The 130,000-nt window shown below is 44.7% G+C and overlaps 1 protein-coding gene across 1 annotated transcript; it reads left to right on the forward strand.

Annotated features, from left to right (window-relative positions):
• The first annotated feature begins 1,480 nt into the window (after positions 1–1,480).
• On the forward strand, positions 1,481–69,464 carry trpc6b (transient receptor potential cation channel, subfamily C, member 6b). Its single transcript, XM_041876917.1, has 11 exons — positions 1,481–2,254; positions 13,979–14,164; positions 14,403–14,567; positions 15,396–15,612; positions 33,585–33,812; positions 48,565–48,829; positions 51,691–51,886; positions 61,102–61,305; positions 64,136–64,192; positions 64,305–64,380; positions 69,313–69,464. Exons 1-11 carry the CDS (start codon positions 1,481–1,483, stop codon positions 69,462–69,464), a joined length of 2,520 nt encoding a protein of 839 aa, XP_041732851.1.
• The last annotated feature ends 60,536 nt before the right edge of the window (positions 69,465–130,000 follow it).

Genomic DNA, 130,000 nt, shown 5'->3' on the forward strand with positions numbered 1-130,000 from the left:
ACCCTATGGTGATGATCTGATGTCTCCGGAGCCATGTTAGGAATTCCCTGCCCTCTTATCATTACCTCACAACCCTTTCTAAGACTCCGCCCCCATGACCAGAGCCCTAGTCCAGGCTACCATTAACCAGCCTCTCAAACGCTCTCTGACCTGATGGTCCAGGCTACCATTAACCAGTCTCTCAAACGCTCTCTGACCTGATGGTCCAGGCTACCATTAACCAGTCTCTCAAACGCTCTCTGACCTGATGGTCCAGGCTACCATTAACCAGTCTCTCAAACGCTCTCTGACCTGATGGTCCAGGCTACCATTAACCAGTCTCTCAAACGCTCTCTGACCTGATGGTCCAGGCTACCATTAACCAGTCTCTCAAACGCTCTCTGACCTGAGAGTCCAGGCTACCATTAACCAGTCTCTCAAACGCTCTCTGACCTGAGAGTCCAGGCTACCATTAACCAGCCTCTCAAACGCTCTCTGACCTGATGGTCCAGGCTACCATTAACCAGCCTCTCAAACGCTCTCTGACCTGATGGTCCAGGCTACCATTAACCAGTCTCTCAAACGCTCTCTGACCTGAGAGTCCAGGCTACCATTAACCAGCCTCTCAAACGCTCTCTGACCTGATGGTCCAGGCTACCATTAATCAGTCTCTCAAACGCTCTCTGACCTGAGAGTCCAGGCTACCATTAACCAGCCTCTCAAACGCTCTCTGACCTGAGAGTCCAGGCTACCATTAACCAGTCTCTCAAACGCTCTCTGACCTGAGAGTCCAGGCTACCATTAACCAGTCTCTCAAACGCTCTCTGACCTGAGAGTCCAGGCTACCATTAACCAGCCTCTCAAACGCTCTCTGACCTGTGTAACCTGGACCTGATTGGTTGCTAGACACGCTGTTAGGGAGCAGGCCACTTTCTCCTTACTTCTCCTCTGAGTGGACTTGTGGGATGGAGTACTTGCGGAATTGATTTGTTAATGTTATAACTTGTGTGTGTTTGCAATTTATTGTTGGTTGTTGCCTTATTGTATCGGATTCATGCTCATGCTATGCTAATTAGCCTCATTATTGTTAATCTGCTGTATTACAGAACCAGACCCTTTCCACATCCACTTCCTGTCTGTTGTGCGGGCGTATGGCAATAAAGTATCCGTGTGTGTAAGTCTGAGGTTGCTTTATTCTCCTCTGACTGGGGGGGAGTTGCTAGTGGGTCACAGGTCAGCCCAAATGTAGAGTCAGTCTCTTTCAAGCTACTGTATGTGGTTGGTTTAGATGGACAAGGTAGAGGCAAGATAGAGCCCAATGTCCACCATGACACACAATGCACAATACACAGTAGATTGATTTAAAGAAAAATATTGATTATGGCCCCATTTCAATCAATTGCAATGCAGATAAAGTAAAACCAATCTGCAGGTTCACTTCAAGAACAAATGAATCAATGAATCAATGAATCAATGTCTCTAAAATGTGTATATGTTTTGGATGTTCAGATGGAGCCATGAGGACCGTCCCACCATGCTGCGACAGACGCTGACCAAGACACGGAGGCTGGGCATGCGGGGGCCGGCCTACATGTTCAGCGCCCGCTCAGTCAGCCTATCCCTGACCGAGGAGCGCTTCCTGGACGCGGCGGAGTACGGCAACATCCCCGTGGTCCGCAAGATGCTGGAGGAACTTCCTGAACTCAACGTCAACTGTGTGGACTACATGGGCCAGAATGCATTGCAGCTGGCGGTGGCCAATGAGCATCTAGAGGTTACGGAGCTGTTACTGAATAAGGATAATCTGGCCAGGATAGGGGATGCTCTACTGTTGGCTATCAGTAAAGGATACATCAGGATAGTGGAGGCCATATTGAGTCACAGGGCCTTCACAGACACACAGAGGCTCGTCAACAGTCCTGGCCAGGCAGAGACTCAAGACGACTTCTTCTCCTATGACGAGGATGGTACACGGTTCTCTCATGACATCACCCCGATCATCCTGGCCTCTCACTGCCATGAGTACGAGATAGTGCACATCCTCCTGAGGAAGGACGCCCGCATCGAGCGGCCGCACCACTACTTCTGTAAGTGTGGCACCTGCAGCTACCACCAGAAGCATGACTCGTTCAGCCACTCTCGGTCCCGTATCAATGCCTATAAAGGCCTGGCCAGCCCGGCCTACATGTCTCTCTCTAGCAAAGACCCCGTGATGGTTGCCCTGGAGCTGAGCAACGAGCTGGCTGTCCTGGCTAACATCGAGAAGGAGTTTAAGGTACTGCAATGGGAGCATGACTCGCCCCATCAAGTATTTCAGTCATATGTCAAAGTTGTGTCCTTGCCAATGAAATTAGGAGGGATATGTTCATTAACAGACCTTGATTAAAATGACTGCAGAGTTCGGTCATGAGAGGTGGGCAAAAGATATTCAGCTGGTTTTCCAGACCCAGGTTAAACCTACTCCTAGACTAAAAACGACACTCTATTGGAAGTGTTTTTTTAGTATAGGGCTATACCATCTACGTTGGGGAAACTGGCCAAGAAGGTTATTGCAAGTGTTCTTGTAATCTATTTGCTGTGGCTGCATCCCCTTTAAAACCACACCTTTTCCCCTGAGAGAGAGAGGAGTGATCATCATGAATAATTTATTTTATTATGTTATATTATTAATAATTTCACAGCTACTTCATGCAGCCTTATATAGCTTTCCTGTATGTCTAGAGTAATATCTAAATGGGAACAGCTTTCTTGTATGTCTACAGTAATATCTAAATGGGAACAGCTTTCTTGTATGTTTACAGTAATATCTAAATGGGAACAGCTTTCTTGTATGTTTACAGTAATATCTAAATGGGAACAGCTTTCTTGTACGTTTACAGTAATATCTAAATGGGAACAGCTTTCTTGTATGTTTACAGTAATATCTAAATGGGAACAGCTTTCTTGTACGTTTACAGTAATATCTAAATGGGAACAGCTTTCTTGTACGTTTACAGTAATATCTAAATGGGAACAGCTTTCTTGTACGTTTACACTAATATCTAAATGGGAACAGCTTTCTTGTACGTTTACAGTAATATCTAAATGGGAACAGCTTTCTTGTACGTTTACAGTAATATCTAAATGTGAACAGCTTTCTTGTACGTTTACAGTAATATCTAAATGGGAACAGCTTTCTTGTACGTTTACAATAATATCTAAATGGGAACAGCTTTCTTGTACGTTTACACTAATATCTAAATGGGAACAGCTTTCTTGTACGTTTACACTAATATCTAAATGGGAACAGCTTTCTTGTACGTTTACAGTAATATCTAAATGTGAACAGCTTTCTTGTACGTTTACAATAATATCTAAATGGGAACAGCTTTCTTGTACGTTTACACTAATATCTAAATGGGAACAGCTTTCTTGTACGTTTACAGTAATATCTAAATGGGAACAGCTTTCTTGTATGTCTACAGTAATATCTCTATGGCAACAGCTTTCCTGTACGTGGAGAGTAACATCTCTATGGCAACATCAGTTCATGAATTGTAAAGGGAGTTCTTAAAGAACAGATTTCAGATCTGACTCCACCCACATTTCGATATGGTACGCCATTCCAATAGAGAGCGTGGATCCCTTCATCAGAGTGTGAATATAATGTATGGTGTAATCATTTACCTGCTATATTATCATGAATTATACATTTCCTTTCCCATAGGTACACCCACAGAATGATACATATCATTATAACATCTCTATGGGTACACCATTCAAATCTCTATGGGTACACCATTCAACTCTCTACGGGTACACCATTCAACTCTCTATGGGTACACCATTCAAATCTCTATGGGTACACCATTCAACTCTCTATGGGTACACCATTCAAATCTCTATGGGTACACCATTCAACTCTCTACGGGTACACCATTCAACTCTCTATGGGTACACCATTCAACTCTCTACGGGTACACCATTCAACTCTCTACGGGTACACCATTCAACTCTCTACGGGTACACCATTCAACTCTCTACGGGTACACCATTCAACTCTCTACGGGTACACCATTCAACTCTCTACGGGTACACCATTCAACTCTCTACGGGTACACCATTCAACTCTCTACGGGTACACCATTCAACTCTCTACGGGTACACCATTCAACTCTCTACGGGTACACCATTCAACTCTCTACGGGTACACCATTCAACTCTCTACGGGTACACCATTCAACTCTCTACGGGTACACCATTCAACTCTCTATGGGTACACCATTCAACTCTCTACGGGTACACCATTCAACTCTCTATGGGTACACCATTCAACTCTCTACGGGTACACCATTCAACTCTCTATGGGTACACCATTCAACTCTCTCACTGGTACACCATTCAACTCTCTATGGGTACACCATTCAACTCTCTATGGGTACACCATTCAACTCTCTATGGGTACACCATTCAACTCTCTACGGGTACACCATTCAACTCTCTATGGGTACACCATTCAACTCTCTACGGGTACACCATTCAACTCTCTACGGGTACACCATTCAACTCTCTATGGGTACACCATTCAAATCTCTATGGGTACACCATTCAACTCTCTATGGGTACACCATTCAACTCTCTACGGGTACACCATTCAACTCTCTATGGGTACACCATTCAACTCTCTATGGGTACACCATTCAACTCTCTACGGGTACACCATTCAACTCTCTACGGGTACACCATTCAACTCTCTATGGGTACACCATTCAACTCTCTACGGGTACACCATTCAACTCTCTACTGAGTACACCATTCAACTCTCTACGGGTACACCATTCAACTCTCTACGGGTACACCATTCAACTCTCTACGGGTACACCATTCAACTCTCTACGGGTACACCATTCAACTCTCTATGGGTACACCATTCAACTCTCTACGGGTACACCATTCAACTCTCTACGGGTACACCATTCAACTCTCTACGGGTACACCATTCAACTCTCTACGGGTACACCATTCAACTCTCTACGGGTACACCATTCAACTCTCTATAGGTACACCATTCAAATCTCTATGGTACACCATTCAACTCTCTACGGGTACACCATTCAACTCTCTATGGGTACACCATTCAAATCTCTATGGGTACATTATTCAACTCTCTACGGGTACACCATTCAACTCTCTACGGGTACACCATTAAACTCTCTATGGGTACACCATTCAAATCTCTATGGGTACACCATTCAACTCTCTACGGGTACAACATTCAACTCTCTATGGGTACACCATTCAACTCTCTATGGGTAGACCATTCAACTCTCTATGGGTACACCATTCAACTCTCTATGGGTACACCATTCAACTCTCTACGGGTACACCATTCAACTCTCTACGGGTACACCATTCATCTCTCTACGGGTACACCATTCAACTCTCTATGGGTACACCATTCAACTCTCTACGGGTACACCATTCAACTCTCTACGGGTACACCATTCAACTCTCTACGGGTACACCATTCAACTCTCTACGGGTACACCATTCAACTCTCACGGGTACACCATTCAACTCTCTACGGGTACACCATTCAACTCTCTACGGGTACACCATTCAACTCTCTACGGGTACACCATTCAACTCTCTACGGGTACACCATTCAACTCTCTACGGGTACACCATTCAACTCTCTACGGGTACACCATTCAACTCTCTACGGGTACACCATTCAACTCTCTATGGGTACACCATTAAACTCTCTATGGGTACACCATTCAACTCTCTACGGGTATACCATTCAACTCTCTACGGGTACAACATTCAACTCTCTATGGGTACACCATTCAACTGTCTATGGGTACACCATTCAACTCTCTACGGGTACACCATTCATCTCTCTACGGGTACACCATTCAACTCTCTAGGGGTACACCATTCAACTCTCTACGGGTACACCATTCAACGCTCTACGGGTACACCATTCAACTCTCTACGGGTACACCATTCAACTCTCTACGGGTACACCATTCAACTCTCTACGGGTACACCATTCAACTCTCTACGGGTACACCATTCAACTCTCTACGGGTACACCATTCAACTCTCTACGGGTACACCATTCAACTCTCTACGGGTACACCATTCAACTCTCTACGGGTACACCATTAACTCTCTATGGGTACACCATTCAACTCTCTATGGGTACACCATTCAAGTCCCTACGGGTACACCATTCAACTCTCTACGGGTACACCATTCAACTCTCTATGGGTACACCATTCAAATCTCTATGGGTACACCATTCAACTCTCTACGGGTACACCATTCAACTCTCTATGGGTACACCATTCAAATCTCTATGGGTACACCATTCAACTCTCTACGGGTACACCATTCAACTCTCTACAGGTACACCATTCAACTCTCTATGGGTACACCATTCAAATCTCTATGGGTACACCATTCAACTCTCTACGGGTACAACATTCAACTCTCTATGGGTACACCATTCAACTCTCTACGGGTACACCATTCAACTCTCTATGGGTACACCATTCAACTCTCTACGGGTACACCATTCAACTCTCTACGGGTACACCATTCAACTCTCTATGGGTACACCATTCAAATCTCTATGGGTACACCATTCAACTCTCTACGGGTACACCATTCAACTCTCTATGGGTACACCATTCAACTCTCTACGGGTACACCATTCAACTCTCTACGGGTACACCATTCAACTGAACTGAAGCTCTCCTTTAGTATATAGCTATAAGAGCACTGTCAGAGATGGGCTGCGTCCCAAATGAAACGTTTTTCCCTATATAGTGCACTACTTTTGACCAGGATCCTTTAAGAGCAGGGGCTATTGGAGGGGATGAAGGATGAACTCTCCTTCAGGGAGCTGCCTGAGCGACTGGACGGCCTCGTCGACCTCTCGGTGTGGGTAGACAATCGGTGTCGTGAGAGATGATGCAAGGTGCGCTTGTCCAGGATGGAGAAGCAGAGACGTCTGTGCCAGGGACATTGCCTGTACTGCGGCCAGACAGGTTACCACTGCAACTCATGCCCGAAGAAGCCGGGAAACGGGAGGGCTCGCTAATATCGGGAGGGGGACCAAAACCAAAACCCCAACCCCAGAGACAGACCCCAGACTTTTCTCCCTGTCAGGGTTCAGTGGGCCCGCACTGTGAGTCGGGTGCATGCACTGGTGGATTCGGGGGCGGCGGGAAACCTGATGGACGCGGGGCTGGCCCAAGGGTGGAGCGTTCCGTTACTCTCCAACTCCGAGCCATTCCGGTCATGGGCCTGGACGGCCGGCCGTTGGGGTCGGGCTTCATCACCCGGCACACTGTCCCATGCATGTCCGGGTGGCGGCAGGGGGGCTATGGGAGGATATCCAGTTTTTCATTGTGGACTCTCCGGATTGTCCCCTCGTCCTCAGGCACCCCTGGCTGGTCGCCCACAAACCCCGGATAGACTGGTCCACGGGGCAGCTCATCCTGGAGGGAGGCTCCGCCTACGTCCTGTTCCGGTCTCCACCAACCACTCATCAGCCCAAACCACCGTCCCAGACCACCTACCAGTCCTCACCTCTTCCCCAGGTTCTGCACTCCGAACCGCCTACCGCCCTAGCGGCGGTTGCCACCGGGAGAACGGCGGATACAGACTCCGTCACCAGCCCAGACCTGGCAGGCATTACCCGGGAGTATTGGGATCTGGGGGAGGTGTTTAGTAAGAGGCCTGCCAAGGGCCTACCTTCTCACAGGCCATATGACTGCGCCATCGATCTCCTGCCGGGCGCCATGCCCACACGAGGGCGATTGTTTTCCTTGTCCCGGCCGGAGACGCTGGCCATGAGGGAATATATCGACGAGACACTCGTTGAGGGTCACATCCGTCCCTCTACCTCACCCATGGGAGCGGGCTTCTTCTTCATGGGGAGAAAGGACGGTGGGCAGCGGCCGTGCATTGATTACCGGGCACTCAACGGCATCACGGTTAACAACCTCTACCCACTCCCCCTGATGACGACGGCATTCGAGTCGTTGCAGGGAGCCCGGGTCTTCACCAAGCTGGACGATATGGACGAAATGCCTATAACCTGGTGAGGATTCGGGAGGGGGACGAGTGGAAGACGGCTTTTAACACACCCAGTGGGCATTACGAGTACCAAGTCATGCCGTTCGGTCTGCGGTGTTCCAGGCGTTGGTCAATGACGTGCTCCGGGACCTCCTCGACTACAGCGTCTTCATGTATTTGGATGACATCCTAATATTTTCAAAGGACATGAGTGAACACCAGCAGCACGTTCGGCAGGTCCTCCATCACCTTCTCCGTCACCAGCTCTACGTCAAGGCGGAGAAGTACCTGTTCCACACAGAGACCATCTCCTTCCTGGGGTTCATCGTCACCCAGGGGGACCTACGGTTGGACCCAGCCAAGGTCAGTGTGGTACTGGATTGGCCCTGGCCCTCATCCCTCAAGCAACTACAACGGTTTTTAACCAGGATCTGGAGGGGGTGCTGAGGTGCTACGCCTCCAGCAACCCAGCTGCGTGGAGTCAGTGACTGGCATGGGTGGAGTACGCCCACAACACCCTTCTCTGCTCGTCCACCGGCCTGTCCCCCTTCCAGTGCCAATACGGGTACCAACCCCTCCTATTCCCTGAGCAAGAAGAGGCGTCGGTCCAGGCCCACATCAGTCGCTGTCGCCGCACCCAGAGGCAGGTACGGGAGGCGCTTAAGCGGGCCACGGTCAGGTCTCAACATCAAGCCAACCGCAGGCGTCGCCCGGCCCCGGTTTTTCGCCCAGGACAGAGGGTGTGGCTCTCATTGTGGGATATTCCCCTCTGCGTGGAGTCCAGGAAGCTGTCCCCATTCAGAGTGGTCCGGCGAGTCAACCCAGTGGCCTACCGCCTGCAACTTCCCCCCACCATGCGGGTGCATCCCATGTTCCATGTGTCCCTCCTCAAGCCCGTCGCCACCTGTCCCCTGGCTCCCCCTCCTCGTCCTGTTCCCCCGCTGCGCCTCGTCGGAGGGCAGCCGGCTTTTACTGTGGACCGGATCCTGGACTGCCGGCGGGTGGGGAGGGGTCTCCAATTTCTGGTGGACTGGGAACGTTATGGGCCGAAGGAGCGGTCCTGGGTGCCCAGGAGGGACATTCTGGACCCAGAGCTGATAACAACATTCCGTCACCTCCACCCGGAGGCAGCCCAGGCTGGGAGGGGGGGGGGTTTGGGACCACCAGTAAAGATCCTTGTTTCACCATCTATGCCTACTGCTTACTGTCTATCCTGCACCGCTCACATCTCACACCAACCCTTACAGCACTAACATAAATAACTTGAGCAGGTCTGCCTCTGCTATGCTTCCCAGTAAAGCAATAAAAACAATCAAGCATCATAGAAAAGTGCTAAAAATAGCCCACGTTAACATATGTAGCTTAAGAAACAAGGTTCATGAAATCAATAATTTGCTAGTAACAGATGACATTCATATTCTGACAATCTCTGAAACTCACTTAGATAATACCTTTGATGATACAGTGGTAGCAATACATGACAGAAATGCCAGTGGTTTAGGTGTATGTTCAGAACCACATTCCTGTAAAGCTTAGAGAGGATCTCATGTTAAATACTGTTGAAGTAATATGGCTACAGGTTCACCTGCCTCACCTAAAGCCCATTCTGATGGGAAGCTGCTATAGACAACCAAGTGCTAACAGTCAGTATCTGGATAACATGTGTGAAATGCTTGATAATGTATGTGATATCAACAGAGAAATATATTTTCTGGGTGATTTAAATATTGACTGGCTTTCATCAGGCTGCCCACTCAAGAGAAAGCTTCAAACTGTAACTAGTGCCTGCAACCTGGTTCAGGTTATCAGTCAACCTACCAGGGTAGTTATAAACAGCACAGGAATGAAACATGTTTTGATCACATCTTTACTAATGCTGCAGAAATTAGCTTGAAAGCAGTATCCAAATCCATCAGATGTAGTGATCACAATATAGTAGCCATATCTAGGAAAACCAAAGTTCCAAAGACTAGGCCTAATATTGTGTATAAGAGGTCATACAATTCGTTTTGTAGTGATTCTTATGTTGTTGATGTAAAGAATATTTGTTGGTCCGTGGTGTGTAATGAGGAGCAAACAGACACTGCACTTGGCACATTTATGAAATTACTTATTCCAGTTACTAATAAGCATGCACCCGTTAAGAAAATGACTGTAAAAACGGTTAAATCCCTGTGGATTGATGAGGAATTTAACAATTGTATGGTTGAGAGGGATGAGGCAAATGGAATGGCAAATAAGTCTGGCTGCACAACCGATTGGCAAACGTACTGCAAATTGAGAAATCATGTGATTAAACTGAATAAAAATAAGAAGAAACTACATTATGAAACAAAGATAAATGACATAAAGAATGATAGTAAAAAGCTTTGGAGCACCTTCAATTACATTTTGGGAAAAAAGGCAAACTCAGCTCCATCATTCATTGAATCAGATGGCTCATTCATCACAAAACCCACTGATATTGCCAACTATTTTAATGTTTTTTCATTGGCAAGATTAGCAAACTTAGGCATGACATGCCAGCAAGAAACGTTGACACTACACATCCAAGTATATCTGACCAAATTATGAAAGACAAGCGTTGTCATTTTGAATTCCGTAAAGTGAGTGTGGAAGAGGTGAAACAATTATTGTTGTCTATCAGCAATGATAAGACAATGGGGTCTGACAACTTGGATGGAAAATGACTGAGGATAATAGCGGACGATATTGCCACTCTTATTTGCCATATCTTCAATTGAAGCCTACTAGAATGTGTGTCCATCAGGCCTGGAGGGAAGCAAAAGTCATTCCGCTACCTAAGAATAGTAAAGCCCCCTTTACTGGCTCAAATAGCCGACCAATCAGCCTGTTACCAACCCTTGTTTACTTTTTGAAAAAATGGTGTTTGACCAGATACAATGCTATTTCACAGTAAACAAATTGACATCGGACTTTCAACACGCTTATAGGAAAGACGTTCAACAAGCACAGCACTTACACAAATGACTGATGATTGGCTGAGAGAAATTTATGATAAAAAGATTGTGGGGGCTGTTTTGTTAGACTTCAGTGCGGCTTTTTACATTATCGATCATAGTCTGGGGCTGGAAAAAAATATGTGTTATGGCTTTACACCCCCTGCAATATTGTGGATAAAGAGTTACCTGTCTAACAGAACACAGAGGGTGTTCTTTAATGGGAGCCTCTCCAACATAATCCAGGTAGAATCAGGAATTCCCCAGGGCAGCTGTCTAGGCCCCTTACTTTTTAAATCTTTATTAACGAAATGCCACTGGCTTTGAGTAAAGCCAGTGTGTCTATGTATGCGGATGACTCAACACTATACACGTCAGCTACTACAGTGACTGAAATGACTGCAACACTTAATAAAGAGCTGCAAATAGTTTCAGAATGGGTGGCAAGGAATAAGTTAGTCCTAAATATTTCAAAAACTTAAAACATTGTATTTGGGACAAATTATTCACTAAACCCTAAACCTCAACTAAATGTTGTAATAAATAATGTGGAAATTGAGCAAGTTGAGGTGACTAAACTGCTTGGAGTAACCCTGGATTGTAAACTGTCATGGTCAAAACATATTGATACAACAGCAGCTAAGATGGGGAGAAGTCTTTCCATAATAAAGCGCTTCTCTACCTTCTTAACAGCACTATCAACAAGGCAAGTCCTACAGGCCCTAGTTTTGTCGCACCTGGACTACTGTTCAGTCGTGCGGTCAGGTGCCACAAAGAGGGACTTAGGAAAATTGCAATTGGCTCAGAACAGGGTAGCACGGCTGGCCCTTAGCAAACATTAATAATATGCATGTCAATCTCTCCTGGCTCAAAGTGGAGGAGAAATTGACTTCATCACTACTTGTGTTTGTGAGAGGTATTGAAATGTTGAATACACAGAGCTGTCTGTTTGAGCAACTGGCGCACAGCTCGGACACCATTGCATACCCCACAAGACATGCCACCAGAGGTCTCTTCACAGTCCCCAAGTCCAGAACAGACTATGGGAGGCGCACAGTACTACATAGAGCCATGACTACATGGAACTCTATTCCACATCAAGTAACTCATGCAAGCTGTAAAATTAGATTTAGAAAACAGATAAAAATACACCTTTTGGAACAACGGGGTCTATGAAGCAACACAAACATAGACACAGACACATGCACATACGCACGATAACATTCGCACTATACACACACGTACACATGGATTTTGTACTGTAGATATGTGGTAGTCGCGGAGTGGGGGCCTGAGGGCACACAGTGTGTTGTGAAATCTGTGAATGTATTGTAATGTTTTAAGAATTGTATAAACTGCCTTAATTTTGATGGACCCCAGGAAGATTAGCTGCTGCCTTGGCAGGAACTAATGGGGATCCATAATAAACCCCAGGAAGAGTAGCTGCTGCCTTGGCAGGAACTAATGGGGATCCATAATAAACCCCAGGAAGAGTAGCTGCTGCCTTGGCAGGAACTAATGGGGATCCATAATAAACCCCAGGAAGAGTAGCTGCTGCCTTGGCAGGAACTAATGGGGATCCATAATAAACCCCAGGAAGAGTAGCTGCTGCCTTGGCAGGAACTAATGGGGATCCATAATAAACCCCAGGAAGAGTAGCTGCTGCCTTGGCAGGAACTAATGGGGATCCATAATAAACCCCAGGAAGAGTAGCTGCTGCCTTTGCAGGAACTAATGGGGATCCATAATAAACCCCAGGAAGAGTAGCTGCTGCCTTGGCAGGAACTAATGGAGATCCATAATAAACCCCAGGAAGAGTAGCTGCTGCCTTGGCAGGAACTAATGGGGATCCATAATAAACCCCAGGAAGAGTAGCTGCTGCCTTGGCAGGAACTAATGGGGATCCATAATAAATACAAACACATTGAATAGAATGGATCGTGAAATCATCCAACCCAGTTCATGATCCCTTTACTCAGTGTCTTTGCTGTAGAGTGTTGTTTATGATGGTGAGCGTGATGTTCCGCAGATTAAAGGTGGATTGTTGAATGGGTCAGAAGTGTGGTCAGGAAAATGTATTGTAATACGTTATGTTATGGCTGGTGTACATCCCAAATCACACCCTATATCCTATATAGTGCACTACTTTTCACCAGGAAATAGTGTACTATAGAGGTAATAGTGTGCCATTTGGGACGTATTCCTGGAGTAATGTATGAGTAATAATAATAACTGAGGATGTGGGTGTATGTGTACCCAGTGTGACTTGACCTGTGGCCTCTGACTACACGTAGGCTTGTTCCAGATACATTCATTACAAGCATCAACTAGCTGATGTCTGTCGGGCTGGCTGGCTGGCTGGCTGGCTGGCTGGCTGGTTGGCTGGCTGGCTGGCTGGCTGGCTGGCTGGTTGGCTGGCTGGCTGGCTGGCTGGCTGGCTGACTGGCTGGCTGGTTGGCTGGCTGGCTGGCTGGCTGGCTGGCTGGTTGGCTGGCTGGTTGGCTGGCTGGCTGGCTGGCTGGCTGGCTGGCTGGCTGGCTGCACATACGCTGCAAACATCTCCCACTTCAACAGACGGTGTTTGTTTCAAAGGACTGTTCTGTTTGTCGTTTCACAATGCTTTAAGATAGCATTCATAACCACCCAGTTACTTTAAGTTGTTTATGTGGAATATTCTGCCAATCACTCCTGAAGAGGTTTCCAGTTGAAGCTTTTTGTATTCTCATGTTTTGCTTTGAGCTCAAAGGCTCTAGCCTATAGGGTGTGACTGGAGGCTAAGTGTGAGAAAGGAAATGTCATGCAGGGTCATTGTATTGCCCTCAGCTCTTTGAGAACTAATAGTATGGTACGGACTAATCCATAAGCTGTGGTTGCACTTGGAGCTTGGTACACTTAAGTAGACATTTGTTGAAAAGGTTCTCTCCTTTCACCACTTTCTTTCATGAAATGTTTTCTTTCTTCTGTTACAGAAAGATTACACGAAACTGTCCGTGCAATGTAAAGACTTTGTGGTAGGACTGCTGGACCTGTGTCGTAACACAGAGGAGGTGGAGGCCATCTTGAATGGGGACATTGAAGCCAGTGAAAACTATGAGCCTCTTGGAAGACCAAACTTTATAAGGCTAAAGCACGCAATAAAATATGAACTGAAGGAGGTAAGGGTAATTGTTATCAGCAGAAATACTATTGGTGTTGTTATGGTTCAACAAATGTCTGGATGAGCAATGATGCTTTTCACCGTCACGATTGGACACAGAAAAGGCAATCATTGCCAAGTTAAGCTTTTGTATCAAAGTCATATGAAGTTTTACTTTTAATACGTTATTGAGACACACACACTTTCATCCCTCCAGAATCTCTACTGATCTCTCTCTTCTCATCTCTCCATCCTAGTTCATAGCCCATCCAAACTGTCAGCAGCAGCTCATGTCTATCTGGTACCAGAATCTGTCTGGACTGAGACAGCAGACCAACGCTGCCAAGTTTCTGGTAGTTCTGGGTGTAGCCGTTGGACTGCCTGTCATGGCTCTGCTCTACTGGGTAGCACCATCTAGCAAGGTCAGCTCACACTGCTTATACCTGTAGTTGTAGCGGAAGTGATTTGGAATCATGCTTTCATGATGAGGTGCAGCCCTAGAGACTTGTATGCCCCAATGTTGCCCTCTGACCTTAAAGGCTGTCCTCCTGGTGTCTGGGATTCCCAGCGGTTCCATAGGGGTACTATTCATCTACATTAAGGCTGTCCTCCTGGTCTCTGGGGTTCCATAGGGGTACTATTCATCTACCTTAAGGCTGTCCTCCTGGTCTCTGGGGTTCCATAGGGGTACTATTCATCTACCTTAAGGCTGTCCTCCTAGTCTCTGGGGATCCATAGGGGTACTATTCATCTACCTTAAGGCTGTCCTCCTTGTCTCTGGGGTTCCATAAGGGTACTATTCATCTACCTTAAGGCTGTCCTCCTGGTCTCTGGGGTTCCATAGGGGTACTATTCATCTACCTTAAGGCTGTCCTCCTGGTCTCTGGGGTTCCATAGGGGTACTATTCATCTACCTTAAGGCTGTCCTCCTAGTCTCTGGGGATCCATAGGGGTACTATTCATCTACCTTAAGGCTGTCCTCCTGGTCTATGGGGATCCATTGGGGTACTATTCATCTACCTTAAGGCTGTCCTCCTGGTCTCTGGGGTTCCATAGGGGTACTATTCATCTACCTTAAGGCTGTCCTCCTGGTCTCTGGGGTTCCATAGGGGTACTATTCATCTACCTTAAGGCTGTCCTCCTGGTCTCTGGGGTTCCATAGGGGTACAATTCATCTACCTTAAGGCTGTCCTCCTGGTCTCTGGGGATCCATTGGGGTACTATTCATCTATCTTCTTTCTTCTTCTCAGTTGGGGAAGATAATGCGTGGTCCCTTCCTGAAGTTTGTGGCCCATGCAGCTTCCTTCACCATCTTCCTGGGCCTGCTGGTGATGAATGCAGCGGACCGCTTCCAGGGTACCACCCTGCTCCCTAACATGACAGTACAGGACCACCCCTCTCAGCTGTTCAGGATGAAGACCACCCCCTTCACCTGGATGGAGATACTCATCATATCCTGGGTCATAGGTCATATACAAACTGTACATACTATGTTCATAATATGTATTATAATAAATATGATTGTGTATTTTCTGTAGTACATACATAACATACACATGCGAGCGAGCGCACACACACACACACGGACACACAGACACGGACACACACACGGACACACAGACACGGACACGGACACACACACACACACACACACGGACACACAGACACGGACACGGACACGGACACACACACACGGACACACACACAAGCATGCACGCACACACACATGCTCGCAGATACACTGAGTGTACAAAACATTTCCATGACAGACTGACCAGGTGAATCCAGGTGAAAGCTATGATCCCTTATTGATGTCACTTGTTAAATCCACTTCAATCAGTGTAGATGAAGGGGAGGAGTCAGGTTAAAGATGGATTTCTGCGCCTGGAGACAATTGAAACATGGATTGTGCCATTCAGAGGGTGAAGGGGCAAGACAAATTATTTAAGTGCCTTTGAACGGGGTATGGTAGTAGGTGCCAGGCGCAGCGATTTGTGTCAAGAACTGCAACGCTGCTGGGTTTTTCATGCTCAACAGTTTCCTGTGTGTATCAAGAATGGTCCACCACCCAAAGGACATCCAGCCAACTTGACACAACTGTGGGAAACATTGGAGTCAACATGGGCCAGCATCCCTGTGGAACGCTTTCAACACCTTGTAGAGTCCATGCCACGATGAATTAAGGTTGTTCTGAGGGCAAAAATGTAACCAATCAGATTGCGTTGCTAGCACTAACCCTTTAATACCATTGAATTTAACAGTTAGCAAATGGTTCAACTCGATAAAAATTATAGTAATCTGCGTGTATCAAAGTAGATCAAAGGCCATTTTTAAAGCTTTCCCCCAAGCTGCACATATAACAAATCCTAGAGCCATTCTCAGATCGTGGTATTGAAGGTTACTTGATGAAACTGTCAACGTCTGTCTGCCTCTGTGTGTCTTAAGGGCTAGGAACAGCAGAGCCATTTATGCTTTCATCTGACAACGCAAAGTAAAGTGGTCTGACTTGTACTGTTGTCAAATCAAGGATCTGTTGTCAAATCATTTTCTAATCCCTCTCCATGGTTGTTTCCTACTGTAAATCAAAGTGCAGTACATGTCATTGAGGACGATGTTGTTGAAATAGGGAAAACATTATTAGGATAGGCAATGTTAGTCACAAGTGGACCATTATTTAAGCAATAATGCCGGAACTCCCTACAAGGGCTGCCAGAGTCGGAGCCAAGGCCCGGGATACAGCCTTTGGAGGGAGTTGTCACAAGATCATTCCCAGGTTCGAGGGCATTATTGCTTTTAGAAAACGGTTGCCAACATATTTATAAAAAATATGAATGACATGTTATAATTAAAAACATAATTTTAACGAGTAAATTTGTTTTTGCATTTTGAAGTTGCTACCCAAGCGGGCTGGTCATTAGTTATTTTCTCGTGTTTTGACCCAGTCGTTAATTCGAATCATTCTATTCATTCGACGTTGCTACTGTATGCTAAACAAATCATTGGCATGTACCTAGCTAGCAGAGATGCAATGATGATGACAGACAATAACTTCAATAAATAATGATTTAATAACTATCCAATAGGCCGCAGTAAGTAGGTGTGCTGATGGCACTGCACTGGGCTTTACTAGTATTAGCAGATCAATATAGATTTTTTTTCTGAATCTCTGCTTTGGTATAAAAGTAGTTGTATAATTAAGAACAGTATCTTGCAGGATTCAATAGTTGGATTTGTAAGAGTTGTTGCCCTGTCCCTTTCTGTAAGAGTTGTTGCCCTGTCCCTTTCTGTAAGAGTTGTTGCCCTGTCCCTTTCTGTAAGAGTTGTTGCCCAGTCCCTTTCTGTAAGAGTTGTTGGCTTGTCCCTTTCTGTAAGAGTTGTTGCCCTGTCCCTTTCTGGAAGAGTTGTTGACCTGTCCCTTTCTGTAAGAGTTGTTGCCCTGTCCCTTTCTGTAAGAGTTGTTGGCCTGTCCCTTTCTGTAAGAGTTGTTGGCCTGTCCCTTTCTGTAAGAGTTGTTGCCCTGTCCCTTTCTGTAAGAGTTGTTGCCCTGTCCCTTTCTGTAAGAGTTGTTGGCCTGTCCCTTTCTGTAAGAGTTGTTGCCCTGTCCCTTTCTGTAAGAGTTGTTGCCCTGTCCCTTTCTGTAAGAGTTGTTGCCCTGTCCCTTTCTGTAAGAGTTGTTGCCCTGTCCCTTTCTCTGTGATTGTCATTCTAATGGAATCCAGAAATAACAAAATCCTTTCCTCAAACATTTACATCAAAAGGTGCAAAGTTATGGGCAAAGACACAAAACATCCACATCAAATTAAATATTTGTCTTGATCAAATTACATGGAAAACTACCACTTTTTGTGTAGTATTAATTTACCATCCTTACAAACCACTTAATATAAATGTACATTACTGTATTGTACATAGGCTGGTCATTTAGAATTGGTACCTGTAGACTTTCCATCACCATGAAGAAGAAACAATGCACAATACAGTAATTGAGTACATTGAGACATTAAGTGGTTTGTGATGATGTGATATGAAGATGTGGCTCAGTTGGTTTGCACTCACTACTGGAAGTTGGATAAGAGCATCTACTAAAAGGAATGAATAGGCCATTTCAGTTAACACGTAGAAATAAGTTGCATTTGCAAAGTATTTCAAAAAACTGGAAAACATGTATCAAGCAAGTATTTGTATATTCCACAAGTATTATCAGATTCAAGTTACAAATGTTGGTAAATACTCAAATACAAATGCATTTTTATTTTTTTATATCACAAAGGTAGTGCATGATACGTTGTCCTCTGTAGCTCAGCTGGTAGAGCATGGCGCTTGTAACGTCAGGGTAGTGGGTTCGATCCCCGGGACCACCCATACGTAAAAATGTATGCGCACATGACTGTAAGTTGCTTTGGATAAAAGCGTCTGCTAAATGGCATATTATTATTACAGTGGGGAAAAAAAGTATTTAGTCAGCCACCAATTGTGCAAGTTCTCCCACTTAAAAAGATGAGAGAGGCCTGTAATTTTCATCATAGGTACATGTCAACTATGACAGACAAAATTAGAAAAGAAATCCAGAAAATCACATTGTAGGATTTTTAATGAATTTATTTGCAAATTATGGTGGAAAATAAGTATTTGGTCACCTACAAACAAGCAAGATTTCTGGCTCTCACAGACCTGTAACTTCTTCTTTAAGAGGCTCCTCTGTCCTCCACTCGTTACCTGTATTAATGGCACCTGTTTGAACTTGTTATCAGTATGAAAGACACCTGTCCACAACCTCAAACAGTCACACTCCAAACTCCACTATGGCCAAGACCAAAGAGCTGTCAAAGGACACCAGAAACAAAATTGTAGACCTGCACCAGGCTGGGAAGACTGAATCTGCAATAGGTAAGCAGCTTGGTTTGAAGAAATCAACTGTGGGAGCAATTATTAGGAAATGGAAGACATACAAGACCACTGATAATCTCCCTCGATCTGGGGCTCCACTCAAGATCTCACCCCGTGGGGTCAAAATGATCACAAGAACGGTGAGCAAAAATCCCAGAACCACACGGCGGGACCTAGTGAATAACCTGCAGAGAGCTGGGACCAAAGTAACAAAGCCTACCATCAGTAACACACTACGCCGCCAGGGACTCAAATCCTGCAGTGCGAGACGTGTCCCCCTGCTTAAGCCAGTACATGTCCAGGCCCGTCTGAAGTTTGCTTGAGTGCATTTGGATGATCCAGAAGAGGATTGGGAGAATGTCATATGGTCAGATGAAACCAAAATATAACTTTTTGGTAAAAACTCAACTCGTCGTGTTTGGAGGACAAAGAATGCTGAGTTGCATCCAAAGAACACCATACCTACTGTGAAGCATGGGGGTGGAAACATCATGCTTTGGGGCTGTTTTTCTGCAAAGGGACCAGGATGACTGATCCGTGTAAAGGAAAGAATTAATGGGGCCATGTATCGTGAGATTTTGAGTGAAAACCTCCTTCTATCAGCAAGGGCATTGAAGATGAAACGTGGCTGGGTCTTTCAGCATGACAATGATCCCAAACACACCGCCCGGGCAACGAAGGAGTGGCTTCGTAAGAATCATTTCAAGGTCCTGGAGTGGCCTAGCCAGTCTCCAGATCTCAACCCCATAGAAAATCTTTGGAGGGAGTTGAAAGTCTGTGTTGCCCAGCGACAGCCCCAAAACATCACTGCTCTAGAGGAGATCTGCATGGAGGAATGGGCCAAAATACCAGCAACAGTGTGTGAAAACCTTGTGAAGACTTACAGAAAACGTTTGACCTGTGTCATTGCCAACAAAGGGTATATAACAAAGTATTGAGAAACTTTAGTTATTGACCAAATACTTATTTTCCACCATAATTTGCAAATAAAATCATAAAAATTCCTACAATGTGATTTTCTGGAGAAAAAAAATCTAATTTTGTCTGTCATAGTTGACGTGTACCTATGATGAAAGTTACAGGCCTCTCTCATCTTTTTAAGTGGGAGAACTTGCACAATTGGTGGCTGACTAAATACTTTTTTCCCCCACTGTATACATTGTTGCAGACAGGTAGGTCTATACAACCCCCAACTTATGCAAACAAAATAGTAGCATGGAAAAATTATGTGGAGATGCTTTTTTTCCCGAGGGAGATTAAGTTTATGATTTTCCTGCCTTGGCTGCTGGATAGTGGAATTATGAGACATAACTTCTGCATATCAACCAATCAGCATCCAGAATGCAAAAAACCTGTTTTATAAAAATTATTATGTGGACAATTCTACAAACTTGTCTCTTTTTTCCCCCACATAAAAGTAATATCATTATTCCCAATAGCCATACAGTAGCATCTATAGCAGGGATATTCAACTCTCACCCTACCAGGTCCGGACTACTGTTGGTTTCCTGTTAAACTCTCACCCTACCAGGTCTGGACTACTGCTGGTTTCCTGTTAAACTCTCACCCTACCAGGTCTGGACTACTGTTGGTTTCCTGTTAAACTCTCACCCTACCAGGTCCGGACTACTGTTGGTTTCCTGTTAAACTCTCACCCTACCAGGTCTGGACTACTGCTGGTTTCCTGTTAAACTCTCACCCTACCAGGTCTGGACTACTGTTGGTTTCCTGTTAAACTCTCACCCTACCAGGTCTGGACTACTGTTGGTTTCCTGTTAAACTCTCACCCTACCAGGTCTGGACTACTGTTGGTTTCCTGTTAAACTCTCACCCTACCAGGTCTGGAGTACTGTTGGTTTCCTGTTAAACTCTCACCCTACCAGGTCTGGACTACTGTTGGTTTCCTGTTAAACTCTCACCCTACCAGGTCTGGAGTACTGTTGGTTTCCTGTTAAACTCTCACCCTACCAGGTCCGGACTACTGCTGGTTTCCTGTTAAACTCTCACCCTACCAGGTCTGGACTACTGCTGGTTTCCTGTTAAACTCTCACCCTACCAGGTCCGGACTACTGTTGGTTTCCTGTTAAACTCTCACCCTACCAGGTCTGGACTACTGTTGGTTTCCTGTTAAACTCTCACCCTACCAGGTCCGGACTACTGTTGGTTTCCTGTTAAACTCTCACCCTACCAGGTCTGGACTACTGTTGGTTTCCTGTTAAACTCTCACCCTACCAGGTCTGGACTACTGTTGGTTTCCTGTTAAACTCTCACCCTACCAGGTCCGGACTACTGCTGGTTTCCTGTTAAACTCTCACCCTACCAGGTCTGGACTACTGTTGGTTTCCTGTTAAACTCTCACCCTACCAGGTCTGGACTACTGTTGGTTTCCTGTTAAACTCTCACCCTACCAGGTCCGGACTACTGTTGGTTTCCTGTTAAACTCTCACCCTACCAGGTCTGGAGTACTGTTGGTTTCCTGTTAAACTCTCACCCTACCAGGTCCGGACTACTGTTGGTTTCCTGTTAAACTCTCACCCTACCAGGTCCGGACTACTGTTGGTTTCCTGTTAAACTCTCACCCTACCAGGTCTGGACTACTGTTGGTTTTCTCTTCTACCTGATCATTAATTGCACTCACCTGGGACATAAAGTAGAAAATAACAGGGGAACTGGCTTTCTGGTCCAGATTTGAATTTCAGGGCTCTATATTAACCTGCCTGTTCCATGTCATTAGTATATACCAGCCTGACTGTCCCTGTCATCAGTATATACCAGCCTGACTGTTCCCTGTCAACAGTATATACCAGCCTGACTGTTCCATGTCATCAGTATATACCAGCCTGACTGTTTCCTGTCATCAGTATATACCAGCCTGACTGTTCCCTGTCATCAGTCTATACCAGCCTGACTCTTCCCTGTCATCAGTCTATACCAGCTTGATTCTTCCCTTTCATCAGTATATACCAGCCTGACTGTTTCCTGTCATCAGTATATACCAGCCTGACTATTCCCTGTCATCAGTCTATACCAGCCTGACTGTTTCCTGTCATCAGTCTATACCAACCTGACTCTTCCCTGTCATCAGTCTATACCAGCCTGACTGTTCCCTGTCATCAGTATATACCAGCCTGACTGTTTCCTGTCATCAGTATATACCAGCCTGACTCTTCCCTGTCATCAGTCTATACCAGCCTGACTGTTCCCTGTCATCAGTATATACCAGCCTGACTGTTTCCTGTCATCAGTATATACAGCCTGACTGTTCCCTGTCATCAGTCTATACCAGCCTGACTGTTCCCTGTCATCAGTATTTACCGGCCTGACTGTTCCCTGTCATCAGTCTATACTAACCTGCCTGTTCCCTGTCATCAGTCTATACCAGCCTGACTGTTACCTGTCATCAGTATATACCAGCCTGACTGTTCCCTGTCATCAGTCTATACCAGCCTGACTGTTCCCTGTCATCAGTCTATACCAGCCTGACTGTTACCTGTCATCAGTATATACCAGCCTGACTGTTCCCTGTCATCAGTCTATACCAGCCTGACTGTTCCCTGTCATCAGTATATACCAGCCGGACTGTTACCTGTCATCAGTCTATACTAACCTGCCTGTTCTCTGTCATCAGTCTATACCAGCCTGACTGTTTCCTGTCATCAGTATATACCAGCCTGACTGTTTCCTGTCATCAGTATATACCAGCCTGACTGTTCCCTGTCATCAGTCTATACCAGCCTGACTGTTCCCTGTCATCAGTCTATACCAGCCTGACTGTTACCTGTCATCAGTATATACCAGCCTGACTGTTCCCTGTCATCAGTATATACCAGCCTGACTGTTCCCTGTCATCAGTATATACCAGCCTGACTGTTCCCTGTCATCAGTATATACCAGCCTGACTGTTCCCTGTCATCAGTCTATACCAGCCTGACTGTTCCCTGTCATCAGTCTATACCAGCCTGACTGTTACCTGTCATCAGTATATACCAGCCTGACTGTTCCCTGTCATCAGTCTATACCAGCCTGACTGTTTCCTGTCATCAGTCTATACCAGCCGGACTGTCCCCTGTCATCAGTATTTACCAGCCTGACTGTTCCCTGTCAACTGTCTATACTAACCTGCCTGTTCCCTGTCATCAGTCTATACCAGCCTGACTGTTACCTGTCATCAGTATATACCAGCCTGACTCTTCCCTGTCATCAGTCTATACCAGCCTGACTGTTCCCTGTCATCAGTCTATACCAGCCTGACTGTTACCTGTCATCAGTCTATACCAGCCTGACTATTTCCTGTCATCAGTCTATACCAGCCTGACTGTTTCCTGTCATCAGTCTATACCAGCCTGACTCTTCCCTGTCATCAGTCTATACCAGCCTGACTGTTCCCTGTCATTAGTATATACCAGCCTGACTGTTTCCTGTCATCAGTCTATACCAGCCTGACTGTTCCCTGTCATCAGTCTATACCAGCCTGACTGTTCCCTGTCATCAGTATATACCAGCCTGACTGTTTCCTGTCATCAGTATATACCAGCCTGACTCTTCCCTGTCATCAGTCTATACCAGCCTGACTGTTCCCTGTCATCAGTATATACCAGCCTGACTGTTTCCTGTCATCAGTATATACAGCCTGACTGTTTCCTGTCATCAGTCTATACCAGCCTGACTGTTCCCTGTCATCAGTATTTACCAGCCTGACTATTCCCTGTCATCAGTCTATACTAACCTGCCTGTTCCCTGTCATCAGTCTATACCAGCCTGACTGTTACCTGTCATCAGTATATACCAGCCTGACTGTTCCCTGTCATCAGTCTATACCAGCCTGACTGTTCCCTGTCATCAGTCTATACCAGCCTGACTGTTACCTGTCATCAGTATATACCAGCCTGACTGTTTCCTGTCATCAGTCTATACCAGCCTGCCTGTTCCCTGTCATCAGTATATACCAGCCGGACTGTTACCTGTCATCAGTCTATACTAACCTGCCTGTTCTCTGTCATCAGTCTATACCAGCCTGACTGTTCCCTGTCATCAGTATATACCAGCCTGACTGTTCCCTGTCATCAGTATATACCAGCCTGACTGTTCCCTGTCATCAGTCTATACCAGCCAGACTCTTCCCTGTCATTAGTCTATACCAGCCTGACTGTTCCCTGTCATCAGTCTATACCAGCCTGACTGTTACCTGTCATCAGTATATACCAGCCTGACTGTTCCCTGTCATCAGTATATACCAGCCTGACTGTTCCCTGTCATCAGTATATACCAGCCTGACTGTTCCCTGTCATCAGTATATACCAGCCTGACTGTTCCCTGTCATCAGTATATACCAGCCTGACTGTTCCCTGTCATCAGTATATACCAGCCTGACTGTTCCCTGTCATCAGTCTATACCAGCCTGACTGTTCCCTGTCATCAGTCTATACCAGCCTGACTGTTACCTGTCATCAGTATATACCAGCCTGACTGTTCCCTGTCATCAGTCTATACCAGCCTGACTGTTTCCTGTCATCAGTCTATACCAGCCGGACTGTCCCCTGTCATCAGTATTTACCAGCCTGACTGTTCCCTGTCAACTGTCTATACTAACCTGCCTGTTCCCTGTCATCAGTCTATACCAGCCTGACTGTTACCTGTCATCAGTATATACCAGCCTGACTCTTCCCTGTCATCAGTCTATACCAGCCTGACTGTTCCCTGTCATCAGTCTATACCAGCCTGACTGTTACCTGTCATCAGTCTATACCAGCCTGACTATTCCCTGTCATCAGTCTATACCAGCCTGACTGTTACCTGTCATCAGTCTATACCAGCCTGACTCTTCCCTGTCATCAGTCTATACCAGCCTGACTGTTCCCTGTCATTAGTATATACCAGCCTGACTGTTTCCTGTCATCAGTCTATACCAGCCTGACTGTTCCCTGTCATCAGTCTATACCAGCCTGACTGTTCCCTGTCATCAGTATATACCAGCCTGACTGTTTCCTGTCATCAGTATATACCAGCCTGACTCTTCCCTGTCATCAGTCTATACCAGCCTGACTGTTCCCTGTCATCAGTATATACCAGCCTGACTGTTTCCTGTCATCAGTATATACAGCCTGACTGTTTCCTGTCATCAGTCTATACCAGCCTGACTGTTCCCTGTCATCAGTATTTACCAGCCTGACTATTCCCTGTCATCAGTCTATACTAACCTGCCTGTTCCCTGTCATCAGTCTATACCAGCCTGACTGTTACCTGTCATCAGTATATACCAGCCTGACTGTTCCCTGTCATCAGTCTATACCAGCCTGACTGTTCCCTGTCATCAGTCTATACCAGCCTGACTGTTACCTGTCATCAGTATATACCAGCTGACTGTTTCCTGTCATCAGTCTATACCAGCCTGCCTGTTCCCTGTCATCAGTATATACCAGCCGGACTGTTACCTGTCATCAGTCTATACTAACCTGCCTGTTCTCTGTCATCAGTCTATACCAGCCTGACTGTTCCCTGTCATCAGTATATACCAGCCTGACTGTTCCCTGTCATCAGTATATACCAGCCTGACTGTTCCCTGTCATCAGTCTATACCAGCCTGACTGTTCCCTGTCATCAGTCTATACCAGCCTGACTGTTACCTGTCATCAGTATATACCAGCCTGACTGTTCCCTGTCATCAGTCTATACCAGCCTGACTGTTTCCTGTCATCAGTCTATACCAGCCGGACTGTCCCCTGTCATCAGTATTTACCAGCCTGACTGTTCCCTGTCAACTGTCTATACTAACCTGCCTGTTCCCTGTCATCAGTCTATACCAGCCTGACTGTTACCTGTCATCAGTATATACCAGCCTGACTCTTCCCTGTCATCAGTCTATACCAGCCTGACTGTTCCCTGTCATCAGTCTATACCAGCCTGACTGTTACCTGTCATCAGTCTATACCAGCCTGACTATTCCCTGTCATCAGTCTATACCAGCCTGACTGTTTCCTGTCATCAGTCTATACCAGCCTGACTCTTCCCTGTCATCAGTCTATACCAGCCTGACTGTTCCCTGTCATTAGTATATACCAGCCTGACTGTTTCCTGTCATCAGTCTATACCAGCCTGACTGTTCCCTGTCATCAGTCTATACCAGCCTGACTGTTCCCTGTCATCAGTATATACCAGCCTGACTGTTTCCCTGTCATCAGTATATACCAGCCTGACTCTTCCCTGTCATCAGTCTATACCAGCCTGACTGTTCCCTGTCATCAGTATATACCAGCCTGACTGTTTCCTGTCATCAGTATATACAGCCTGACTGTTTCCCTGTCATCAGTCTATACCAGCCTGACTGTTCCCTGTCATCAGTATTTACCAGCCTGACTATTCCCTGTCATCAGTCTATACTAACCTGCCTGTTCCCTGTCATCAGTCTATACCAGCCTGACTGTTACCTGTAATCAGTATATACCAGCCTGACTGTTCCCTGTCATCAGTCTATACCAGCCTGACTGTTCCCTGTCATCAGTCTATACCAGCCTGACTGTTACCTGTCATCAGTATATACCAGCTGACTGTTTCCTGTCATCAGTCTATACCAGCCTGCCTGTTCCCTGTCATCAGTATATACCAGCCGGACTGTTACCTGTCATCAGTCTATACTAACCTGCCTGTTCTCTGTCATCAGTCTATACCAGCCTGACTGTTCCCTGTCATCAGTATATACCAGCCTGACTGTTCCCTGTCATCAGTATATACCAGCCTGACTGTTCCCTGTCATCAGTCTATACCAGCCAGACTCTTCCCTGTCATCAGTCTATACCAGCCTGACTGTTCCCTGTCATCAGTCTATACCAGCCTGACTGATACCTGTCATCAGTATATACCAGCCTGACTGTTCCCTGTCATCAGTATATACCAGCCTGACTGTTCCCTGTCATCAGTATATACCAGCCTGACTGTTCCCTGTCATCAGTCTATACCAGCCTGACTGTTCCCTGTCTTCAGTCTATACCAGCCTGACTGTTACCTGTCATCAGTATATACCAGCCTGACTGTTCCCTGTCATCAGTCTATACCAGCCTGACTGTTTCCTGTCATCAGTCTATACCAGCCGGACTGTCCCCTGTCATCAGTATTTACCAGCCTGACTGTTCCCTGTCAACTGTCTATACTAACCTGCCTGTTCCCTGTCATCAGTCTATACCAGCCTGACTGTTACCTGTCATCAGTATATACCAGCCTGACTCTTCCCTGTCATCAGTCTATACCAGCCTGACTGTTACCTGTCATCAGTATATACCAGCCTGACTGTTTCCTGTCATCAGTCTATACCAGCCTGCCTGTTCCCTGTCATCAGTATATACCAGCCGGACTGTTACCTGTCATCAGTCTATACTAACCTGCCTGTTCTCTGTCATCAGTCTATACCAGCCTGACTGTTCCCTGTCATCAGTATATACCAGCCTGACTGTTCCCTGTCATCAGTATATACCAGCCTGACTGTTCCCTGTCATCAGTCTATACCAGCCAGACTCTTCCCTGTCATTAGTCTATACCAGCCTGACTGTTCCCTGTCATCAGTCTATACCAGCCTGACTGTTACCTGTCATCAGTATATACCAGCCTGACTGATCCCTGTCATCAGTATATACCAGCCTGACTGTTCCCTGTCATCAGTATATACCAGCCTGACTGTTCCCTGTCATCAGTATATACCAGCCTGACTGTTCCCTGTCATCAGTATATACCAGCCTGACTGTTCCCTGTCATCAGTATATACCAGCCTGACTGTTCCCTGTCATCAGTCTATACCAGCCTGACTGTTCCCTGTCATCAGTCTATACCAGCCTGACTGTTACCTGTCATCAGTATATACCAGCCTGACTGTTCCCTGTCATCAGTCTATACCAGCCTGACTGTTTCCTGTCATCAGTCTATACCAGCCGGACTGTCCCCTGTCATCAGTATTTACCAGCCTGACTGTTCCCTGTCAACTGTCTATACTAACCTGCCTGTTCCCTGTCATCCAGTCTATACCAGCCTGACTGTTACCTGTCATCAGTATATACCAGCCTGACTCTTCCCTGTCATCCAGTCTATACCAGCCTGACTGTTCCCTGTCATCAGTCTATACCAGCCTGACTGTTACCTGTCATCAGTCTATACCAGCCTGACTATTCCCTGTCATCAGTCTATACCAGCCTGACTGTTTCCTGTCATCAGTCTATACCAGCCTGACTCTTCCCTGTCATCAGTCTATACCAGCCTGACTGTTCCCTGTCATTAGTATATACCAGCCTGACTGTTTCCTGTCATCAGTCTATACCAGCCTGACTGTTCCCTGTCATCAGTCTATACCAGCCTGACTGTTCCCTGTCATCAGTATATACCAGCCTGACTGTTTCCTGTCATCAGTATATACCAGCCTGACTCTTCCCTGTCATCAGTCTATACCAGCCTGACTGTTCCCTGTCATCAGTATATACCAGCCTGACTGTTTCCTGTCATCAGTATATACAGCCTGACTGTTCCCTGTCATCAGTCTATACCAGCCTGACTGTTCCCTGTCATCAGTATTTACCAGCCTGACTGTTCCCTGTCATCAGTCTATACTAACCTGCCTGTTCCCTGTCATCAGTCTATACCAGCCTGACTGTTACCTGTCATCAGTATATACCAGCCTGACTGTTCCCTGTCATCAGTCTATACCAGCCTGACTGTTCCCTGTCATCAGTCTATACCAGCCTGACTGTTACCTGTCATCAGTATATACCAGCCTGACTGTTTCCTGTCATCAGTCTATACCAGCCTGCCTGTTCCCTGTCATCAGTATATACCAGCCGGACTGTTACCTGTCATCAGTCTATACTAACCTGCCTGTTCTCTGTCATCAGTCTATACCAGCCTGACTGTTCCCTGTCATCAGTATATACCAGCCTGACTGTTCCCTGTCATCAGTATATACCAGCCTGACTGTTCCCTGTCATCAGTCTATACCAGCCAGACTCTTCCCTGTCATCAGTCTATACCAGCCTGACTGTTCCCTGTCATCAGTCTATACCAGCCTGACTGTTACCTGTCATCAGTATATACCAGCCTGACTGTTCCCTGTCATCAGTATATACCAGCCTGACTGTTCCCTGTCATCAGTATATACCAGCCTGACTGTTCCCTGTCATCAGTCTATACCAGCCTGACTGTTCCCTGTCTTCAGTCTATACCAGCCTGACTGTTACCTGTCATCAGTATATACCAGCCTGACTGTTCCCTGTCATCAGTCTATACCAGCCTGACTGTTTCCTGTCATCAGTCTATACCAGCCGGACTGTCCCCTGTCATCAGTATTTACCAGCCTGACTGTTCCCTGTCAACTGTCTATACTAACCTGCCTGTTCCCTGTCATCAGTCTATACCAGCCTGACTGTTACCTGTCATCAGTATATACCAGCCTGACTGTTCCCTGTCATCAGTCTATACCAGCCTGACTGTTCCCTGTCATCAGTCTATACCAGCCTGACTGTTACCTGTCATCAGTCTATACCAGCCTGACTGTTCCCTGTCATCAGTCTATACCAGCCTGACTGTTACCTGTCATCAGTATATACCAGCCTGACTGTTCCCTGTCATCAGTATATACCAGCCTGACTGTTCCCTGTCATCAGTATATACCAGCCTGACTGTTCCCTGTCATCAGTATATACCAGCCTGACTGTTCCCTGTCATCAGTCTATACCAGCCTGACTGTTCCCTGTCATCAGTCTATACCAGCCTGACTGTTACCTGTCATCAGTATATACCAGCCTGACTGTTCCCTGTCATCAGTCTATACCAGCCTGACTGTTTCCTGTCATCAGTCTATACCAGCCGGACTGTCCCCTGTCATCAGTATTTACCAGCCTGACTGTTCCCTGTCAACTGTCTATACTAACCTGCCTGTTCCCTGTCATCAGTCTATACCAGCCTGACTGTTACCTGTCATCAGTATATACCAGCCTGACTCTTCCCTGTCATCAGTCTATACCAGCCTGACTGTTCCCTGTCATCAGTCTATACCAGCCTGACTGTTTCCTGTCATCAGTCTATACCAGCCTGACTCTTCCCTGTCATCAGTCTATACCAGCCTGACTGTTACCTGTCATCAGTATATACCAGCCTGACTCTTCCCTGTCATCAGTCTATACCAGCCTGACTGTTCCCTGTCATCAGTCTATACCAGCCTGACTGTTACCTGTCATCAGTCTATACCAGCCTGACTATTCCCTGTCATCAGTCTATACCAGCCTGACTGTTTCCTGTCATCAGTCTATACCAGCCTGACTCTTCCCTGTCATCAGTCTATACCAGCCTGACTGTTCCCTGTCATTAGTATATACCAGCCTGACTGTTTCCTGTCATCAGTCTATACCAGCCTGACTCTTCCCTGTCATCAGTCTATACCAGCCTGACTGTTACCTGTCATCAGTCTATACCAGCCTGACTGTTCCCTGTCATCAGTCTATACCAGCCTGACTGTTACCTGTCATCAGTCTATACCAGCCTGACTATTCCCTGTCATCAGTCTATACCAGCCGGACTGTCCCCTGTCATCAGTATTTACCAGCCTGACTGTTCCCTGTCAACTGTCTATACTAACCTGACTATTCCCTGTCATCAGTCTATACCAGCCTGACTGTTTCCTGTCATCAGTCTATACCAGCCTGACTCTTCCCTGTCATCAGTCTATACCAGCCTGGCTGTACCCTGTCATCAGTATATACCAGCCGGACTGTTACCTGTCATCAGTCTATACTAACCTGCCTGTTCTCTGTCATCAGTCTATACCAGCCTGACTGTTCCCTGTCATCAGTATATACCAGCCTGACTGTTTCCTGTCATCAGTATATACCAGCCTGACTGTTCCCTGTCATCAGTCTATACCAGCCTGACTCTTCCCTGTCATCAGTCTATACCAGCCTGACTGTTCCCTGTCATCAGTATATACCAGCCTGACTGTTTCCTGTCATCAGTATATACCAGCCTGACTGTTCCCTGTCATCAGTCTATACCAGGCTGACTGTTTCCTGTCATCAGTATTTACCAGCCTGACTGTTCCCTGTCAACTGTCTATACTAACCTGCATGTTCCCTGTCATCAGTCTATACCAGCCTGACTGTTACCTGTCATCAGTATATACCAGCCTGACTGTTCCCTGTCATCAGTCTATACCAGCCTGACTGTTCCCTGTCATCAGTCTATACCAGCCTGACTGTTACCTGTCATCAGTATATACCAGCCTGACTGTTCCCTGTCATCAGTCTATACCATTCTGACTGTTTCCTGTCATCAGTCTATACCAGCCGGACTGTTACCTGTCATCAGTATATACCAGCCTGACTCTTCCCTGTCATCAGTCTATACCAGCCTGACTGTTCCCTGTCATCAGTCTATACCAGCCTGACTGTTACCTGTCATCAGTATATACCAGCCTGACTGTTCCCTGTCATCAGTCTATACCAGCCTGACTGTTCCCTGTCATCAGTCTATACCAGCCTGACTGTTCCCTGTCATCAGTCTATACCAGCCTGACTATTTCCTGTCATCAGTATATACCAGCCGGACTGTTACCTGTCATCAGTCTATACTAACCTGCCTGTTCTCTGTCATCAGTCTATACCAGCCTGACTGTTCCCTGTCATTAGTATATACCAACCAGCCTGACTGTTCCCTGTCATCAGTCTATCCCAACCAGCCTGACTGTCCCTGTCATCAGTATATACCAGCCTGACTGTTTCCTGTCATCAGTATATACCAGCCTGACTGTTCCCTGTCATCAGTATATACCAGCCTGACTGTTTCCTGTCATCAGTATATACCAGCCTGACTGTTCCCTGTCATCAATTTGATGTGTCTTGTCTACATCCCATCATAGTGGAGGGAGGGAGGTTCCCACACTGTCGTACTGAAATAGCCCTGTAGCAGAGGAAGGTCACAGAGGTCAAAGACAGAACACAGAGGGGCCGCAATACTGTAATCACTCTAACATATGTGACACCAAGAAATTCCCACACAGACTTTGATTAGTACAAGGTGAATAGTTATTTACCTAATAAACTATGTCTACTTCGATGGGGTCTAGGCAAAGATTACTTTTCAATTAGACTTTTAAGTTTGACAAAAGCATTTAAAGCCATTTCTCTGTTACGTTCTATGGCAGACAAGCAATGACATCACGTTTGATGTGGGGGGGGGGGCAGAATAGAACGTGGATTGATAGCAAATGTACGCTACACATACTGGCAGACATCAACTATGTCTGTCTGTGTCGATGGGATCTGGGAAAGGTGACACGTTTAATTGAATGTAAAGCATTCATGTGATATTCAAGTCTCTCTAACATATGATTACATACTCAGGCCCATCACACCTGAGATAGCTGAACTGTTGGCCAGTACCTCCCAATACTAGGCCTATCCACAGGGCTACTTACTGTATAAGAACATAGGCTTTCTGATCAAAAGCACATGAGGTGCTCCGGGCAGAGCGAAATGTGATTGGGGGTACAGTAAAATAATAAATAAAAGGTTGAAACCCCTTGCTGAAGACCATTAATGAGTCCTTTCCATCATAGCCTGCTCTGTTCTGGGCAGTCTGCACTTCTCTTCTGTCCATTTCATTCCAACACATGCTGCTGTTCTTGAGAGTCTTACGTTTTATGACAGCAATTACATTTAATTTGGGGGCAAAGTTAATATAATATACTGGCACCACATTAGTCTGTTCTTATATACTGGGACCACATTAGTCTGTTCTTATATACTGGGACCACATTAGTCTGTTTTTATATACTGGCACCACATTAGTCTGTTTTTATATACTGGGACCACATTAGTCTGTTTTTATATACTGGGACCACATTAGTCTGTGTTTATATACTGGGACCACATTAGTCTGTGTTTATATACTGGGACCACATTAGTCTGTTTTTATATACTGGGACCACATTAGTCTGTGTTTATATACTGGGACCACATTAGTCTGTGTTTATATACTGGGACCACATTAGTCTGTGTTTATATACTGGGACCACATTAGTCTGTTTTTATATACTGGGACCACATTAGTCTGTGTTTATATACTGGGACCACATTAGTCTGTTTTTATATACTGGGACCACATTAGTCTGTGTTTATATACTGGGACCACATTAGTCTGTTTTTATATACTGGGACCACATTAGTCTGTTTTTATATACTGGGACCACATTAGTCTGTTTTTATATACTGGGACCACATTAGTCTGTGTTTATATACTGGGACCACATTAGTCTGTGTTTATATACTGGGACCACATTAGTCTGTGTTTATATACTGGGACCACATTAGTCTGTTTTTATATACTGGGACCACATTAGTCTGTTTTTATATACTGGGACCACATTAGTCTGTTTTTATATACTGGGACCACATTAGTCTGTTTTTATATACTGGGACTATTTTGACCAGATCACTACTGGAGAGTGAGAGCCCTATACATAGGGTGCCATTTGTGACGCAGAAATACGTCATTCTGACATGTTGTTGTTTTTCCCTCTCTTCTTCCAGGGATGGTCTGGGCTGAGTGTAAGCAGCTGTGGTCCAAGGGAGCTCGGGAATATCTGTTGGAGACATGGAATCTTCTAGACTTTGGAATGCTGGGCCTTTTCGTGACGTCCTTCATCACTAAATTAATGGCATTCTGGCATGCGTATGCAGCACAGAGCTACGTCGACAAGCACTATACCGACCTGTCCAACATTACCCTGTCCCCGGAGATAGAGTACTACAGACTGGGTAGGTGAAGACAGAAACCTGTCCAACATTACCCTGTCCCCGGAGATAGAGTACTATAGACTGGGTAGGTGAAGACAGAAACCTGTCCAACATTACCCTGTCCCCAGAGATAGAGTACTACAGACTGGGTAGGTGAAGACAGAAACCTGTCCAACATTACCCTGTCCCCGGAGATAGAGTACTACAGACTGGGTAGGTGAAGACAGAAACCTGTCCAACATTACCCTGTCCCCAGAGATAGAGTACTATAGACTGGGTAGGTGAAGACAGAAACCTGTCCAACATTACCCTGTCCCCAGAGATAGAGTACTACAGACTGGGTAGGTGAAGACAGAAACCTGTCCAACATTACCCTGTCCCCAGAGATAGAGTACTACAGACTGGGTAGGTGAAGACAGAAACCTGTCCAACATTACCCTGTCCCCGGAGATAGAGTACTACAGACTGGGTAGGTGAAGACAGAAACCTGTCCAACATTACCCTGTCCCCGGAGATAGAGTACTATAGACTGGGTAGGTGAAGACAGAAACCTGTCCAACATCACCCTGTCCCCGGAGATAGAGTACTATAGACTGGGTAGGTGAAGACAGAAACCTGTCCAACATTACCCTGTCCCCAGAGATAGAGTACTACAGACTGGGTAGGTGAAGACAGAAACCTGTCCAACATTACCCTGTCCCCGGAGATAGAGTACTACAGACTGGGTAGGTGAAGACAGAAACCTGTCCAACATTACCCTGTCCCCAGAGATAGAGTACTACAGACTGGGTAGGTGAAGACAGAAACCTGTCCAACATTACCCTGAACCCAGAGATAGAGTACTACTGACTGGGTAGGTGAAGACAGAAACCTGTCCAACATTACCCTGTCCCCGGAGATAGAGTACTATAGACTGGGTAGGTGAAGACAGAAACCTGTCCAACATCACCCTGGCCCCGGAGATAGAGTACTATAGACTGGGTAGGTGAAGACAGAAACCTGTCCAACATTACCCTGTCCCCAGAGATAGAGTACTACAGACTGGGTAGGTGAAGACAGAAACCTGTCCAACATTACCCTGTCCCCGGAGATAGAGTACTATAGACTGGGTAGGTGAAGACAGAAACCTGTCCAACATTACCCTGTCCCCAGAGATAGAGGTACTACAGACTGGGTAGGTGAAGACAGAAACCTGTCCAACATTACCCTGAACCCAGAGATAGAGTACTACTGACTGGGTAGGTGAAGACAGAAACCTGTCCAACATTACCCTGTCCCCAGAGATAGAGTACTACAGACTGGGTAGGTGAAGACAGAAACCTGTCCAACATTACCCTGTCCCCGGAGATAGAGTACTACAGACTGGGTAGGTGAAGACAGAAACCTGTCCAACATTACCCTGTCCCCGGAGATAGAGTGCTATAGACTGGGTAGGTGAAGACAGAAACCTGTCCAACATTACCCTGTCCCCGGAGATAGAGTACTATAGACTGGGTAGGTGAAGACAGAAACCTGTCCAACATTACCCTGTCCCCAGAGATAGAGTACTACAGACTGGGTAGGTGAAGACAGAAACCTGTCCAACATTACCCTGTCCCCGGAGATAGAGTACTATAGACTGGGTAGGTGAAGACAGAAACCTGTCCAACATTACCCTGGCCCCAGAGATAGAGTACTATAGACTGGGTAGGTGAAGACAGAAACCTGTCCAACATTACCCTGTCCCCGGAGATAGAGTACTACAGACTGGGTAGGTGAAGACAGAAACCTGTCCAACATTACCCTGTCCCCAGAGATAGAGTACTACAGACTGGGTAGGTGAAGACAGAAACCTGTCCAACATTACCCTGTCCCCAGAGATAGAGTACTATAGACTGGGTAGGTGAAGACAGAAACCTGTCCAACATTACCCTGTCCCCAGAGATAGAGTACTACAGACTGGGTAGGTGAAGACAGAAACCTGTCCAACATTACCCTGTCCCCAGAGATAGAGTACTACAGACTGGGTAGGTGAAGACAGAAACCTGTCCAACATTACCCTGTCCCCAGAGATAGAGTACTACAGACTGGGTAGGTGAAGACAGAAACCTGTCCAACATTACCCTGTCCCCGGAGATAGAGTACTACAGACTGGGTAGGTGAAGACAGAAACCTGTCCAACATTACCCTGTCCCCAGAGATAGAGTACTACAGACTGGGTAGGTGAAGACAGAAACCTGTCCAACATTACCCTGTCCCCAGAGATAGAGTACTACAGACTGGGTAGGTGAAGACAGAAACCTGTCCAACATTACCCTGTCCCCGGAGATAGAGTACTACAGACTGGGTAGGTGAAGACAGAAACCTGTCCAACATCACCCTGTCCCCGGAGATAGAGTACTATAGACTGGGTAGGTGAAGACAGAAACCTGTCCAACATTACCCTGTCCCCAGAGATAGAGTACTATAGACTGGGTAGGTGAAGACAGAAACCTGTCCAACATCACCCTGTCCCCGGAGATAGAGTACTATAGACTGGGTAGGTGAAGACAGAAACCTGTCCAACATTACCCTGTCCCCAGAGATAGAGTACTACAGACTGGGTAGGTGAAGACAGAAACCTGTCCAACATTACCCTGTCCCCAGAGATAGAGTACTACAGACTGGGTAGGTGAAGACAGAAACCTGTCCAACATTACCCTGTCCCCGGAGATAGAGTACTACAGACTGGGTAGGTGAAGACAGAAACCTGTCCAACATTACCCTGTCCCCAGAGATAGAGTACTACAGACTGGGTAGGTGAAGACAGAAACCTGTCCAACATTACCCTGTCCCCAGAGATAGAGTACTACAGACTGGGTAGGTGAAGACAGAAACCTGTCCAACATTACCCTGTCCCCAGAGATAGAGTACTACAGACTGGGTAGGTGAAGACAGAAACCTGTCCAACATTACCCTGTCCCCGGAGATAGAGTACTATAGACTGGGTAGGTGAAGACAGAAACCTGTCCAACATTACCCTGAACCCGGAGATAGAGTACTACAGACTGGGAAGGTGAAGACAGAAACCTGTCCAACATTACCCTGAACCCAGAGATAGAGTACTACAGACTGGGTAGGTGAAGACAGAAACCTGTCCAACATTACCCTGTCCCCAGAGATAGAGTACTATAGACTGGGTAGGTGAAGACAGAAACCTGTCCAACATTACCCTGTCCCCAGAGATAGAGTACTACAGACTGGGTAGGTGAAGACAGAAACCTGTCCAACATTACCCTGTCCCCGGAGATAGAGTACTACAGACTGGGTAGGTGAAGACAGAAACCTGTCCAACATTACCCTGTCCCCGGAGATAGAGTACTATAGACTGGGTAGGTGAAGACAGAAACCTGTCCAACATTACCCTGGCCCCAGAGATAGAGTACTACAGACTGGGTAGGTGAAGACAGAAACCTGTCCAACATTACCCTGTCCCCAGAGATAGAGTACTACAGACTGGGTAGGTGAAGACAGAAACCTGTCCAACATTACCCTGTCCCCGGAGATAGAGTACTACAGACTGGGTAGGTGAAGACAGAAACCTGTCCAACATTACCCTGAACCCAGAGATATAGTACTACTGACTGGGTGAGCGCAGACAGAACATTTACTTTTAAATAATTCATTTAAATACAAAAAACTCTGCTAGGGAGGCTGGTCAAGGTTGCATTATATCAGTAACATTTCACAGCCTGGTCCCAGATCTGTTGGTGCTCTTGCCAACTCCATTGCTCATTGTCAAGCCAAATGGAAACATACCGGCACCCAAGCTAGAAATCTCACTGTGCATGTTATTCACGACAGTAGAATCAATATTAAAGTCAAATGAAAAATGAACCTTTGCCCCAGACAAAATATTGACATCCAGGTATGTTTATGAGGTGCTGGAGTTCTCGGTCACTTCATCACAAATCTAAAAACTGCTGCACATGCTCCCTTTGCATAGACCCAATCGAAGTAGACATGTATGTATATATGTATTTACATGTTAAATAACTATTCACCTTGTACTAATCAACGTCCCTGTGGTCATTTCTTGGTGTCACATACACTACCGGTCAAAAGTTTTAGAACACCTACTCATTCAAGGGGTTTGTCTTTATTTTTAGAATAATAGCGAAGACATCTAAACTATGAAACAACATATATGGAATCATGCAGTAATCCAATTTTTTTTTAACAAATTCAAATATATTTTATATTTGAGATTCTTCAAATTGCCACCCTTTGCCTTGATGACAGCTTTGCACACTCTTGGCATTCTCTCAACCAGCTTGACCTGGAATGCTTTTCCAACAGTCTTGAAGGAGTTCCCACATATGCTGAGCACTTGTTGGCTGCTTTTCCTTCACTCTGCGTTCCAACTCATCCCAAACCATCTCAATTGGGTTGAGGTCGGGGGATTGTGGAGGCCAGGTCATCTGATGCAGCACTCCATCACTCTCCTTCTTGGTAAAATAGCCCTTACACAGCCTGGAGGTGTGTTGGGTCATTGTCCTGTTGAAAACAAATGATAGTCCCACTAAGCCCAAACCAGATGGGATGGCGTATCGCTGCAGAATGATGTGGTAGCCATGCTGGTTAAGTGTGCCTTGAATTCTAAATAAATCACAGACAGTGTCACCAGCAAAGCACCCCCACACCATAACACCTCCTCCTCCATGCTTCATGGTGGGAACCACACATGCGGAGATCATCCGTTCACCCACACCGCATCTCACAAGGACACACGTTTGGAACCAAAAATCTCAAATTTGGACTCCAGACCAAAGGACACATTTCCACAATGTCCATTGTTTTTGTTTCTTGGCCCAAGAAAGTCTCTTCTTCTTATTGGTGTCCTTTAGTAGTGGTTTCTTTGCAGCAATTCGACCATGAAGGCCTGATTCACACAGTCTCCTCTGAACAGTTGATGTTGAGATGTGTATGTGACTTGAACTCTGTGAAGCATCCTTCTCTCCCTCCCCTCCCGGAGGACCTGAGCCCTAGGACCATGCCTCAGGACTACCTGGCCTGATGACTCCTGGCTGTCCCCAGTCCACCTGGTCGTGCTGCTGCTCCAGTTTCAACTCTTCTGCCTGCGGCTGTGGAACCCTGACCTGTTCACCGGACGTGCTACCTTGTCCCAGACCTGCTGTTTTCAACTCTCTCTCTCTACCACACCTGTTATTTCGACCTCTAAATGCCCGGCTAAAAAAAGTGACATTTACTCTTGAGGTGCTGACCTGTTGCAACCTCTACAACCACTCTGATTATTATTTGACCCTGCTGGTCATCTATGAACGTTTGAACATCTTGGAGAAAAATTTGGCCTTAATGGCAATGTACTGTTATAATCTCCACCCGGCACAGCCAGAAGAGGACTGGCCACCCCTCAGAGCCTGGTTCCTCTCTAGGTTTCTTCCTAGGTTCCTGCCTTTCTAGGGAGTTTTTCCTAGCCACCGTGCTTCTACATCTGCATTGCTTGCTGTTTGGGGTTTTAGGCTGGGTTTCTGTATAAGCACTTTGTGACATCTGCTGTAAAAAGGGCTTTATAAATATATTTGATTGATTGATTGATTGATTTGGGCTGCGATTTCTGAGGCTGGTAACTCTAATGAACTTATCCTCTGCAGCAGCGGTAACTCTGGGTCTTCCATTCCTGTGGCGGTCCTCATGAGAGCCAGTTTCATCATAGCGCTTGATGGTTTTTGCGACTGCACTTGAAGAAACTTTCAAACTTCTTAAAATGTTCTGGATTGACTGACCTTCATGTCTTAAAGTAATGATGGACTGTCATTTCTCTTTGCTTATTTGAGCTGTTCTTGCCATAATATGGACTTGGTCTTTTACCAAATAGGGCTATCTTCTGTATACCACCCCTACCTTGTCACAACACAACTGATTGGCTCAAATGCATTAAGAAGGAAATACATTCCACAAATGAACTTTAAAGAAGGCACACCTGTTCATTGAAATGCATTCCAGGTGACTACCTCATGAAGCTGGTTGAGAGAATGCCAAGAGTGTGCAATGCTTTCATCAAGGCAAAGGGTGGATATTTGAATTATCTTTTTTTGGTTACTACATGATTCCTTATGTGTTATTTTATAGTTTTGATGTCTTCACTATTATTCTACAATGTAGAAAATAGTAAAAATAAAGAAAAACCCTTGAATGAGTAGGTGTTCTAAAACTTTTGACCGGTAGTGTATGTTAGAGTGATTACAGTATTGCGGCCCCTCTGTGTTCTGTCTTTGACCTCTGTGACCCTCCTCTGCTACAGGGCTATTTCAGTACAACAGTGTGGGAACCTCCCTGCCTTCACTATGATGGGATGTAGACAAGACACATCAGGAGGCAATAGAAGGAGGCAATAGAAGGAGGCAATAGAAGGAGACAATAGAAGGAGACAACAGAAGGAGACAATAGAAGGAGACAATAGAAGGAGACAATAGAAGGAGACAATAGAAAGTGTCATTTTGAAGAGTCATTTTGTTTCTTTGGTTGTCTGTTTGTTTATTCATTTGACAGGGACCATGTACAGTCGTGGTCAAAAGTTTTGAGACTGACACAAGTATTTGGTCTTCACAAAGTTCGCTGCTTCAGTGTTATGAGATATTTTTGTCAGATGTTACTATGGTATACTGAAGTATAATTACAAGCATTCCATAAGGGTCAAAGGCTTTTATTGACAATTACATTAAGTTTATGCAAAGAGTCAATATTTGCAGTGTTGACCCTTCTTTTTCAAGACCTCTGCAATCCGCCCTGGCATGCTGTCAATTAACTTCTGGGCCACATCCTGACTGATGGCTGCCCATTCTTGCATAATCAATGCTTGGAGTTTGTCAGAATTAGTGGGTTTTTGTTTGTCCACCCGCCTCTTGAGGATCGACCACAAGTTCTCAATGGGATTAAGGTCTGGGGAGTTTCCTGGCCATGGACCCAAAATGTTGATGTTTTGTTCCCCGAGCCACTTAGTTATCACTTTTTGTCACGGTTCCCTAAGACAGAACCCAGAAGCAGACCAGGACAAGGAGAGTTGAACGAAGGTGAGTGTTTATTACAGATTCAAAAGGTGCAGAATAATCCAGGAGACGGAGCGGGTGGCGGAGATGAGTAGGTGGAGGTGAAGTGGCAGATTAAACGATGGCACGGCAGGGGTTGGGTGAAGGTTCCGGGAGAATGATGTTAATGGCTAACGATCCGGCAGGGAATGGATGTTAGACCAGAGCCTAAGAAGGGTGATGATCAGGACCAGGTGTGCAGATTGCTGATGGGATGCAGGTGCGGAAATCAAGAGAGCTCCCCCGGAGCGTTCCAGCACCCTCGGGAAACTGGAGATCACGAGCAGAACAACTAGACCACAGACAGGACCCGACTCAGACTGCCGGGATCGTTACAGTACCCCCCTCCGACGAACGCCACCGGGCGGACTCCCCGGAGCGCCAGGATGGAGGCGGTAGAAGTCACTGATGAGGTCAGCATCTAGGATCTGTCGCGCGGAATCCAACTCCTCTCTTCAGGACCATACCCCTCCCAGTCCACGAGATACTGGAAACCCCGGCCCCGCCGTCTGGAATCCATGATGCGTCGCACCGTGTAGGCAGGACCACCTCCGATCATCCGAGGAGGAGGAGGAGGAGGCGGAGGAGGCAACAGAGGACTGAGGAAAACAGGCTTGAGGCAGGAGACATGAAAGGTGGGATGGACTCTGAGCGTCCTCGGGAGTTTGAGTCGAACTGCCACCAGATTGATCACCTTCTCCACCACAAACGGACCAATGAACTTCGGTAACAACTTCCTAGACTCAGTCCGTAAAGGAAGATCCCGTGTGGCCAACCAGACCCTATCTCCGATGGTGTAGGTGGGAGCGGGGATCCGGCGACGATTCGCCTGGAGCTGATACCGGTCCGAAACTCTAAGGAGTGCCTTTCTGGCCCGATGCCAGGTCCGGTGGCAACGACGAATATGGGCCTGAACAGAAGGCACTGAGAGCTCCTTCTCCTGAGAAGGGAACAAGGGAGGTTGGTAGCCATACAGGCACTGGAAGGAAGACATCCCAGTGGCAGATGTAGGGAGAGTATTGTGGGCATACTCAACCCAAGGCAACTGAGAGACCCAGGAGGTGGGGTTGGAAGAGGCCAGGCAGCGTAGCGTGGATTCCATCTTCTGGTTGGCTCTCTCCGCCTGACCATTAGATTGGGGGTGAAACCCAGATGTGAGACTGACTGTAGCTCCAATGGCCAAACAGAAGGACTTCCAGACAGCAGAGGTAAACTGAGGGCCACGGTCGGAAACGATATCACTGGGCAAACCGTGGACCCTGAAAACCTCCCCTAACCAGGATCTCGGACGTCTCCGAGGCAGAGGGAAGCTTGGCAATTGGCACAAAGTGGGCGAACTTGCTGAATCTGTCCACGATAGTCAGAACGACCGTGTTCCCCTCAGAAGCGGGCAACCCAGTGACAAAGTCCAGGGCCAGATGCGACCATGGTCGCCGGGGAATAGGAAGGGGGTGAAGTAGTCCAGAGCTGGGCCGATTGGTACTCTTATTCTGCGCACACACTGGACAGGCAGCAACATAACCCCGAGTATCCTCGGCCATGGCAGGCCACCAAAAACGTCTGCGAAGAAACGCCATCGTCCGAGCCACGCCAGGGTGACAAGCCATCTTGCTGGCGTGGGACCATTTGAGGACCGCAGGACGAACCGACTCAGGCACAAACAACCGACCGGGTGGACCGTTACCGGGACCGGGCTGCGTCCGAAGGGCCGCCATCACCTCCTCCTCAATCTTCCACCTAACAGCTCCCACGACGCAGTTCCGGGGGAGAATTGTCTCGGTCTTGGACCCACTCTCCTCCGTCTTGGAGAACATCCGAGACAAGGCGTCCCGCCTTGCCGTTCTTAGATCCAGGTCGGAACGTCAGGGAAAAAATTGAATCGTCCGAAAAACAACGACCACCTGGCCTGACGGGGAGTTGAGACGTCTAGCCGATTGCACGTAAGCAAGATTCTTGTGGTCAGTCCAGACAATAAACGGTTGCTCCGCCCCCCTCCAACCAGTGGCGCCACTCCTCCAAGGCAAGTTTCACCGCGAGAAGCTCCCGGTTACCCACATCGTAATTCCTCTCCGCAGGCGAAAGGCGACGAGAGTAGTAGGCGCAGGGATGGAGTTTACTGTCCGTGGAGCATCGCTGCGACAGGATGGCGCCAACTCCCACATCAGACGCGTCCACTTCAACGACGAACTGACGGGCCGTGTCCGGTTGAGAGAGAATCGGTGCGTTGGTGAATCGCCTCTTCAAATCCAGAAACGCTCGATCCGCCTCCGGATTCCACTTGAAGCTCCTGATACTGGAAGTCAAGGCAGTTAACGGAGCGGCCACACGGCTGTAATCCCGGATGAATCTGCGGTAGAAATTCGCAAACCCCAAAAATCTCTGGAGCTGCAATCTCGTACCGGGCTGGGCCCATTCCAGAACCGCTCTAACCTTCTCCTGGTCCATCCTAATCTCTCCCCTGGAGATGATGTACCCGAGAAAGGATGTTGTGTGGGCGTGAAACTCGCACTTCTCGGCCTTCACGAACAGGCGATTCTCCAACAATCGCTGCAGAACCTGCCGGACATGCTGGACGTGGTCGGAAGGTTCCTTCGAGAAGATCAGAATGTCATCCAGATAAACAAACACAAAGAGACCGATCATATCTCTCAGGACGTCGTTCACCATACTCTGGAATACCGCTGGAGCATTGGTCAGTCCAAACGGCATCACCTGATACTCGAAGTGACCCATCGGTGTATTGAAACCCGTCAACCACTCGTCTCCCTCTCTGATCCGGACCATGTGATACGCATTGCGTAGGTCTAGCTTGGTGAACACCGTAGCACCCTGTAAGGAGTCGAAGGCAGAACTCATCAAGGGCAGGGGATACTTGTTCTTGACCGTGATGTCATTCAACCCCCGATAATCAATACACGGTCGAAGAGAGCCATCCTTCTTACCCACAAAGAAGAATCCTGCCCCCAGGGGTGATGACGAGGGACGAACGAGACCAGCCGCTAGGGACTCCTTGATGTAGGTCTCCAAAGCCTCACGTTCAGGTCGGGAGATACTGTATAACCTTCCCTTGGGGTAGACAGCTCCAGGGAACAGGTTGATGGCACAATCATATGGTCGGTGGGGGAGGGAGTGACAGAGCCTTCTGCTTACTGAACACTTCCCCCAAATCGTGATATGTCTCGGGGAACCAGGGACAAATCTGGGGGTTTAGCCTCAATCACCTGACTGGGAACCGAATGGGGACAGGCAGTCTTGAGACAGTTAGCATGACAATCAAGGCTCCAACTCGTTACCTTGCCCGTCACCCAATCGAACGTGGGATTGTGTTCCTTCAGCCAGGGGTATCCAAGGACCAGAGGAACATGGGAAGACGGCAGAATGAAGAATGAAATCATCTCCGAATGATTCCCCGACAACAGCATCTTAACCGGTTCAGTCCTCATCGTGATACGTGCCAGACTACTGCCGTTCAGAGTGGTCGCTTCAATGGCTTCCGGCAATTGCTCCTTGGAAAGCCCCAGCTGTTCCACCAACTCGGCATCAAGAAAGCTTCCATCGGCACCTGAATCGACAAAAGCGTTAATCGCTAAGCTCTGATTCCTGTTCACAAGGGTAGCCGGGAAACGGGGTCTGACAGAGGTACTGAGAGGTTGAAACTGGCTCGCTAAAAGTCCTCCCAACTTTAGCGAGCCGGGCAGTTTGACGACCGCCGGGAACAAGTGGAGATGTAATGTCCCGAGCTACCACAGTAGAGGCAACAGTTGGTCTTACGTCTATGTTGACGCTCCTCCTTGGTTAACCCGTGCCGCCCCACTTGCATGGGTTCAGAATCGGGAGAGAGAACCTCTCCACTAATCCTTTGTGGTGGAGAATGATCGACGTGTTCTGGTCCACCACCCGACCCGACTGGGAACTGAGAAGCTGATCGATTGGACGGACCCCATTGCTTCTCCCTCCTTCGCTCTCGGACTCGATTATCCACCCGAATAGACAAGGCTACCAAGCTGTCCAGGTCACTAGGCTCCGGATAGGAGATCAACTCATCCTTGAGCTGCTCCGACAGACCCTGGTAAAAGGCCGCTTGCAGAGACTCTCATTCCACCCACTCTCCACAGCCAACGTCTTGAACTCGATCACGAAGTCGGCCACGCTGCGAGTTCCTTGGCGAAGCGAAAACAGGCGCCTAGCTGCGTCCCTCCCTCGGACGGAATGGTCGAAGAGCTTCCTCATCTCGGCCGTGAACCCCTGGTATGAAGCCATGCAGGGATCCTGTCGTTCCCAAACGGCTGAAGCCCACTCCAGCGCTCGACCACGCAGCAACTCAATCACAAAGGCTATCCTAGCCTTGTCTGTGGCATAAGAGTAGGGCTGTAGATCGAACACTAATCCACACTGCATAAGGAAGGAACGGCATCTTCCCAGCTCCCCCTCATATTTATCCGGCGTCGGAACCTTGGGCTCACGGAAGGACACAGCTCCAGAAGCGGCAGGCGAGATGGGTGAAACCGGTAGTGGATCCTCCACCGGAAACTCGCGTTGGTTCTGGACCTCCGTCAGACCGGTAGAAAGGTTCCGAACTGACAACGCGATCTCCTGTAGTGCCGTGCTATGTTGTCCCAACATCTTCTCCTGATGGGAAATGGCATGGCGAACAGAGTCCAGATCCGCTGGGTTCATTAATGGCCGGATCGTTCTGTCACGGTTCCCTAAGACAGAACCCAGAAGCAGACCAGGACAAGGAGAGTTGAACGAAGGTGAGTGTTTATTACAGATTCAAAAGGTGCAGAATAATCCAGGAGACGGAGCGGGTGGCGGAGATGAGTAGGTGGAGGTGAAGTGGCAGATTAAACGATGGCACGGCAGGGGTTGGGTGAAGGTTCCGGGAGAATGATGTTAATGGCTAACGATCCGGCAGGGAATGGATGTTAGACCAGAGCCTAAGAAGGGTGATGATCAGGACCAGGTGTGCAGATTGCTGATGGGATGCAGGTGCGGAAATCAAGAGAGCTCCCCGGAGCGTTCCAGCACCCTCGGGAAACTGGAGATCACGAGCAGAACAACTAGACCACAGACAGGACCCGACTCAGACTGCCGGGATCGTTACACTTTTGCCTTATGGCAAGGTGCTCCATCATGCTGGAAAAGGCATTGGTCGTCACCAAACTGTTCTTGGATGGTTGGGAGAAGTTGCTCTCGGAGGATGTGTTGGTACCATTCTTTATTCATGGCTATGTTCTTAGGCAAAATTGTGAGTGAGCCCACTCCCTTGGCTGAGAAGCAACCCCACACATGAATGGTCTCAGGATGCTTTACTGTTGGCATGACACAGGACTGATGGTAGCGCTCACCTTGTCTTCTCCGGACAAGCTTTTTTCCGGATGCCACAAACAATCAGAAAGGGGATTCATCAGAGAAAATGACTTTACCCCAGTCCTCAGCAGTCCAATCCCTGTACCTTTTGCAGAAAATCAGTCTGTCCCTGATTTTCCTGGAGAGAAGTGGCTTCCTCGCTGCCCTTCTTGACACCAGGCCATCCTCCAAAAGTCTTCGCCTCACTGTGCGTGCAGATGCACTCACACCTGCCTGCTGCCATTCCTGAGCATGCTCTGCACTGGTGGTTCCCCGATTCCGCAGCTGAATCAACTTTAGGAGACGGTCCTGACGGTCCTTGCTGGACTTTCTTGGCGCCTTGAAGCCTTCTTCACAACAATTGAACCTCTCTCCTTGAAGTTCTTGATGATCCGATAAATGGTTGATTTAGGTGCAATCTTACTAGCAGCAATATCCTTGCCTGTGAAGCCCTTTTTGTGCAAAGCAATGATGACGGCACGTGTTTCCTTGCAGGTAACCATGGTTAACAGAGGAAGAACAATGATTTCAAGCACCACCCTCCTTTTAAAGCTTCCAGTCTGTTATTCTAACTCAATCAGCATGACAGAGTGATCTCCAGCCTTGTCCTCGTCAACACTCTCACCTGTGTTAACGAGAGAATCACTGACATGATGTCAGCTGGTCCTTTTGTGGCAGGGCTGAAATGCAGTGGAAATGTTTTTGAGGGATTAAGTTCATTTTCATGGCAAAGAGGGACTTTGCAATTAATTGCAATTCATCTGATCACTCTTCATAACATTCTGGAGTATATGCAAATTGCCATCATAAAAACTGAGGCAGCAGACTTTGTGAAAATTTATATTTGTGTCATTCTCAAAACTTTTGACCACGATTGCAGAAAAGACACATCAAACTGAGATTGAGCAACACTTCTCATAATAATAATATGCCATTTAGCAGACATTTTCATCCAAAGCGATTTACAGTCATGCGTGCATAAATTTTTAGGTATGGGTGGTCCCGTGGATCGAACCCACTACCCTGGCGTTACAAGCACCATGCTCTACCAATTGAGCTACAGAGGACCAGATCTCCATGGAGAACGTTTGCAATGATACTGCCTGATCCATGTGGGCTCTCTCTCTCTCTCTCTCTCTCTCTCTCTCTCTCTCTCTCTCTCTCGCTCTCTCTCGCTCTCTCTCTCTCTCTCTCTCTGTCTCTCTCTCTCTCTCTCTCTCTCTCTCTCTCTCTCTCTCTCTCTCTCTCTCTCTGTGTCTCTCTCTCTCTCTCTCTCTCTCTCTCTCGCTCTCTCTCTCTCTCTCTCTCTCTCTCTCTCTCTCTCTCTCTCTCTCTCTCTCTTTGTCTCTCTCTCTCTCTCTGTCCTCTCTCTCTCTCTCTCTCTCTCTCTCTCTCTCTCTCTCTCTCTCTGTTCTCTCACTCTCTCTGCTCTCTCTCTCTCTCTCTCTGCTCTCTCTCTGCTCTCTCTCTCTGCTCTCTATCTGCTCTCTCTCTCTCTCTCTCTCTCTCTCTCTCTCTCTCTGCTCTCTCTCTCTCTCTCCCTCTCTCTCGCTCCGTCCTCTCTATCTGTCTCTCTCTCTCGCTTTCTCCCTCTCTCTCTGCTCTCTGTCTCTCTCCCCTTCTCAATTCAATTCAATTCAATTCAATTCAATTCAATTTAAGGGCTTTATTGGCATGGGAAACGTATGTTAACGTTGCCAAAGCAAGTGAAGTAGATAATAAACAAAAGTGAAATAAACAATAAAAATTAACAGTAAACATTACACTCAGAAGTTCCAAAAGAATAAAGACATTTCAAATGTCATATTATGTCTATATACAGTGTTGTAACAATGTGCAAATAGTTAAAGTACAAATGGGAAAATAAATCAACATAAATATGGGTTGTATTTACAATGGTGTTTGTTCTTCACTGGTTGCCCTTTTCTTGTGGCAACAGGTCTCAAATCTTCCTGCTGTGATGGCACACTGGTAGTAGATAAGTAGATAAGGGAGTTTATCAACATTGGGTTTGTTTTTTGAATTCTTTGTGGGTCTGTGTAATCTGAGGGAAATATGTGTCTCTAATATGGTCATACATTTGGCAGGAGGTTAGGAAGTGCAGCTCAGTTTCCACCTCATTTTGTGGGCAGTGTGCACATAGCCTGTCTTTTCTTGAGAGCCAGGTCTGCCTACGGCGGCCTTTCTCAATAGCAAGGCTATGCTCACTGAGTCTGTACATAGTCAAAGCTTTCCTTAAATTAGTCACAGTGGTCAGGTATTCTGCCGTTGTGTACTCTCTGTTTACTGTAATCATCTCTCTCTCTCTCTCTCTCTCTCTCTCTCTCTCTCTCTCTCTCTCTCTCTCTCTCTCTCAGCCCGTAATAACTGGGTTCCATCGGACCCCCAGATCATCTCAGAGGGTTTGTATTCCATCGCTGTGGTCCTGAGCTTCTCTCGCATCGCGTACATCCTCCCAGCTAATGAGAGTTTCGGACCCCTGCAGATATCTCTGGGACGGACGGTGAAAGACATCTTTAAGTTCATGGTGATCTTCATCATGGTTTTTGTGGCCTTCATGTTTGGAATGTTCAATCTCTACTCATACTACCTGGGAGCCAAGCAGAATAACGCCTTCACCACGTGAGTATGTAATTATGGAAGAAATGGGATACATACATTGCCTTCGGAAAGTATTCAGACCCCTTGACCTTTTCCACATTTTGTTATGTTACAGCCTTATTCTAAAATTGATAAAATTGTTCATCAATCTACACACAATACCCCATAATGACAATGTTTTAGAAGATTTAGCTAATTAATCATTTAAAAAACCCTCAAGTATTACATTTACATAAGTATTCAGACCCTTTACTCAGTACTTTGTTGAAACACCTTTGGCAGCGACTACAGCCTTGAGTCTTCTTGGGTATGATGCTACAAGCTTGGCACACCTGTATTTGGGGACTTTCTCCCATTCTTCTCTGCAGATCCTCTCAAGCTCTGTCAGGTTGGATGGGGAACGCCGCTGCAGAGCTATTTTCAGGTGTCTCCAGAGATGTTCGATCGGGTTTAAGTCCGGGCTCTGGCTGGGCCACTCAAGGACATTCAGAGACTTGTCCCGAAGCCACTCCTGCATTGTCTTGGCTGTGTGCTTAGGGTCGTTGTCCTGATGGAAGGTGAACCTTCACCCCAGTCTGAGGTCCTGAGCGCTCTGGAGCAGGTTTTCATCAAGGATCTCTCTGTACATTGCCCCGTTCATCTTTACCTAGATCCTGACTAGTCTCCCAGTCCCTGCGGCTGAAAAACATCCCCACAGCATGATGCTGCCACCACCATGCTTCACCGTAGGGATGGTGCCAGGTTTCCTCCAGACGTGACACTTGGCATTCAGGCCAAAGAGTTCAATCTTGGTTTCATCAGACCAGAGGATCTTGTTTTTCATGGTCTGAGGTGCCTTTTGGCAAACTCCAAGTGGGCTGTCATGTGCCTTTTATTGAGGAGTGACTTCCGTCTGGCCACTCTACCATAAAGGCCTGATTGGTGGAGTGCTGCAGAGATGGTCGTCCTTCTGGAAGGTTCTCCCATCTCCACAGAGGAACTCTGGATCTCTGTCAAAGTGACCATCGGGTTCTTGGTCACCTCCCTAACCAAGGCCCTTCTCCCCCGATTGCTCAGTTTGGCCGGGTGGCCATCTCTAGGAAGAGTCTTGGTGGTTCCAAACTTCTTCCATTTAAGAATGATGGAGGCCACTGTGTTCTTGGGGACCTTCAATGCTGCATAATTTTTTTGGTAACTTTCCCCAGATCTGTGCCTCGACACAATCCTGTCTCGGAGCTCTGCGGACAATTCCTTCGACCTCAAGGTGAGGTTTTTGCTGTGACATGCACTGTCAACTGTGGGACCTTATATAGACAGGTGTGTGCCTTTCCAATTCATGTCCAATCAATTTAATTTACCACAGGTGGACTCCAATCAAGTTCTAGAAACATCTCAAGGATGATCAATGGAAACAGGATACACCTGAGCTCAATTTCAAGTCTCATAGCAAAGTGTCTGAATACTTATGTAAATAAGGTAACCTGTTTTCACTTTGTCATTATGGGGTATTGTGTGTAGATTGCTGAGGATTTTTTTGTATTTAATCAATTTTAGATTAAGGCTATAACGTAAATACAGAATACTTTCCGAAGGTACTGAAATGGGATCCATACTGTACAGTGCCTTCAGAAAGTATTCACACCCCTTGAATTTTTCCACATTTTGTTATGTTAACAGCCTGAATTTAAAATTGATTAAATTTAGATATTTTGTCACTGGCCTACACACAATACCCCATAATGTCAAAGTGGAATTATGTTTTCAAAAATCTAAAAGTATTCATTAAAAATGAAAAGCTGAAATGCCTTGAGTCAATAAGTATTCAACCCCTTTGTTATGGCAAGCCTAAAGAAGTTCAGGAGTAAAAATGTGCTTAACCATTCACATAATAAGTTGCATGGACTCACTCTGTGTGCAATAATAGTGTATAACCTGATTTTTGAATGACCACCTCATCTCTGTACCCCACACATACATCTGTAGTTACTCTACAATACTAACTTAATTGACAGAGTGAAAAGAAGGAAGCCTGTACAGAATAAAATATTCCAAAACATGCATCCTGTTTGCAACAAGGCACTAAAGTAATACTGCAAAAAATGTGGCAAAATAATTAACTAAATACAAAGTGTTCTGTTTGGGGCAAATCCAATACAACACATTACTGAGTACCGCTCTCCATATTTTCAACTATAGTGGTGGCTGCATCATGTTATGGGTATGCTTGTAATCATTAAGGACTAGGGAGGTTTTCAGGATAAAAAAAAATTAATGTAATGTAGCTAAGGACAGGAAACATCCTAGAGAGAAACCTGGTTCAGTCTGCTTTCCACCAGACACTGGGAGATGAATTCACCTTTCAGCAGGACAGTAACCTAAGACACAAGGCCAAATCTACACTGGAGTTGCTTACCAAGAAGACAGTGAATGTTCCTGAGTGGCCGAGTTACAGTTTTGACTTGAATTTACTTGAAAATCTATGGCAAGACCTGAAAATGGTTGTCTAGCAATGATCAACAACCAATTTGACAGATCTTGAAGAATTTTGAAAAGAATAATGGGCAAATGTTGCACAATCCAGGTGTGGAAAGCTCTTAGAGACTTACCCATAAAGACTCCCAGCTGTAAAAGGTGATTCTAACATGTATTGACTCAGGGGGTTGAATACTTATCTAATCAATATATACTGTATATTTGTGTACAGATGGATTCCAAGTCTGGAAGTATTCAGCTTTGTTTGATACAGAATAATATATTTTGTTAGCACTTCACTTAAGCGTCCAGGTCTAATACATTGTGATCCAGGTCTAATACATTGTGATCCAGGTGTAATACATTGTGATCCAGGTGTAATACATTGTGATCCAGGTGTAATACATTGGTCTCTGCTCTCCTTCCTCCAGGGTTGAGGAAAGCTTCAAGACGTTATTCTGGGCCATATTTGGCCTGTCTGAAGTCAAGTCAGTGAAGATCAACAATGGCCATAAGTTCATAGAGAATATAGGCTATATCCTGTATGGGGTTTATAATGTCACCATGGTGATCGTCCTGCTCAACATGCTCATTGCCATGATCAATAACTCCTTCCAGGAAATAGAGGTAACTAATGAATTAATGAATAATTGACTGTCCCATAGGGGAAATAGAGGTAATAAGGTTTGATACTTCTTAACATGTTATACTGCTCTTGTATGAGGAATTTGCAGGGGTATAGTTAGTATACCATTTACTATAAGGCCCTGCGATAGACTAGTGTCCTGTCCAGGGGGTGTCCTGTACATCAAGCTGTCTCACTACAGAAACAGGAGATAGACTAGTGTCCTGTCCAGGGGGTGTCCTGTACATCAAGCTGCCTCACTACAGAAACAGGAGATAGACTAGTGTCCTGTCCAGGGGGTGTACTGTACATCAAGCTGTCTCACTACAGAAACAGGAGATAGACTAGTGTCCTGTCCAGGGGGTGTACTGTACATCAAGCTGTCTCACTACAGAAACAGGAGATAGACTAGTGTCCTGTCCAGGGGGTGTACTGTACATCAAGCTGTCTCACTACAGAAACAGGAGATAGACTAGTGTCCTGTCCAGGGGGGTGTACTGTACATCAAGCTGTCTCACTACAGAAACAGGAGATAGACTAGCGTCCTGTCCAGGGGGTGTACTGTACATCAAGCTGTCTCACTACAGAAACAGGAGATAGACTAGTGTCCTGTCCAGGGGGTGTACTGTACATCAAGCTGTCTCACTACAGAAACAGGAGATATACTAGTGTCCTGTCCAGGGGGTGTCCTGGTACATCAAGCTGTCTCACTACAGAAACAGGAGATAGACTAGTGTCCTGTCCAGGGGGTGTACTGTACATCAAGCTGTCTCACTACAGAAACAGGAGATAGACTAGTGTCCTGTCCAGGGGGTGTACTGTACATCAAGCTGTCTCACTACAGAAACAGGAGATAGACTAGTGTCCTGTCCAGGGGGTGTCCTGGTACATCAAGCTGTCTCACTACAGAAACAGGAGATAGACTAGTGTCCTGTCCAGGGGGTGTCCTGGTACATCAAGCTGCCTCACTACAGAAACAGGAGATAGACTAGTGTCCTGTCCAGGGGGTGTACTGTACATCAAGCTGCCTCACTACAGAAACAGGAGATAGACTAGTGTCCTGTCCAGGGGGTGTACTGTACATCAAGCTGTCTCACTACAGAAACAGGAGATAGACTAGTGTCCTGTCCAGGGGGTGTACTGTACATCAAGCTGCCTCACTACAGAAACAGGAGATAGACTAGTGTCCTGTCCAGGGGGTGTACTGTACATCAAGCTGTCTCACTACAGAAACAGGAGATAGACTAGTGTCCTGTCCAGGGGGTGTACTGTACATCAAGCTGTCTCACTACAGAAACAGGAGATAGACTAGTGTCCTGTCCAGGGGGGTGTCCTGTACATCAAGCTGTCTCACTACAGAAACAGGAGATAGACTAGTGTCCTGTCCAGGGGGTGTCCTGTACATCAAGCTGTCTCACTACAGAAACAGGAGATAGACTAGTGTCCTGTCCAGGGGGTGTACTGTACATCAAGCTGTCTCACTACAGAAACAGGAGATAGGCTCCTGCTCCTATGAGCCATTGTGGTTCGGACAAGGCTAATATTTACTATTAGATCATACAACTCTACATTCAACACTATTATGGTATACAAATAGATGGGTTTATTTAACATGTTTTAGTCGTAACAAAGTGCTGTATGCTTCTTTAGTCAATATGGCTCCATGGTGAAGCCACCATTTTGTAGATGTATTGTTATAGGCCACATCTGCATGCTTGACTGTGTTAATGAATCTCCAATCAGACACTGCAGCTTCCATCTGATCTGCTGTCTGATACTCTGGAGGCTGTGGGTTGGCTTCCTTCACTCATTGATAAGAGGCGGAGCGTTCCAAACGCTACCCTATTCTCTTTATAGTCCACTACTTTTGACCAGGGTTCATAGGGCTCTGGTCAAAAGTAGTGCACTATATAGGGAATAGGGGGCCATTCTCTGGTCTAAAGTAGTGCACTATATAGGGAATAGGGTGCCATTCTCTGGTCTAAAGTAGTGCACTATATAGGGAATAGGGGGCCATTCTCTGGTCTAAAGTAGTGCACTATATAGGGAATAGGGTGCCATTCTCTGGTCTAAAGTAGTGCACTATATAGGGAATAGGGTGCCATTCTCTGGTCTAAAGTAGTGCACTATATAGGGAATAGGGTGCCATTCTCTGGTCTAAAGTAGTGCACTATATAGGGAATAGGGGGCCATTCTCTGGTCTAAAGTAGTGCACTATATAGGGAATAGGGTGCCATTCTCTGGTCTAAAGTAGTGCACTACATAGGGAATAGGGTGCCGTTTGGGATGCACACCAAGTCTTTCTGGGTAATTGCTTTGAGCCCCATAGATAAGGTAATTGTAGAATGATTTAGTTTCATACAGCGCTCTGAGTAAAAATGAATTCCAAAGCATTTTTCTCTGCTGCGATGGTAATTGCAGCTACTTACGGGGTTGGAAGAGAAAATCAAATCCTCTCTCATCCAGTTTAGAGGCCGCAGCTGCTCCACCGTTGGGTCTCATTAGGATGTTTGGATCTGCTGTTGGTCATGTCCCTACTCCCCATAAAGTGTCCTACTCTAGACCAGAGCCTTGGCTGTCATCACCATCCATTTCAATCAGGTTGTTATGGCTCTCCCACTCAATGCTTTTAGTATTTACTTCCTCCGTACAATTATTATGGATGTAAAGGCGAAAAGGTTATTTTCTGAAAGCCAGAAGCTTGGAACGATGTTATAAAACTGACTGTTGTTGATTTAAAATGGATTGTTTCTCAGTGCTCAGTTCCCTTTTCAGTCGGTCAACTCAGTGCAACGCTACGGGGAGTTCACGGTAGCGCCCTCTACTGAAGAACATTAGAATCACGCCTGACAGGGCCAATGAACACTGTGCCTGACTGGAAGCCCCGCCTTCCACAGGGGAAAAAGCCGAGGCATGAATTAATCTGCTGTGACAACAGTACCCTCAAGTGGCACGGCCAATCAGGGTACATCACTGGTAGCCAAATCCCCCGAACCCAGAGTGGACCGGGCTCCAAGCAAACGTTGGCACTTTAATCCCCCGAACCCAGAGTGGACCGGGCTCCAAGCAAACGTTATAAACCCCCAGAGCACTTAAACACTATAAACACAGTTTAAACACCCCACAGTGTTAAGATACATTGTTTTTTGGTCCTCTGTAGCTCAGCTGGTAGAGCACGGCGCTTGTAACGCCAATGTAGTGGGTTCGATCCCCGGGACCACCCATACACAAAAATGTATGCACGCATGACTGTAAGTCGCTTTGGATAAAAGCATCTGCTAAATGGCATATTATTATTATTATTATTATTATTGTTTTGTCGCCCTGGATTTTGCAACCAGTGACGTTGGGGTACAGGCTACAATTCATTTTGCATCCCCCATGTTTTTACAGCGTCATTACATCGACTGTTCTCGAGGCCTCAGCGCCTGTTATGAGGGAGATTTCTCCCCTTCTCCAGAAGCCAATCCAAAAGGTTCCTATGTGAGAGGCCCAGGACAGCTGGTTTTCCAAAAGGTTCCTATGTGAGAGGCCCAGGACAGCTGGTTTTCCAAAAGGTTCCTATGTGAGAGGCCCAGGACAGCTGGTTTTTCAAAAGGTTCCTATGTGAGAGGCCCAGGACAGCTGGTATTTCTTAGTTCTCAAAAGGGGCAGGACTTTGAATCCAATTTTAGACCTGTGTGCCCTGAACAACTCAGGGTCTACAAATTCCGAATGCTCACGAACAGCCGGTTGTTACAGTCAGTGCACCCGGGCGATTGGTTCACCTACTTTCATGTGGCCAAATATCCCCCTCACAGGAAGTTGCTGAGGTTCCGTTTCGAGGCTGTAGCCTACGAGTTTCTGGTCCTCCCTTTCAGGCTTTCCCTCGCACTTTCACGGAAGTTGTGGAGGCGGGTTTGGCACCTATGCGGATATTGGACTACCTGGACAATTGGCTAGGGGTAGCGGAGTGGGTGGTGTTTCTCCTCCCTGCTGGTTTCCCATGTTCAGTCTCTGGAGCTGTTTGACTCCGTTTCTGGGTCTCAAGTTAGACTCAGTCGAGAATCGTGCATTCTTGTCCCCGCAGAGGGAGGCCGGTTTTCGGCTTTGCTTGGCCCAATTTCCCTCGCTCCAGGTGACGTATCTCCCCGGGTGCCTCAACACGGTGCAGATATGCAATCCAGGTCGGGAGGAGGCTGCACCCCTGGGTGGTCTCCCAGACATGGGAAATGTTCGACAGGGCCGACATAGATCTTGAGAAAATGAGCGTTTTTGGGCTGTTTTTCTCCATAAGTGTTCTCTGTTGGGAACGGATGTTCTCGTGCACCAGTGGCCTCGGACCTGATTCACCCCACGCTAGAGAGGGTGCGTCGGGAGGACTTGTCGTTGATCCTTGTGGCTCCCCGTTGGCCCAAACGACCTTGGTTCGCAGAGATCATTTGCCTTTTAGGCAGGGACCCGTGGCAACAAGCTTTGGTGCCAAAATAAAGGAATTGTTCCTTTTCTCTGGTGGACATTCTAATGTTCCTAAAGGGGCTTTTCAAGCGGGGTTCATTCTCTGAAGCTATTTCAACGTGTCATTAGAAAGGAATTGATGGTGCCACTCCAGGGGCTCATCCCCTGTTTAAAATGTGTCAGGCCGGTTTCTAAACCTAGCCCACTTTGGGATTTGGCTTTGGTTTTGGATGTGCTGTGTGAGGCCCCCTTTGGACCGATGGAGTCTGTGGATCTGAAGATCCTCTTCCTTCCGCCCTGCTCGTGTCTTTGGCCTCGGCTCAACGCATTGGGGATCTCCACGCGTTATCCATTCACCCCCCTTGTATGAAGTTCACCCTTGGGGACTCTAAGGTGACGTTGTGTCCTAATGCGACCTTCGCCCCTAAGGTCATGAAAAGGTCATGACCTACAGTCTCTTTTCAGCTTTTTCCCATTTCACCTCCTCCGTTTGCAGCAGAGGTTACATGTCCTGTGTCCAGTACGAGCTTTACCATGTACAGCTGAAGTCGGAAGTTTACGTACACCTTAGCCAACTACATTTAAACTCAGTTTTTCACAATTCCTGACATTTAATCCTAGTAAAAATTCTCTGTTGTAGGTCAGTTAGGATCACCACTTTATTTTAAGAATGTGAAATGTCAGAATAATAGTAGAGAGAATGATTTATTTCAGCTTTTATTTCTTTCATCACATTCCCAGTGGGTCAGAAGTTTACATACACTCAATTAGAATTTGGTAGCATTGCCTTTAAATTGTTTTACTTGGGTCAAACGTTTCGGGTAGCCTTCCACAAGCTTCCCACAATAAGTTGGATGAATTTTGGCCCATTCCTCCTGACAGAGCTGGTGTAACTGAGTCAGGTTTGTAGGCCTCCTTGCTCGCACACGCTTTTTCAGTTCTGCCCACAAATGTTCTATAGGATTGAGGTCAGGGCTTTGTGATGGCCACTCCAATACCTTGACTTTGTTGTCCTTAAGCCATTTTGCCATATCTTTGGAAGTATGCTTGGGGTCATTGTCCATTTGGAAGACCCATTTGCGACCAAGCTTTAACTTCCTGACTGATGTCTTGAGATGTTGCTTCAATATATCCACATAATTTTCCTTCCTCATGATGCCATCTATTTTGTGAAGTGCACCAGTCCCTCCTGCAGCAAAGCACCCCCACAGCATGATGCTGCCACCCCCGTGCTTCACGGTTGGGATGGTGTTCTTCGGCTTGCAAGCATTCCCCTTTTTCCTCCAAACATAACGATGGTCATTATGGCCAAACAGTTATATTTTTGTTTCATCAGACCAGAGGACATTTCTCCAAAAAGTACGATCTTTGTCCCCATGTGCAGTTGCAAACCGTAGTCTGGCTTTTTAATGGCGGTTTTGGAGCAGTGGCTTCTTTCTTGCTGAGCGACCTTTCAGGTTATGTCGATATAGGACTCGTTTTACTGTGGATATAGATACTTTTGTACCTGTTTCCTCCAGCATCTTCACAAATCTTCTTTGCTGTTGTTCTGGGATTGATTTGCACTTTTCGCACCAAAGTATGTTCATCTCTAGGACACAGAATGCGTCTCCTTCCTGAGCGGTATGATGGCTGCGTGGTCCCATGGTGTTTATACTTGCGTACTATTGTTTGTACAGATGAACGTGGTACCATCAGGCGTTTGGAATTTGCTCCCAAGGATGAACCAGACTTGTGGAGGTCTACAATTTTTTTCTGAGGTCTTTGCTGATTTCTTTAGATTTTCCCATGATGTCAAGCAAAGAGGCACTGAGTTTGAAGGTAGGCCTTGAAATACATCCACAGGTACACCTCTAATTGACTCAAATGATGTCATTTTCTGGAATTTTCCAAGCTGTTTAAAGGCACAGTCAACTTAGTGTATGTAAACTTCTGACCCACTGGAATTGTGATACAGTGAATTATAAGTGAAATAATCTGTCTGTAAACAGTTGTTGGAAAAATGACTTGTGTCATGCACAAAGTAGATGTCCTAACCGACTTGCCAAAACTATAGTTTGTTAACAAGAAATGTGTGGAGTGGTTGAAAAATGAGTTTTAATGACTCCAACCTAAGTGTACATAAACTTCCGACTTCAACTGTACATTGAGCGGACCAGGGGTGTCCGTTTGTGTGACCAACTTTTTGTCTGTCCGGCTCGTGGTAGAGCGCTTTCTCCCACTGGATTGTGGAGGATATTTATCTGGCATATGACAGCAGACTGAATTATCTAACGCTGTATGTGCACACACCACCAGAGATCTGGTCTTCTTGGGCCTTAAGGGTTGCATCTAGGTGAGTTGGGCATCCCCACACACTTTTGTAAGGTTTTATCTCTTGGATGTCACTGCTTCCAGTGTAGCCCACAGTGTGCTTTCGACTGGGGCAGGAGTGGGTCATACTGGGGTACCGCAGGTTTTCCTGTCAGGTTGGAACTCTGGGTAGTCTGCAGTGGGCCATTTCATCTGGTGTCTGCTGGGGTCATGGCTTGGTGCCATCTGGTGTCTGCTGGGGTTGTGGCTTGGTGTCATCTGGTGTCTGCTGGGGTCGTGGCTTGGTGTCATCTGGTGTCTGCTGGGGTCGTGGCTTGGTGCCATCTGGTGTCTGCTGGGGTCGTGGCTTGGTGCCATCTGGTGTCTGCTGGGGTCGTGGCTTGGTGTCATCTGGTGTCTGCTGGGGTCGTGGCTTGGTGCCATCTGGTGTCTGCTGGGGTCATGGCATGGTGTCATCTGGTGCCTGCTGGGGTCGTGGCATGGTGCCATCTGGTGCCTGCTGGGGTCGTGGCGTGGTGCCATCTGCTGTCTGCTGGGGTCGTGGCTTGGTGTCATCTGGTGTCTGCTGGGGTCGTGGCTTGGGGTCGTGGCATGGTGCCATCTCGTGTCTGCTGGGGTCGTGGCTTGGTGTCATCTGGTGTCTGCTGGGGTCGTGGCTTGGTGCCATCTGGTGTCTGCTGGGGTCGTGGCGTGGTGCCATCTGATGTCTGCTGGGGTCGTGGCGTGGTGCCATCTGGTGCCTGCTGGGGTCATGGCGTGGTGCCATCTGGTGTCTGCTGGGGTCATCACGTGGTGCCATCTGGTGTCTGCTGGGGTCATGGCGTGGTGCCATCTGGTGCCTGCTGGGGTCGTTACGTGGTGCCATCTGGTGTCTGCTGGGGTCATGGCTTGGTGCCATCTGGTGTCTGCTGGGGTCATGGCTTGGTGCCATCTGGTGTCTGCTGGGGTCGTGGCTTGGTGTCATCTGGTGTCTGCTGGGGTCGTGGCTTGGTGTCATCTGGTGTCTGCTGGGGTCGTGGCTTGGTGCCATCTGGTGTCTGCTGAGGTCGTGGCTTGGTGCCATCTGGTGTCTGCTGGGGTCGTGGCTTGGTGTCATCTGGTGTCTGCTGGGGTCGTGGCTTGGTGCCATCTGGTGTCTGCTGGGGTCGTGGCATGGTGTCATCTGGTTCCTGCTGGGGTCGTGGCGTGGGGCCATCTGGTGCCTGCTGGGGTCGTGGCGTGGTGCCATCTGGTGTCTGCTGGGGTCGTGGCGTGGTGCCATCTCGTGTCTGCTGGGGTCGTGGCTTGGTGTCATCTGGTGTCTGCTGGGGTCATGGCTTGGTGCCATCTGGTGTCTGCTGGGGTCGTGGCGTGGTGCCATCTGGTGTCTGCTGGGGTCGTGGCGTGGTGCCATCTAGTGCCTGCTGGGGTCGTGGCGTGGTGCCATCTAGTGTCTGCTGGAATCGTGACGTGGTGCCATCTGGTGTCTGCTGGGGTCATGGCGTGGTGCCATCTGGTGCCTGCTGGGGTCGTGGCGTGGTGCCATCTAGTGTCTGCTGGGGTCGTGGCGTGGTGCCATCTCGTGTCTGCTGGGGTCGTGGCTTGGTGTCATCTGGTGTCTGCTGGGGTCATGGCTTGGTGCCATCTGGTGTCTGCTGGGGTCGTGGCGTGGTGCCATCTGGTGTCTGCTGGGGTCGTGGCGTGGTGCCATCTAGTGCCTGCTGGGGTCATGGCGTGGTGCCATCTAGTGTCTGCTGGAATCGTGACGTGGTGCCATCTGGTGTCTGCTGGGGTCATGGCGTGGTGCCATCTGGCGCCTGCTGGAGTCGTGACGTGGTGCCATCTGGTGCCTGCTGGGGTCGTGACGTGGTGCCATCTGGTGCCTGCTGGGGTCGTGGCATGGTGCCATCTGGTGCCTCCTGGGGTCATGGCGTGGTGCCATCTGGTGTCTGCTGGGGTCGTGGCTTGGTGCCATCTGGTGCCTGATTTCATGTCTCCATTGCTGTGTTGTACCTCGTTTCCCTCCTTCAGAGAACAGTAGTTATAGTCATAACTGTACGTTTTCTGCATTAACCCCTCTCTCCCCTCCCCTCCCCTCCCCTCCCCTCCTCTCCTCTCCCCACCTCCCCTCCCCTCTCCTCCCTTCTCTCCCCTCCCCTCCTCTCCTCTCCCCACCTCCCCTCCCCTCTCCTCCCTTCTCTCACCACCTCCCCTCCCCTCTCCTCCCTTCTCTCCCCTCCCCTCCTCTCCTCTCCCCTTCTCTCCCTCCCTCACCTACTCTCCTCCCCTCTCCTCCCTTCCCTCCCCTCCCTTCCCTCCCCTCCCTTCTCCTCCCCACCTCCCCTCTCCTCCCTTCTCCTCTCCTCCCCTCTCCTCCCCTCCCCTCCCCTCTCCTCCCCTTCTCCCTTCTCCTCCCCACCTCCTCTCCCCTCCCATCCTCTCCCCCTCCTCCCCTCTCCTCCCCTCTCATCTCTTCTCCTCTCCCCAGAATGACGCTGATGTAGAGTGGAAGTTTGCCCGGGCTAAGCTATGGTTCTCCTACTTTGAGGAGGGGGGGACATTACCTGTCCCCTTTAACCTGGTTCCCAGTCCCAAGTCCATCATCGCCCTGGTTCTGGGGCTCAGAGACCTCATCCTGAAGCCTCTCAACAGACACAAGAGCTGTCGCAAGGAGGATACAGAGCTCAATAAGGTGAACCGCGCGCACTCCCACACACAGTAAATAGGTAGTACCGTACTGTGGGGAGATAGAATGGCCATTATTGATACATGGGTTAGATCAGGGGTGTCAAACTCATTTTAGCTCAGGGGCCACATGGAGGAAAATCTATTCCCAAGTGGGCCGGACCGGAAAAATCATGGTATATATAACTTAAAAACAACAACTTCAGATTGTTTTCTTTGTTTTAATACGATCAACATACAACATAAAGCTGGAGCCTGAGGACAGTGTGTCCAAAATAGTACAAGCACAACATCACTATTAATCATAAAACACGTCAAGTTTATTTGAAAATTCTAAAGAAAAAGAACACACAAACACACAATGCCTCAGTGATTAACAGAACTGTTTCACAGATCACAGAACTATATCAGGGTGTCATTTCTCAGGCAGAAATGTAGATAAAAATAATGAAATCCTGTTCCCCAAACAAGTGCAAGAACCACAGAGTCAAGAATAGGTTAAATATACAAATAAAATAAAATCAATTAAAAACAATACCACATCAACATAAAAACATATAAACATAAATCTGAAAGCGTTGCTCAAACTCCTGTAACAGTCCCGTTATTTTATCTTTGAACCGCTTCATGTCTGCCACATGTTGGGTCGCGCACACATTTTTCAGACAGGGGAAGTGAGCTGCATCACCACCGGCAAGTTGCGTCTCCCACAATGACAGCTTCAACTTGAAAGAACGTATGCTGTCATAATACTGCGTGACAACTTTGTTGCGCCCTTGCAGCTGTTTGTTCAAGTTATTCAGGTGCTCTGTAACATCCACCATAAATGCAAGGTCCGGCATCCATTCTGCGGAATGAAATTCTAACACTGGTTTGCCCTTTTCTTCCATGAACTGTTCAATTTCTTCTCGTAAATCAAAGAAACGCCTCAGCACAGCACCTCGGCTTAACCATCTTACCTCAGTGTGGTATGGCAGGCCATAGATGTGGTCTTTCTCTCTGAGAAGGCTGTCAAACTGACGGTGATTCAGGCTTCTGGATCGGATGAAATTAACAGTTTGGATGACCACCTTCATGACGTTATCCATCTTTAATGACTTGCAACACAAAGCCTCCTGGTGCAAAATACAGTGAAAAGTCAAAAAATCACGTCCTCCATTTGCAGATTGCACTTTCTCTCTGAACTTTGTCACAACGCCTGCTTTTTTCCCGATCATTGAGGGCGCACCATCTGTAGCCAGGCTGACAGCGCGGGACCAGTCCACTCCGACCCTGTCCAGCGCGCCGACGAAGTGCGGTAAAAATATCAGCTGCTGTCGTTGTATCTGTCATCGGCACCAACTCCACGAACTCCTCGGTGACGGTCAATGTGTCATCAACTCCGCGGATGAAAAAATGGCCAGTTGTGCAACATCTGTAATGTCCGTGCTTTCATCAATTGCAACCGAAAACGCAATAAATGACTTTACTTTTTGCTTCAACTGGCTGTCCAAATCCACTAAAAGATCGGAAATCCTGTCTGCAACTGTGTTTCTTGTCAGGCTGATATTTGCAAAAGCCTGCCGCTTTTCAGGGCACACAATCTCCGCTGCCTTCATCATGCATGTTTTTACAAATTCACCCTCACTAAATGGTTTTGAAGCCACTGCGATTTCATTAGCAATGAGGTAGCTAGCTTTCACTGCAGCGTCACTGATGTCTCGGCTGTGAGTAAACACAGACTGCTGTTTCTTCAGACCCGCCAACAGTTCATTCACCTTCTCTCATCTCCGCTGTCCTTGAAAGTTGTCATATTTGTCGGCATTAAGACTCACATAGTGGCGACGAAGGTTATATTCTTTCAGCACTGCAACATGCTCTGAACACACCAAACATACAGCTTTCCCATTCAATACCGTGATTAAATAGGATGACCATTTTTCTTGGAACACTCTGCACTCTGCGTCCACTTTTCTCTTTTTTGACAGAGACATATTGGGGCAATGAGGGTGCCAAAGCACATCATTTTAAAAGTAGAAGCCGTAATAAATATTGCGGGCAAAACAAAGTAGCTCATTGGCTGCACGTGCTTGACCTACTTGCTCTGCCCCGGTATAAACAGTTTGCTTGCTTAACACAATTGCTATTGCGCCATCCAGTGGACGCAATTGGAACAGCAGTTTATTTTATTGAAAAATTGCAGCGCATTTTTATACTTTACAAAATATATATATATATATATTTTTTTTTTCAAATAAAAAAAAAAATCATCTCGCGGGCCGGATTAAACCCGTTTGCGGGCCTGATCCGGCCCGCGGGCCGTACGTTTGACACCCCTGGGTTAGATGATGCCTTATAACCTAGCCCTCCCTCTCTCTCCCCCTCTCCCTCTCTCTCTCTGTCTCTGTCTCTCTGTCTCTGTCTCTCTCTCTCTCCCCCTCTCTCCCCCTCTCTCTCTCTCTCTCTCTCCCTCTCTCCCTCTCTCCCCCTCTCTCTCTCCCCCTCTCTTTCCCCCCCTATCACTCCCCCTCTCTCTTCCCCTCTCTCTCTCTGTCTATATGTGGTAGCAATTGAGCCTGATGATGAAGTTAGTTATCTACATGGATACCCTATCAGAATCATCCAGCCTATAAATGATGTTATGATAGATGTATGTACTGGCTCTATAGGGTGGTTTCCTAGATGCGTATTAGTAGTTGTCCTGGACTAAATATAATCATCATCCATTGTTTTGTGTACTGAGCCCTCTAGTGTCCTGTTGGAAAAGTGCAGCTTTACTTTCATTTTTTATTTTGTGATAAATTGTTCAATTTACACTTTATCAATGAAGTATTGTTTGATTGCGTCTTGCACACCAGTTGGATCATCATAAGGATTCAGCTGTTGGAGGTCCGCCTTGTCCAAGTCGGCACCAGGTAAGTAGACCTGTAGAAGTAGTATTTCCATATGTTTTATCACCATAAGGCATAGCATACTTTACTCATTTTTATACAATAATCATGTTTTCACCTGTTTTCTACTTCACAGAAGATAATGAAACGCCTCATCAAGAGATATGTGATAAAAGCACAGCTCAACAGAGACAGTGACGAAGTGAATGAAGGTATTGTTTGAGGGAGAAACTCCTATTTGACTGTTTTGTGACCCACCGAACACCTTTCCTGGTCAGAGAGTTGAGGCCATCTCACAGAGAGTTAACACACACTGTTAGTTTTTAATATAGAGTACTGATCACGGGAAGGGTCTGTAATACAGAAGGAAAGGAATACTGATCACGGAAAGGGTCTGTAATACAGAAGGAAAGGAGTACTGATCACGGGAAGGGTCTGTAATACAGAAGGAAAGGAATACTGATCACGGGAAGGGTCTGTAATACAGAAGTAAAGGAATACTGATCACGGGAAGGGTCTGTAATACAGAAGGAAAGGAATACTGATCACGGAAAGGGTCTGTAATACAGAAGGAAAGGAGTACTGATCACGGGAAGGGTCTGTAATACAGAAGGAAAGGAGTACTGATCACGGGAAGGGTCTGTAATACAGAAGGAAAGGAGTACTGATCACGGGAAGGGTCTGTAATACAGAAGGAAAGGAATACTGATCACGGAAAGGGTCTGTAATACAGAAGGAAAGGAGTACTGATCACGGGAAGGGTCTGTAATACAGAAGGAAAGGAGTACTGATCACGGGAAGGGTCTGTAATACAGAAGGAAAGGAATACTGATCACGGGAAGGGTCTGTAATACAGAAGGAAAGGAATACTGATCACGGGAAGGGTCTGTAATACAGAAGGAAAGGAATACTGATCACGGGAAGGGTCTGTAATACAGAAGGAAAGGAATACTGATCACGGGAAGGGTCTGTAATACAGAAGGAAAGGAATACTGATCACGGAAAGGGTCTGTAATACAGAAGGAAAGGAGTACTGATCACGGGAAGGGTCTGTAATACAGAAGGAAAGGAATACTGATCACGGGAAGGGTCTGTAATACAGAAGGAAAGGAATACTGATCACGGGAAGGGTCTGTAATACAGAAGGAAAGGAATAATAACTACATGAATAAATACATACAAAAGCTGAACTATATAATACTATGAATAAAGGCAACAGGAATGAAATAGAGTAATTACAATAGCTAAAGTCGAGTGTGATCTGTTCTGACAGGAGACAGTGTTAAATAGACTGTGATCTCTGATCTGGCAGGAGACAGTGGTAAATAGACTGTGATCTCTGATCTGATCTGACAGGAGACAGTGGTAAATAGACTGTAATCTCTGATCTGGCAGGAGACAGTGGTAAATAGACTGTGATCTCTGATCTGATCTGGCAGGAGACAGTGGTAAATAGACTGTGATCTCTGATCTGGCAGGAGACAGTGGTAAATAGACTGTGATCTCTGATCTGGCAGGAGACAGTGGTAAATAGACTGTGATCTCTGATCTGATCTGGCAGGAGACAGTGGTAAATAGACTGTGATCTCTGATCTGATCTGGCAGGAGACAGTGGTAAATAGACTGTGATCTCTGATCTGATCTGGCAGGAGACAGTGGTAAATAGACTGTGATCTCTGATCTGATCTGGCAGGAGACAGTGGTAAATAGACTGTGATCTCTGATCTGGCAGGAGACAGTGGTAAATAGACTGTGATCTCTGATCTGGCAGGAGACAGTGGTAAATAGACTGTGATCTCTGATCTCCACTGGCAGGAGACAGTGGTAAATATATACTGTCACACCCTGGCTCTGGGACTCTATATGTTGAGCCAGGGTGTTCTTTCTGTTGTGTTTATTTCTATGTTGGCCAGAGTGACTCCCAATCAGAGGCAACGAGTGTCAGCTGTCGTTGGTTGTCTCTGATTGGGAGCCATATTTAAACTATCTGTTTTCCCTTTGTGTTTGTGGGTTCTTGTTCCGTGTTGGTCATTGTTACCGTGGACTTCACGAGTCGTTTCTTGTTTTGTTTATTGTTGTCTATTATCACTAAAGATAATAAAGTTTAAACATGTTCGTTCATCACGCTGCGCCTTGGTCTGTTCCCTACGACGATCGTGACAGAAGAACCCACCATAAAAGGACCAAGCAGCGTGTCCAGGGGCAGATCTTGGACTGGACATGGGAGGAAGCACCGGGAAAGAGATGGAGAGGTTGGCGATGGCCCAGGTGGGCAAATCGTGGTCCTGGGAGGACATGCTCGGGGGCAAGGGACCTTGGGATAGGATTAAGGCCCTGGCGAGAGAGGAGCAGCGGCGTCAGCAGTGTCATCGTCGGACGGACGAGAGGCAACCCCAAAACATTTTTAGGAGGGGGCACACGGCATGGGCGGCTGGGCAGCAGGAGGCTGCCACAGGGCGATTTGGAGAGGAGGCCACCGGGTTAGGGGGGCCAGAAGGCAGGTTGGCGGAGCCTGGATGGAGAGCGGAACCAACTTCCCGTACTCAGGCATGGCAGCATGGGACGGGGCAGGTTCCGGGGTATGCGGAGCGGCATACTGTGCCACGAGTGGTCCGGCATAGTCCTGTACGTCCTGTGCGAGCACCCCGCACGTGTCGTGCGAAGGTGGGTATGCAGCCAGGACGGAGTGTGCCGGCTCAACGCTCGTGGTCTCCAATGCCTCTCCGCGGTCCCGGATATCCTGCTCCAGTGTCACGTGCTGTTATGCCAGTACGGGTACACAGCCCTGTACGTCCTGTGCGGATGCCTCACACAGAGTGTGTGAGGGTAGGCATTCAGCCAGGACGGGTGGTGGCCGCTCTTCACTCCAGGTCTCCTATCCGTCTCCACAGCCCGGTTCGGCCTGTCCCTGCTCCACGCACCAAGCCTACGGTGTGCGTCGCCAGCCCGGTCCGGCCTGTCCCTGCTCCACGCACCAAGCCTACGGTGTGCGTCGCCAGCCCGGTCCGGCCTGTCCCTGCTCCACGCACCAAGCCTACGGTGTCGCGTCGCCAGCCCGGTCCGGCCTGTCCCTGCTCCACGCACCAAGCCTACGGTGTGCGTCGCCAGCCCGGTCCGGCCTGTCCCTGCTCCACGCACCAAGCCTACGGTGTGCGTCGCCAGCCCGGTCCAGCCTGTCCCTACTCCACGCACCAAGCCAGGGGTGCGAGTCGTCAGCCCGGTCCGGCCTGTTCCTACTCCACGCACCAAGCCAGGGGTGCGCATCGTCAGCCCGGTCCGGCCCGTTCCGGCTCCACGCACCAAGCCAGGGGTGCGCGTCGCCAGCCCGGCCCGGCCTGTTCCTGCTACTCGCACTAAGCCAGGGGTGCGAGTCGTCAGCCTGGTAAGGCCCGTTCCTCCTCCACGCACCAAGCCAGGGGTGCGCGTCGTCAGCCTGGTAAGGCCCGTTCCTCCTCCACGCACCAAGCCAGGGGTGCGCGTCGTCAGTCCAGCACAACCCGTGCCTGGGTCACCGGTGCCTGGTAAGGTACCGGTCAACTGCTCCACGACGGAGCTGAAGCTAACCGCTCCTGCTGCGTCCAGTTCCGCTCCAGCCAGCGGGGCCAGACTGGACCAGGGGCGCTATGGGGGGTTTATTGGAGGGTGGTGGGCAAGGCCGGAGCCAGAACTGCCGCCGAGGAGGAATGCCCACCCAGCCCTCCCCTGTTTTGTTCAAGTTGAGGCGCGGTCGCAGTCCGCGCCTTTAGGGAAGTCTGTCACACCCTGGCTCTGGGACTCTATATGTTGAGCCAGGGTGTGTTCTTTCTGTTGTGTTTATTTCTATGTTGGCCAGAGTGACTCCCAATCAGAGGCAACGAGTGTCAGCTGTCGTTGGTTGTCTCTGATTGGGAGCCATATTTAAACTATCTGTTTTCCCTTTGTGTTTGTGGGTTCTTGTTCCGTGTTGGTCATTGTTACCGTGGACTTCACGAGTCATTTCTTGTTTTGTTTATTGTTGTCTATTATCACTAAAGATAATAAAGTTTAAACATGTTCGTTCATCACGCTGCGCCTTGGTCTGTTCCCTACGACGATCGTGACATATACTGCATTCTATTCTATAATATTCTACTGTATCTTAGTCCATGCCGCTCTGTCATTGCTTGTCCATATATGTATATATTCTTAAATTCCATTCCTTACTAGATTTGTGTGTATTGGGTATATGTTGTGAAATTGTTAGATATTACTTGTTAGATATTACTGCACTGTCGGAGCTAGAAGCACAAGCATTTCGCTACACCCGCTATAACATCTGCTAAACACGTGTATGTGACAAATAACATTTGATTTGATTTGAAAAAGGTATTTTCAATCTATATTTGCAAACATTTCTATAAACCTGTTTTCGCTTTGTCGTTATTGGGTATTGTGTGTAGATTGTTGAGGATTATAAAAAAAAAAAAATACATTTTAGAATAAGGCTGTAACGTAACAAAATGGGGAAAAAGTCAAGGGGTCTGAACACTTTTTGAATGCACTGTACATATGAAATGAGTAAAGCAGTCTGTAAACATTATTAAAGAGCATGCACTGAGCCTGGCTAGCCAGTGCAGAACCAGCTAGACGTTCTCAGCCAATCAGAGGTTGCATGATCAGCTCATGCACAGAGGGTGGGGCGAGTGGGCAGCTGCTGATTGGCTGAGACCGCGCTGATAGACATCACCTCAAGTAGGAGAGCCAATCATAAACAAATGGTCAAACAACAGAGTGAATGAAATAGTGTCCTGGAGCTCAGCAGGGGGAACTGGCTACACATGGATTCAGCTGTTTTACTATCATCTGTATACTGTGCGTGTATTAGGCTAATATACTTAAGCAATAACGACTGAGGGGGCCAATATAGCACGGCTAAGGACTGTTCTTAGGCACGATGCTGGATGTAGACAATCAGCATCCAGGAACCAAATGACCTGTTTTATAACGCAGAGGGCCCTAGATCTGGGCTCCCATCAGATCACTCCATACTATACATTCATTGCAGATCATCTGTCATGTGCATACCAGCTGAGAGACTGAGGGACAAAATTCAATATCCTAAAAAATGAATGAATGCAGTCTGTACGCCTCATTTGAGACCTCTTCCCTCTCTCTGTCTCTCCCAGGAGAGCTGAAGGAGATTAAGCATGACATCTCTAGTTTACGCTACGAACTCCTGGAGGAGAGGAACCACAATATGGAGGAGTTGGCTGAGCTGATCCGGAGACTGGGAGAGAGGACCCCTGCCAAACACAGGCACCACAGCCATATAAACTGAGTGTACAAAACATTTGAACTATTTCCATGACATAGACTGACCAGGTGAATCCAGGTGAAAGCTATGATCCCTTATTGATGTCACCTGTTAAATCCACTTCAAATCAGTGTAGATGAAGGGGAGGAGACAGGTTAAAGAAGGATTTTTAAGCCTCAAGACAATTGAGACATGGATTGTGTATGTGTGCCATTCAGAGGGTCAATGGGCAAGACAAAATGTTTAAGTGCCTTTGAACGGGGGATGGTAGTAGGTGCCAGGCGCACCGGTTTGCAACTCAATATTAGGAAGGTGTTCTTAATGTTTGGTATACTCAGTGTATACGAGATATACCCAATGCCCCAGTAGACTCCAGAAACAATTTTATCACCACTGTTCATTCAAGGCATTGGTTAAATACACAAAAATGTATGCACGCGTGACTGTAAGTCGCTTTGGATAAAAGCGTCTGCTAAATGGCATATTATTATTTATTATTATTAAATTAATTGATTATTTTAGGTGACTAATCCACAAACATACCTAAAGCACCACCCAAATGGATTCATTTAAGACAATGTACAAATGATTATTTAATTGATGACTTGCAAAGATTCCAACTAATCCCAACAGCCCAAAATGCATGGGATTACTTTCTCACTGAATTCACAAAGGTACTGTACGTAATAAACATGCACCTTGGAGAACAGTGAAAGTTAAGGGACCTGCCCTGGGTTAGAGCTGACTTAATACATCTGTTCAGAGAAAGAGATACATCCTGGGCTAAGTACCACAGATCCAACTGATTGGGAGTCCTTTAGAACATGAAGCCAGTACCGTAGAACCACAGATCCAACTGATTGGGAGTCCTGTAGAACATGAAGCCAGTACCGTAGTACCACAGATCCAACTGATTGGGAGTCCTATAGAACATGAAGCCAGTACCGTAGAACCACAGATCCAACTGATTGGGAGTCCTATAGAACATGAAGCCAGTACCGTAGTACCACAGATCCAACTGATTTGGAGTCCGATAGAACATGAAGCCAGTACCGTAGAACCACAGATCCAACTGATTGGGAGTCCTATAGAACATGAAGCCAGTACCGTAGAACCACAGATCCAACTGATTGGGAGTCCTATAGAACATGAAGCCAGTACCGTAGAACCACAGATCCAACTGATTGGGAGTCCTGTAGAACATGAAGCCAGTACCGTAGAACCACAGATCCAACTGATTGGGAGTCCAATAGAACATGAAGCCAGTACCGTAGAACCACAGATCCAACTGATTGGGAGTCCTATAGAACATGAAGCCAGTACCGTAGAACCACAGATCCAACTGATTGGGAGTCCTATAGAACATGAAGCCAGTACCGTAGAACCACAGATCCAACTGATTGGGAGTCCAATAGAACATGAAGCCAGTACCGTAGAACCACAGATCCAACTGATTGGGAGTCCAATAGAACATGAAGCCAGTACCGTAGAACCACAGATCCAACTGATTGGGAGTCCTGTAGAACATGAAGCCAGTACCGTAGAACCACAGATCCAACTGATTGGGAGTCCTGTAGAACATGAAGCCAGTACCGTAGAACCACAGATCCAACTGATTGGGAGTCCTATGGAACATGAAGCCAGTACCGTAGAACCACAGATCCAACTGATTGGGAGTCCTATGGAACATGAAGCCAGTACCGTAGAACCACAGATCCAACTGATTGGGAGTCCTGTAGAACATGAAGTCAGTACCGTAGAACCACAGATCCAACTGATTGGGAGTCCTATAGAACATGAAGCCAGTACCGTAGAACCACAGATCCAACTGATTGGGAGTCCTATAGAACATGAAGCCAGTACCGTAGAACCACAGATCCAACTGATTGGGAGTCCTATAGAACATGAAGCCAGTACCGTAGAACCACAGATCCAACTGATTGGGAGTCCTGTAGAACATGAAGCCAGTACCGTAGAACCACAGATCCAACTGATTGGGAGTCCTGTAGAACATGAAGCCAGTACCGTAGAACCACAGATCCAACTGATTGGGAGTCCTATAGAACATGAAGCCAGTACCGTAGAACCACAGATCCAACTGATTGGGAGTCCTATGGAACATGAAGCCAGTACCGTAGAACCACAGATCCAACTGATTGGGAGTCCTATGGAACATGAAGCCAGTACCGTAGAACCACAGATCCAACTGATTGGGAGTCCTATGGAACATGAAGCCAGTAAAATCAGCCATCTAGGCTGTAATGACCATTAGGCTGCGGGGCTTAGTATGTAAGGGACAGGTGGGGTGCCATGGTGATGAAGGTGCAAGAGGTGTGATTCAGGAAGGGATGTGATAGGGCCTTTTTCGGGTTGGGGCGGGACTTGTTAGGGGAGGGACAAAAGAAGAGACGTTATAATCACGGTAACTATGGTAACTTATATTATAATATTATAATCATGGTACTTTATGTTAATAACTATGGGAAGTGTAGCTCAGTTGGTAGAGCATGGCGTTTGCAACGCCAGGGTTGTGGGTTCGTTTCCCACGGGGGGCCAGTATGAAAATGTATGCACTCACTAACTGTAAGTCGCTCTGGATAAGAGCGTCTGCTAAATGACTCAAATGTAAAAATTTAAATGTAAGTAAACTTGTATCTCATTATGGTAAATGGTGAAATAAGTATAGCCAGTTATAATTTTAATGACTTAGCAGATCATAAGAAAAGACAATCAGTATTTGCCTGCTAAAAGAGAATGAATATAATATCTATTGTTTACAGGAAACTCATTCAACAACTATAGATGAAGCTGTGTGGAAAAGGGACTGGGGGTGATGATCACTTCGATCTGAATGTGCAAACTGTCCAAACAGGCCCGCAAGGGAGGGGGATCCTTTTAAAAGTGCTATTGGACAATAAACTGATTTGGTTCATTAATCTATACGGTCCAAATAATGGTGATCCTCACTTCTTCTAAAATATTTATAACAATCTATTGAGCTCACAAGCAACAAACTATCCTATTATTATGGTGGGAGATTATAATACGGTTTTAAATATCTCAATGGACCGTAAAGAAACACACTATAAACTATCACCCTCATGCACTTAAGGAGATCACTACTATTATAGATGATTTTCAAGTACATATGTTGTAGAATTAAACACCTATATGCCTTAAAATGTTTATGGATTGAGAACCAGTTGAAGGGTTAATACAGAGCAGAGACATTGATGTGTTTTTCATAAACTCCCTGCAGATGGTCTGGGCATGTCAATGACAGGTGATGGAGATACGACTCCTCTTGGTGGCTGTGTGGAGATTGGAGTAACAATGGAACTAGTGTTATCATTTGTTTGTGCTTATGACCTTATGACCTGACACATAGCCACATGCACATAATCTCAAGGGCCAGGGAGGATGGTAAATGATAAATGCTTAAATGTATGTGGTTGAGAATGGGTTACGGGTGACATGTTTAAACCATGTTTAAGTATTAATTGATATGTTTTATAATGTGTTATGAAAGGATAAGGGTAAAACAGAATGAACATGATTGATACTTTGTACTTCAGATATACAGTGGGGAAAAAAAGTATTTAGTCAGCCACCAATTGTGCAAGTTCTCCCACTTAAAAAGATGAGAGAGGCCTGTAATTTTCATCATAGGTACACATCAACTATGACAGACAAATTGAGGAAAAAAAATCCAGAAAATCACATTGTAGGATTTTTAATGAATTTATTTGCAAATTATGGTTGAAAATAAGTATTTGGTCACCTACAAACAAGCAAGATTTCTGGCTCTCACAGACCTGTAACTTCTTCTTTAAGAGGCTCCTCTGTCCTCCACTCGTTACCTGTATTAATGGCACCTGTTTGAACTTGTTATCAGTATAAAAGACACCTGTCCACAACCTCAAACAGTCACACTCCGAACTCCACTATGGCCAAGACCAAAGAGCTGTCAAAGGACACCAGAAACAAAATTGTAGACCTGCACCAGGCTGGGAAGACTGAATCTGCAATAGGTAAGCAGCTTGGTTTGAAGAAATCAACTGAGGGAGCAATTATTAGGAAATGGAAGACATACAAGACCACTGATAATCTCCCTCGATCTGGGGCTCCACGCAAGATCTCACCCCGTGGGGTCAAAATGATCACAAGAACGGTGAGCAAAAATCCCAGAACCACACGGGGGGACCTAGTGAATGACCTGCAGAGAGCTGGGACCAAAGTAACAAAGCCTACCATCAGTAACACACTACGCCGCCAGGGACTCAAATCCTGCAGTGCCAGACGTGTCCCCCTGCTTAAGCCAGTACATGTCCAGGCCCGTCTGAAGTTTGCTAGAGTGCATTTGGATGATCCAGAAGAGGATTGGGAGAATGTCATATGGTCAGATGAAACCAAAATAGAACTTTTTGGTAAAAACTCAACTCGATCGTGTTTGGAGGACAAAGAATGCTGAGTTGCATCCAAAGAACACCATACCTACTGTGAAGCATGGGGGTGGAAACATCATGCTTTGGGGCTGTTTTTCTGCAAAGGGACTAGGACGACTGATCCGTGTAAAGGAAAGAATGAATGGGGCCATGTATTGTGAGATTTTGAGTGAAAACCTCCTTCCATCAGCAAGGGCATTGAAGATGAAACGTGGCTGGGTCTTTCAGCATGACAATGATCCCAAACACACTGCCCGGGCAACGAAGGAGTGGCTTCGTAAGAAGCATTTCAAGGTCCTGGAGTGGCCTAGCCAGTCTCCAGATCTCAACCCCATAGAAAATCTTTGGAGGGAGTTGAAAGTCCGTGTTGCCCAGCGACAGCCCCAAAACATCACTGCTCTAGAGGAGATCTGCATGGAGGAATGGGCCAAAATACCAGCAACAGTGTGTGAAAACCTTGTGAAGAATTACAGAAAATGTTTGACCCTTTTTTATTGCCAACAAAGGGTATATAACAAAGTATTGAGAAACTTTTGTTATTGACCAAATACTTATTTTCCACCATAATTTGCAAATAAATTCATTAAAAATCCTACAATGTGATTTTCTTGATTTTTTTTTTCTCATTTTGTCTGTTATAGTTGAAGTGTACCTATGATGAAAATTACAGGCCTCTCTCATCTTTTTAAGTGGGAGAACTTGCACAATTGGTGGCTGACTAAATACTTTTTTTCCCCACTGTATGTCTGGATAGTGAATATAGTCAATACAGAGTGTGATTGTTCTTTAATGTACGTATGTACATACTTTTTTGAGTCACGCCTCTAATAAGATACAGAGGCCCCATTTAGAGAAGCGCAAGTAGCCCCCCGTGAGTAGCCAACATGTGATACTGAAAATATGTTATTCATTCACATAGAGAGGAGTAACTATGTATGTTGACAATGCATTTGTGTCTGTATAAAAGGAGAGCTCCGGTTCAGGGCAAGCAGTTGCTCCATGGAGCAAGCTCGGCTTTGTTATGCAAATAATAAAAGTCGAATTTTTGGATTCACAAGCTCCAGTCTCTTGAGAGATATTTTGAGTTGACTACTTTTGAGTCAAATATTTCTACGACACTATCATGGACACAAACACACTACAAACTATCACCCTCATGCACTTAAGGAGACTACAAACTATCACCCTCATGCACTTAAGGAGATCACAGCTATCATGGACACAAACACACTACAAACTATCACCCTCATGCACTTAAGGAGATCACAGCTATCATGGACACAAACACACTACAAACTATCACCCTCATGCACTTAAGGAGATCACTACTATCATGGACACATTAGAATTAGTGGATATATGGAGGCTTAAAATGCCTGACCTAGTGGGATAAAAAGTACATGGAGGAGGCTTAATCAAGCTACCCGTCTTTACTTACTTGTGTCACTATAACTAATATATCTTGATTAGATAAGTATTCAACCCCCTGAGTCAAAACATTATAGAATCACCTTTGGCAGCTTTGCACACCTGGATTGTACAACGTTTGCCCATTATCCTTTTCAAAATTCTTCAAGCGCTGTCAAGTAGGTTGTTGATCATTGCTAGACAGCCATTATCAAGTCAAAACTCTAACTAGGCCACTCGGAAACATTCAATGTTGTCTTGGTAAGCAACTCCAGTTTCGATTTGGCCTGTTTTAGGTTATTGTCCTGTTGAAAGGTGAATTAATCTCCCAGTGTCTGTTGGAAAGCAGACTGAACCAGGTTTTCATCTAGCATGTTGCCTGTGCTTAGATCTATTCCGTTTATTTTTATCCTAAAAACTCCCTAGTCCTTGCCGATGACAAGCATATCCATAACATGATGCAGCCACCACTATGCTTGAAAATATGAAGAGTGGTACTCAGTGATGTGTTGTGTTGGATTTACCCCAAACATAGCACTTTGTATTCAGGACATGAAGTTTATTTATTTGCCACATTTTTTGCAGTTTTACTTTAGTGCCTTATTGCAAACAGGATGCATATTTTTGAATAATTTTATTCTATACAGGCTTCATTCTTTTCACTCTGTCAATTAGGTTAGTATTGTGGAGTAACTACAATGCTGTTGATCCATCCTCAGTTTTCTCCTATCACAGCCATTAAACTCTGTAACTGTTTTAAAGTCACCATTGACCTCATGGTGAAATCCCTGAGTGGTTTCCTTCCTCTCTGGCAACTGAGTTAGGAAGAATGCCTGTATCTTTGTAGTAGACTGGGGCGTATTGATACACCATCAAAAGTGTAATTAAATCCTCTCTTTCATGTTGGCAAAACGGTCTATGGCTCTGTCATACAGTACACTTTTAGTTTTTGTTGTCATAGGCTACCTGGCTAAAATGGCGGCAGGTGGCTTAGTGGTTAAGAGTGTTGTGCCAGTAACCGAAAGGTTGCTGGTTCTAATCCCCCGAGCCAACTAGGTGAAAAATCTGTCGATGTGCCCTTGAGCAAGGCACTTAACCCTAATTGCTCCTGTAAGTCGCTCTGGATAAGAGCTTCTGCTAAATAACTAAAATGTAAAATGCTTGCTACTCTAACTTCCTGGCATAGGCAACAATGACAGACAAAATAAATTACTTTATCATTTAAAATGTTTTATTGGTCAAATATTTTGGGAAGCCTGGCTTCCCTTGGCAACTATGAATTTCACCCGCCTGATTCTGACAAGATATTATTCATTCTGACCAGACAGGTTTTTCACATGGACGATACATTGGAGATAATATACGACAATTACTTGAAACAATTTTATGAACTGATACACAAAACAACGCTTGATTCAACACTTAAAGTTTTTGAATTTAAACGATGATACAAAATTATTGCCACCAACAGAATGTTATATATGTGGTGCATACAACAATCTCAGCTCTGCAGATTTTGCTGCAAAAAGACAGATTCACTAGAACATGTATTCTGGTATTGCCCCCATGTAGCTTTTTTAAGGTCACAGGTTCAGCAATGGCTGATAAATCTTAACATTCACTTAAAACTAAACCTACAAATAGCAGTGTTGGGCGATTTGGAAAGCCATAGTCTAACCCTAACCCTAACCCTAACCCTAACCCTTAAAACTAAACCTACATATAGCAGTGTTGGGCGATTTGGAAAGCCATAGTCTAACCCTAACCCTAACCCTAACCCTAACCCTTAAAACTAAACCTACATATAGCAGTGTTGGGCGATTTGGAAAGCCATAGTCTAACCCCTAACCCTAACCCTAACCCTAACCCTTAAAACTAAACCTACATATAGCAGTGTTGGGCGATTTGGAAAGCCATAGTCTAACCCTAACCCTAACCCTAACCCTAACCCTTAAAACTAAACCTACATATAGCAGTGTTGGGCGATTTGGAAAGCCATAGTCTAACCCTAACCCTAACCCTAACCCTAACCCTTAAAACTAAACCTACATATAGCAGTGTTGGGCGATTTGGAAAGCCATAGTCTAACCCTAACCCTAACCCTAACCCTAACCCTTAAAACTAAACCTACATATAGCAGTGTTGGGCGATTTGGAAAGCCATAGTCTAACCCTAACCCTAACCCTAACCCTAACCCTTAAAACTAAACCTACATATAGCAGTGTTGGGCGATTTGGAAAGCCATAGTCAATCAATAAAAATTTTAATAATACTCTTAGCAAAAATATTAAATTTTTATTTACAATTTGTAGATACTATGTGATTAGAAAGGTGTAAGACATGTAAGACATTACAGCATAGTTGAAACATAACAAACATGGAAATCAAGAGTAATTAACCTATTCACCTAATTGATTAATTGATCATTAATGATTAACCTAAATAATCCTAAATGACCGTGTCAAGAGCCAGCAGATATTTATACGTTTTAAATCATCACTTCTCATTAGCTCATCTATTACCGACAATTCCATCAATGCTAGGTATACACGGAACCAGAAGATCAACATCCCCCAAATCAGACATTTAACTTTAGAAAGATTAAACCAACTGATGCCTCTCCTCAATAAGATCAATATCAACAAAGGAGCAGGCCTAGATGGACTGGAACCCAACTGGATAAAGTGGTCTGCTAATGTTATAATGTATCCTCTAACCCTCAAACTAATGTTATAATGTATCCTCTAACCCTCAAACTAATGTTATAATGTATCCTCTAACCCTCAAACTAATGTTATAATGTATCCACTAACCCTCAAACTAATGTTATAATGTATCCACTAACCCTCAAACTAATGTTATAATGTATCCTCTAACCCTCAAACTAATGTTATAATGTATCCTCTACCCCTCAAACTAATGTTATAATGTATCCACTAACCCTCAAACTAATGTTATAATGTATCCACTAACCCTCAAACTAATGTTATAATGTATCCTCTAACCCTCAAACTAATGTTATAATGTATCCTCTAACCCTCAAACTAATGTTATAATGTATCCTCTAACCCTCAAACTAATGTTATAATGTATCCTCTAACCCTCAAACTAATGTTATAATGTATCCTCTAACCCTCAAACTAATGTTATAATGTATCCTCTACCCCTCAAACTAATGTTATAATGTATCCACTAACCCTCAAACTAATGTTATAATGTATCCTCTAACCCTCAAACTAATGTTATAATGTATCCACTAACCCTCAAACTAATGTTATAATGTATCCACTAACCCTCAAACTAATGTTATAATGTATCCTCTAACCCTCAAACTAATGTTATAATGTATCCTCTAACCCTCAAACTAATGTTATAATGTATCCTCTAACCCTCAAACTAATGTTATAATGTATCCTCTAACCCTCAAACTAATGTTATAATGTATCTACTAACCCTCAAACTAATGTTATAATGTATCCACTAACCCTCAAACTAATGTTATAATGTATCCACTAACCCTCAAACTAATGTTATAATGTATCCACTAACCCTCAAACTAATGTTATAATGTATCCTCTAACCCTCAAACTAATGTTATAATGTATCCACTAACCCTCAAACTAATGTTATAATGTATCCTCTAACCCTCAAACTAATGTTATAATGTATCCACTAACCCTCAAACTAATGTTATAATGTATCCACTAACCCTCAAACTAATGTTATAATGTATCCTCTAACCCTCAAACTAATGTTATAATGTATCCTCTAACACTCAAACTAATGTTATAATGTATCTACTAACCCTCAAACTAATGTTATAATGTATCCTCTAACCCTCAAACTAATGTTATAATGTATCCACTAACCCTCAAACTAATGTTATAATGTATCCTCTAACCCTCAAACTAATGTTATAATGTATCCTCTAACCCTCAAACTAATGTTATAATGTATCCTCTAACCCTCAAACTAATGTTATAATGTATCCTCTAACCCTCAAACTAATGTTATAATGTATCTACTAACCCTCAAACTAATGTTATAATGTATCCACTAACCCTCAAACTAATGTTATAATGTATCCACTAACCCTCAAACTAATGTTATAATGTATCCTCTAACCCTCAAACTAATGTTATGATGTATCCACTAACCCTCAAACTAATGTTATAATGTATCCACTAACCCTCAAACTAATGTTATAATGTATCCTCTAACCCTCAAACTAATGTTATAATGTATCCTCTAACCCTCAAACTAATGTTATGATGTATCCACTAACCCTCAAACTAATGTTATAATGTATCCACTAACCCTCAAACTAATGATATAATGTATCCACTAACCCTCAAACTAATGTTATAATGTATCCACTAACCCTCAAACTAATGTTATAATGTATCCTCTAACCCTCAAACTAATGTTATGATGTATCTACTAACCCTCAAACTAATGTTATAATGTATCCACTAACCCTCAAACTAATGTTATAATGTATCGACTAACCCTCAAACTAATGTTATAATGTATCCTCTAACCCTCAAACTAATGTTATAATGTATCCACTAACCCTCAAACTAATGTTATAATGTATCCTCTAACCCTCAAACTAATGTTATAATGTATCCTCTAACGCTCAAACTAATGTTATAATGTATCCTCTAACCCTCAAACTAATGTTATAATGTATCCACTAACCCTCAAACTAATGTTATAATGTATCTACTAACCCTCAAACTAATGTTATAATGTATCCTCTAACCCTCAAACTAATGTTATAATGTATCTACTAACCCTCAAACTAATGTTATAATGTATCCACTAACCCTCAAACTAATGTTATAATGTATCCTCTAACCCTCAAACTAATGTTATAATGTATCCACTAACCCTCAATCTAATGTTATAATGTATCCACTAACCCTCAAACTAATGTTATAATGTATCCTCTAACGCTCAAACTAATGTTATAATGTATCCTCTAACCCTCAAACTAATGTTATAATGTATCCACTAACCCTCAAACTAATGTTATAATGTATCTACTAACCCTCAAACTAATGTTATAATGTATCCACTAACCCTCAAACTAATGTTATAATGTATCTACTAACCCTCAAACTAATGTTATAATGTATCCACTAACCCTCAAACTAATGTTATAATGTATCTACTAACGCTCAAACTAATGTTATAATGTATCCACTAACCCTCAAACTAATATTATAATGTATCCTCTAACCCTCAAACTAATGTTATAATGTATCTACTAACGCTCAAACTAATGTTATAATGTATCCTCTACCCCTCAAACTAATGTTATAATGTATCCACTAACCCTCAAACTAATGTTATAATGTATCCTCTAACGCTCAAACTAATGTTATAATGTATCCACTAACCCTCAAACTAATGTTATAATGTATCCACTAACCCTCAAACTAATGTTATAATGTATCCACTAACCCTCAAACTAATGTTATAATGTATCCTCTAACGCTCAAACTAATGTTATAATGTATCCACTAACCCTCAAACTAATGTTATAATGTATCCACTAACCCTCAAACTAATGTTATAATGTATCCACTAACCCTCAAACTAATGTTATAATGTATCCACTAACCCTCAAACTAATGTTATAATGTATCCTCTAACGCTCAAACTAATGTTATAATGTATCCACTAACCCTCAAACTAATGTTATAATGTATCCACTAACCCTCAAACTAATGTTATAATGTATCTGTCACAATCCGGGTTAGAACTCCGGTCTCAGAAGTGTAGAGCTGGGGGTACTACCCCTTAGCCACAGAGGAGATGTTGTAGGACCCAAATGAAACACCCAAGGCAATACTCCAGGCAAGTAGATTTAATGTTCCAAAACAGGAGGCAAAACAAAACAACTCCACGAGGGGAGAAAAACAAACTAAAGATAACTTCAAAAACTTACTAGGACAGACACGGTGAGACAAAGCAGGAGACACACAGTCAGGACGCAATAACCAAGTGAGAAACAAGGGGAAAACACACAGCTAAAATACACAAGGGGAAACAAGGCACAGGTGACCTGGATAAGCTAATTAGGACACATGAGGAAGAACTAAGGCAAAGGGGGAACACAGCTGACCTCTAGAGGCCAGGAGACAAACAGGGGAAGCAGGAAGCTGACAGGACCCCCTCCTCTAGGAACGACTCCTGACGTTCCTTCCAGAACACCCTGGCCCCAGGGTGCGAAAATCTCGGATCAACCCTGGGTCCAGGATGTCCCTGGCTGGAACCCAGGAGCGCTCCTCTGGCCCGTAGCCCTCCCAGTCCACCAGATACTGCAGAGAGTTCTGGACCCTCCGGGAGTCCAGTATCCGGCGGACTGTGTAGGCTGGCTGGCCGTCTATGATCCTGGGAGGTGGCGGGGGTCTGTGTGGGGGGCAAAAGGAGAAGACAAGACAGGTTTAAGGAGTGAAACATGGAAAGTGGGGTTAACTCTAAGGGAGCGAGGCAGAACTAAACGATACGAAACAGGGTTAACCTTTCTAGCAATGCGGAAAGGGCCGATGTATCTCTGGGAAAGCTTCTTGGATTCGACCCGGAGGGGCAAGTTCTTAGTGGCCAACCAAACTCTCTGACCAGCTCGGAAACTAGGGGCCGTCCGGCGGTGGCGATTAGCCTGACTTTGGTATCTCTGGGAGGTCCGAAGGAGGGTACACCTGGCCTTCTTCCAGGTCCGCCTACAGCGTTGGACAAAGCGCTGGGCCGAGGGAACACCAACTTGCGCCTCTTCCTCTGGAAATAATGGAGGGTTGTAACCGAACTGGCATTCGAAGGGGGACAATCCGGTGGCTGAGGACTGGAGGGTGTTGTGGGCATATTCAGCCCAAATGATATAGGTGGCCCAAGACGTGGGATTACTGGCCGCCATACACCGCAGGGTGGTCTCCAGATCCTGATTAATCCGTTCCGTTTGGCCATTAGACTCTGGATGGAATCCTGACGATAGGCTGGCTGTGGCCCCAATAAGCCTGCAGAAGGCCCCCCAAAACCGGGACGAGAATTGGGGACCTCGGTCAGAGACCACGTCCAGGGGAATGCCAAATATCCGGAAGACATGGTTCATGAGGAGCTCAGCAGTCTCCTTAGCCGAGGGCAGCTTGGGCAGGGGAATAAACCGGGCAGCCTTAGAGAAACGGTCTACCACCACAAGGATGACGGTGTTGCCCTGGGATAGAGGAAGTCCCGTAACAAAGTCCAGAGAAAGGTGTGACCATGGCCTTCGAGGAACAGGTAAGGGATGGAGCAGTCCCCTGGGGTCGCTGGCGTGTCGACTTTCCCTGGTTGCACACAGGGCAGGCCTCAACATAGACCTGCACGTCCTTCTTGATGGACGGCCACCAAAACCGCCCGTCGGAGGAACTCCAGTGTGCGAGCACTGCCAGGATGGCATGTCAAGGGCGACTCATGACCCCACTGCAAGACGCGGGCCCGAACCGAGAGAGGAACGTACAGGCGACCGGCAGGACCACCGCCTGGATCGGGCTCATGGGCAAGAGCTTCTCGTGCCCCTCTTTCTAGTTCCCACTGAAGAGGTGCGACGATCCTAGACCTCGGAATAATCGATGCCAAGGGCTTCTCTTGTACCTCGGGAGAATAGACTCGAGACAGAGCATCCGGCTTGACGTTCTTGGTGCCAGGTCGGTAAGTCAGGAGGAACTGGAATCGATTAAAGAAAAGGGACCATCGTGCTTGCCGAGGGTTCATCCGCTTAGCCTGTTGGAGATATTCCAGGTTCTTGTGGTCTGTGAGAACCTGGAAAGGGTGTTGAGCCCCCTCAAGCCAATGGCGCCACTCTTCCAAGGCCAGTTTTACCGCAAGCAACTCTAGATCCCCCCACGTGGTAGTTGCGCTCGGCCTCAGACAGGCGGCGAGACATGAAGGCACAAGGGTGTAATCTCCCATCCGCACCCCTCTGTGACAGGACGGCTCCCACCCCCACCTCTGAGGCGTCCACCTCCACCACGAAAGGTCTCTCTGGGTCAGGGGTCACCAGAATCGGAGCAGAAGTGAAGCGGCGCTTGAGATCCTCGAAGGCCCCTGCTGCTTCCGGACCCCAGTGAATCTTGGTCCCTCCTCCCTTGGTAAGCGTCGTCAAGGGGGCTACCACCGAGCTGAAATTCTTGATGAACTTCCGATAGAAGTTAGAAAAGCCAATGAACCGTTGAACCTCCTTGACCGTGGCAGGTGTGGGCCAATCGTGGACCGCCTTGACCTTCTTGGGATCCATCTCTAGGTGCCCGGGAGTGACAATAAACCCGAGAAACTGAGTCTGAGAAACATGAAATTCACACTTCTCAGGCTTAACGTAGAGGTGATTGTCAAGGAGCCTCTGGAGAACCCGGCTAACATGCCCCTCATGTTCCTTCAGTGACCTCGAGAAGATGAGGATATCGTCCAGGTACACGAAGACGAACAGATTAAGCATATCCCGGAGAACATCATTAATCAGGGCTTGGAATACTGCGGGGGCATTGGTGAGCCCGAACGGCATCACCCGATATTCATAGTGTCCCGTGGGCGTGTTGAACGCCGTCTTCCATTCGTCTCCTGGCCGGATCCGCACGAGATGGTAAGCATTGCGGAGATCCAGCTTAGTAAAAATGGGAAGCCCCTTGAAGCAGCTCAAAAGCAGTGGCCATGAGAGGAAGAGGGTATCGATTCCGAACCGTGATCTTGTTGAGTCCCCGGTAATCAATACAAGGCCTCAGACCCCCGTCTTTCTTTTCAACAAAAGAAGCCCGCCCCAGCCGGGGAAGTAGAGGCATAGATGAGGCCGGCTGCCAAGGACTCCTTAATGTAGGTGTCCATAGCTGCGTGCTCGGGGAGGACAAGGAAAAGATCCGACCTCTAGGAGGGCAGCACCCAGGGAGTAGATCAATGGCACAGTCATAAGTGCGATGAGGCGGTAAGGCAGTAGCCCGGGCCTTGCTGAACACCGCCTTGAACCGATGGTAAACACTGGGGACTCGGGAGACGTCAACAGACTCTTGAAACTGGGTACTAGGGGCTGAGGAACTCTGAAGCATGCAGGTGAGTTGGCAAGTGGGACCCCAGCTAAGAATGGTGCCAGTAGGCCAGTCGATCTGGGGATTATGTCTGCATAGCCAAGGGTGACCCAGGATAATAGGATACTCGGGAGAGTCAATGAGATAGAAGGTCTCCTCCTGCTGGTGTTGAGAGATGGTAAGTCGCAGGGACTGAGTCGCCTCAGTAACTTTTCCTGGTTCCAGAGGTCTGCCATCTAAGGCTGTAACTGCCTGGGGTTGAGGAAGTAGTTGGGTAGGGATCTTAAGTTCCTTAGCCAAGGTTACATCCATAAAATCACCTGCGGCACCGGAATCGATCATAGCCTGGACCCGATGCTGGTGGCCCTCCCAGGACAGAGTGGCTGGAATAGCTAGGACCGCGTTAGTAGGAGGAGCTCTAATTTTCCCCATCACAACCCTCCTGTAGCTGGGCGGGGACAGGCGTTTCCCAGCTCGGGGCAAGTGGAGCGGAAGTGGCCGGCAACCCCGCAGTAGAGGCACCGACGCTCCCTCATGCGACGTTCCCTTTCGTTGGAAGAAAGCCTGGAACGGCCTAACTGCATGCTCTCCGGGGAATCCTGGGGCAGTTCAGGAGCCGGGGCAGCTCTGAATGACGGAGTCCAAACAGGAGAAACAGAGCTGCTCAGAGGAACTTGGGACTGAGACACCTGACGGCGAGCCGTTCTCCGCTCTCTTAGACGATTGTCCAGGCGGATGGCCAAGGCTATGAGGGACTCGAGATCTTCAGCTGGTTCACGGGTGGCTAACTCATCTTGAAGGGGCTCAGATAACCCTCCCTGAAAGCAGACCCTCAGCGCTTCATCATTCCATCCGCTCCTTGCTGCTACGGTTCGAACTCAATGGCAAAATCTGCCGTGCTTCGGGGGCCCTGACGGAGAGACAGTAGGCGCTTGGAAGCCTCCCGCCCACTGACAGGATGATCGAACACCCGCTTGAACTCTTCTACAAATGCAGCGTGGGAGTCACAACAGGCCTCCTGGGACTGCCACACCGCAGAGGCCCAGGCGAGCGCCTTGTCTGAAAGAAGGGTAATGAGGTAGGCAATCTTGGAACGGTCTGTGGGAAAACTTGAGGGTTGGAGCTCGAAGGTGAGGGAGCATTGGGTGAGGAAACCCTGGCAAGAGCTTGGATCCCCAGAAAAGGGCTTGGGAGGTGGTAGTCGGGGCTCCGCCAACCGAGAAGGCCTGTCGTCACTGGGAGGTGACCGGGGGAAGGGGGAGGACCAAGGAGGCGTTCAAAGAGCTGGTGAAGGGAACTCATCATTTCGGCCAGGAGTTGAGAATGTCTAGCCATCAGCTCCTCTTGTCGGCTGAGAACGGCTTCATGGCGCTGGAAAGAAGCCTCATGTCGAATGATCACCGCCAACAGGTCCTGGGAACTGAGTGTTTCTGGGTCCATGATTGACTTGGTTATTCTGTCACAATCCGGGTTAGAACTCCGGTCTCAGAAGTGTAGAGCTGGGGTACTACCCCTTAGCCACAGAGGAGATGTTGTAGGACCCAAATGAAACACCCAAGGCAATACTCCAGGCAAGTAGATTTAATGTTCCAAAACAGGAGGCAAAACAAAACAACTCCACGAGGGAGAAAAACAAACTAAAGATAACTTCAAAAACTTACTAGGACAGACACGGTGAGACAAAGCAGGAGACACACAGTCAGGACGCAATAACCAAGTGAGAAACAAGGGGAAAACACACAGCTAAAATACACAAGGGGAAACAAGGCACAGGTGACCTGGATAAGCTAATTAGGACACATGAGGAAGAACTAAGGCAAAGGGGAACACAGCTGACCTCTAGAGGCCAGGAGACAAACAGGGGAAGCAGGAAGCTGACAGTATCCTCTAACCCTCAAACTAATGTTATAATGTATCCACTAACCCTCAAACTAATGTTATAATGTATCCTCTAACGCTCAAACTAATGTTATAATGTATCCACTAACCCTCAAACTAATGTTATAATGTATCCACTAACCCTCAAACTAATGTTATAATGTATCCTCTAACCCTCAAACTAATGTTATAATGTATCCTCTAACCCTCAAACTAATGTTATAATGTATCTACTAACCCTCAAACTAATGTTATAATGTATCCTCTAACCCTCAAACTAATGTTATAATGTATCTACTAACCCTCAAACTAATGTTATAATGTATCCACTAACCCTCAAACTAATGTTATAATGTATCCTCTAACCCTCAAACTAATGTTATAATGTATCCTCTAACACTCAAACTAATGTTATAATGTATCCTCTAACCCTCAAACTAATGTTATAATGTATCTACTAACCCTCAAACTAATGTTATAATGTATCCACTAACCCTCAAACTAATGTTATAATGTATCCACTAACCCTCAAACTAATGTTATAATGTATCCTCTAACCCTCAAACTAATGTTATAATGTATCTACTAACCCTCAAACTAATGTTATAATGTATCCACTAACCCTCAAACTAATGTTATAATGTATCCACTAACCCTCAAACTAATGTTATAATGTATCCACTAACCCTCAAACTAATGTTATAATGTATCCTCTAACCCTCAAACTAATGTTATAATGTATCCTCTAACACTCAAACTAATGTTATAATGTATCCACTAACCCTCAAACGAATGTTATAATGTATCCTCTAACCCTCAAACTAATGTTATAATGTATCTACTAACCCTCAAACTAATGTTATAATGTATCCACTAACCCTCAAACTAATGTTATAATGTATCCTCTAACCCTCAAACTAATGTTATAATGTATCCTCTAACCCTCAAACTAATGTTATGATGTATCCACTAACCCTCAAACTAATGTTATAATGTATCCACTAACCCTCAAACTAATGTTATAATGTATCCTCTAACCCTCAAACTAATGATATAATGTATCTACTAACCCTCAAACTAATGTTATAATGTATCCACTAACCCTCAAACTAATGTTATAATGTATCCTCTAACCCTCAAACTAATGTTATAATGTATCTACTAACCCTCAAACTAATGTTATAATGTATCCACTAACCCTCAAACTAATGTTATAATGTATCCACTAACCCTCAAACTAATGTTATAATGTATCCACTAACCCTCAAACTAATGTTATAATGTATCCTCTAACCCTCAAACTAATGTTATAATGTATCCTCTAACCCTCAAACTAATGTTATAATGTATCCACTAACCCTCAAACTAATGTTATAATGTATCATCTAACCCTCAAACTAATGTTATAATGTATCCACTAACCCTCAAACTAATGTTATAATGTATCTACTAACCCTCAAACTAATGTTATAATGTATCCTCTAACCCTCAAACTAATGTTATAATGTATCCACTAACCCTCAAACTAATGTTATAATGTATCCTCTAACCCTCAAACTAATGTTATAATGTATCTACTAACCCTCAAACTAATGTTATAATGTATCCTCTAACACTCAAACTAATGTTATAATGTATCCACTAACCCTCAAACTAATGTTATAATGTATCCTCTAACCCTCAAACTAATGTTATAATGTATCTACTAACCCTCAAACTAATGTTATAATGTATCCTCTAACCCTCAAACTAATGTTATAATGTATCCTCTAACCCTCAAACTAATGTTATAATGTATCCTCTAACCCTCAAACTAATGTTATAATGTATCCTCTAACCCTCAAACTAATGTTATAATGTATCCTCTAACACTCAAACTAATGTTATAATGTATCCTCTAACCCTCAAACTAATGTTATAATGTATCCTCTAACCCTCAAACTAATGTTATAATGTATCCTCTAACCCTCAAACTAATGTTATAATGTATCCACTAACCCTCAAACTAATGTTATAATGTATCTACTAACCCTCAAACTAATGTTATAATGTATCCTCTAACCCTCAAACTAATGTTATAATGTATCCTCTAACCCTCAAACTAATGTTATAATGTATCCTCTAACCCTCAAACTAATGTTATAATGTATCCTCTAACCCTCAAACTAATGTTATAATGTATCTACTAACCCTCAAACTAATGTTATAATGTATCCACTAACCCTCAAACTAATGTTATAATGTATCTACTAACCCTCAAACTAATGTTATAATGTATCCTCTAACCCTCAAACTAATGTTATAATGTATCCTCTAACCCTCAAACTAATGTTATAATGTATCCACTAACCCTCAAACTAATGTTATAATGTATCCACTAACCCTCAAACTAATGTTATAATGTATCATCTAACCCTCAAACTAATGTTATAATGTATCCACTAACCCTCAAACTAATGTTATAATGTATCTACTAACCCTCAAACTAATGTTATAATGTATCCTCTAACCCTCAAACTAATGTTATAATGTATCTACTAACCCTCAATCTAATGTTATAATGTATCCTCTAACCCTCAAACTAATGTTATAATGTATCTACTAACCCTCAAACTAATGTTATAATGTATCCTCTAACCCTCAAACTAATGTTATAATATATCCTCTAACACTCAAACTAATGTTATAATGTATCCTCTAACCCTCAAACTAATGTTATAATGTATCCTCTAACCCTCAAACTAATGTTATAATGTATCCACTAACCCTCAAACTAATGTTATAATGTATCTACTAACCCTCAAACTAATGTTATAATGTATCCTCTAACCCTCAAACTAATGTTATAATGTATCCTCTAACCCTCAAACTAATGTTATAATGTATCTACTAACCCTCAAACTAATGTTATAATGTATCCACTAACCCTCTAACTAATGTTATAATGTATCGACTAACCCTCAAACTAATGTTATAATGTATCCTCTAACCCTCAAACTAATGTTATAATGTATCTACTAACCCTCAAACTAATGTTATAATGTATCGACTAACCCTCAAACTAATGTTATAATGTATCCTCTAACACTCAAACTAATGTTATAATATATCCTCTAACCCTCAAACTAATGTTATAATGTATCCACTAACCCTCAAACTAATGTTATAATGTATCCACTAACCCTCAAACTAATGTTATAATGTATCCTCTAACGCTCAAACTAATGTTATAATGTATCCACTAACCCTCAAACTAATGTTATAATGTATCCACTAACCCTCAAACTAATGTTATAATGTATCCTCTAACCCTCAAACTAATGTTATAATGTATCCACTAACCCTCAAACTAATGTTATAATATATCTACTAACCCTCAAACTAATGTTATAATGTATCCACTAACCCTCAAACTAATGTTATAATGTATCCTCTAACCCTCAAACTAATGTTATAATGTATCCTCTAACCCTCAAACTAATGTTATAATGTATCCTCTAACACTCAAACTAATGTTATAATGTATCCACTAACCCTCAAACTAATGTTATAATGTATCCTCTAACCCTCAAACTAATGTTATAATGTATCCTCTAACACTCAAACTAATGTTATAATGTATCCACTAACCCTCAAACTAATGTTATAATGTATCCACTAACCCTCAAACTAATGTTATAATGTATCCTCTAACCCTCAAACTAATGTTATAATGTATCCTCTAACCCTCAAACTAATGTTATAATGTATCCACTAACCCTCAAACTAATGTTATAATGTATCCTCTAACCCTCAAACTAATGTTATAATGTATCTACTAACCCTCAAACTAATGTTATAATGTATCCTCTAACCCTCAAACTAATGTTATAATGTATCCTCTAACCCTCAAACTAATGTTATAATGTATCCTCTAACCCTCAAACTAATGTTATAATGTATCTACTAACCCTCAAACTAATGTTATAATGTATCTACTAACCCTCAAACTAATGTTATAATGTATCTACTAACCCTCAAACTAATGTTATAATGTATCCTCTAACCCTCAAACTAATGTTATAATGTATCCTCTAACCCTCAAACTAATGTTATAATGTATCCACTAACCCTCAAACTAATGTTATAATGTATCCACTAACCCTCAAACTAATGTTATAATGTATCCTCTAACCCTCAAACTAATGTTATAATGTATCCTCTAACCCTCAAACTAATGTTATAATGTATCTACTAACCCTCAAACTAATGTTATAATGTATCTACTAACCCTCAAACTAATGTTATAATGTATCCTCTAACCCTCAAACTAATGTTATAATGTATCTACTAACCCTCAAACTAATGTTATAATGTATCCTCTAACCCTCAAACTAATGTTATAATGTATCCTCTAACCCTCAAACTAATGTTATAATGTATCTACTAACCCTCAAACTAATGTTATAATGTATCCACTAACCCTCAAACTAATGTTATAATGTATCTACTAACCCTCAAACTAATGTTATAATGTATCCTCTAACCCTCAAACTAATGTTATAATGTATCCTCTAACCCTCAAACTAATGTTATAATGTATCCACTAACCCTCAAACTAATGTTATAATGTATCCTCTAACACTCAAACTAATGTTATAATGTATCCTCTAACACTCAAACTAATGTTATAATGTATCCACTAACCCTCAAACTAATGTTATAATGTATCCTCTAACACTCAAACTAATGTTATAATGTATCCTCTAACACTCAAACTAATGTTATAATGTATCTACTAACCCTCAAACTAATGTTATAATGTATCCTCTAACCCTCAAACTAATGTTATAATGTATCCTCTAACCCTCAAACTAATGTTATAATAATAATAATAATAATAATAATATGCCATTTAGCAGACGCTTTTATCCAAAGCGACTTACAGTCATGCGTGCATACATTTTTGTGTATCCAGATCGAACCCACTACCTTGTTACAACCCGTGCTCTACCAGCTGAGCTACAGAGGACCATGTATCTACTAACCCTCAAACTAATGTTATAATGTATCTACTAACCCTCAAACTAATGTTATAATGTATCCTCTAACCCTCAAACTAATGTTATAATGTATCCTCTAACCCTCAAACTAATGTTATAATGTATCCACTAACCCTCAAACTAATGTTATAATGTATCCACTAACCCTCAAACTAATGTTATAATGTATCCTCTAACCCTCAAACTAATGTTATAATGTATCCACTAACCCTCAAACTAATGTTATAATGTATCCTCTAACCCTCAAACTAATGTTATAATGTATCCTCTAACCCTCAAACTAATGTTATAATGTATCCTCTAACCCTCAAACTAATGTTATAATGTATCCTCTAACCCTCAAACTAATGTTATAATGTATCTACTAACCCTCAAACTAATGTTATAATGTATCCTCTAACCCTCAAACTAATGTTATAATGTATCCTCTAACCCTCAAACTAATGTTATAATGTATCCTCTAACCCTCAAACTAATGTTATAATGTATCTACTAACCCTCAAACTAATGTTATAATGTATCTACTAACCCTCAAACTAATGTTATAATGTATCCTCTAACCCTCAAACTAATGTTATAATGTATCCTCTAACACTCAAACTAATGTTATAATGTATCCTCTAACCCTCAAACTAATGTTATAATGTATCTACTAACCCTCAAACTAATGTTATAATGTATCCACTAACCCTCAAACTAATGTTATAATGTATCCACTAACCCTCAAACTAATGTTATAATGTATCCACTAACCCTCAAACTAATGTTATAATGTATCCTCTAACCCTCAAACTAATGTTATAATGTATCCTCTAACCCTCAAACTAATGTTATAATGTATCCTCTAACCCTCAAACTAATGTTATAATGTATCCTCTAACCCTCAAACTAATGTTATAATGTATCCACTAACCCTCAAACTAATGTTATAATGTATCCTCTAACCCTCAAACTAATGTTATAATGTATCCTCTAACCCTCAAACTAATGTTATAATGTATCCTCTAACCCTCAAACTAATGTTATAATGTATCCTCTAACCCTCAAACTAATGTTATAATGTATCTACTAACCCTCAAACTAATGTTATAATGTATCCTCTAACCCTCAAACTAATGTTATAATGTATCCTCTAACCCTCAAACTAATGTTATAATGTATCCTCTAACCCTCAAACTAATGTTATAATGTATCTACTAACCCTCAAACTAATGTTATAATGTATCTACTAACCCTCAAACTAATGTTATAATGTATCCTCTAACCCTCAAACTAATGTTATAATGTATCCTCTAACCCTCAAACTAATGTTATAATGTATCCTCTAACCCTCAAACTAATGTTATAATGTATCTACTAACCCTCAAACTAATGTTATAATGTATCCACTAACCCTCAAACTAATGTTATAATGTATCCACTAACCCTCAAACTAATGTTATAATGTATCCACTAACCCTCAAACTAATGTTATAATGTATCCTCTAACCCTCAAACTAATGTTATAATGTATCCACTAACCCTCAAACTAATGTTATAATGTATCCTCTAACCCTCAAACTAATGTTATAATGTATCCACTAACCCTCAAACTAATGTTATAATGTATCCTCTAACCCTCAAACTAATGTTATAATGTATCCTCTAACCCTCAAACTAATGTTATAATGTATCCTCTAACCCTCAAACTAATGTTATAATGTATCCTCTAACCCTCAAACTAATGTTATAATGTATCCACTAACCCTCAAACTAATGTTATAATGTATCTACTAACCCTCAAACTAATGTTATAATGTATCTACTAACCCTCAAACTAATGTTATAATGTATCCTCTAACCCTCAAACTAATGTTATAATGTATCCACTAACCCTCAAACTAATGTTATAATGTATCTACTAACCCTCAAACTAATGTTATAATGTATCCACTAACCCTCAAACTAATGTTATAATGTATCCACTAACCCTCAAACTAATGTTATAATGTATCCACTAACCCTCAAACTAATGTTATAATGTATCTACTAACCCTCAAACTAATGTTATAATGTATCCACTAACCCTCAAACTAATGTTATAATGTATCCACTAACCCTCAAACTAATGTTATAATGTATCCACTACCCCTCAAACTAATGTTATAATGTATCTACTAACCCTCAAACTAATGTTATAATGTATCCACTAACCCTCAAACTAATGTTATAATGTATCCTCTAACCCTCAAACTAATGTTATAATGTATCCTCTAACCCTCAAACTAATGTTATAATGTATCCACTAACCCTCAAACTCAACTCTGGATCAGGGACTGATTTAGACCTGGCACTCCAGGTGGGTGCAATTAATGATCAGGTACAACAGAAAACCAGCAGGCTCCGTACCTCGTAGGGTAAGATCTATTCAACATGTCTTTAACGACCAGTGAAATTCCTTTTGAATGGAAATGTGCTGGAGTGACCCCACTATGGAGCAATTTCAGTGCTAACAGAAATTGTAATTGGATTTTATAAATTAGAATTTGTATTAGATATTGAATTTAATAGTTTTTAATGTTTAATGCACAAATTAAATCATTTAATTCATAAATTAAACTTGTATTTCATGATTTGAAACTGAATTGAATGAATATTGCGTTCATTTTTAATATTACATTCAAATTCAATATTTATACATTCTGGTTCAATATGGTAGATATCACATCAAATCAAATTGTATTTGTAACATGCGCCGAATACAACTGGTGTAGACCTTACCGTGAAATGCTTACTTACAAGCCCTTAACCAACAATGCAGTTCAAGAAATAGAGTTAATGAAAATAGTCTGGGTGGCCTTTTGATTAATTGTTCAGCAGTCTTATGGCTTGGGGGTAGAAGCTGTTAAGGATTCTTTTGGACCTAGACTTGGCGCTCCGTTACCGCTTTCCGTGCGGTAGAGAACAGTGTATGACTTGGGTGATTGGAGTCTTTGGCCATTTTTAGGGCCTTCCTCTGACACCGGCTAGTATATAGGTCCTGGATGGCAGGAAGCTTGGCCCCAGTGATGTACTGGGCCGTATGCACTACCCTCTGTAGCGCCTTATGGTCGGATGCCGAGCAGTTGCCATACCAGGCGATGATGCAACCGGTCAGGATGCTCTCGATGGTGCAGCTGTATGTCTTTTCGAGGATCTGGGGACCCATGCCAAATCTTTTCAGTCTCCTGAGGGGGAAAAGGTGTTGTCGTGCCCTCTTCACGACTGTCTTGGTGTGTTTGGACCATGATAGTTTGTTGGTGATGTGGACACCAAGGAAATTGAAGCTCTCAACCTGCTCCACTACAGCCCCGTCGATGAGAATGGGGGCGTGCTCGGTCCTCCTTTTCCTGTAGTCCACGATCACCTCCTTTGTCTTGCTCACGTTGAGGGAGAGGTTGTTGTCCTGGCACCACACGGCCAGGTCTCTGACCTCCTCCCTATAGGCTTTCTCATCGTTGTCGGTGATCAGGCCTACCAATGTTATGTCGTCAGCAAACTTAATGATGGTGTTGGAGGCGTGCTTGACCACGCAGTCATGGGTGAACAGGGTTTCTGTACAGCACTTCGAGATATTAGCTGATGTAAGAAGGGCTATATAAAATAAAATTGATTGATTGATTGATTGATTGAGTACAGGAGGGGACTGAGCACGCACCCCTGAGGGGCCTCCATGTTGAGGATCAGCGTGGCCGATGTGTTGTTGCCTACCCTTACCACCTGGGGGCGGCCCGTCAGCAAGTCCAGGATCCAGTTGCAGAGGGAGGTGTTTAGTCCCAGGGTCCTTAGCTTAGTGATGAGCTTTGTGGGCACTATGGTGTTGATCGCTGAGCTGTAGTCAATGAACAGCATTCTCACATGCTCTGAGTACACGTCCTGGTAATCCGTCTGGCCCTGCGGCCTTGTGAATGTTGACCTGTTTAAAGGTCTTGCTCAAATCGGCTACGGAGAGCGTGATCACACAGTCATGCATGCTTCAGTGTTGCTTGCCTCGAAACGAGCATAAAAGGCATTTAGCTCGTCTGGTAGGCTCGCGTCACTGGGCAGCTCGCGGCTGGGTTTCCCTTTGTAGTCCGTAATAGATTGCAAGCACTGCCACATCCGACGAGCATCCGACGAGAGTCAGAGCCGGTGTAGTAGGCCTGTTTGATGGTTCGTCGGAGGGCATAGCGAGAGTTCTTATAAGCGTCCGGATTAGTGTCCCGCTCCTAGAAAGCAGCAGCTCTAGCCTTTAGCTCGGTGGAGATGTTGCCTGTAATCCATGGCTTCTGGTTGGGATATGTACGTACGGTCACTGTATGGTCGACGTCGTCGATGGACTTATTGATGAAGCCAGTGACTGAGGTGGTGGACTCCTCAATGCCATTGGATGAATCCCGGAACATATTCCTGTCTGTGCTAGCAAAACAGTCCTGTAGCATAGCATCCGCGTCATCTGACCACTTCCGTATTGAGCGAGTCACTGGTGCTTTCTGCTTTAGCTTTTTGCTTGTAAGCAGGAATCAGGAGGATAGAGTTATGGTCAGATTTGCCAAATGGAGGGCGAGGGAGAGCTTTGTATGCGTCTCTGTGTGTGGAGTAAAGGTGGTCTAGAGTTTATGTTCCTCTGGATGCACATTTAACATGCTGGTAGAAATGAGGTAGAACGGATTTAAGTTTCCCTGCATTAAAGTCCCCGGCCACTAGGAGCGCTGCCTCTGGATGAGCATTTTCCTGTTTGCTTATGGCCTGATACAGCTCGTTGAGTGTGGTCTTAGTGCCAGCATCGGTTTGTGGTGGTAAATAGACAGCTACGAAGAATATAGATGAAAACTCTCTTGGTAAATAGTATGGTCTACAGCTTATAATGAGGTACTCTACCTCAGGCGAGCAATACCTTGAGACTTCCTTAATATTAGACATCGCGCACCAGCTGTTATTGACAAATAGACACACACCCCCACCCCTCGTCTTACCAGACGTAGCTGCTCTGTCCTGCCGATGCGATGGAAAACCCAGCCAGCTCTATATTATCCGTGTCGTCGTTCAGCCACGACTCTGTGAAATAAGATATTACAGTTTTTAATGTCCCGTTGGTAGGATAGTCTCGAAAGGAGATCATCCATTTTATTCTCCAGTGATCTCACGTTGGCCAATAGAACGGTAGAGGCGGGTTACCCACTCGCCGACAAATTCTCACAAGGTCTAATCTTAGTTTCATATATTCAACTTCTCAATTCAGATTCAGTTTTCAAATTCAGAGGAGAACAGATAGAATCAAACTCTGGTAAACAGATACTTCTGGCAGTTTCTGAAGCTGAATTTATTTTTTGTTCCTATGAATTTGGCTCTAGCGTTAGAAACGCTTTGGCTATCAACTATTATGACCCCATTCCTGAGGGCTAAGACTCTCTGGAACATGGATGTGCCTTCTGTTCCCCTCTATGGTGATCACAGGCCGCGTTAGAAGGGGCCTTCTGTTCCCCTCTATGATGATCAGAGGCCACGTTAGAAGGGGCCTTCTGTTCCCCTCTATGATGATCACAGGCCGCGTTAGAAGGGGCCTTCTGTTCCCCTCTATGATGATCACAGGCCGCGTTAGAAGGGGCCTTCTGTTCCCCTCTATGATGATCACAGGCCGCGTTAGAAGGGGCCTTCTGTTCCGCTCTATGATGATCACAGGCCGCGTTAGAAGGGGCCTTCTGTTCCGCTCTATGATGATCACAGGCCACGTTAGAAGGGGCCTTCTGTTCCCCTCTATGACATCACAGGCCGCGTTAGAAGGGGCCTTCTGTTCCCCTCTATGACATCACAGGCCGCGTTAGAAGGGGCCTTCTGTTCCCCTCTATGACATCACAGGCCGCGTTAGAAGGGAGTGTCACAACAACAGGATTTGGCCCCCATAAGAATATAGCTGAATAGCTCTGTCAAAGCCCTTCTAAGGATAGCCTTTCCACTCCCTATTTAATCTTGTTCTTGTGACTGACTGGGTTCGAACCAGTTCTCCTCCATGTTCTCCTCCATGTCACAAGCGCACTTAGCTAAAGCCCACATGGATGAGTTCTGGAAGCTAACACAAGTCTTCAAGTCTCCAGCAGGGTTCATCGAACCACCTGGGTAACATTTCACCCCCCCTTTGAACTCCTACTCAGAGATTTCACGGCACCAATATAAACTGACTGGGTTCAACATCAGGCCTCCTGCTGTGGCAAACAGAAGCAGAAGGATCCCATTTAATGAGAGGTGGTTTGGTGATCCATCCATGTGAGTAGCCTCTGATTACTGCGTGTAGCGAACCATTCATGTCAGCTCGCGGGATCAGGCCGCTTGCGAGGCTGTGTGATGAGCAACCTTGGCTGAGACATGAAGACGTGTTAGTTTGACTGATGGGCCTCCTGTGAACCAGACAATGCAACTTTTCAGGTCTCAGACAAGTTACTCATCACACGAGCGTTGTCACCGAAACACCTGTGTTATAATTTGACCTCCTCCTTGAAGAGACCCCATCCAAGTCACAGGACCAATGCCTAGGCTTTAGCTCAACAGGCTAACATAGTCTTAACCCATTCAGTCACATGTTAACCTTACAATGACGACCCTTGCCATAGACTTGAAACCAGGGGCAGAATGGGACCAAAAATCGGCCCAGGCATTTCTAACACACCGGACCATTTTCTTCCTCCAGGCCCATTATTTTCCTTGAGGCCCCTATTATTAGCCAGATAATTATAATTTTGCACACAAAAAAAACAAGTTAGACAGGCCCAATGGGCTAAAAATGGACCAGCCCATCTGGCATTTGCACGAAATGCCAGATGGCCAGTCCGCCCCTGCTTTAAACCATACTATGTCTAATACAAAGTAACACATGTCAAACTAACACATCTTCAGGTCTCAGGCAAGGTTCTCATCCCATAAGCATGGATCACCAAACCATGTAATTAACCTTGCTGGATCTTGAATACTTGTATTAGTGTAGCAGGTGGGGATCTGTGAAACTCACTCCTCAGCCTGAAGTGTGCAAGTGAAGAAAGCCTTTTAATAGGACGATGGGTTGGAATGTTTCAGGAGGGCAATCATGTGTGTTTTCCAGGCAGAAGTCCTGAGTTCGAGTCTTCATATGAGCTCAATCAGGGGGAAGCGGTACTCGCTAAGCAGCCAGCGTGACGTCCTTTACAATGGTGCCACTGGACTTGTATCTACAGTTGCTGCGCTGGTTCAACCACTGGTTTCACTGGAGAGTGAGTTTAAGGGGGTGAATGTAGCAGATGGGGATCTGAAACTCACTCAGCCTGAAGTGTTGCTCCTTGAAGGCCTTTTTCAATAGTGCGGTTGGTTGGAACACTTCAGGAGAGCGAGGCAGAGGTCCTGGGTTTGTGTCTCGGTATGAGCTGAATCAGGGGGAAGCAGTACTCGTTAAGCAAGCAGCGTGTTTTCCTTTACATTAACTTTGTGAACTTATCCCTATAGGCTTTCGCTAAGTGGGCAAACACAGTCTTTGTTCGAACCCAGTCAGTCACAAAGCAAGATTAATGACGGGTCATTTCAACTATATTCTTATGGGGGGCCCAAAACAAATGTTACACTCCTAACAGCCAGTGATCATCATAGAGGGAACAGAAGGCACGTCCATGTTCTAGAGACAGAGAGGGAACAGAAGGCACGTCCATGTTCTAGAGTGGTAGAGGGAACAGAAGGCACGTCCATGTTCTAGAGACATAGAGGGAACAGAAGGCACGTCCATGTTCTAGAGACATAGAGGGAACAGAAGGCACGTCCATGTTCTAGAGACAGAGAGGGAACAGAAGGCACGTCCATGTTCTAGAGACAGAGAGGGAACAGAAGGCACGTCCATGTTCTAGAGACATAGAGGGAACAGAAGGCACGTCCATGTTCTAGAGACAGAGAAGGAACAGAAGGCACGTCCATGTTCTAGAGACAGAGAGGGAACAGAAGGCACGTCCATGTTCTAGAGACAGAGAAGGAACAGAAGGCACGTCCATGTTCTAGAGACAGAGAGGGAACAGAAGGCGCGTCCATGTTCTAGAGACAGAGAGGGAACAGAAGGCACGTCCATGTTCTAGAGACAGAGAGGGAACATAAGGCACATCCATGTTCTAGAGACAGAGAGGGAACAGAAGGCACGTCCATGTTCTAGAGTGGTAGAGGGAACAGAAGGCACGTCCATGTTCTAGAGACAGAGAGGGAACAGAAGGCACATCCATGTTCTAGAGTGGTAGAGGGAACAGAAGGCACGTCCATGTTCTAGAGACAGAGAGGGAACAGAAGGCACATCCATGTTCTAGAGTGGTAGAGGGAACAGAAGGCACGTCCATGTTCTAGAGACAGAGAGGGAACAGAAGGCACGTCCATGTTCTAGAGACAGAGAGGGAACAGAAGGCACGTCCATGTTCTAGAGACAGAGAGGGAACAGAAGGCACATCCATGTTCTAGAGACAGAGAGGGAACAGAAGGCACGTCCATGTTCTAGAGAGTCGTAGCTTTCAGGAATAGCTCTTCGCCAAATGAATTTGAAGAAAAATAAATTCAACATGCCACCTTCGCTTCAGAAACCGCCAGACGTTTCTGTTGACCACAGTGAGTGTTTGATTCTATCTGTTCTAGTGACGGGTCATTCGCGAACAAACTGCTATTTTTTAACAGATATTTTTGGTGAACGTCGGGAGCCGAATCTCATCGGTGAAAGAGCCGTTCATTTGGCTCCCTGATTTGCATACTGCTACAACTGCTTTGAGCTCAAAACAATGTTTTTCTGCAGATAAATTACAAAATAATTCTCTGAAGTGGGTGAATCATCTCTGCAGAAATGCGTCAATCTGGTCCAAGCTGATGTTTTCAGTGCTGATTTTTTTGTAGGCCATTTTATAATTTGTCCAGGTAAACATTTATTTCAACGTGCATTTCACGATTTGCCATAATGGCAGCATACCTTTTGGGCTTTATATTGGAGATTTGACGTTTTTTTTATGGTTATAGGTCGATTTTTAAGCATTTTGAACGAAGAGCCAAATGAACTGGCTCACCGAAAATACTCGGAAAGCCCATCACTAATCTGTTCTCATTTCCTGGCTGGCAAAGTACCAGGATGTTGTCTCTGGTTTTGAATCTGAATTTAGAGAACTGAATTTGAAAACTGAATCTGAATGCATCTTAGAAGTTTAATTAATTAAACTTTGATGAACTTGAAATGATAGTCTGTAAACTTGATATACAGACAATGAATGCAATATCTACCATATTGAAACTGAATATATAAATACTGAACTTGAATATTCAATTAAATTGAAATTGAATTTTAAAACTGACTGCAGTATTCATTCAACTCAGTTGCAAATCATGAAATACAAATTCAATTTTTGAATTCAAAGATTAAATTAGTGAAATGTTTTCTCCCAATTCAATATCCTAATACACATTACACAAATTATAGAATTCAAATACAATTTCTGTTGGCACTGAAATCGCTCCATTCCTCTCTTCATAAAGGTGGAAACTTCTTAGACCCAAATAACTAGATGTATATCAGTAATCTGTTCAATAGCGAAAATCTTTGAGAAATTATTACATTCTCAAATGTATCAGTACCTAGATACAATGTCACCCTTTTAATCTGGCTTTAGACCCAACCATTCTACATCTACAGCATTAGTGAAACTTACTAATGATATCAATTCTTGATCTTACCAAGGCAAACTAACTCCTGACGTCTTTATTTATTTATCAAAAGCAATTTATTTAGTTGATCATTCTATCTTACCAGGAAAACTTAAAAACATTGGTTTCACTAACAGATCACTAAACTGGTTCCATGCATATTTTAGCAATAAAAAACAATGTGTCTTCATAGAAGGACACAAATCACAACTTCTTGGACTCAGTAGAGGTGTACCTCAAGGCTCAGCATTGACCCCCCTTCTTTTCTCTATTTTCAGAAATCAAATTTGCCTCTAATTTGTCAGAATACACTTGTACATGGATGATACAGTGCTCTATACATCAGGTTCAAATATTTTGCAGATACAAGCAACTCTCCAAGATGGTTTTAACACTTTACAATTTTTTTTATAGCAAATAATGTGGTTTTAAATCGAACAAAGTCCTGTATCAGGCCTCCCTTGTGGCGCAGCAGTCTAAGGCACTGTATCGCAGTGTTTCAGCGTCACTACAGCCTGTGGTTCGATCCCAGGCTGTGTCACAACCCATAGGGCGGCGCACAATTGGCCCAGCGTTGTCCGGGTTAGCGGAGGGTTTGGCCAGGGGGGGCTTTACTTGGCTCATCGCGCTCTAGCGACTCCTTGTGACGGGCCGGGCGCCTGCAAGCTGACCTCGGTCGTCAGTTGAACGGTGTTTCCACCGAAACATTGTTGCAGCTGGCTTCCGGGTTAAGCGAGTGGGTGTTAAGAAGTGCGGCTTGGCGGGTCATGTTTCGGAGGACGCACGACTCAACCTTCGCCTCTCCCGAGCCCGTTGGGGAGTTACAGTGATGAGACAAGATCGTAATTGGATCGCAATTGGATATCACGAAATTGGGGAGAAAAAGGGAGTAAAAATATAATTACAATTTCAATAAAAAAATGATCCTATATCACAGCTGGCAATTCCAAAATTCATGCAAGTGATGGAACAATGCTTAAAAGTGTGATTGTTTGAAATATCTGGGTTTGAGGATAGATAATGAATTTTCTGTTGGAAAGCATATTGATTATATTAGAAAAACAATGAACTGCACTGAACAACAATATAAACGCAACATGCAACAATTTCAAAGATTTTACTGAGTTACAGTTTATATAAGTATGTTACTATGGTATACTGAAGTATAATTACAAGCATTCCATAAGTGTCAAAGGCTTTTATTGACAATTACATTAAGTTTATGCAAAGAGTTAATATTTGCAGTGTTGACCCTTCTTTTTCAAGACCTCTGCAATTCGCCCTGGCATGCTGTCAATTAACTTCTGGGCCAAATCCTGACTGATGGCAGCCCATTCTTGCAAAATCAATGCTTGGAGTTTGTCAGAATTTGTTGGTTTTTGTTTGTCCACCCGCCTCTTGAGGATTGACCACAAGTTCTCAATGGGATTAAGGTCTGGGGAGTTTTCCTGGCCACTTCAATGACTGTGTGAAGTTGCTGGATATTGGTGGGAACTGGAACATGCTGTCATACACGTTGATCCAGAGCATCCCAAACATGCTCAATGGGTGACATGTCTGGTGAGTTCAGGCCTTGGTAGAACTGGGACATTTTCAGCTTCCAGGAATTGTGTCCAGATCCTTGCGACATGGGGCCGTGCATTATCATGCTGAAACATGAGGTGATGGCGGCGGATGAATGGCACAACAATGGGCCTCAGGATCTCGTCACGGTATCTCTGTGCATTCAAACTGCCATTGATAAAATGCAATTGTGTTCGTTGTCCGTAGCTTATGCCTGCCCATACCATAACCCCACCACCACCATGGGTCACTCTGTTCACAACGTTGACATAAGCAATGCTCGCCCACACAACGCCATCTGCCCGTTACAGCTGAAACCGGGATTAATCTGTTAAGAGCACACTTCTCCAGCGTGCCAGTGGCCATCGAAGGTGAGCATTTGTCCACTGAAGTTGGTTACGACGCCGAACTGCAGTCAGGTCAAGACCCTGGTGAGGACGACGAGCACGCTGATGAGCTTCCCTGAGACGGTTTCTGACAGTTTCTGTAGAAATTCTTCGGTTGTGCAAACACACAGTTTCTTCAGCTGTCCGGGTGGAGGTCCTGGGCTGGCGTGGTTACACATGGTCTGTGGTTGTGTGCCCGGTTGGACATACTGCCAAATTCTATAAACCGATGTTGGAGGTGGCTTATGGTAGAGAAATTAACATTACATTCTCTGTTGGACATTCATGCCAATTGCACGCTCCCTCAAAACTTGAGAAATCTGTGGCATTGTGTTGTGTGACAAAACTGCACATTTTAGAGTGGCCTTTTATTGTCCCCAGCACAAGGTACACCTGTGTAATGATCATGCTGTTTAATCAGCTTCTTGATATGCCACACCTGTCAGGTGGATGGATTATCTTGGAAAAGGAAAAATGCTCAGTTACAGGGTTGTAAAGAAATACGTTTTTTGTACGTACAGAACATTTATGGGATCTTTTATTTCAGCTCATGAAACATGGGACCAACACATTACATGTTGCGTTTATATTTTTGTTCAGTATATGAACATGGGCTACTATACAAATCTAAGAATTGTTTTACTGTATCCATTAGAAATACCTTAGTAACCCAACTGCTGCTTCCTATCCTAGACTAAGATGACGTCACCAATCAGAACACGACCAAGACCTTACTTTGTGAATTAGATGTCATTATAACAATCTTTGCAGATTCATTCTTGGATGCCGTTATAAGACATCATTGGACAATGTATGAATCGCTAAATGGTCTGTCACTCCCAAACAGAAGACAACTGCATTGGTACCAGTTTATTTTTAAATGTATCAACTTAAATGTCCCTGTATATATTAAAGAACACCTAACTTTACAAGACTCTCACTACTCCTTTAGACAACAGCAGACTCACACTCCTTTAGACAACAGCAGACTCACTACTCCTTTAGACAACAACAGACTCTCACTACTCCTTTAGACAACAGCAGACTATCACTACTCCTTTAGACAACAGCAGACTCACTACTCCTTTAGACAACAGCAGACTCACTACTCCTTTAGACAACAGCAGACTCACTACTCCTTTAGACAACAACAGACTCTCACTACTCCTTTAGACAACAGCAGACTCTCACTACTCCTTTAGACAACAACAGACTCTCACTACTCCTTTAGACAACAGCAGACTCTCATTACTCCTTTAGACAACAACAGACTCTCACTACTCCTTTAGACAACAGCAGACTCTCACTACTCCTTTAGACAACAACAGACTCTCACTACTCCTTTAGGCAAATCCCCGCCTTATCTTAGCTCATTGGTCACCATAGCAGCACCCACCCGTAGTCTGCGCTCCAGCAGGTATATCTCACTGGTCATTCCCAAAGCCAACACCTCCTTTGGCCGCCATTCCTTCCAGTTCTCTGCTGCCAATGACTGGAACGAATTGCAAAAATCTCTGAAGCTGGAGACTCTTATCTCCCTCAATAACTTTAAGCATCAGTTGTCAGAGCACCTTACCGATCACTGCACCTGTACACAGCCCATCTGAAATTAGCCCACCCAACTACCTCATCCCTATATTGTTATTTATTTTGCTCTTTTGCACCCCAGTATCTCTATTTGCACATAATCTCTTGCACATCTAGCATTCCAGTGTTAATACTATTGTAATTATTCTGCACTATAGCCTATTTATTGCCTTACCTCCATAACTTGCTACATTTGCACACACTGTATATATATTTTCTGTTGTAATTTTGACTTTATGTTTTTTTACCCCATATGTAACTCTGTGTTGTTTTATTGCACTGCTTTGCTTTATCTTGGCCAGGTCGCAGTTGTAAATGAGAACCTGTTCTCAACTGGTTTACCTGGTTAAATAAAGGTGAAATAAAATAAAAATAAAAACAACAGCAGACTCTCATTACTCCTTTAGACAACAACAGACTCTCACTACTCCTTTAGACAACACCAGACTCACTACTCCTTTAGACAACAGCAGAGTCCCACTACTCCTTTAGACAACAACAGCAATTACACATTCCAGGGGTACATCATGAGGTTGGAGTAAGATCTTTCAGATACAAAGCCCCAACTGACTGGGATAATTTACCTATAGAAGTCAGGGCATTAAAATCACACAGTGAATTAAAGAAAGCCCTTCTTCAAATGTTAAGAACAAACTGTTAACTTATAGAAACCAAACCATGTGAAGATATTTGTAAATATGTACAGTGGGGAAAAAAAAGTATTTAGTCAGCCACCAATTGTGCAAGTTCTCCCACTTAAAAAGATGAGAGAGGCCTGTAATTTTCATCATAGGTACACGTCAACTATGACAAACAAAATGAGAAAAAGATATCCAGAAAATCACATTGTAGGATTTTTAATGAATTTATTTGCAAATTATGTTGGAAAATAAGTATTTGGTCAATAACAAAAGTTTCTCAATACTTTGTTATATACCCTTTGTTGGCAATGACACGGGTCAAACGTTTTCTGTAAGTCTTCACAAGGTTTTCACACACTGTTGCTGGTATTTTGGCCCATTCCTCCATGCAGATCTCCTCTAGAGCAGTGATGTTTTGGGGCTGTCGCAGGGCAACACAGACTTTCAACTCCCTCCAAAGATTTTCAATGGGGTTTGAGATCTGGAGACTGGCTAGGCCACTCCAGGACCTTGAAATGCTTCTTACGAAGCCACTACTTCGTTGCCCGGGTGGTGTGTTTGGGATTAGTGTCATGCTGAAAGACCCAGCCACGTTTCATCTTCAATGCCCTTGCTGATGGAAGGAGGTTTTCACTCAAAATCTCACGATACAAGGCCCCATTCATTCTTTCCTTTACATGGATCAGTCGTCCTGGTCCCTTTGAAGAAAAAACAGCCCCAAAGCATGATGTTTCCACCCCCATGCTTCACAGTAGGTATGGTGTTCTTTGGATGCAACTCAGCATTCTTTGTCCTCCAAACACGACAGAGTTGAGTTTTTACCAAAAGTTATATTTTGGTTTCATCTGACCATATGACATTCTCCCAATCCTCTTCTGGATCATCCAAATGCACTCTAGCAAACTTCAGACGGGCCTGGACATGTACTGGCTTAAGCAGGGGGACACGTCTGGCACTGCAGGATTTCAGTCCCTGGCGGCGTAGTGTGTTACTGATGGTAGGCTTTGTTACTTTGGTCCCAGCTCTCTGCAGGTCATTCACTAGGTCCCCCCCGTGTGGTTCTGGGATTTTTGCTCACCGTTCTTGTGATCATTTTGACCCCACGGGGTGAGATCTTGCGTGGAGCCCCAGATCGAGGGAGATTATCAGTGGTCTCGTATGTCTTTCATTTCCTAATAATTGCTCCCACAGTTGATTTCTTCAAACCAAGCTGCTTACCTATTGCAGATTCAGTCTTCCCAGCCTGGTGCAGGTCTACAATTTTGTTTCTGGTGTCCTTTGACAGCTCTTTGGTCTTGGCCATAGTGGAGTTTGGAGTGTGACTGTTTGAGGTTGTGGACAGGTGTCTTTTATACTGATAACAAGTTCATACAGGTGCCATTAATACAGGTAACGAGTGGAGGACAGAGGAGCCTCTTAAAGAAGAAGTTACAGGTCTGTGAGAGCCAGAAATCTTGCTTGTTTATAGGTGACCAAATACTTATTTTCCACCATAATTTGCAAATAAATTCATAAAAAATCCTACAATGTGATTTTCTGGATTTTTTTCCTTCAATTTGTCTGTCATAGTTGACATGTACCTATGATGAAAATTACAGGTCTCTCTCATCTTTTTACGTGGGAGAACTTGCACAATTGGTGGCTGACTAAATACTTTTTTCCCCCACTGTATGTATATATTGTAGGTAGGTACTTAGTTGTGTTAGTTGTATTAGTAGTGTCACGAATGTCGGTGGAATGCGGTAGGCCAGAGTCAAGCGCAGGATACAGAATGAGATGAAGAACCACTTTACTGAGTAGTAAAGAAATACAAGGAAAACCCTCCAAACACAGGAGGAGCAAAACCCACTCACACGAATGACACTCGTACATCCAATAAACACGCACACCAAACAGTGGACGGGAACAGGTTAAATAGGGAGGACAAACTAACATAATGGGGAACGGGTTAAATAGGAAGACAAACTAACATAATGGGGAACAGGTTAAATAGGCAGACAAACTAACATAATGGGGAACAGGTTAAATAGGGAGGACAAACTAACATAATGGGGAACAGGTTAAATAGGGAGGACAAACTAACATAATGGGGAACAGGTTAAATAGGGAGGACAAACTAACATAATGGGGAACAGGTTAAATAGGAAGGACAAACTAACATAATGGGGAACAGGTTAAATAGGAAGGACAAACTAACATAATGGGGAACAGGTTAAATAGGCAGACAAACTAACATAATGGGGAACAGGTTAAATAGGGAGGACAAACTAACATAATGGGGAACAGGTTAAATAGGGAGGACAAACTAACATAATGGGGAACAGGTTAAATAGGAAGACAAACTAACATAATGGGGAACAGGTTAAATAGGAAGACAAACTAACATAATGGGGAACAGGTTAAATAGGGAGGACAAACTAACATAATGGGGAACAGGTTAAATAGGAAGACAAACTAACATAATGGGGAACAGGTTAAATAGGCAGACAAACTAACATAATGGGGAACAGGTTAAATAGGCAGACAAACTAACATAATGGGGAACAGGTTAAATAGGGAGGACAAACTAACATAATGGGGAACAGGTTAAATAGGAAGACAAACTAACATAATGGGGAACAGATTAAATAGGAAGACAAACTAACATAATGGGGAACAGGTTAAATAGGGAGGACAAACTAACATAATGGGGAACAGGTTAAATAGGAAGACAAACTAACATAATGGGGAACAGGTTAAATAGGGAGGACAAACTAACATAATGGGGAACAGGTTAAATAGGAAGACAAACTAACATAATGGGGAACAGGTTAAATAGGAAGACAAACTAACATAATGGGGAACAGGTTAAATAGGGAGGACAAACTAACATAATGGGAACAGGTTAAATAGGAGGACAAACTAACATAATGGGGAACAGGTTAAATAGGGAGGACAAACTAACATAATGGGGAACAGGTTAAATAGGAGGACAAACTAACATAATGGGGAACAGGTTAAATAGGGAGGACAAACTAACATAATGGGGAACAGGTTAAATAGGGAGGACAAACTAACATAATGGGGAACAGGTTAAATAGGGAAGACAAACTAACATAATGGGGAACAGGTTAAATAGGAAGACAAACTAACATAATGGGGAACAGGTTAAATAGGAAGACAAACTAACATAATGGGGAACAGGTTAAATAGGGAGGACAAACTAACATAATGGGGAACAGGTTAAATAGGGAGGACAAACTAACATAATGGGGAACAGGTTAAATAGGGAGGACAAACTAACATAATGGGGAACAGGTTAAATAGGGAGGACAAACTAACATAATGGGGAACAGGTTAAATAGGAAGACAAACTAACATAATGGGGAACAGGTTAAATAGGGAGGACAAACTAACATAATGGGGAACAGGTTAAATAGGGAGGACAAACTAACATAATGGGGAACAGGTTAAATAGGGAGGACAAACTAACATAATGGGGAACAGGTTAAATAGGGAGGACAAACTAACATAATGGGAACAGGTTAAATAGGAAGGACAAACTAACATAATGGGGAACAGGTTAAATAGGGAGGACAAACTAACATAATGGGGAACAGGTTAAATAGGGAGGACAAACTAACATAATGGGGAACAGGTGCACAACAACAGGGTACTCCCCCTGCTGATCAGGAGACTAGGACAGGGGATACCTGCTGATCAGGAGACTAGGGCAGAGGATACCTGCTGATCAGGAGACTAGGACAGAGGATACCTGCTGATCAGGAGACTAGGACAGAGGATACCTGCTGATCAGGAGACTAGGACAGAGGATACCTGCTGATCAGGAGACTAGGACAGAGGATACCTGCTGATCAGGAGACTAGGGCAGAGGATACCTGCTGATCAGGAGACTAGGGCAGAGGATACCTGCTGATCAGGAGACTAGGACAGGGGATACCTGCTGATCAGGAGACTAGGACAGAGGATACCTGCTGATCAGGAGACTAGGGCAGAGGATACCTGCTGATCAGGAGACTAGGACAGAGGATACCTGCTGATCAGGAGACTAGGACAGAGGATACCTGCTGATCAGGAGACTAGGACAGAGGATACCTGCTGGGCAGGAGACTAGGGCAGAGGATACCTGCTGATCAGGAGACTAGGACAGGGGATACCTGCTGATCAGGAGACTAGGACAGGGGATACCTGCTGATCAGGAGACTAGGACAGAGGATACCTGCTGATCAGGAGACTAGGGCAGAGGATACCTGCTGATCAGGAGACTAGGACAGAGGATACCTGCTGATCAGGAGACTAGGACAGAGGATACCTGCTGATCAGGAGACTAGGACAGAGGATACCTGCTGATCAGGAGACTAGGACAGAGGATACCTGCTGATCAGGAGACTAGGGCAGAGGATACCTGCTGATCAGGAGACTAGGACAGAGGATACCTGCTGATCAGGAGACTAGGGCAGAGGATACCTGCTGATCAGGAGACTAGGGCAGAGGATACCTGCTGATCAGGAGACTAGGACAGAGGATACCTGCTGATCAGGAGACTAGGACAGAGGATACCTGCTGATCAGGATACTAGGACAGAGGATACCTGCTGATCAGGAGACTAGGACAGAGGATACCTGCTGATCAGGAGACTAGGGCAGAGGATACCTGCTGATCAGGAGACTAGGGCAGAGGATACCTGCTGATCAGGAGACTAGGACAGGGGATACCTGCTGATCAGGAGACTAGGACAGAGGATACCTGCTGATCAGGAGACTAGGACAGAGGATACCTGCTGATCAGGAGACTAGGACAGAGGATACCTGCTGATCAGGAGACTAGGGCAGAGGATACCTGCTGATCAGGAGACTAGGACAGGGATACCTGCTGATCAGGGAGACTAGGACAGGGGATACCTGCTGATCAGGAGACTAGGACAGAGGATACCTGCTGATCAGGATACTAGGACAGAGGATACCTGCTGATCAGGAGACTAGGACAGAGGATACCTGCTGATCAGGAGACTAGGACAGAGGATACCTGCTGATCAGGAGACTAGGACAGAGGATACCTGCTGATCAGGAGACTAGGGCAGAGGATACCTGCTGATCAGGAGACTAGGACAGAGGATACCTGCTGATCAGGAGACTAGGACAGGGGATACCTGCTGATCAGTAGACTAGGACAGGGGATACCTGCTGATCAGGAGACTAGGACAGGGGATACCTGCTGATCAGGAGACTAGGACAGAGGATACCTGCTGATCAGGATACTAGGACAGAGGATACCTGCTGATCAGGAGACTAGGACAGAGGATACCTGCTGATCAGGAGACTAGGGCAGAGGATACCTGCTGATCAGGAGACTAGGGCAGAGGATACCTGCTGATCAGGAGACTAGGACAGGGGATACCTGCTGATCAGGAGACTAGGACAGGGGATACCTGCTGATCAGGAGACTAGGACAGAGGATACCTGCTGATCAGGATACTAGGACAGAGGATACCTGCTGATCAGGAGACTAGGACAGAGGATACCTGCTGATCAGGAGACTAGGACAGAGGATACCTGCTGATCAGGAGACTAGGGCAGAGGATACCTGCTGATCAGGAGACTAGGACAGAGGATACCTGCTGATCAGGAGACTAGGACAGAGGATACCTGCTGATCAGAGACTAGGACAGAGGATACCTGCTGATCAGGAGACTAGGACAGAGGATACCTGCTGATCAGGAGACTAGGGCAGAGGATACCTGCTGATCAGGAGACTAGGACAGGGGATACCTGCTGATCAGGAGACTAGGACAGGGGATACCTGCTGATCAGGAGACTAGGGCAGAGGATACCTGCTGATCAGGAGACTAGGACAGGGGATACCTGCTGATCAGGAGACTAGGGCAGAGGATACCTGCTGATCAGGATACTAGGACAGAGGATACCTGCTGATCAGGAGACTAGGGCAGAGGATACCTGCTGATCAGGAGACTAGGACAGGGGATACCTGCTGATCAGGAGACTAGGACAGAGGATACCTGCTGATCAGGAGACTAGGACAGAGGATACCTGCTGATCAGGAGACTAGGACAGAGGATACCTGCTGATCAGGAGACTAGGACAGAGGATACCTGCTGATCAGGAGACTAGGACAGAGGATACCTGCTGATCAGGAGACTAGGACAGGGGATACCTGCTGATCAGGAGACTAGGACAGAGGATACCTGCTGATCAGGAGACTAGGACAGAGGATACCTGCTGATCAGGAGACTAGGACAGAGGATACCTGCTGATCAGGAGACTAGGGCAGAGGATACCTGCTGATCAGGAGACTAGGACAGGGGATACCTGCTGATCAGGAGACTAGGACAGAGGATACCTGCTGATCAGGAGACTAGGACAGAGGATACCTGCTGGGCAGAGACACCACTGTCATATATAGAGTTATATACATGTTTAAAGATGACTCTGAGAAGCACCAGTGAGAGGGGATACTTGCTAGACAGAGACACCAGTGAGAGAGGATACCCGCTGGGTAGAGATACCAGTGAGAGAGGATACCCGCTGGGTAGAGATACCAGTGAGAGAGGATACCTGCTGGGCAGAGACACCAGTGAGAGGGGATACTTGCTAGACAGAGACACCAGTGAGAGAGGATACCTGCTGGGCAGAGACACCAGTGAGAGAGGATACCCGCTGGGCAGAGACACCAGTGAGTGAGAGATGATACCTGCTGGTTATAGACACTAGTGTCAGTGAGCACCTGGAAGGAAGAGTCCAATCACAAACATTGAAATCATTGTCGAAATTCATCAGATGAAATCCTCATTATTTAAGGATGTGTTAGTATACACAGACAAGGAAGAGTCCAATCACAAACATAGTGTTATTATACACCAGTGTTATTATACACAGACATACAGTCGTGGTCAAAAGTTTTGAGAATGACACAAGTATTTGGTCCTCACAAAGTTTGCTGCTTCAGTGTTTTTAGATATTTTTGTCAGATGTTACTATGGTATACTGAAGTATAATTACAAGCATTCCATAAGTGTCAAAGGCTATTATTGACAATTACATTACATTTATGCAAAGAGTTAATATTTGCAGTGTTGAACCCTTCTTTTTGAAGACCTCTGCAATCCACCCTGGCATGCTGTCAATTAACTTCTGCGCCACATCCTGACTGATGGCTGCCCATTCTTGCATAATCAATGCTTGGAGTTTGTCAGAATTTGTTGGTTTTTGTTTGTCCACCCGCCTCTTGAGGATCAACCACAAGTTCTCAATGGGATTTAGGTCTGGGGAGTTTCCTGGCCTTGGACCCAAAATGTCGATGTTTTGTTCCCCGAGCCACTTAGTTATCACTTTTGCCTTATGGCAAGGTGCTCCATCATGCTGTTCTCGGATGGTTGGGAGAAGTTGCTCTCGGAGGATGTGTTGGTACCATTCTTTATTCATGGCTATTATATATATATATATATATATATATATATATATACATTGTGAGTGAGCCCACTCCCTTGGCTGAGAAGCAACCCCACACATGAATGGTCTCAGGATGCTTTACTGTTGGCATGACACAGGACTGATGGTAGCGCTCACCTTCTCCGGACAAGCTTTTTTCTGGATGCCCCAAACAATCGGAAAGGGGATTCATCAGAGAAAATGACTTTACCCCAGTCCTCAGCAGTCCAATCCCTGTACCTTTTGCAGAATATCAGTCTGTCCCTGATGTTTTTCCTGGAGAGAAGTGGCTTCCTCGCTGCCCTTCTTGACACCAGGCCATCCTCCAAAAGTCTTCGCCTCACTGTGCGTTCAGATGCACTCACACCTGCCTGCTGCCATTCCTGAGTAAGCTCGGCACTGGTGGTGCCCCGATCCCGCAGCTGAATCAACTTTAGGAGACGGTCCTGGCGCTTGCTGGACTTTCTTGGGCGCCCTGAAGCCTTCTTCACAACAATTGAACCTCTCTCCTTGAAGTTCTTGATGATCTGATAAATTGTTGATTTAGGTGCAATCTTACTAGCAGCAATATCCTTGCCTGTGAAGCCCTTTTTGTGCAAAGCAATGATGACGGCACGTGTTTCCTTGCAGGTAACCATGGTTAACAGAGGAAGAACAACGATTTCAAGCACCACCCTCCTTTTAAAGCTTACAGTCTGTTATTCTAACTCAATCAGCATGACAGAGTGATCTCCAGCCAACACTCTCACCTGTGTTAACGAGAGAATCACTGACATGATGTCAGCTGGTCCTTTTGTGGCAGGGCTGAAATGCAGTGGAAATGTTTTTGGGGGGATTAAGTTCATTTTCATGGCAAAGAGGGACTTTGCAATGAATTCCAATTCATCTGATCACTCTTCATAGCATTCTGTAGTATATGCAAATTGCCATCATAAAAACTGAGGCAGCAGACTTTGTGAAAATTAATATTTGTGTCATTCTCAAAACCTTTGACCACGACTGTACTGTTACTATTCACAGACATAGTGTTATTATACACAGACATAGTGTTATTATACACAGACATAGTGTTATTATACACAGACATAGTGTTATTATACACAGACATAGTGTTATTATACACAGACATAGTGTTATTATACACAGACATAGTGTTATTATACACCAGTGTTATTATACACAGACATAGTGTTATTATACACAGACATAGTGTTATTATACACAGACATAGTGTTATTATACATAGACATAGTGTTATTATACACAGACATAGTGTTATTATACACAGACATAGTGTTATTATACACAGACATAGTGTTATTATACACAGACATAGTGTTATTATACACAGACATAGTGTTATTATACACCAGTGTTATTATACACAGACATAGTGTTATTATACACAGACATAGTGTTATTATACACAGACATAGTGTTATTATACATAGACATAGTGTTATTATACACAGACATAGTGTTATTATACACAGACATGGTGTTATTATACACAGACATAGTGTTATTATACACCAGTGTTATTATACACAGACATAGTGTTATTATACACAGACATAGTGTTATTATACACAGACATAGTGTTATTATACACAGACATAGTGTTATTATACACAGACATAGTGTTATTATACACCAGTGTTATTATACACAGACATAGTGTTATTATACATAGACATAGTGTTATTATACATAGACATAGTGTTATTATACACAGACATATTGTTATTATACACAGACATAGTGTTATTATACATAGACATAGTGTTATTATACACAGACATAGTGTTATTATACACAGACATAGTGTTATTATACACAGACATAGTGTTATTATACATAGACATAGTGTTATTATACATAGACATAGTGTTATTATACACAGACATAGTGTTATTATACATAGACATAGTGTTATTATACATAGACATAGTGTTATTATACACAGACATAGTGTTATTATACACAGTGTTATTATACAAAGACATAGTGTTATTATACACAGACATAGTGTTATTATACACAGACATAGTGTTATTATACATAGACATAGTGTTATTATACATAGACATAGTGTTATTATACACAGACATAGTGTTATTATACATAGACATAGTGTTATTATACAAAGACATAGTGTTATTATACACAGACATAGTGTTATTATACATAGACATAGTGTTATTATACATAGACATAGTGTTATTATACACAGACATAGTGTTATTATACACAGACATAGTGTTATTATACACAGACATAGTGTTATTATACATAGACATAGTGTTATTATACACAGACATAGTGTTATTATACACCAGTGTTATTATACAAAGACATAGTGTTATTATACAAAGACATAGTGTTATTATACACAGACATAGTGTTATTATACACAGACATAGTGTTATTATACATAGACATAGTGTTATTATACAAAGACATAGTGTTATTATACACAGACATAGTGTTATTATACACAGACATATGTAATTATACTAGGACATCTTCAGTCTGCCAACAGCTGGGATGAGGAGGACTAGGTCATCCTTAGTTGTTGCTAATAATCATTGCCAGTCGTTATTTCCAACACCAGTTGTCCTTAGCGAATGGCAGCAGTAGTGTCCAACAAACACCAACAACAAACACTGACGCTGAAATAGAGAAAATAATAAACCTTTAAATTAAATGGAATTGTCTCGACGTTTGTCTTATTATCATATAGTTTAATTGTCTGTACCTCTTCAAAATAAAACCGTCTACATTGGCCACATGGTGGCACTGCTGTGACTGTTGTTGAAATCAACCTCACTTTTGTCAGCTCATCCGTTCATCCTGAACAGTGGAAACTGAATCTGAATCATAGCAGTTCCGTCAAAGTTAATTCACTTCCAGGGAAAATAAACGTCAGACATGCTGAAAACGTTAACGCCATTTACCTCCCTGAAACATGTCTCAGGGATGGCATATTTCACTCCTTCCCACCTTTCCTTTTTACCTCACACACTTGCTTTTTCTCTAACGCCTGTTATTACATCATCAAAAACAGATAGAAGACAAAGTAATTATAATATAACTTTATTAAGTCCATCTACAGTCTTTCATTTATCTTCTGCCCCAGATATACTGTTCTGTTCCCACAGCCCATTATGCTTTGCTGTAACACCAGTCTCACAGATCACCCTGACCTCTCAGGTGGTTAACGGCTCACCCCCTACTCCCCCTCCACACAGACACACAGACACACACACACACACACACACACACACACAGACACACACACACACACACACACACACACACACACACACACACACACACACACACACACACACACACACACACACACACACACACACACACACACACAGACACACAGACTCACACACACACACACACACACACACACACAACACACACACACACACACACACACACACACACACACACACACACACAGACACACAGACTCACACACACACACACACACACACACACACACACACACAGTCTTGTACAGCTAACCTTGTGGGGACACACAATTCAGTCCCATTCAAATCCTATTTTCCCTAACCCCTAACCCTAACCCTAACCCTAACCCTAACCCCTAACCCCTAACCCCTAACCCCTAACCCTACCCCTAACCCCTAACCCCTAACCCCTAACCCTAACCCTAACCCTAGCTCCTAGCTCCTAACCCTAACCCTAAATCTAACCCTAGCTCCTAGCTCCTAGCTCCTAGCTCCTAACCTTAACCCTAAACCTAACCCTAGCTCCTAACCCTAACCCTAACACTAATTATAACCTTAACCCTAAACCCCCTAGAAATAGCATTTGATCTGTTGGGGACTAACAAAATCTCCCCATTTGGTCAAATTTGTGTTTGTTTGAATACAGTAGAACGTAGTAGAACACAATAGAATACAGTAGAACACAATAGAATACAGTAGAACACAATAGAATACAGTATAACACAATAGAATACAGTAGAATACAGTAGAATACAATAGAACAGAATACTATATCACATAGGGAAATGTGCAACAAAGGGATAAGGTCATCATGAAATCATGTGATCAAATCAAATCAAATCAAATTGTATTTGTCACATGCGCCGAATACAACAGGTGTAGACCTTACCGTGAAATGCTTACTTACAAGCTCTTAACCAACAATGCCGTTTTAAGAAAGAATACCACCATTTTTTTTTTTTAAGAAATCACAAAAAAAAATACAATATAAAATAATACGAAAAAAAAATAAATAATAATAATTATAATAATAATAATAAATAAAAGTAATAAATAATTAAAGAGCAGCTGTAAAAGAACAGTAGGGAGGCTATATACAGGGGGTACCGGTACCGAGTCAATGTGAAGAGGGTACAGGTTAGTTGAGGTAATTGAGGTAATATGTACATGTAGGTAGAGTTATTAAAGTGACTATGCATAGATAATAAACAGAGAGTAGCAGCGTAAAAGGGGGGTGGTGGGGGGGGGGGGGGCAATGCAAATAGTCCGGGTAGCCATTTGATTAGATGTTCAGGAGTCTTATGGCTTGGGGGTAGAAGCTGTTTAGAAGCCTCTTGGACCTAAACTTGGCGTTCCGGTACCGCTTGCAGTGCGGTAGCAGAGAGAACAGTCTATGACTATGGTGGCTGGAGTCTTTAACAATTTTTAGGGCCTTCCTCTGACACCGCCTGGTATAGAGGTCCTGGATGGCAGGAAGCTTGGCCCCAGTGATGTACTGGGCCGTACGCACTACCCTCTGTAGTGCCTTGCGGTCGGAGGCCGAGCAGTTGCCATACCAGGCAGTGATGCAACCAGTCAGGATGCTCTCGATGGTGCAGCTGTAGAACCTTTTGAGGATCTGGAGACCCATGCCAAATCTTTTCAGTCTCCTGAGGGTGAATAGGTTTTGTCGTTCCCTCTTCACGACTGTCTTGGTGTGTTTGGACCATGATAGTTCGTTGGTGATGTGGACACCAAGGAACTTGAAACTCTCAACCTGCTCCACTACAGCCCCGTCGATGAGAATGGGGGCGTGCTCGGTCCTCTTCTTTTTCCTGTAGTCCACAATCATCTTCTTTGTCTTGATCATGAGGGAGAGGTTGTTATCCTGGCACCACACGGCCACGTCTCTGACCTCCTCCCTATAGGCTGTATCATCGTTTTTGGTGATCAGGCCTACCACTGTTGTGTCATCGGCAAACTTAATGATGGTGTTGGAGTCGTGCCTGGCCAGCAGTCATTAGTGAACAGGGAGTACAGGAGGGGACTGAGCACGCACCCCTGAGGGGCCCCCGTGTTGAGGATCAGTGTGGCAGATGTGTTGTTACCTACCCTCACCACCTGGGGGCGGCCCGTCAGGAAGTCCAGGATCCAGTTGCAGAGGGAGGTGTTTAGTCCCAGGGTCCTTAGCTTAGTGATGAGCTTTGAGGGCACTATGGTGTTGAACACTGAGCTGTAGTCAATTAATAGCATTCTCACAAAGGTGTTCCTTTTGTCCAGGTGGGAAAGGGCAGTGTGGAGTGCAATAGAGATTGCATCATCTGTGGATCTGTTGGGGTGGTATGCAAATTATATTGGGTGTAGGCTTTCTGAGATAATGGTTTGACCTTTAGATGTCCTTTTGGTTCTAAAGATGATTCATAAATAAAGCATCATTACTGGATCAACCATAATAAGCACAAATAGACCAATATCTAATTTCTCTAATGTATTTTGTCTTCTATTTTAAAAGGAAGAACACACTTCCGCATATTTATACAAACTCCCACAGACTCCCACAGCGAGCTCCAGTGATATTTATACAAACTCCCACAGACTCCCACAGCGAGCTCCAGTGATATTTATAGACTTCCTGATTACACTGTTCTCACATACAGGAGGTGGGTGAACATTTTATCAATTCAATTCAATATAACTTTATCTTAAGCAAAGATAATTATTTGCATCCCAAATGGCAACCTATGGGCCCTGGTCAAAAGTAGTGCACTATACAGGGAATATGGTGAAAGTAGTGCACTATACAGGGAATAGGGTGAAAGTAGTGCACTATACAGGGAATAGGGTGAAAGTAGTGCACTATACAGGGAATAGGGTGAAAGTAGTGCACTATACATGGAATAGGGTGAAAGTAGTGCACTATACAGGGAATAGGGTGAAAGTAGTGCACTATACATGGAATAGGGTGAAAGTAGTGCAGTATACAGGGAATAGGGTGAAAGTACTGCACTATACAGGGAATAGGGTGAAAGTAGTGCACTATACATGGAATAGGGTGCCATTTGGGACTCATCCATGATGTGACATGTGGAGCTTTATTGTTGGGGTGTGAACATGGGACCACCTTCCTCCCCAACACATGAATGGTTATCAAATGGAAGTCTGTGGTTGTCAAGGAAACCAGAAATAGTGCCACAATATGCTACTAGATGAGAAGAAAATATCGTTGTTGGTCACCTCGACCTTTAAAAGCTGGTGATTCGCCTGTCAGAGACGGATATCTCTCCCAAAAACTTACATTACTAAGGGGGTTTGAAGAATAACTCCCATAACGAGAACATTTCTGATCCGAGAACATTTTAATCAACAGTAAGTTGCCGTGACTATCCGTTCTGATAGTACTGGTCTGACATGACGCAGGCTCGAGGCTCAAGGCTCGTGGGTGCATCACTAATGCCACAGCCAGCAACAATATTCATACTCCAATGTTAAGCCTTTCTCCTTGTCATACATTCAACGTCCATTATCTGCTGTCGTTGAAAACCTAATTTCTGAAAACCAAAGACATAATAACACCATGATAATGTTCAGGAAGATCACATTAAAGCAAGAGAGTGAGTTTCATAACAACTTGATTATCATGGTTAGGGCCCAGAGGTTTCCCTGGTCAGGTCCAGTCCACAGATCTACAGGAGTAGCAGGAGGCGCACAGTACTACATAGAGCCATGACTACATGGAACTCTATTCCACATCAGGTAACTGATGCCAGCAGTAGAATCAGAAAAATCCCAGATACACCTTATGGAACCACGGGGACTGTGAAGAGACACACACACACACACACATGATAAGACATGCTCTCTACACACACGTCCATGAGGATTTTGTATTGTAGATATGTGATAGCAGAGTAGTGGCCTGAGGGAACACACTTAATGTGTTGTGAAAAGTGTTATGAAATGTAATGTTGTGTAATATTTTCGATTGTATATACAGTGAGGGAAAAAAGTATTTGATCCCCTGCTGATTTTGTACGTTTGTCCACTGACAAAGAAATTATCAGTCTCTAATTTTAATGGTAGGTTTATTTGAACAGTGAGAGACAGAATAACACCAAAAAACGCATGTCAAAAATGTTATAAATTGATTTGTATTTTAATGAGGGAAATAAGTATTGTCCCTGGGATTTCCAATGATCTTCTATGTAGAAGAACGCCTTACCTTCTAATGACTCTTCTGGCTCAAACCATTCGGACTCTACAGACGTTTTTGTTAAAAGACCCGGCCCCGGGCCCACTTAACCGTGAATGCAGTCTCTGCTTTTAAATTTCACGCTGTAATGATGATCTTCTGTGATACGAATAGAGCCGTGTTTGCTTATTTTTTTCTTTAAGCAATGGCTTTTTTCTGCCCACTCTTTCTGCCCACTCTGGTAAAGAAAGCTAGTATCTGTCCATAAGACCACTTTAAGCCGTACACTCCACAGACTTGGGCTTTATGGCGCAAACCCAACACCTCTCATCACCCTGAGAACACCATCCCCACAGTGAAGCATGGTGGTGGCAGCATCATGCTGTGGGGATGTTGTTCATCGGCAGGGACTGGGAAACTGGTCAGAATTGAAGGATGGCGCTAAATACAGGGACATTCTTGAGGGAAACCGGTTTCAGTCTTCCAGAGATTTGAGACTTGGACGGAGGTTCACCTTCCAGCAGGACAATGACCCTAAGCATACTGCTAAAGCAACACTCAAGTGGTTTAATGGGAAACATTTAAATTTCTTGGAATGGCCTAGTCAAAGCCCAGACCTCAATCCAATTGAGAATCTGTGGTATGACTTAAAGATTGAAGGAGCTGGAGCAGTTTTGCCTTGAAGAATGGGCAAAAATCCCAGTGGCTAGATGTGCCAAGCTTATAGAGACATACCCCAAGAGACTTGCAGCTGTAATTGCTGCAAAAGGTGGCTCAAAAAAGGTGGCTCTCTCTCCCCAACCCCCACCAGTCTAGTCAATAACTAAACTCTCTCCCCGACCCCCACCAGTCTAGCCAATAACTCAACTCTCTCCCCGACCCCCACAGCAGTCTAGTCAATAACTCAACTCTCTCCCCCGACCCCAACCAGTCTAGTCAATAACTAAACTCTTTCCCAACACAATTTTTGTAAATTATTCCCAAGGGGAAAGGTTTGGAAACAAAAGCAATATATAAAAGTACACCAACATCTGATCGTGCTAAGACATGATGATCATAGTGTTGTGTACTGACTGTGCACCATGACAGTGAAGCCTGTAGAGCTGTTTATTGCTGTGTCAGTGTGAAAAGTAGGGAATTGGCTAAGGAAACTGACAGATCAATAACGTTACATTGCTATACTGACTCTAATAAAAACTCACATTGCACTGAAAAAACATCTGTCTTCAATCGTTTTGGCCGCTGGGTTCATCGTTTGATTCAGGTCTAGTGTGATTGAGGCAAAAAGGAGTAGCTAACGTTAGTGAGCTAGCTAGCTAATGGAGTAGCTAACGTTAGTGAGCTAGCTAGCTAATGGAGTAGCTAACGTTAGTGAGCTAGCTAGCTAATGGAGTAGCTACCGTTAGTGAGCTAGCTAGCTAATGTTAGCCAACTTTTGGCTAGCTCTTTCTCCAACGGTACATCAACTGCTGAAAACTAGCCATTAATTTACTTCTGTTGAAACGGGACAAAACAATGGCTACAAAACATTTCCATACAAACGACAGCTGTTAGATAATGTAGCGCTATAATAATAGCCACCTCATTTTACATTTTAGTCATTTAGCAGACGCTCTTATCCAGAGCTACTTACAGTTAGTGAGTACATACATTATTTTTTTCATACTGGCCCCCCCGTGGGAATCGAACCCACAACCCTGGCATTGCAAACGCCATGCTCTACCAACTGAGCTACATCCCTGCCGGCCATTCCCTCCCCTACCCTGGGCCAATTGTGCGCCACCCCATGGGTCTCCCGGTCGCGGCCGGCTACAACAGAGCCTGGATTCGAACCAGGATCTCTAGTGGCACAGACTTAGACCACTGCGCCACTCGGGAGCATAACCTCATATCTGACAGATGGCTTAGAGCTGAACTGGCTGTGGTAGCTAGCCACTAACGTTAGCTGGCTAATTCATTCACCTCAGTCGAGAAGGGATGAAACATTAGCTAACGTTACATGTCATCTACAATACTAGCTCAGCACTGGGAATAAACATTAGTTTATTTTTCTGTTAAGTCAAACAGCAGTTACCTTGCCAGCTACATCAGTCAACTAAAGAGTAGCTAGTTTTCTGCTCTGCTTGCTTTTACAACTCGGAGAAAGACACACTGACAGCAGCTGCCTCTGTTCCTCTCCCGTGCCGGTCCAGCCAGCCTTTCAGAAGCTTTGCCTTCACACAGCCCGCTCTGTGGTGTCTGCACGGTCCTAAAGCATACCGATGCCTCTTTTTGTATCCCAGTGCAATGATAAAACTGGGTGGGACAAAAACGCAATTTCAGAATGTTTTGGGGGGGGGTCATGAGCCTCCTGTCCCCAGAGAAAGTTGCACCCCTGTGACACACTGAGCTCTCTTCCCATTAGAACCACAATCAGCAAGGATACAAAGAGAGTCAGACCCACCGGCTCACAGCCACAAAGATAGAGCCATTGACATGGTAAAGCCAATAGGGGGTTTCAGTCTATACAAAGGCAACAGCGGAAAACATCTTACAAAACAATGTTCTCCAACCCTGAACAACAGATGTTGCTTAAAGAGATATTGTAATATATCATCATAAAAAGTCAAGATATCCTTTTTGAGATGTTGCTTTGATGTACAGTAGGCTAGCGGAGAGTCACACAAGTTGATCTGAAAGACGAATTACTTAACTTTTTATTTATTAATACTCATGCCTAAACCATCTAATGTGAATCTGAATTGAAGCTGTGCCATGGCTTTTCCAGTCTCTGTCCTCCCTGGTAATATTATAAAGTCAGATTAGATGATGTCTCTGTCCTCCCTGGTAATATTATAAAGTCAGATTAGATGATGTCTCTGTCCTCCCTGGTAATATTATAAAGTCAGATTAGATGATGTCTCTGTCCTTCCTGGTAATATTATAAAGTCAGATTAGATGATGTCTCTGTCCTCCCTGGTAATATTATAAAGTCAGATTAGATGATGTCTCTGTCCTCCCTGGTAATATTATAAAGTCAGATTAGATGATGTCTCTGTCCTTCCTGGTAATATTATAAAGTCAGATTAGATGATGTCTCTGTCCTCCCTGGTAATATTATAAAGTCAGATTAGATGATGTCTCTGTCCTCCCTGGTAATATTATAAAGTCAGATTAGATGATGTGTCTGTCCTCCCTGGTAATATTATAAAGTCAGATTAGATGATGTCTCTGTCCTTCCTGGTAATATTATAAAGTCAGATTAGATGATGTCTCTGTCCTTCCTGGTAATATTATAAAGTCAGATTAGATGATGTCTCTGTCCTCCCCTGGTAATATTATAAAGTCAGATTAGATGATGTCTCTGTCCTTCCTGGTAATATTATAAAGTCAGATTAGATGATGTCTCTGTCCTCCCTGGTAATATTATAAAGTCAGATTAGATGATGTCTCTGTCCTTCCTGGTAATATTATAAAGTCAGATTAGATGATGTCTCTGTCCTTCCTGGTAATATTATAAAGTCAGATTAGATGAGGTCTCTGTCCTTCCTGGTAATATTATAAAGTCAGATTAGATGATGTCTCTGTCCTTCCTGGTAATATTATAAAGTCAGATTAGATGATGTCTCTGTCCTTCCTGGTAATATTATAAAGTCAGATTAGATGATGTCTCTGTCCTCCCTGGTAATATTATAAAGTCAGATTAGATGATGTCTCTGTCCTTCCTGGTAATATTATAAAGTCAGATTAGATGATGTCTCTGTCCTTCCTGGTAATATTATAAAGTCAGATTAGATGATGTCTCTGTCCTTCCTGGTAATATTATAAAGTCAGATTAGATGAGGTGTCTGTCCTTCCTGGTAATATTATAAAGTCAGATTAGATGATGTCTCTGTCCTTCCAGGTAATATTATAAAGTCAGATTAGATGATGTCTCTGTCCTTCCTGGTAATATTATAAAGTCAGATTAGATGATGTCTCTGTCCTCCCTGGTAATATTATAAAGGCAGATTAGATGATGTCTCTGTCCTTCCTGGTAATATTATAAAGTCAGATTAGATGATGTCTCTGTCCTTCCTGGTAATATTATAAAGTCAGATTAGATGATGTCTCTGTCCTCCCTGGTAATATTATAAAATCAGATTAGATGATGTCTCTGTCCTTCCTGGTAATATTATAAAGTCAGATTAGATGATGTCTCTGTCCTCCCTGGTAATATTATAAAGTCAGATTAGATGATGTCTCTGTCCTCCCTGGTAATATTATAAAGTCAGATTAGATGATGTCTCTGTCCTTCCTGGTAATATTATAAAGTCAGATTAGATGATGTCTCTGTCCTTCCTGGTAATATTATAAAGTCAGATTAGATGATGTCTCTGTCCTTCCTGGTAATATTATAAAGTCAGATTAGATGAGGTCTCTGTCCTTCCTGGTAATATTATAAAGTCAGATTAGATGATGTCTCTGTCCTTCCTGGTAATATTATAAAGTCAGATTAGATGATGTCTCTGTCCTTCCTGGTAATATTATAAAGTCAGATTAGATGAGGTCTCTGTCCTTCCTGGTAATATTATAAAGTCAGATTAGATGATGTCTCTGTCCTTCCTGGTAATATTATAAAGTCAGATTAGATGATGTCTCTGTCCTTCCTGGTAATATTATAAAGTCAGATTAGATGATGTCTCTGTCCTCCCCTGGTAATATTATAAAGGCAGATTAGATGATGTCTCTGTCCTTCCTGGTAATATTATAAAGTCAGATTAGATGATGTCTCTGTCCTTCCTGGTAATATTATAAAGTCAGATTAGATGATGTCTCTGTCCTCCCTGGTAATATTATAAAGTCAGATTAGATGATGTCTCTGTCCTTCCTGGTAATATTATAAAGTCAGATTAGATGATGTCTCTGTCCTTCCTGGTAATATTATAAAGTCAGATTAGATGAGGTCTCTGTCCATCCTGGTAATATTATAAAGTCAGATTAGATGATGTCTCTGTCCTCCCTGGTAATATTATAAACATTTACATTTACATTTACGTCATTTAGCAGACGCTCTTATCCAGAGCGACTTACAAATTGGTGCATTCATTTTTTTTTTTAGGGGGGGGGGGGTAGAATGATTACTTTATCCTATCACAGGTATTCCTTAAAGAGGTGGGGTTTCAAATGTCTCCGGAAGGTGGTGAGTGACTCCGCTGTCCTGGCGTCGTGAGGGAGCTTGTTCCACCATTGGGGTGCCAGAGCAGCGAACAGTTTTGACTGGGCTGAGCGGGACCTATGCTTCCGCAGAGGAAGGGAGCCAGCAGGCCAGAGGTGGATGAACGCAATGCCCTCGTTTGGGTGTAGGGACTGATCAGAGCCTGAAGGTACGGAGGTGCCGTTCCCCTCACAGCTCCATAGGCAAGCACCATGGTCTTGTAACAGATGCGAGCTTCAACTGGAAGCCAGTGGAGTGTGCGGAGGAGCGGGGTGACGTGAGAGAACTTGGGAAGGTTGAACACCAGACGGGCTGCGGCATTCTGGATGAGTTGTAGGGGTTTAATGGCACAGGCAGGGAGCCCAGCCAACAGCGAGTTGCAGTAATCCAGACGGGAGATGACAAGTGCCTGGATTAGGACCTGTGCCGCTTCCTGTGTAAGGCAGGGTCGTACTCTCCGAATGTTGTAGAGCATGAACCTGCAGGATCGGGTCACCGCCTTGATGTTAGCGGAGAACGACAGGGTGTTGTCCAGGGGTCACGCCAAGGCTCTTCGCACTCTGGGAGGAGGACACAATGGAGTTGTCAACCGTGATGGCGAGATCATGGAACGGGCAGTCCTTCCCGGGAGGAAGAGCAGCTCTGTCTTGCCAAGGTTCAGCTTGAGGTGGTGATCCATCATCCATACTGATATGTCTGCCAGACATGCAGAGATGCGATTCGCCACCTGGTTATCAGAAGGGGGAAAGGAGAAGATTAGTTGTGTATCGTCAGCGTAGCAATGATAGGAGAGGCCATGTGAGGATATGACAGAGCCAAGTGACTTGGTGTATAGCGAGAATAGGAGAGGGCCTAGAACTGAGCCCTGGGGGGACACCAGTGGTGAGAGCACGTGGTGTGGGAGACAGCTTCTCGCCACACCACTTGGTAGGAGCGACCGGTCAGGTAGGACGCAATCCAAGAGTGAGCCGCGCCGGAGATGCCCAGCTCGGAGAGGGTGGAGAGGAGGATCTGATGGTTCACAGTATCAAAGGCAGCAGACAGGTCTAGAAGGACAAGAGCAGAGGAGAGAGAGTTAGCTTTAGCAGTGCGGAGAGCCTCCGTGACACAGAGAAGAGCAGTCTCAGTTGAATGACCAGTCCTGAAACCTGACTGGTTTGGATCAAGAAGGTCATTCTGAGAGAGATAAGCGAGAGAGTTGGCTAAGACGGCACGCTCAATAGTTTTGGAAAGAAAAGAAAGAAGGGATACTGGTCTGTAGTTGTTGACATCAGAGGGATCGAGTGTTGGTTTTTTTGAGAAGGGGTGCAACTCTCGCTCTCTTGAAGACGGAAGGGACATAGCCAGCGGTCAAGGATGAGTTGATCAGCGAGGTGAGGTAGGGGAGAAGGTCACCGGAGATGGTCTGGAGAAGAGAGGAGGGGATGGGGTCAAGCGGGCAGGTTGTTGGGCGGCCTGCAGTCACAAGTCGCAAGATTTTATCTGGAGAGAGAGGGGAGAAAGAAGTCAAAGCATAGGGTAGGGCAGTGTGAGCAGGACCAGCAGTGTCATTAGACTTAACAACGAGGATCGGATGTCGTCAACCTTCTTTTCAAAGTGGTTGACGAAGTCATCCACAGAGAGGGTGGAGGGGGAGGATTCAGCAGGGAGGAGAATGTGGCAAAGAGCTTCCTAGGGTTAGAGGCAGATGCTTAGAATTTAGAGTGGTAGAAAGTGGCCTTAGCAGCAGAAACAGATGAAGAAAATGTAGAGAGGAGGGAGTGAAAAGATGCCAGGTCCGCAGGGAGTCTAGTTTTCTTCCATTTCCGCTCAGCTGCCCGGAGCTCTGTTCTGTGAGCTCGCAATGAGTCATCAAGCCACGGAGTTGGAGGGGAGGACCGAGCCGGCCGGGAGGATAGGGGACACAGAGAGTCAAAGGATGCAGAAAGGGAGGAGAGGAGGGTTGAGGAGGCAGAATCAGGAGATTGGAGGGAGAAGGATTGAGCAGAGGGAAGAGATGATAGGATGGAAGAGGAGAGAGTAGTGGGAGAGAGAGAGCGAAGGTTGCGACGGCGCATTACCATCTGTGTAGGGGCAGAGTGAGTAGTGTTGGAGGAGAGCGAGAGAGAAAAGGATACAAAGTAGTGGTCGGAGACATGGAGGGAGTTGCAGTGAGATTAGTAGAAGAGCAGCATCTAGTAAAGATGAGGTCAGGCGTATTGCCTGCCTTGTGAGTAGGGGGGACGGTGAGAGGGTGAGGTCAAAAGAGGAGAGGAGTGGAAAGAAGGAGGCAGAGAGAAATGAGTCAAATGTAGACGTAGGGAGGTTGAAATCCCCCAAAACTGTGAGGGTGAGCCATCATCAGGAAAGGAACTTATCAAGGCGTCAAGCTCATTGATGAACTCTCCAAGGGAACCTGGAGGGCGATAGATGATAAGGATATTAAGCTTAAATGGGCTAGTGACTGTGACAGCATGGAATTCAAATGAGGAGATAGACAGATGGGTTAGGGGAAAAATTGAGAATGTCCACTTGGGAGAGATGAGGATTCCTGTGCCACCACCCCCTCTGACCAGATGCTCTCGGGGTATGCGAGAACACATGGTCAGACGAGGAGAGAGCAGTAGGAGTAGCAGTGTTTTCAGTGGTAATCCATGTTTCCGTCAGCGCCAGGAAGTCGAGGGACTGGAGGGTAGCATAGGCTGGGATGAAGTCAGCCTTGTTGGCAGCAGAACGGCAGTTCCAGAGGCTGCCTGAGACCTGGAACTCCAGGTGTGTGGTGCGTGCAGGGACCACCAGGTTAGAGAGGCAGCAGCCACGCGGTGTGAGGCGTTTGTGTAGCCTGTGCGGAGAGGAGAGAACAGGGATAGGCAGAGGCATAGTTGACAGGCTGTAGCAAATGGCTACAATAATGCAGAGGAGATCGGAATGAAATGAACTAAACATCTGGGAAAGGAGAGAGCGGGGCCTCCCTCACCACAACTCCCAAATATAACTCTCCCAACTTCCAACTGAGAAACTATAATTGTTTCACTGAAACACCCGAATAAAACTCTCCCAACTTCCACTTTAGAAATTAGAATTGTTGTAAACTACAGCGGTTCAATGTTTCAAGGAATAGACTCAACTTACTTTATTCAGCTAGCTAACTATGACGCCATAGCTAACTAGCATGCTAGCATCCAATAACACACGGTTTAGCACCAATACTTGGTTACAACAAACTACCAATAGTGTGTTAACACACTAAACAGATAATTCGTGTCCGTGTCTAGTTCCTTTTCATAACGCAGCAATAATTAAACGTTGGCTAGCTAGCACAAATATATTGTATTTAGCTGCTACAGTACTGCTAGCTGGTAGTGTTGGCTAGCTAGCAATGGCTGCTGTGTTGACTTTGTTTGAAAAACGGCGTCGCTGCGAACGATTGTAGCTGGCTAAAATTATATTGTATTTAGTTGCTATAGTACTGCTAGCTGGTAGCGTTGGCTAGCTAGCAATGGCTGCGGTGATGACTGTTTGAAAAACGGCGTCGCTGCGAACGAATGTAGCTGGTTAAAAGGATATTGTATTTAGTTGCTACAGTACTGCTAGCTGGTAGCTGGTAGTGTTGGCTAGCTAGCAATGGCTGCGGTGTTGACTTTGTTTGAAAAACGGCGTCACTGCGAACGAATGTAGCTGGCTAGCTAACCTCGATAGTTATTCTATACTACACCTTTATCTTTGATACAAATACAACTATGTAGCTAGCCAACATTACACTAATCAAATCGTTCCATTGTAATGTAATGTGTCATATTACCTGCGGAGCGAAGTACAGCATGTACAGCATGACTACTCACCTCGCCTACAACGAGCAAAAAAAATAAAAAATAAAATAAATCTGACAAAGTCAGATTAGATGATGTCTCTGTCCTTCCTGGTAATATTATAAAGTCAGATTAGATGATGTCTCTGTCCTCCCTGGTAATATTATAAAGTCAGATTAGATGATGTCTCTGTCCTCCCTGGTAATATTATAAAGTCAGATTAGATGATGTCTCTGTCCTTCCTGGTAATATTATAAAGTCAGATTAGATGATGTCTCTGTCCTTCCTGGTAATATTATAAAGTCAGATTAGATGATGTCTCTGTCCTCCCTGGTAATATTATAAAGGCAGATTAGATGATGTCTCTGTCCTTCCTGGTAATATTATAAAGTCAGATTAGATGATGTCTCTGTCCTTCCTGGTAATATTATAAAGTCAGGTTAGATGATGTCTCTGTCCTTCCTGGTAATATTATAAAGTCAGATTAGATGATGTCTCTGTCCTCCCTGGTAATATTATAAAGTCAGATTAGATTATGTCTCTGTCCTTCCTGGTAATATTATAAAGTCAGATTAGATGATGTCTCTGTCCTTCCTGGTAATATTATAAAGTCAGATTAGATGATGTCTCTGTCCTCCCTGGTAATATTATAAAGGCAGATTAGATGATGTCTCTGTTGCTCTCAGCCTGTCTCCTAGATACAGTAGAAGCAAACACCAGCCCTGGTTATTTTCATTACGGAGCTAAATTTAAACAAAGGACATAGGTTCTTACACATGTCTAGTTTGCTGTTTCATACAAATACAAATACCCCAAAGAAAGTTGATGAAAGGAATGTGTTATGACTGTGATATTGTTTTAATGCTGCATCAAAAAGTTCATTTTTTAGAACTTTTCAGTTGATCTTAAATAAAGTATTTATTGTTTTACTTGAAGGGCGAGAGCTGCGCCCTTTTGCCCTTAAGAATTTTAAATTTTAACACAGAAATAGAGATGTGTAACTATGTGTTTTAATTATGAACCATGGATAGGGT

The sequence above is a fragment of the Coregonus clupeaformis genome, chromosome 5 (genome assembly GCF_020615455.1).
Source record: "Coregonus clupeaformis isolate EN_2021a chromosome 5, ASM2061545v1, whole genome shotgun sequence".
NCBI classification, from domain to species: domain Eukaryota; kingdom Metazoa; phylum Chordata; class Actinopteri; order Salmoniformes; family Salmonidae; genus Coregonus; species Coregonus clupeaformis.

Bases quoted from the DNA above. Each gene is read 5' to 3' on its own strand.
- trpc6b (XM_041876917.1), top strand. From the start codon at position 1,481: ATGTTCAGATGGAGCCATGAGGACCGTCCCACCATGCTGCGACAGACG. The intron at 2,255-13,978 runs GTACTGCAATGG...CTTCTGTTACAG, and splicing joins ACATCGAGAAGGAGTTTAAG to AAAGATTACACGAAACTGTC. The intron at 51,887-61,101 runs GTAACTAATGAA...TCCTCTCCCCAG, and splicing joins ACTCCTTCCAGGAAATAGAG to AATGACGCTGATGTAGAGTG.